Source organism: Struthio camelus, chromosome 9 (assembly GCF_040807025.1).
Source record: "Struthio camelus isolate bStrCam1 chromosome 9, bStrCam1.hap1, whole genome shotgun sequence".
Classification (NCBI taxonomy): Eukaryota; Metazoa; Chordata; class Aves; order Struthioniformes; family Struthionidae; genus Struthio; species Struthio camelus.
In genome coordinates, this window is record NC_090950.1 from 6,174,060 (window position 1) to 6,293,020 (window position 118,961).

General features: G+C 45.3%; 4 protein-coding genes across 27 annotated transcripts; all 4 read left to right on the forward strand.

Annotated features, from left to right (window-relative positions):
* Nucleotides 1-2,003: 2,003 nt before the first annotated feature.
* On the forward strand, nucleotides 2,004-20,993 carry SAG (S-antigen visual arrestin). Of its 5 annotated transcripts, XM_068954683.1 has the most exons (16): nucleotides 2,004-2,106; nucleotides 3,085-3,538; nucleotides 5,522-5,671; nucleotides 6,291-6,351; nucleotides 6,440-6,484; nucleotides 6,770-6,963; nucleotides 7,673-7,732; nucleotides 8,903-8,970; nucleotides 9,182-9,317; nucleotides 9,652-9,736; nucleotides 10,851-10,923; nucleotides 11,857-11,994; nucleotides 12,304-12,381; nucleotides 13,288-13,311; nucleotides 13,746-13,810; nucleotides 20,208-20,993. In XM_068954683.1, the coding sequence occupies exons 3-16, from the start codon at nucleotides 5,576-5,578 to the stop codon at nucleotides 20,249-20,251; spliced, it is 1,167 nt and encodes a 388-aa protein (XP_068810784.1). In that variant the 5' UTR covers nucleotides 2,004-2,106; nucleotides 3,085-3,538; nucleotides 5,522-5,575; the 3' UTR covers nucleotides 20,252-20,993. The 5 variants fall into 5 exon arrangements, with proteins under 5 accessions (XP_068810784.1, XP_068810783.1, XP_068810785.1 ...); XM_068954682.1 differs by lacking the exons at nucleotides 2,004-2,106; nucleotides 20,208-20,993 and adding an exon at nucleotides 16,857-17,785 and having other exon boundaries at nucleotides 3,337-3,538; XM_068954684.1 differs by lacking the exons at nucleotides 2,004-2,106; nucleotides 20,208-20,993 and adding an exon at nucleotides 14,372-17,779 and having other exon boundaries at nucleotides 3,337-3,538.
* A 3,463-nt stretch (nucleotides 20,994-24,456) lies between these two features.
* On the forward strand, nucleotides 24,457-91,191 carry DGKD (diacylglycerol kinase delta). 11 transcript variants are annotated; one of them, XM_068954160.1, is made up of 30 exons: nucleotides 24,457-24,646; nucleotides 42,547-42,657; nucleotides 43,365-43,445; nucleotides 61,174-61,278; nucleotides 61,953-62,085; nucleotides 63,219-63,325; nucleotides 63,904-64,029; nucleotides 65,220-65,322; nucleotides 65,837-65,999; nucleotides 68,071-68,179; nucleotides 68,908-69,047; nucleotides 69,798-69,882; nucleotides 70,464-70,558; nucleotides 70,658-70,757; nucleotides 70,912-71,185; nucleotides 73,080-73,241; nucleotides 74,037-74,165; nucleotides 75,279-75,375; nucleotides 76,287-76,397; nucleotides 77,173-77,269; nucleotides 78,043-78,150; nucleotides 78,751-78,864; nucleotides 79,273-79,407; nucleotides 82,149-82,300; nucleotides 83,091-83,202; nucleotides 83,369-83,461; nucleotides 83,842-83,961; nucleotides 84,300-84,417; nucleotides 85,669-85,799; nucleotides 86,940-90,880. In XM_068954160.1, the coding sequence occupies exons 1-30, from the start codon at nucleotides 24,470-24,472 to the stop codon at nucleotides 87,027-87,029; spliced, it is 3,678 nt and encodes a 1,225-aa protein (XP_068810261.1). In that variant the 5' UTR covers nucleotides 24,457-24,469; the 3' UTR covers nucleotides 87,030-90,880. The 11 variants fall into 11 exon arrangements, 10 of the variants coding, with proteins under 10 accessions (XP_068810261.1, XP_068810263.1, XP_068810264.1 ...); XM_068954163.1 differs by lacking the exon at nucleotides 24,457-24,646 and adding an exon at nucleotides 29,494-29,514; XM_068954161.1 differs by lacking the exon at nucleotides 24,457-24,646 and adding an exon at nucleotides 34,487-34,588.
* Nucleotides 91,192-92,127: 936 nt separating this feature from the next.
* On the forward strand, nucleotides 92,128-105,858 carry PROC (protein C, inactivator of coagulation factors Va and VIIIa). Of its 6 annotated transcripts, none has more exons than XM_068954176.1 (11): nucleotides 92,128-94,069; nucleotides 94,208-94,283; nucleotides 94,535-94,639; nucleotides 95,109-95,230; nucleotides 96,578-96,738; nucleotides 97,725-97,749; nucleotides 98,306-98,416; nucleotides 99,082-99,222; nucleotides 99,580-99,689; nucleotides 100,650-100,767; nucleotides 105,185-105,858. In XM_068954176.1, the coding sequence occupies exons 3-11, from the start codon at nucleotides 94,605-94,607 to the stop codon at nucleotides 105,754-105,756; spliced, it is 1,395 nt and encodes a 464-aa protein (XP_068810277.1). In that variant the 5' UTR covers nucleotides 92,128-94,069; nucleotides 94,208-94,283; nucleotides 94,535-94,604; the 3' UTR covers nucleotides 105,757-105,858. The 6 variants fall into 6 exon arrangements, with proteins under 6 accessions (XP_068810277.1, XP_009667992.2, XP_068810279.1 ...); XM_009669697.2 differs by having other exon boundaries at nucleotides 95,112-95,230; XM_068954178.1 differs by lacking the exon at nucleotides 94,535-94,639 and adding an exon at nucleotides 94,640-94,799 and having other exon boundaries at nucleotides 95,096-95,230.
* Nucleotides 105,859-106,002: 144 nt separating this feature from the next.
* Nucleotides 106,003-117,991, forward strand: LOC104140759 (coagulation factor IX-like). 5 transcript variants are annotated; one of them, XM_068954175.1, is made up of 11 exons: nucleotides 106,003-106,283; nucleotides 106,955-107,041; nucleotides 107,155-107,230; nucleotides 108,401-108,520; nucleotides 111,016-111,176; nucleotides 112,045-112,069; nucleotides 112,189-112,302; nucleotides 113,570-113,704; nucleotides 114,349-115,037; nucleotides 116,084-116,201; nucleotides 117,261-117,991. In XM_068954175.1, exons 4-11 carry the CDS (start codon nucleotides 108,442-108,444, stop codon nucleotides 117,827-117,829), a joined length of 1,890 nt encoding a protein of 629 aa, XP_068810276.1. In that variant the 5' UTR covers nucleotides 106,003-106,283; nucleotides 106,955-107,041; nucleotides 107,155-107,230; nucleotides 108,401-108,441; the 3' UTR covers nucleotides 117,830-117,991. The 5 variants fall into 5 exon arrangements, with proteins under 5 accessions (XP_068810276.1, XP_068810275.1, XP_068810273.1 ...); XM_068954174.1 differs by having other exon boundaries at nucleotides 106,003-107,059; XM_068954172.1 differs by having other exon boundaries at nucleotides 106,003-107,041; nucleotides 107,155-107,760.
* The last annotated feature ends 970 nt before the right edge of the window (nucleotides 117,992-118,961 follow it).

Here is a 118,961-nt window from a genome sequence, read left to right on the forward strand (position 1 = left end):
TGTTAAAATGCCCTTCAACAGCTTGGGTGCCACAAAATAGGGGACTTTTAATTTTTAATTCCACAGACAATTTGGTTACTGAGTGTGAAGAGAGAAGTTCAACTTCTGCTGTGCTGCTGTGATGAGGAACGTAGTCATACTGTGACTTCAGTACCAGAATATAGATGTTTGGTCCCTTTTTCTGTTCATCCGTCCTGTCCTGGAGGCTGTCAGTAGAACACGAGGGGGTGGGGGAAGCAGCGGGGTTAAAATCCCAAATGCAGTGTTTTGGTGCTGACAGTTCCAGGCCACTTGCCCCCTTTTTGAGCACACGTGCAATATTCCTGTTTGCTCTGGAGCCCTCTCTGTGCTAAGGAGCAGTGTCCTGGCTCTGGCTCTGCGTAAGCATCCCAAAACCATGGTGTGGCTGGGTGTGAGCTAGCTGGTGTAACTTTATCCAGCCAAACCTTTACACATCACCTGGCCCTCGAGACAAGCCACCAGCGTTTTACCGCCTTTTTATTTGCACTTTATTTTCTTCTTTCCTGAGCGAGTTTTACTAAGGAAGCGTGTTCTGTGGAGGGGCCAGGTTTGGGGGCAGCTGCCATGACAGGCATCTCTGACCTAGCCTTTTGTTCAGACACCTTCTGCAGAGGGGGAATGGAGTATATAGGGCAAACTTTTTATTTATTCAACTGCCCGTAAGAACTTGATTGTAAATAAACCTATATTCTGCTTTTAAAACCCCACAGTGCTTCGATTCATTTGTGTGTTTTGTGTGTGTGAGCTCTTCTGCATAAGTGAAAGGGGGAGGGAGGACCTAAAATGTGTTCCTCTGTGTTATGTTTTTCTGATGAACGCTAGGTTTGGGTTCAGCTGCATTTGTGGGGTTTGGTGTGGAGGAGGAAAGAGGATAATGCTGTTAGCGTCACGCTGGCCCTCCGGCAGATGCAGCCTGGTCTTGTCCTGTCTCAGGCATGCTGCCTTGAGACTGAAGCTGAAGGAAGTCTCGCCGTGTTAAACAAGTGTCGCTATCCTTGAAAGGGTTGACGTATTTTTGGATGTGCTGGATAAATTACTGAACTGAGGAAACTTCCTATCTGTGATATTTCAGAGCTGGTGGAAAATAGAAGGCTTTTTCTCATGTGATACTTGGAGTGCTGCCTTGTTAAATCTTTAGGCGAATAATAGGAGTTACATGTTACTATGGAAAACAAAAACCCTCCTTGAAGATAATGCTCTGGATCCTGCTTCAGAGTAATGAAGCAGAGCCTTCAGCTGTTTTTTGCTATAATGTACAAATTTCCTGTGCAATTAAGAGCCCTCCTTCTGTTTTCATGGGAAACTCTGGCTGGCTTTTGGAAATGAGAACCATAGCAAAGATCTAAAAATACTAGTTGTGATTCTGGAGCACTTCAGAAGACGAGATCTTTTGTCTTCCATCTGTTGCTCTAGCAGAAGATCCTTCTGCGAAGGCACCTGCCCAGAGTCCAGGTGACCTTGGCTACTGCAGAAAAGTGGATCATTACATGACAAGTCAGCACGATGAAAGATTATTGAGAGATTAAGCTAAGGTAATAAAAACTCTACAGGCTCTGCTGAGGAGGATCAGGATGGGTTTAGGATGTTTATGATTTAGGCTGCTACACTTGTGTTTTTCTATAACGTGGACACAGATTCTTAGACAAAGAGCTTTGTTTTGCCTGTTGATGCTGTTACAAAGTAGGTTAATGTTATTCAACACAAATAAGGATAAGGGCTAGCTAGCCAAAACCTTAAGCATTTTGGATTAAAATACCTTAGGACTGAGGTATCTAAGAAATACTAATGACCAATTTTAGCTTATTTTCTTGCCATAGTTCGTTTAATTCTATTGCTCGTTTTCCGCTTCAAACGGCAGCGGTTAAAAGCAAAAATGGAGGTATCTACTGTGCAGAGGTGGCTGTTGCAGTTTCCTTGCTAAAGGTGGAGCTGTCCTGCTAGCATTTTTGGGGGGACATCTCCGCTCTCGCCAGACACAAGGCACATTAGAAAGTCTGCGTGGCGGAGAAGCTGCCCCTGAGCCTTCCTGAAGACGATTGCAAGGGCGTTCGTGCCTGCAGTTCCCAGCCCTCAGAGGAGGAGCAGGTATGATAGCAAGGCTCACTGCTCTTCTGAGGAGCTGATTATCCCTCAGTAACATCTCACAAACTCTTAAGGGGAAAAAAAAAAACTTTTCTTTGCTTTTGCGTTACCATTACGTAACTGAGCATAATGTGTTAGCTTGGGGCTAATATTTCTGGGGCCTCCCCCTTACTTCCGACGAACAGGATAAGATCTAGCTTTCTTTCACGAACTCGGGCACATGCACACTTCTTTGTTTTAGGGCTGGCTGTTTTGTGTTTGCCAGACTGCATTAAACAGGGTAGCGATTAAGCCCGCCAAATATTCCAGCTCTAGTCCATAAAACATTGCTGGCATTTGGAAGACACTGCAAGAAGTGAGGAACACTGGTTCTGTCTTCGTTTTTTGGGTTGTTTTTTTTTTTTTTTTAATGATTCATGTCCCCAAGCCAGTATACTCAGTCAAATGTCTGTGATTGTTCACAGAAAGTAAACCTGATGTGTGACTGTGCAAGACTGAGATGGAGGGCACTGTGAAGGCTGGAGAGCAGAGAGGGTCTCATGTGACTTTTCTAATCAAACTAATAGGTGTAGCCCAGAGAAAAGCTACAGCTGTTTCTGCAGCTTGCAAGCCAGAAATTACACACTTTGTTTCTAATATCGAGACAAAATTCTTTGGACAAAAAGCTATTCTTGGGATATTCATGAACAGAAAAGCTAAACTGATTAAAGTCTCTGTTCATCTGTCTTGCATCTTGGATGTTGTGCCTAATTTTTTAAAAGTAAGCTAAGGAGGGGAGGTACACCAGCTAGCAATGTGTTGTTTTGCAGCAGTGTGCCAATGGGATGTGGGTGGAGCAGTAATACAGAAACTGCTTACTGATTATGAGAAAAATATATTGTTTGTAATGCTTAGGAGTCCTTTATGATGGCCTCTATTCAGAGAGGGTTGGTTTGGTGTTTCATAAACTCCCTTTCTCGTAAACAGCTCTTTTATATTCAGCTTCTTACCAGGCTGGATGGCTTGCAACCCAAGGAAGGGGAAGATCGAGAGAGCTTTAGAATAAAGCTGCTTTCAGTAACCATCCTGCTCCATGTATATCTTCAGGCTTTGCTAAACATGTGAGGATGACATTGTAGACCAGCTCATTGATGGTCTGGACTTCCTTAGGTAATGCTTTACGTTGCTGACTTAACCACTTTCCAGTTGAATCTTAGTCCAGGTAAAATATTTGCTCTTGGACGGGGATTAATTCTTGAAATCCTGGATGAACGCAGCTAGAGACGTGTTTTCAAATCCCCTACAAATTGCCTGCCTTGTTTGCGAAGAGGTTAGTGATTCTCTCTGTTAGATAAGCGTAGGAAGCGTCTGCGTGGAAAACTGGTCTTCCTTCAATGGTTTAGGAGTTCAAGTCTTTCACCTGTGGCAACTCCCGTGGCATTTGGAACATCACAAGGTATTTAAGTCTGTTTATTGGTTTGCTTCTATGGGTCTACAGCGTGAGTCGGTGTCTATTCAGCAACAAGTACTCTTGCAGACTTGGAAAACTTACTTGTCCTTCAGCAAATGGAAATTCTTAACCATGTCTAATATCTGTCTCTAATCTTTACCTTCTAATTGCTCTAGCTTTCTGAGAGGGGAGGTATTTTTCTAGCGTCTGTAGTGTGCAAAAAGACCCTAGAAATGGTTTCTACACTCAAAACAGTTTTAAAACGGAAAAGCAAGTGGAAAAATAACTTGAAAGCAACTTGCAAGGACAGTCCTACGTTGTCAGGCCAAAGGTCTGTCCAACCCAGGGTACTGATTCCGGAAACGTCCAACAGGGAAAGGCGTAGGAATGGGGGGAGGCGTAAGAACAGGGTGCACAAATGGGGAGAGGTGTAAGAACAGGGCACGCGAACCTTTGTCCTTTCCTGATACCGTCTCCTGTGCTTCAGAGTCTTACGGAGTTAAAGTTGCACCTGGATCGTCCTGTCCAACATCTGCCACAAATCTTCTCCCTGAACATGTCTGATTCAGTGAATCATTTTGTATCGGTGATCTCGCAGCCTTCTGCAGTAACAGACTCTGCTTCAGCATCTTGTGGGGGGGGGGGGGGAAATACTTTTTGTCTTCAGTTTGCTCTCTGGTCACTTGGTTGGATGCCGCTAGCTTTTAACTCATGATAAAGCGAAACACTAATCTCTCTCTATTGTGCTCGTAGCATTCAGGTTTTCTGGACCTCTCTTGTATGTCCTTTCAGACTTCCCCCACTGCCAAACCTCAGGAGTATTACCCTATCCACTTCTCCTTGGGTGGAAGTTGTTACCTTGTTACCTTTCTGGCTGATGTACTGATTCACTAATACCCTAAAACTAAGGGGTTGCATTCAGTTCTGATTTGGAAAATACAGTGTATGGATGAGTTCTCATTGTGGGTTTGGTCTGACTCCTGGCCAACATATACCTTTCTAGGTCTTACAGACTGCACGCACTGTCTCCAAGATGTGGATACACCAGGGATTGTAAAATGGCGCAGACAGCATACTTTGTTCTGTTCTTGATTTGTTTCCTGATAATTTCCCTGCTCGTTTCGAGACATTCTTCCTCAATGGTAAAAGCTGTCCCTGTGCATGTCCAGCTGGGGCTGTCTTTCCCTTGCGCACAGTACTTAGCATATAGTCTATGGCAGTAAATGCATCTTTATCACCTATCCAGCCTGCGTTGTGAAGCACTCCTCCAACTCTACGTGGCCAGCTTTGTTTTTGACAGTCCAGAACAGGTTTGTATCTGTCACAGACTGTTAGCTCCTTATCCAGGTTTCTTTCCATTTGTTCATGACTACATTCAACAGCTGATGTCCCAGGAGAGATGACTCTGTTCTGAGTACTTGCAATGTTTAAAAAACAAACAAAACAAAAACAAATCCCCAAAGCAGCCGAAACCCACATGTATTGCCATTCTTTATTTCTAATTGCCCTATTATTAACGAGTGAGATTGATCTTCTGTTTTACCTTGTGACAACTTACTTAGAGCCTCTGATGACAAATTTTGAGGCATCTTTTGAAAAACCAAGTATGCTGTGTTGATTGGGTTAGCTTTATCTGCGCGCTCATAGATTTCGTCACAAAACGACTGAGGCACAAACTTCTCTGTATATAGACCAAGCTAATGCTTCCCATTCAGATTTTTCTATTAGTCTACTAATTCTTCGAATACAACTTAAAAAAGAGTTCTTGGCCTTTTGTAATGTTTTCCAAAGAGTTGTCTTTAAAATCTTTTTTTTTTTTTTTTTAATGAGGCTTTGATAAAAAGAAACCTCCCCTCTGTGTTGAGCTTGAGTTTCCATTGGTGGAATAGTCTGTTTGGTGAACTATACCACGGGGATAGAAAGCTGTAACCACTAGGCATAATTACACTTTAAGATCATCTTCCTATTTTTTCCTGGCATCTCTCCCAGGAACCCTCGAGGCAGAAAAGCTTCATTTGCCCACAGTCAGACCCATCTTTGGCCATGAGCTGCCCCGAATCTCAAAAGGCGGCGAGTGGGAAGAATGCCAGTTCCCCGCCAAAACAAGTTATCTTCAAGAAAAGCACCCGTGACAAAGCTGTAAGTACCGTAATAATGGATCTACATCAGTTTTACTTGCAGTCAGGCTCGAGCTTTACTATGAAGCTCGCTCTTATCCCCTTGATTTTTTTTCTGAAGGAGGGCCATCATCTGTAGTCAGTGCTAAGCTTGAGGAGACTGTATAAACAGAGTTTATAGAAGGCAAACTTCTCATGTATTATAAAAGAAAAGGTCTTGCATAAGAAGGCAACCCCTGTTTTACTCCTCCTTGGTTGTACTCCTGTTGCCAAATGTTTAGATAAAGGTGATTCGCCATCTTTTCAATCAGATGGCACCAAAAATCTTTAACTTCATAGTTCTTTGCCATGTGCGCAAGTATTTGTGTTGTACTTCTGGGGCTTGCTCCACATCACGTTGTCTCCTCCGATTTCCTGAAGCGTGTGAACCGTCCTGCTGAGTTTAGCGGGGATTGTATGTTTGTTAGAAAAGCAAAAAAAAAAAAAAAATATATATATATATATATATATACACGCACATATATACGCATATAACAAAATTTTTCTATGCTCTACATGATTGATAGTTCTCCTTTTTCTCCCACCCAAACATACAACCATCAATGCTTTGTAGTTCAGTCATGGTCATCTTCTCCCTGCAGCTGACCATTTATCTGGGAAAGCGTGACTTCATTGACCACATAAGGAGTGTGGAGTCTGTAGGTAAGTCTGCAAGGGTTTGTGCTGCCCTTCCTGGTCCCTTAACCCTGATTATCCTCTGTTAACATTTTTTATTTTTCCTTTCTTTCAGATGGTGTTGTATTGGTGGACCCTGCACTTATCAAGGGGAGAAAAGGTTCGAGATTTGCAATGTACTCTTCAGAGATTGCTAGTCCCCTTTTCAAGTGAGAGGCTGAAATAGAACCTTTTAACTTTGTTTTGAGGATACAAATGTAGCCTTCCTCAATGGACAGGCTACTTACTTAACATAGCGTAGGTCCTCACATAGAGAATGGATGCTATTGGGGTTAGACAACCCCAAAGGGTTTCCCTGACTCTCTAGTGCAGGAGGATTTGAGGTCCCACACTGGCTGCGTTGTCAGCCTGCTGCGTGCCTAACCTGCCATGTGCTTCTTCTCAGTGTACGTGACGCTGACCTGCGCTTTCCGCTACGGCCAGGAAGACATTGATGTGATCGGCCTCACCTTCCGCAGGGACCTCTTCTTCTCTAGGGTCCAGGTGTACCCGCCTGCTGACAAGCCAGAGACGCTCTCCCACTTGCAGGAATCTCTGTTAAAGAAGCTGGGCAAAAATGCTTACCCCTTTCTTTTTACAGTAAGTGTCTCATAAGAGCATCGTAAGACCCTCTTCTCCTTGTCTGCTATTACCTGGCTGCTGACACTCAGTGCTGGACTGAAGATGGGCATTAATAGTGAATCCATTTTATGCAAAATTCCAATTTTTAGTGAAAGGCAATGTACCAATTTTTTTCTCTTTCCGTTCCAAGTGGTAAAGAGCAAGAAGAGGTTAACCGCTTATGCAAAAAGTCCTTGCAAGAGGTGAAGAAACATGCAACGGCTTTCCTCTAGCCAGAGTCCCACCTACCTTTTTTAACTTCCTCACTCCTGAGGGACTGGAATACTCTATACCATTGCCCCAATGCTCACAGAGAAAGTGCCAGTTTCTTACTTTTTAAGAAACATATGGATCAGAAAAGTAAATAACACAACCCAGCCTTGCTCATTACCGGGGAGATCCAGGTTTGAAATCCACGTGTTCTGATATAGCAACAAATAGGTCTTTGAATGATACTTGCTTTTGCTTTTGTCTGGGACTTGTTGATACAGAGCAGGTGTGAGGCCCAGTATATCAAGGCCTCTGTCTCAGCCACAACCTCAAAGGGTTACTGCGTTACAGTTGAGTGACCTGTTGTCTTCAGGCTTGTGTTTTGTGCCTTTTGCGAACAACACGTTAATTAGAATATGCAGAGTTGGAAGTCAGGGCAATAATGCTGTGGGTTGTTTTTCCCTTCTTGCTCCCACAGTTTCCAGATTACCTGCCTTGTTCAGTCTGCTTGCAGCCTGCACCTCGTGATGTTGATAAGGTGAGACCGACGGGATACTTAACGCTTACAATTGAGGAGGAAAGTTGAATGGAAAAAAGTTGTGAATTTATTTGGCTGGCTTGAGAGTTAGAATAAGGCGATACTGGGGTTTACCGTGCTTTGCATAGTGGCCTCTCAGGAACCTGGCACTTAAAAGCTAAAGAGTGTCACAGAGTTGGAATTTAGGCCCTCAGAGTAAGAAAAGGGAGTCCAGTCAAATAGCAGCAAGACTGTGCTAACTCTGCAATGCTTATAGTTTCCTTAAGTGATCCACATGATCTGTGGGTTGGACGCACATAAAATGCTGTAGCTGTCAGGCAAGCTACTAGCTAGTCAGTTACATTAGAGAAAAGGAGGCTGAAATGTCATTGATCACTATAAATACCATATGTTAAGACTTGCTTCTGAATTAAAACACATGCAGAAAAGGGCTGTCTTGGACATGTGTGTAAACAAAACAGAAACCCTGGAGGAAAAGTAACCAGATATTGAGATGTTCTGCAAAGCTTCTGACACTGTTTAAAATATTCCTGTTATACTTCATTTTGGATACTTCTCTGAACAGCTGGACTAGACTAACAGCTGGGCAAAACTGGATGCAGACTTTGAAGTCCAGTGCCACAGAGACAGACTGTATGTTTGCCAAGCAACAGTAGTCTGGCAAAAGTTTCCCCTACTGCTCTGAAGAGATATCTGACGCTCGGCCAAATGCACCATAGCGGTATAAGCCCATTAAGGCAAAGGTCAGCTTGGTCTGATCGCTCCCAATCCATTGGGAAGTAAGAGAGTTGACCCTGAGTCGGGTGTTGGCGTTTTAAAGCTGTTCAGAGACCCAAGGCAGCCTAGAGAGCCTTGCAGACTGGTCAGTCTTATAACCTGACGGGTGCTATGAATTTTAAGTGTACAGCAGAACTGTTACAAAAGGCTTTTTAGAAGCAGGGTTGTCATCTGTCAAATGCTGGGAATTAAGCCTTACCAGGAGCACGGAGCAGGTGGATGCTGCCACCCCAGCTGCCAGGGGTTTCTGTTACAAAGACTGGAGGCCAGAGCAATTTGCAACTGTCAGGAGTCTGCTTGTACCAGCTGTACAGAAAGATGTCTAAACAGCTGCAGATGTGCTTGGCTTGTGAAACTCTAGTTTCACAGCTGTCCTCTCTTTCCCTCTGGCAGACCTGCGGGGTGGACTTTGAGGTGAAGGCTTTCTCGACAGAGAACGTGGAAGAGAGGACTCACAAGAGGTAATAGGACATTTGTGCACGTGGCTGTCTCCATCACTGCCCTCTGTAACAGTTTCGGGGATGGGGGCGTGGTTCAATAGTGTGCCATGGTGGCTTGTTAAGCTTCACCCTGCTTGTCAGCAGACCTCCTGGGTGTAAGGGCGCATTAATGCAGAACTCTTGCCTCTGCCAAGCAGAAATAAGTGCCCTGTTGTCTTCTGCTGCTTCCCAGGAGCTCAGCGCGCCTGTTGATCCGTAAGGTACAGTATGCTCCGGAAGAGCGGGGACCTCAACCGTGTGCGGAGACTACCTGGCAGTTCTTCATGTCTAACAAGCCCTTGCACTTGAAAGCATGCCTCAGTAAAGAGGTGAGGAGCATGCCCAGGGGTATGGACATCATGGCCTTCCAATATTCATTTTGCTGCCCAAAGCACCTACTTCCAGTGTTATTCAGGCCCTGTTTCTGTTGGGACTTACTTGTCCCAGCACTCTAGGGCTTTAAGGTAATTTCTGCCCATAGCTACTGCTAGGGATGGCTGGGACCCCTCTACCAGGCTCATTTGGGGTCGGTGGAAGCTATTGGGAAGGGTTCTCTTGCCTCCTCTGGCCTTTGGGAGGAGATTTAAGGTGGGGGGACTAGAGGGGTGTTAGGGCTTGGGCGAAGCCTCATGCTGGGGTTTCTGTGCACCGAACCCCTTCTAGGTGTACTACCATGGTGAGCCCATTCCAGTCACTATCACCGTCACCAACAGCACAGAGAAAACGGTCAAGAAGATCAAAGTGACAGGTATGTTTTTCTTCCTGTTGTTTGGGATTCTTTGAGGGCCAGAAGACTGTACGACGGGAGGGCTGAGAGAGGGTCAGAAAGTAGGCCTTGCAGCTACTTAAGCAGGCAGCATGTGCGAGTCAGAAATTTGTCTCTCTACCCAATCCTTTGCTGTTTCTTTTCTGCTCTTCATGGTGTGAAACACTGTAGACCTTTTCCTGGCTCTCAGGGGTACTCGCACGGCTTACTTTCAGGCACTGGTATCTCCCCTCTAGAAAATGGAAAGGGACCGGCACTTCCGGTGAGCAAGGCAGGGGCTGTGGGGAAATCCACCTCTTTCGGGAGGCCAGTGTGACGAGTCCTCCTGTGGGTGTGATGCCCCTGGGGTACATGCAGCTGCGCCTGCGGTTTCAGAGACATCTGAAAGATGTCAGTCTGGGAGACAAAGTATGAGAAAGAAGAGAAAGCAGGACAGGAAGAAAGTTGCTGAGGGTTTCACACAAGTCCATCATGGAGAAAGCCAATTCAGCACCGGTGTCTGTAGTCTGATACACTCTCCAGTGACTCCCAAACATTTTTAGCCTCTGTCAGGCTTAGAAAGACCTTGTTGGCCCCCAGGTTCTCTCCTCATCACTTCAGTCGGAAGTACCCTATGCTTTTTAGTGTTTGACTGGAAGATATAAGCCACTTCTTTTGGCAGTCTGCAGAGGACAATTTGGTATCCAGTCTGCTTGGTGATGGTGTCTCCTCAATGCAAATGCATTGGCTATAGATATGTGAGAGATACCAGTGACCAGAGATTTAAAAAAAAAAAAAAAAAAAACAGATACACTTAAAGAAGAAAGAGGCAGATGTTTATAATGGAAAGAACAGGCTCCCAAGGGAAACCATGGGTTAGTGACTTTTTGTCATCTTCAAATCAAGGCTGGACCCCTTTCATGGAAGATGGACTTTGGCCACGTGTGTTCTGTTGGTCTGTAACCAAGTCACGCTGCCCAATCTAGTGGTCCCTTCAAGCTCCGAGGTTTTCTTGGTGCTCTCACGGTGTCCTCCATGCCTGAACCTTGCTGGGGCGGCTATGTTGTTTCTGTTGCATGTGCACAACTGATTGTTCCCTTTCTCCTTTCTCACTCAGTGGAGCAGGTTGCCAATGTCGTTTTGTACTCAAGTGACTACTATACAAAAGTAGTAGCTGCAGAGGAAGCGCAGTGAGTGTCTGAATGCTCCGCTTATCCCTTCTCACTACGTTCCTTCACACCCTTTTAATTACCTTCCTCTTCAGAAGTGGGAGAAGCTCCTAGCTGTAGTCTGGCAGTTAGTTGCCTGCTGTTACAGAACTCTCTCCTCTCTCCCTGGTGTGTGTCCCCCTACACCACACATTCCCGCTGGATGCGGTTGGTCTCCCTTTTCATATTGCCAGCAAGTACACTCGCTGCTCCTCCGTTCAGGGACCAAATGGAGGATGCAGAAGAGCTCTTCTGTCTGAAGAGTAATTGCCTACTAGAAGAACTTAGCAGGGGCTGTGGAGGGCTCCCTGTTGCTTGAAATCTTTAAATGGAGCTGCAGCATTTTTCTTAAAGGTGTTGCTATTTAGCTGGAAGTCAGCCATGCTCTAGCTTGAGGTCACTATGTTTTATGCCATTTCAGTTTCTTCTTGCCTTAAAAAAGAAAAAAGAAACACGAAAACCTTGAGCCTATTGATGGTGTGTATTGGACTGTATTGGCAGTGCACTGAACCTTGCTTTGTGAGAAGGGTTGGACCCGCCCAGAAATACTAATTTTTTTCTGCTTTTTGATCTGCAGCATAGGGGCAGGTTTTCCTTTGAGTGCTGATCTTCTAAACTAGGATTCGTTTAGGGCAGCTTTAGAGGTGTGCAGCGTAGTTTGGCCTACTTTAAATGTCTGCCTTAAGGTGACGTGAATCATGTTCTGCAAGTGCTTGTTTCTCTCTGCTAATTACAAAGGGAGTTTGTATGACTAGTTGAAATGTAGACGTCTACATTGTAGACACCTAAATCTGGACAGATAAATCCCACTCCTTCTGGATGACTTTGTAACCTATTTTGAAATTCTCTTAGTTGGCTTTCTAACTCAAATCAGAGTGTTTCACTTTCCTTCTCTCACCTGCTTGTTATTTTCAGGGAGAAGGTGCAGCCAAACAGCAGCCTCACCAAGACACTGACGCTTTTGCCCTTGCTAGCAAACAACCGGGCGACCCGAGAAATAGCCCTGGATGGAAAGCTAAAGGATGAAGACACCAACTTGGCTTCTAGTACCATGTGAGTAGAGTTTTAAGGGGTACAGGTTGGTGGAGGGTTACGAAGAAGTAGGGAGAACAGAGGAGACTAACCTATGAGGAGTTTGTACCTGCATCCAGATATGCATCTGAATACACGACTTATCCCTGTCATATTCATTCAGACTGAAGGACAGTCACAGACCTGGAGAGACATTAGCTGTCCCAGAGGCTCCAACATGTTGTTTTATCACTTTTGTGAGAAAGGATGTTCACTTAGCTCTTACTGCAGCCATATGTTGTGACCTCTGCTGTTGCACTGTCTAACCTCACTATGTGTTTTCTTGGGTAGCATTAAGGATGGAATAGACAAGACGGTGATGGGGATTCTGGTTTCCTACAAGGTCAGAGTGAAGCTCACTGTCTCAGGGTAAGCGTAATAGACTTGTGCTACATCTGCATAGAGTTCAGAGAGTGCAGTGTGTGAACTTATTGGAGAATGGGCAGGACAATCTACGCTAAGAGGAAGGATGCACATTCTAAGACACCAGGCTCCCTGTAAAGCCTGAACTGCATGCCATTCATATCTTTCTTGCCCTATCCAAAAAACCTTTTCTGAGCCAGAGGCCTTGGATGCAATATGACTTTATGGTTGAAGTCTGAACCTCTGGTTTGCATTGCAATTTTTTCCTTCAAACCTAACTTTTATTTTGTAAGATTTTAAGTGTCATTTAGTTTGAACCTTTATATTGGAGGTCTTGCTCTCCCAGAGCAAAAGGTAGAGACATCTGCCCGAGAGTCATAAATGCTGTTGCTCAAGTTCTCTTCTGAGCCAGCCTTCTGGGAGAAGCTGATATTATCTCTGAGTTAATTCCCAGGGTACAGTGCAGAAGAAGTAACTCTCAGTTGATGACAGTTGCTGTTTACATTTGTATTTCATCTCTCTCTCCTCTTTTGTAACATAAAAATGGGTCAATGATTTGCCTAAAGCATTTGATAAAAATGACTGCTGCCTTCTGTAGTCCCTTGGCTTGCTTTGTCCTTCTCTCATGGCTCTGAGACCCTTGGAAAAGGAGCCGTGCTGACACTTGTTCAGGGGTTCAAAAACTTGGACTCGGTCTATGGGAAGGACGTGAAAAATGAAAATCATTTTTTTTTTAAAAACAAGATTACTTGGATGTTTTGTTTTGTGGCAAGTGGAGAAAAGGATACGGGGAAAGGACCAGGGAAAAGTCATTTCAGTAGTCCACCAAAAAAACAATATTTGGTAAAGCACTGCAATGGGGAGGTGCTAACTATGCTTTTTTTTTTTTTTTCTCCTTGTTTCCTTCTCTAGCATGCTGGGAGACTTCACCTCCAGGTAAAACAGTTATGTCTTCTTCCTTTTCAGACCATGCAGTCATAAGTTAATCTGTCCTTTTAACCTCTTTCCTATTCCCTTCCTCTCCTCCCTAAAAAATAAGCAACTACCCCTTCAACTGATAGAAATAAGGAATCTGCACATTCAGCTGTGAAAATAAGTCGATTACAAAGATGTCTCTGACTTATCTGTGTGCAAGTAAAATAATACTTCAGCACATAATAAATCCAGCTTATTAGAGTGGATGTGCCCAGAATTTTTGTGGAGATAAGAGTTTAACTCTTTCTGAGGGGGAAGTTATGATTTAAAAAAAAGATGAACTAATGGGTTATGTTGAACTTCAGGGCTTGGGTGGGCCTGGGCTGAGAAGGGAAGGGGACTGAACCAGGCATGAATGGGTCTGTAATCTGATGCATTTTCTCTTCTCCCCAAAGTGAGGTGGGCACAGAGCTGCCATTTCGTCTCATGCACCCCAAACCTGAGGATAAGAACACAACAGGTCAGTTATGCGTCATTTTTCCTTTTCTGCTCATCAGTCCCAGGTGAAATCTTGCCCCATTGCAAGTCTTGCAATGATTTATTCTACTGGAAGCCTTTAGAGTCCAGAAGAGGCCAGCTAGGGGGCTGCTATGTTTATCAACCCCAAGGCACACAATAACAGGGAGAAGGTATGCTAAGATGAGAGAAGGTGGAACAGGATCATGTTCCTTTTTTTTCATCTGTGGAATCACGACTACAATCACAGGGCCCTGGGGAAGCACTGCACAGTTAAATCTCACAGCTACCATGCAAAATGTCCTGAATGCAGCTGTTAACAATTTCCATCCAGATTCCAAGACAGCAAATGGCAGTCTTTCACAGAAAACACCTAAAACACATGAGCATTTAAAAAAAAAAAAAAATACTTCTAAACAGAGTTAAGAGGTTAAAAAACCACCACCAACAAAAACTGTTGGTGGTTTTGGACAAAAAAGTTAGACAAATGGAATTACCATTATGCTGATGTTGCGTTGACCACAGTGCGTATGGTGTGGCCCTAATATTCAGTATCTGTGTGTAGGTATCTGAGAGCAATACTTGTTCAGAGCCAAGCCACTAAATGGAAGCGTGGGATCTTTAAAGCTGCCAGGAATCCAGCCTGAGCCCAAACTTACCTGAAGCTGCTGTATCTAAGAACATGGCCACTGGAAAAAGATGAAGGAGCCTACCAAATGAGTTATCCAGAGATAGGAGCTATGTTCTGTACTGGAAGCCAGGCATTAAAAAAGGGTGGCCCTTAGTTTTGGTCATGTTAAATTGCTGAAGGAAACAAATGTGAATAATGAGGAGAGAAACTGATGGTCCTTTCTACGCTCATGTTGCTCTGGTTGGGAATCAGCGTTTGCTAATTATGAATGTGCCAGAATGGGGAAAAGTAAGTTTCTTCACTCCCCTTCAAGAATTGCAGCAAGAAAACTCCCATTTCCATGGGGAAAACCTCTGCTGCCAGCAGGGCACCTCAGCAGAGACCCAGCATGTGCTCATGGGACCTTACACCCCCATCAGAGCAGCGCCATGAGTCCACAAGGCTTTGGGTCGAATCCACCCTACCCTTCTCGCCCCCTTTCTGCTGCAGAGGAGACTGCCATGTCACTGGGGAGCAGCATAGGTCGCCCCACAGTCAGGCAGCCCAGAGCAGCCTCCATCCCACCCACGAGGGACAGGTTGGCTCCTCAGGGTTGGTCCCTAGCCCTGGGAAGGCTGGACCACCGGGGAGAAGCTGCTGCGACACACACACTTTCGTTAGCGTAACTGTGTCCGTGCTACGCTTTTCCCTTTCATGCTGCAGGCCCGTAAAGCTGCACTAGCAAAATAGGGACACTGCTGCACACTTGGTCATGATCTCCAACAGTAACTTGGGGTAGGAGAGCAGCTTGGCAAGGGTCTTGCCCGCTGTTCCAGCAGCTTGCGCACGCTGAAGTGTTTCCCTCAAACTTTCCTGCAGCAGTTTTCCCTGCTCAAGAGGCTGGCAGGGCTGGGGCCAGCACTGCTGTCCCCAGGAAGGTGGCTGGTGAGGGCCATCTAGCGTCAGTGAGGAGCCTCACACCGGAGAGGTAGCTCCAGGCCCCAAAATCTGGAGCTTTCACAGATTCCGAGGAAAGCTGGAAAACTTCAAAAAGGGACTGTCCAAAGGCTCAGGCAGCTGTAAGGAATTTTGTGTGTATTTTTAGAGTGATGTGAATTTTTTTGACATGACACCACGTTTCGGTGTTGACAATACCACAACCCCCTTCTTTGCTACCCTTGCCTCAGGCAGATAATTCTGGCAGAAGCAATTGGAATATGAGGAAAAATGGAAGTCGGGCAGCTCTCCCCTCTAAGACCATTTCAAAGGATGGCTGATATACTCTCTTTTATATAGTGCGCTCCGAAGGATGTGGGCAGAAGACTTCACAAGGGAAATAGAGAACTGCAATATTTCGCAGATCACTTCTCCCAACACATCCTCTTACCAAATACGCAGCCCACATATTGTTGGCAACATCAAAGTCATCTAAGAGCTTGCTGTCAGAAGAGAGCTGTGGTTCACGCCTTTTGTACAAACAGAAATGGCAGGTTTTTTTCTAACTTGACAGAAGTCGGGTAGTTTCAGGAGCTCTCTGCCGTGGGAAAGCCCTATAAGCAGTTAACTGGAGAAATAAATGCTTTTTCCTCAAAAAAGGAAAGTAGAACACAAAGGCAAATTCCCCTGAAGCCTGTAGAGCGGATTCGAAAACTCTGCTGAAGTGCAGTGTCTGAGCTCATTACAGAAAATAAAACAGCCTCCCAGATGAAGCTGGTAAAGTAAAAATCTTTCCGGCTTTATTGGCTGGTAATTTTCCATGCCCTGTGTCTAATCACTCTTCTCAAGTTGTGTGCTCATGCTTTGGAGAGGCAATTTTTATTCTACCAGCTTCGTACAGAAACTCAGAGAAATGTGCTTCATTAATGAAATAATAACATCTAATTTAGAATCAAGTGAATCAAGACTTAATTGCAGAGATGGAGATTCAACAAGTAGTGTTCAGGCTCTTAAAGACCCCGCAAGTTGAAATGTTCTTTCTTCGCTTTTTGGGCAGCCTCGGCAATGGATGTAGGCAAGGCTGCGTGGCCAGGGGATTTTGAGATCGCTCCTTATCTTCTTTTTCCATTCCCTTTTGTTTTTTACTGATGAGTCAGTAATAACAAATTTGACTGTTGCACTTCCCTGCTTACTCTGCTGCTACTTCTTAAGATACAGCTGTGAGAAAGAAAAGATGGCAAAGCAACCAGTTTATAAAGCTAAAGCGGGATTTAAAAAAATGCCTGCACATGAGACAAGGTACCACGTATTAAGGTTTATTCCCCGCACTGGGGTAATCTCCCTTTCCTTTCTCTAGCCAAGGTGATTTATGGCAAAAGTAGATAAAACATGATTAGTATTAGTATATTTAACTGCGCAGACCTGATTTGAGTGTAGAGAACTTCAGACAGAATGGGAGAAAATAAAGCGTTTCAAGAACGTGGTTTGATTTTTTTTTTTTCAGGGCCATGCTGGGGCAAGTGCGATCCACTGCACTGTGCTTTATTTCACAGCAGATTGCTTTGCCCTTTCTATTTGTCTGCGAGTGGCATCGGAAGCACGCATCACTCAGAGTGAAAAGTGGGTTTGTCAGGGTGCATGGCTGTCACAAATTGCTTGCTCTTCCTTTTCTGTTGCCGGAGGAGACAGAAAAAAACTGCTTGTTACCTTTCTTTTCGCAGGTTTATTTATAGCTTCCTTGTCTTGGACTTCTTATAGACTGACATTTGCATGTTTCATGTGTGCTGGTTTTGCAACTGCTTTTGGACCCATGTGGTTCGCAGGTGGCTATTTTTAGAAGAAACAACAGCTCCTGTCACATTGACAATCTGGCTTTTCTGCCGGTTGACAAAAATGGGTGTCTTTTAAGATGGATTCAAATTGGGCCATGTCTTTCCGTGCTCCCAAGCCCTTTCCTGGTCAGCAGTTAGCCCAGAAGCTCCTGCTGGGTTTTTCTCCAGGCTATACCTTCAGCACGAATTCTTTGGTCGGAGGCTTTCCTGCCCTTCTCCTGAGGTTTGACAGCGCGGGGGCCTATGCCTTGGACCCTGGCCTTCGTTTTGGCTGTTAGTCAACAAATAGTCGTTTATGTGCTCCCTTGTTAAACTTGCAGGAAAGGGTTGGTTTCAAGAAACCCATCAATGCTGTGTCCCTTTAACACTAAGACTATACCTGCCTTGCATTGATAGAATAATTTTTTGAAATGAGTGAGTTTTTAAAGGACTTGAATGTCTTGAAAAATAACTCAGCCTACTGGGTTTTTTTTTTTTCATAAAGTTAAAAGAGGTTAAAAGCAAGCTTTTAATTAAAATTACCATATGTCACCACTTTAATTATATGGAATCACTTCTGTGGCTGCATAATAAAAGCTTATAGAAAACCTTCTGCAAAGAGGATGATGACGTTCTGGAGCCTCATCTATGCCCCCTCCCATCCCAACCCTCAAAACAATCGCTGAGATGCCAGTTTAAAAAAAAAAAAAAAAAAAAAACAAAAACAAAAGCCTACCCATTTTCAGGTTCTGAGAATTTTTCAATGTTATAATGTTAAATAAGCCACAGGATAGCAAGATAATAGTGTGGAGTGGGCCCAACTCTTGCTAAGGTTTATTAAACTTCTATTTAATAAGCCTACGGGAGGTAGTGTAGCAGCTTCAAGGTAAGATTGTATCCTTGCATCTTGGAACGTAATCTTACTGCTGAGGTATATGATAGGCTTTACTCTCCCATGTCTACCACAGTATCTACCTATGTATTGATTCAATAAGTATTTATCTGACAAAAAGGTATATGCCTAACTGAAACAATACCTATTTTTCCCTGAACGGATTCTGTAAAATCAACTTGAAACTGCATTGGTGGATATCACTCAGCTTCGCCCACATTACTGATGTCACTGTTCCCATAGTAATGAATGTACTTCAAAGAGGGGGAAGAGAGCAGACTATTTAAAGAACAAAAATTGGAGGAAAAATAAGATGAGAACAATGTTTCATGTGTTGGAAGTTTTAAAAGCTCCGTTCTAAATATTTCATTTCAGACTCATTTCAATCAAGCATGGATGCCCTCAGACTAACTTTACAGACTTCACTTTAGCATCCATGAGCAGAGGAAACTATCCGGAGTCTGTATAGATACCACCATGAATGCCTTTACAAGGGCCACTTGAGAGAGTTTGGCTACAGAGTGCCCCATTCGACGCACGTTTAAGGCGTATTTTTCCAACAGTGCTAGTCACCACTTGTTCCCCTTGATTTCAGTGCAAGTTGTGGGTGGGAATTCTCCAGCTAGCAAGTTTCCAGTCACTGAAGCATCCCAAACGCCTGCCGGCTTCTGTAGACTCATGGCCTAGTTGCAATTTGTTCCGTGATTTAAATTCATGAGAAATAAGACAGTGAAGCAACTGTTACTTGATAAGCAAAAGTAATTGCAGAAGCCAAACAATCCCACCCCCATTTCATCACTGCAATGCCATCTGTTCTGCTTATTTTGGGCTGTACTGAGACACCTTCCAAGGAATCCTGCTAGCAAGCCTGAACACTGCTTCATTATGGTGTGGTTAGCAAAGAACCTACTAGGGAAACACACGTGCCAAAGGTCTCAGGATAATGTCTAGGCAAGCGTGAAATCAGGAGCATTGCCTCTCGTATGCATAACCTGTCTGAGGAGAGATTTCCTAGCCCTTTCTGTATTCTGTCCTCTTTCTGCTTTCAAAACCTTCACGTTTATTGAACGTGAACGTCTTCTTGTGATCGACCGGCTCCTTAAAGCACAGTGACAGACCGACTAAGAGCAACAGCATGTCGCGCAAGTGCTCTCATCTCTGAATAGAAGTGCATGCACAGATGTCTCTCACAGCTGCGGCCACTAGCAGCCTAAATGGGAAAATCTGTCTTTGTTTCTCAGCCCTTCTGATGTCTTGGGCGATGTTGCTGTAGCGAGGGCTTTTCCAATAGGGCGAATGAGTTTTGCTTCATCAGGTGTATGTACCTATGTTAGGATTTTCTGAATTCTCCTTGTATTGCTGCAAATCCTGCCGCTTGTCACTGACGCTGTTTTAGCTCTTCACTTTGTAAATATTCTGCTGTTCTTAGCATCACTGTTCTAACTATTAATTGTGTCTTTTTTTCCTCCTTTACTGCCTGTTGATAATTACAGGGAAGGATTGGTAAGTTTCTCTTCATAGTATTTTACATTTTGGCTGCAGTTAAGTGTTGGTTCCTTGGAAATTCCCCAAATTTGTCCAGAAGTCCACAGGGCTCACAGAGTATGAACATAAATCCAAAGTCAGTAAGTTACTGTGGCTTGACAAATTGCTGCCATCAGCTGAACAGCAGTGACCAACCATGCGAAACTCATTTAAGCGAACACGTTTTGCTTCACAATTGCAGAGAATCAGCTGATGCTTTATAGCGCTATAAGTTTCGGGAACTCAACTGGTTTAACCAAGTGCTCGTATTGTAGTACAGAAGGAATAACGATGAAAGGTTTCCTATTTTAATTCTAGGCAAAGACCCTTGCAGACTGTAGGCTATTTCGCTAGCTGACAAATATTTAGCTGGAGTGGGCATGATTCAGCACAGATGAAAACCTCAGTTTTTGTCCTGACTTGTTCAATCAAATGCTGTTCATGCTAGCTAGGATAATGCCGATCAAGATAGTCTGTGGGACTTGGATCCAAACGCCCCTGAAGACAAAGGACACGTTACCAGAGTACGCTCCTGGCTTTTCTTCCTCTTCCTACATGCTGCTTTTGGTCTGATTGATTCCAGCAATTTTTTATACTTTTTGAAAGGCCTGTGTTTCTTCCATTTCAGTGAAGCAGAGCTGGTATTTGAGGAGTTTGCTCGTCAGCAGCTAAAAGATATGCTTGATGATGAAGAAAACAAGAATGTTTCCTCAACTGATGAGTGACTAGAAGAACAAACTGCCAGAGAAGCTATGTAGTCCAGCATCAATTAAAAATTTAGGACCTAGGTTTCTAGTAAACTGCAAGTTCTCGGTGTATGCGTTTTGTCTCAGGGATCAACCCTGAGATCCATGGGCGTAAAAGCATGAATCTCTGTTGCTTATTAAAAGTTCCATAAGTACGTAGAAAATCCATCAAAAGCTGATGCTTACTCTAGCTCCTAGAGGAGGACAGGAAAGCTGCCATGGATGACCTCTCCTTTCAGGGCTACCTACTAAAATGGTTGGTTGCTCTCACCATGGATTAGAGCGTAAATGATGGTGTGTTTGTGCAGCCTGTCTAGACTTACCTGGGGTCAAAGAGCGTCTGCCTTTGAAATGCTAGTGAACCAAGTCTTAGTTTGAAAGGCTGGCTTGCTGCCTTTGGTGATCTGTTGAAGCTTCTCAGTGGACTACACAAAACCGGTTTTATTTCCTTTTGGATGCTTTTGCATGTATGCTATATCAAACTCACCTAGTGAATATTTTCAGTGCTTGCACTGTGACACCCTCTATGGCTTACATGCACTTTCTATACCATTAAACGTCTCACAAGTCTTCTTTCCCAGTGGCTGTAATGCTGAGTGAGGTACTATGCTTGCTTTCTAACAATATGCTTAACAGTTAAGTGATTAAAGATGGATGAGAGAAATGTGCACTGCGCATGAATTCCTTAACAAAGCTCCCTGTATACAACACCCAAGAGAAAACGGCTAGCCCAGACTGATCCTATATTTAATCTAGTTTCCTGAATGCAACAGTGCTTCAGAAGAAGGTGCAATAAAATTAGGGAAGAAATTATGGGACAATCTGCCTGAAGAGCCTTTCCTAACATCCATCTGCCAGCGGTTGGTCTCTGCCCTAAGAAATGAGTTTGTTATTCTTTGCAAACTTTGGTCTCACTTGTTGATCTGGATATTCTTATTATGCATGTAAATGTCTAATCCTTTCATGAATCTTGCTTAGGCTTTGGCTGAAGTGAGTTGAATCATGCTAATTCCATTCTGCATGTAAAAAGACTGGTATTTTCTTTTTCCTGTTTTCTGGTCTAACTTTGCTTTTCTATGTCTCTGGTTTAAACACTCCTGCAAAGCCTGAATGCAGGGCCTACCTCCATTAATATGAACTTGTGTTTCCCATCCTACACACAGGAAAATGGAATTAAAGAGCTTCCCATTTAGATCCTAGCTAACAGCAACGGGCCCTTAGCACAGAATAAAAAAACAGGGGAATGTTTTAGAGATGTCCGCTTCCTCCCAGCAGGAGTGGGACTCTGGATGAAAGCTGGCTGTAAGCAAGTTGCAGTTCCGTCCTGCTCAGCCTGCAGAGGCTACGTACACTGTGAGCTTGCCCACTCTCTGGCTTCAGTTTCTATTGACAGCTGTAGCAAGCTGAAGCAGTCTGCTCTGGAGAAAGCGTGGGCTGCGCTCGGACTTTTCTGCAGATCCATTCTCTATACAGGCCTCGTTTTTTTGAGCAGAGGTTTTCCTCTGTCTTATTGACATCATCATGGTTACAAGCCCCGTTTTACGGATGGTCCAAAGGCTTAGCCAAATAGCTTTTCACGTGGCCTCTAACACTTACAAAGAGGTTGGGTTAAAAGCAAAGTTTTCTCCTGTTTTGCTTTATCATGTTCTCTAAACTGGGCTTGATTAAGATGCTGAAAGCAGTGAATTAAAGACCACAGATGATTTCACAGTTCAATCAGTGCTCTCAATGCCACCTGTTAGTCTGTTTGGCTCAATTTGTCACAGCTGTCTCACTTTAGATGAAGTTGCAACAGGCAGTATGTTCAGGCTCCTCTTTCTAAGTGCTATAGCCTTTGCTGCTAAAGAAATGCTGTGACTGTTTCTAGCTGTTCCTGGTCAGTATGAATTGTGTGATTTCAACTTTGACTTTGAGGGAGGGTTAGGCTTCTGTGCCTAGGTTTCTGGCTCTAGTATATTGATTAATAATTTTTTTGGTGGCTCAAGAAAGATGCGCTGATGCAGTAGGGTTGAACAAAAGGTTAGTAGCAGAAGGTCGGCAGCAAATACGCTGGCCTCAGGGAGGCTGGTACTCCGGAAAGCATTTCAAGATGGATTTAAAGGAGAAGGAGAGGCTGGTGTGTGACAGTCTTGCCAATCTTGTTCAGAAGTGCAGCTTCCCCTGCAAAGGCTTTTCCTTCAGTGTTCCTGGCTACTAGAGCTGTAAATACGGGATTAGCAAACTAAAAGCTTTTGGGTTTTTTTGTGTATCAAGCCTGTACAACACCTCCGTTACTGAACTTCCTCTCGAATTCATCTGTGGTGATGAGTTCAGTAAGCTAATCGCGTAACAAAGTCACGATGCACCGTGCTGCAAAAAGGGGTGGAATCGCAACGGTTAAATCGGTGCTTTTGACTTAGCTTAGAAAAGCCTCTTCAGACATTTGACCATTAGCTTAGCCCTGGACTAGCCTGTTTGCCTAGAGAGGGAGCGAATACTTTTCTGCTGGCTCCTTCAGCTTCTCTTTCTGCAAGCCCTTTAGTCAACAGATGCTGACCTTTGTCAGCAGAAAAGAAGGTCTTTAGCTGGAACCGTTTGCCTTTTATCTTTCCTTTCTTCTGGTTCTGATGTTACACGATCCTCTAGGAGGTCAGACCTGTAGCCTGCTAGTCATATTTACAGCTGGAAGAAAGTAATCCAATTTCCTGACCCTCTGCCTTTGATGTGGTGGGAGTCCATTTATAGAAAGGGCTGCCAGCCCGCAGAGAGCGATAAGGCCCGAGAATGATAGCAGCTATGGAACTGCCTATTTTGAGCAGAACTCGCATCAAATACATGGCCTCAGTGCTTTAGCTGTCTGCTGGAGCTTGGTGACAAATGCTTTTTTTCCCTTGTCCGTCTCCATGAAATCCCAGCTACGTAGCTGTAGCTAAGGGATACTATAAGGCAGCCGGCTCTCCGAAGGCAGCCTCTGCCTTTCCTGGGGAGCTGGGCATCAGAGAGACAAGTGCTTCAGCGCCGGGTTACCTAACGCTAACAGCACTAGAGAGAAATGGTGAGTGGAAAGGCTGAGTCAGGCAAGAATGTTTCTGTACTGAAAAATAAAGTGTTATTTGGCATCAGGAACCTGCTTTGACTCTGAGTAGGTGGGAGGCAAGAAAAGCCAATTGCTCTCAGCAGTGTCTGATTAAACGGGCACTAAAGTGAGATTGTCAGGGACCAGCAGATCGTAAGACATAAAAGGTGGAAAGTACCTTTTTTGCAGGAGGCCGACGAAAACAGATCTTAACTAGGGGTAGAAAAGAAGCACTCTAACTCGCCTCTACGTGATTTACCCACGGTATTTTTTTAAGTACAGTGGAAGAATTGAGTAGTGGAAACAACCACAGGAATCACAGAGAGATCCCCGCTTTTTGGCTCGCCTCGAGGTCTGAGCTGAAAAGCTTTACTCTGGCCCCTAGTAAAGACGGCTGTGGTGCTTGCACCAAGCAGGAGGGGCGAACGATGCTCTGGTGAGACGGCTTATTTCAGTTTGCACCGAAACTTGCCTACGTTCCTGTGAACCTTTACTATCGTTCCAAGGGCTGCGTTGCTTTCCTGAGGGCAAAAGCCATCAACGCAGACGGGGGAGCAATCCCGCAGGACCCTGACTGAAAAGGGTGCAAGAGCTCAGCCGGCGAGGGCCGAGGGCGTCCCTCGGGCCGTGGCCACGAGCGATGGGGCTGCCGCCACCCCGGTTGCGACCCGATGCGTTTGCGCTTCGGAAACGACGCGCTCCCGCAAACGCCGGTGCTCCTGCGAAGCCCAACGGTTACGGTTTCTCCGGTGAGCGGCGCGGGTGAGGAAACGGCCGAGCGGGACAGGCGGGCCCCAGGGCTGCAGGTGCCACCTGGGGGCTGCTGGGCCGGTCACAGCGGAGGAGCCGCGGCCCCTCCCCCGCCCTCCCCCCGCTGTTCCCTGAGGGGCGGCAGCGCCCCAACGGCCGCCCGCGCCCCCGCCCCCAACGGCTCGCCCCCAACGGCCGCCCGCGCCTCAGCGGCTCGCGCGGCGGGGCGGGGCGGGGCGCGGCCGCCGCCAGGGGGCGCCGCGGCTGCGGCGGCGGCGGCGGCGGGCGGGCGGCGGCAGGGGGCGCCGCGCAGCCCCGCTCGGCTCCGCTCGGTGCAGCATGGCGGCGGCGGGCGCCGCGCAGCCCCAGCCCCAGGCCGGGGCGGTCGCCGCCGCCGCCGCCGCTGCCGCCAGCGCCGCGGCGGACGAGTCGTCGGACAGCGAGCCGGAGCAGGAGCCGGGCTCCCCGCAGAAACTCATCCGCAAAGTCTCCACGTCCGGGCAGATCCGCCAGAAGGTGAGCGCGGTGGGCAGGGCCTCGGGCTCCGGCGGCGCTGCGGGCGGCTCTGCCGCTGCTTCTCCCTCCGCGCCGCCGCCTCCCCCTCCCCTCCCCTCCCCTCCTCTCCCCTCCCGGCGCGGCCTGCGCCGCCGCCGAGCCCCTCGCGCCCCCCTCAGCCGCGGCGAGCGCCTGCCGGCCGCCCCCCAGCCGCCCCTCAGGGACCTGCCGGCGACCCCCCCCCCCAGCCGCCCCCCAGCCGCCCCTCAGGGACCTGCCGGCGACCCCCCCCCCAGCCGCCCCCCAACCGCCCCTCAGGGACCTGCCGGCGACCCCCCCCCCCAGCCGCCCCCCAGCCGCCCCTCAGGGACCTGCCGGCGACCCCCCCCCCCAGCCGCCCCCCAAGCGCCCCTCAGGGACCTGCCGGCGACCCCCCCCCCCAGCCGCCCCCCAAGCGCCCCTCAGGGACCTGCCGGTGACCCCCCCCCCAACCGCCCCCCAACCGCCCCTCAGGGACCTGCCGGCGAACCCCCTCCCCAACCGCCCCCCAACCGCCCCTCAGGGACCTGCCGGCGACCCCCCCCCCAACCGCCCCCCAACCGCCCCTCAGGGACCTGCCGGCGAACCCCCTCCCCAACCGCCCCTCAGGGACCTGCCGGCGACCCCCCCCCCAGCCGCCCCCCAGCCGCCCCTCAGGGACCTGCCAGCGACCCCCCCCAGCCGCCCCCCAACCACCCCTCAGGGACCTGCCGGCGACCCCCCCCCAGCCGCCCCCCAACCACCCCTCAGGGACCTGCCGGCGACCCCCCCCCAGCCACCCCCCAACCGCCCCTCAGGGACCTGCCGGCGACCCCCCCCCCCCAGCCGCCCCCCAACCGCCCCTCAGGGACCTGCTGGCGAACCCCCTCCCCAACCGTCCCTGAGGGACCTGCCGGCGACCCCCCCCCAACCGCCCCTCAGGGACCTGCCGGCGACCCCCCCCCAGCCGCCCCCCAACCGCCCCTCAGGGACCTGCCGGCGACCCCCCTCAGCCGCCCCCCAACCACCCCTCAGGGACCTGCCGGCGACCCCCCTCAGCCGCCCCCCAACCGCCCCTCAGGGACCTGCCGGCGACCCCCCCCAGCCGCCCCCCAACTGCCCCTCAGGGACCTGCCGGCGACCCCCCCCAGCCGCCCCCTAACCGCCCCTCAGGGACCTGCCGGCGACCCCCCCCCCAACCGCCCCTCAGGGACCTGCCGGCGACCCCCCCCCCAGCCGCCCCCCAACCACCCTTCAGGGACCTGCCAGCGACCCCCCCCAGCCGCCCCCTAACCGCCCCTCAGGGACCTGCCGGCGACCCCCCCCAGCCGCCCCCCAACCGCCCCTCAGGGACCTGCCGGCGACCCCCCCCCAACCGCCCCCCAACCACCCTTCAGGGACCTGCCGGCGACCCCCCCCCCCAGCCACCCCCCAACCGCCCCTCAGGGACCTGCTGGCGACCCTCCCCCCTTAAACCGTCCCCTAAACCGCCCCTGAGGGACGTGCGGGCGACCCTTCCCCCCTTCTTCCCCCAAACGGCTCCTCAGGGACCTGCTGGCAATTCCCCCCTCCATCCGTCCCTGAGGGACCTGCCGGCGACCCCCCCCCCCAAACTGTCCCTCAGGGACCTGCCGGCGACCCCCCCCCAAACAGCCCTGAGAGACTTGCCGGCGCGCCCCCCACAACCGTCCCTGAGGGTCCTGCCGGCGACCCTCCCCCCTTCTCCCCCCCCCAAACTGCCCCAAGAGACCTGCCTGTGACCCTCTCCCCCCACCCCCCAAACTGCCCCTCAGGGACCTGCCGGCAAACTTCTCCCAACCACCCGTGAGGGACCTGCCGGCGACCCTCCCGCCTTCCACCCTCAACCACCCCTCAGGGACCTGCCAGTGACCTTCCCCGTCCACACTGCCCCTCAGGGACCTGCTGGCCACCCACCCCTCCACACACAACCGCCCCTCAGGGACCTCCTGGCGGCTCCCCCCAAAACGTTCTCTAGGGACTTGCTAGTGACTCCCTAAACTGTTTCTTAGGGACCTACTTGTAATCTCCCCCCAAACTGCCTCTCCCAGATGTACCAGCGACTCCCCCAACAGCCCCGCAGGGACCTGCCGGCAACCCTTCCCCCAAACTGCTCTCCAGGGATCTGCTAACAACACCTTCCCGAAAACACCCTTCGGAGGCCCGCACCCTTCAGTGCCCCGGGTGCCCCTCAGGAACGTGCTAACGATCACCTTCCACCCCCCACTCTCTAAAATGCTCTTCAGGGACCTGCAGATCCCCCCACCTAGACATGCTCCGCAGGGGCTGCCAGCGACCCCTCTAACTGCTCGTAGAGGTTTCTGACAGGCCCTTGACATTGAGTCTCCACCACCTGGCAGGTTTCCTCCCTAAAGTGCCTTTTTGTGGCCCTGTAGGAACCTCCCCAAAACACTTTCTCCAATAACCCAGCTTAGACCCTCTTCACCCTGGTGTCCTGGTTCACACCTTCCAGGGAGCTCTCTCTTCCTAACTGCTCAGTGTGCCCAAGCTCAACAGGATGCTGCCTTACCTCTTTCCTTCTTTTCTTTCCCTGTAAAAATTTCTTACAGTTAAGCAAGTTAGATTAGAGCTCCTGTCCCCTATAACGATCCTCCATTATCTTATATTTGATATCCCCACCAGCACATCCCATCCCTCTCCACCTCCTGAAGCTGCATCTGCCTTTTATTCCCCCCACATCAGAATCGCCAGGGGCCCCCTCGTCACCTCTCCATGCCATCCCCGAGGGCCCCTGCAGGGCCTCATCTCCCTGTCATATTGTGTCCTCCTCCATTATCACTTTCCTAAACCCCTTTCCTGTGGCTCTTTTAGACGTTCTACAAATCATTTGTCTCACGTTCACAGCTCCTGTGCTCTGAAAGGCGCAGCCTTTGCTGTTATCCCCTAGAGTCCTTGCATGCCTCCCTCTACATCTTCCCATCTCTTTAATGGTTGCATCCCCATTTTCTTCATTTCATCCTTTACTGTTTTTCCTTCTTGTAGCCACACAGTGATGTTTAGCCTCCTCTCTTGTCTAGCGCTGGTCTCATGGCAGGTTTGTCTTTGTTCCCAGCTCCCGTTTCTGCCCTGATTCACCTTCCTGGTTGGATAACAGGCCTTTCCACCCTGATTCCCTTTGCCCCACCAGTCTTTACCCCTTTTTGGCTTGTTCTGGAAGGATTATGTCATTGCTGGGGGCAGTGATAGCATTCTGCTCCCTAGGAGGAACTGTGGTTGTAGTTCTGTACTGTTACCGTAAGAGAAGATGTAAAGATTTCCCTTAGCCTGAGGCTGGGAACCACCCATAGGGAGTTGCCCTCTTCTGTACTATTTTTACTATAGCTGCCTGATTTTTCTTTGTAGCAGTTAAAAGTCCTGTGTAACTGTTGGGTGGTTATGTGACATGTTTCTGCTTAGAAATAACAGGCTAGCTATTCTTCTGCCATCACCTTAGTGTTGTCTCTGAGGCATAGGCAGACACAGTCGCTGTGGATGCAGGCGGCTTGATCAGTGCTGATACTTCTAGCTCAGTAATGCTTATCTTGTATTCACAGCGAAGGAGAGCAAATGTCTCTTGGCATGATGCAGTGTCCTAAGCATTATTCATAGTGATGTTCCTTCTGCTGGCTAGCCTGCCTGCCTTTTAGATGCGCACATATCATCGTTCTGCTGTTTGTGATCATCTTGTTACATTGGTCCCAGTACTGAAAGCCCCCCCATAACAAAGTACAGTCATGTGTGAGAACTGTTTACTCACTTCATTACACATGGCGGAGTTACTTCCTCCATCTGTTACATGTTGCTGACCCTGTAATTTACTTCTTGAATTAAGACGCTGAGGGTCTGCGCTGTGCGGGTGAGATGATTCTTTTGGCTACAACAGGAAGCAGTGAAGCCCTCCAAGTGGGTTAATGCTCAGTGTATCAAGCACGTTTCAGCCATGCTGTAGCACCAGATGACCTAATCTAGTCAGTTCATCTGCTGTAAAAAAAGAAGTCTTTTGAGGTCTTCCTGCACACGAGTGCTGAATATCAGAAATGCTTCTTGCAGGAGACTGGATGAACCTTGTGGTTTCTTAATACTGTTTGTGGCAGGGGTCCCATGTGAGTAGGGAGGAAGGATGCCGTGGTCTACTTTAATATCTACGTATTGTTGTCAGTGATGAGAGCAAGGACAAAGACTTTTTCAGTGCTAGAACGGGAACTCTTGCTTACAGCAGGATGTTGGGATGCTAAGGTAAAAGGTGTATTGGATTTTACTTTTGTTTGAGTGCAGCTGAACACATCCCCACATCTCTACTTAATCATTTGCTATGTTTTACATCATTTCCTGCGTCAGCATGGCTGGAAAAAGCTTAAACCAGCCATTTGTACTACGCAAACATAAACATGTTAAGAACAAGGATTATAAACAGATATTGTCCACAACTATTAAGCCTCCTGTGTGTTAATCTGCAGAAGACCTTCAGCTAAGCAGTGTCAAATTTTCCAAGTAAACCCAGGTATTATGGTATCAAGGACTGATTTGTTCTGTTACTGTTGATTTCTTTCTATTTCATCATCTCCTCTTCTGCACGCTGCTGCATGTATGCTTTTTCTTGCCCTTAAGGCAGGGGGCAAGACAACATTGTGGGTAACCATAGTTGTGATGAGGCTTTGAGAAGGTTGCTTCCTCTGTAAAGGCAGACCTAATTTTAAATTTAGGTATTGAATGACAGAGAGCAGACTACCCGAAGCTGTTGGACAGGTCTGTCAGAGTGACAGTAAGAGATGCAGGGAGGCTTTTACTTCGCCCTGAGGACGTAAATCTCTTCTAACCACATCTTTTGCTGCAGTTAGCTTGAGACCATGCCTGTAAGTACAGTTAAATCGCTGTAGGAGCTAACTGTCATCACAACGGGAGTACAACATCTGCTATAACCATGCAGTTCCTCCGAATTTACTTGTTTGTCGTGGTCAGTCTCAAACACTTTGAAGATCTGTTTTGCTTCCTCTGGTCCTGCCATCTGCTTTCCCAAGAAAAACTGTGAAATTAAACTTCTTGCTTACAAGACCATAAAACATCAGCTAACTTGTTTCTGAGCCCACAGGTTGCCCAGCGGTGTTTGACTGCAATGTGTTGGTAATACTGAGGGGCAGATAGAATTGTTTGGGATTATAGGTATAGTGACTTCAACATGCAATGTCTGCAGGCAAATCGTAGTTGACATCTGTTTAACTGGAAAATTCATCCCTCGTGAAGATACGTGTAGGAAGGAGGGGAAGCTCAGTTTTTGAAAAGTAAAGTACTGTGTTTAATGTACTCGTTTGTTTTTAGCTAGAAAAGGGTTTTGAGGAATAATAAGGTAGGAAAGAGAAGTATTTTTAGTAGTCTTTTAGTGATTCTTATTCTAGGGAAGAACAAAATTCTTGTATGACAGGGTAAAGCTGTTACTGTAACTGCTGTTGTTGGAGTCTGGAGCTGGGAAAAAGTAAAAACTGCATACAGTGCTTGATCAGCTATTTTGAGACCTGTCAGACTCGTACCAGCAGCAAGCTTCTTAGAAAACTGCTTTTAGCCCCTTTCCTGGTCTTGGGCTGGTAGTGGTGTAGCAAGAGAAACCGTTGGTCAACTAACCTAAACTATTCTTGAACAGGTGGGGTAAAAGGGAGTTAGGAGAGAAGAAATAAAATAGAGAGGGATGAAGGATGTGTGTGAGGAGATGGGGCATCAGGAGCCCCACTCCTACCTTCTGAGCAGTGCTTGGGACTCGGCTGGAATCACCTGAAGTGGTAATATCATCTTAATCGTGAGCTGGCTTGGATGAAGACGCAATAACATCAGAAGTGGTCCTGGGAGACAAGGGTGTGGAATGCAAGAGCCCTGCTCCTCATATGGGCCTTGATAGTAAAGCTCACTTCTTTCTATGCACTTGTGCTTTCGTTGTAAGCGTCGCCTTATGAACTTCAGAAACCAGGAGAATGAATGGAATAGGCAGTCCTCTCATTTCATTCATCAAATAGGTCTAATTTCCAGCGTGCCAGTTTTGGCGTGTTGAGATCTCATTTTGTTTACCAGACAAGATTTCAGCGGTGTCCTTGGGTGACATCGAGAGAACTTTTTGTTTGGACTAATTCAGTCTCGAACTTCTGTTTACTTTTATGAGCAATTTTTTTGTAATGTTTTGGTTTTTATAACCATTTGTCATTACCTTGAACTGTTTTAAGACAAGCTTGCAGCTTGTATTCTGACAGTTGCAAACAGAACGAGCAGCTCTCCAAACTTTAAAGGAACTAGCTGGGATATTGGAAGCTGTCTAGTTCTAGTAGCAGAGTGATGTCAGGTTAATTTATACTATGAAAAGCAGGATACATTAACTGGTACTAAGCTTTCGAGTTTTCAGTTTCCACGCTGTGTAGCAGTCTGTGGTGTAGCTGGGCTTCTGCACTAGGGAAGACGGTGATTCTCTTTCTCCTTAGTAGCTTTGAGGTCTAGTAGGCAGCCTGAGGAGCCCAAGCAAGAAAAAAGCAAGTACTGCCTGTTTTTCATTCACTTCTTAGCAAAAAAAAGTTGTTTGAATGAGTCTTCTAACACTAGAAACCCTGCGGCAGTCCTACTACCCATTCATCTGAAACAGTGGTTGGTATTGGGGACTTTGAAAGAGGGAAATACGCTGTTTGAGGCTCTAAAAGTAACAGAAGAAATGCAAACCTGTTGCTTCTGTGGTGTTGTCCCGGGGTGGGGGGGGGAGGGGGGGGGATGTTTCTCCTCACCTTTGTGCGAGTTTCCTGAGCAGGCTAAACTGATTGCTCAAACATATGGTAGGCAGCATGAGTGACTGCAGAAAGCTCATTTTATTTCTTCTTTTATGCCTAATAAATAGAAGTGTTCTTTTTATAGATAGAAGTGTTATTTTCATTTCTGGAGGGCAAATCTTTCAAGGCTCTCGGATGAGGTTAGAGTGAGGAAACCAAGCAATTTATGGGTTTGATACAAATACTGAAGTAAGTATTATGATAAGAAGCAACGCATTTCAGTAAAGAAATGGTGTAGAAGGAATGTGCAACAAACGAGGGGGGAATTTTCAGGAATTTATGACTTATTTCACGTTCTGTCTGTGGTTTCCTCCACCAAAACATATTCAAACATCCATCTGTTTTTGTTGCGCTATTATCTAACAGAACATTTAAAAGAGGACACTTCAGGAGCAACGTGTTGTAAATTGTCCAGGTAGAAACTAGGAACTCTTCACTGAAAACAGAGGTAATGGTTCAGTTTGGATTCAGTCTCAAGAACTGCTCTTTTGCAACATCTTGAACACAGATTTAAGGCCATCAGCTGTCTTGGATTAACACGACAATCGGGCTAGTTCTTTCTCTGAGCACGGAGGAAAAGATGGAGTTTTAGTCTGTGTTAATTTGCCCTGAGAATGTTTCTGTCGCTTAACTCAAGTCTACATTACATTTTACATACTCTTTAAGACTCATCTGTTCTGACAAAAATTGGGAAGCCTCCCAATGCTGTATTACCATTGCTGAACTGTGAGTTTGCCTCGCTGCTGGAGATTTTTGGATGCTATGTGAAAGCAACAGCTGTTACTTCCTTTTAAAAAAAAACAAAACAAAACAGAAAACCACACACACTTGTAGCTTTTCTCATTCCTTCTAACTATAGTTCAGGTTCCAGGAACTAAAGAGCTAACATTAAACCTTTGCATGTTTTGAGAACATGGATTTACTTAGACCACATTGCCAAAAAGTACATTGTCGGGCTAGTAATTGTTCCCTCAAATAAAAATAGATATAAGATGAGTATTAAAGTGTGCTTAAGTGTACGTTACTACTCTCCTCTCTCTCTCTCTCTCTCTCTTTCCCTCTCTCTCTCTAATAAAACTAACTCAGATATTTAGAGTGCTTCTACCTGCTCAGAACCCTGTAGTTACAAAAAAAGTCATTAATATTTTACTTTGGAATAGTTCTGGATTATAAATGAAAACTATAAAATATCTATTTGCAGATCACTGTTTTAGAAAATCTAGCATACCATTTAAGGTACTGCATTAATTTACCTTCTTTAGTTACAAACCCACTATTGTTGTTTCTAAAATGGCAGACATACCTACGTATTTAAGAGAAAGCAGAAATGAGATCAGGAGACTTTTTTTGTATTCCCAGTTTCCCTGAACGCTTGAGAGGTACACTAGATAGTGTCATAGTAGCATCACAAATTTCAGAGCAAAATGCTGTTCAAGTGAAAAACATCTTCCTTGTGGAATATATTTTCTAAAGGTTTCTGATTCACAGGCTATTATTTAAAGGAATTTCACTTAGCATTTCCACTGAAACTATTTGTTCCATGCTTTTCCCCCTCTAAGTGGTTACTGCTTCTTATTTTGCTGAGAATTTATGTAAAAGTGTCTTAAGAAAGAACATGCTTCTGGCTGGTTCTGCAGCGTGCAGGCCAGTTATCCAGCCTGTGGCCTGTCCTACGGACAGCTCGGCTTCAGGCTGACAAATGTGTCAGGCAACAGTAGTGCTCCACTTCAGCTGCCATCTTTCTTGGTCCCCTCCTACATGCTTTATATCACTCCTGAAAGCAATGAGCTTATTGTGCTGCACCTCCACAGAAGTCCGTTGTTTCCTCAGAGTACGGGGCTTAGTGTCTGTGCAGTTCCTGGGCTAAAAGGCGGACCGAAGCCTGTTGTCCTCCTTTCATCCAGAAAGGACGTAGGTGACTCGCCTGGCCAGAACACTAGAACTGCTGAATTAGATGATTGATTAATTCACTATTACTCCAGAGGAGTTTTAGAGGAAATCTTATTGCCTCGCAATCTCATTGCTCAATTGGAAAGTTTTACATCTGATAACCTCTTTTGATGTTGCAGTTTGCCTTCCTAAAAAGAGAAAGGCTTTCTTGATTGCATAAGAGTGCAGGTAGAATTTAGGTACTCTTCATGAAAACAGAGGTAGTTGTTTAGTTTGCATTCAAATACATTATGTCAATCAGTACCTTATATCAATCACAATATATTTGTAAGTTTTAATACTTACTCTTGTAATATTCTAGTAGGGAGAGGTGATACATCTCAGTGTCCCGTACAAGGAATTGAGGTATGTAGCTATTGTATCAAATGCACAAAATCACACAGTGTATCCCCACCGGAGCTGGGAACTGAGACAGGTGTTTCAAGCTCCAGGGTGAGGTCTTGATGCCTAGGACAGCCGTCTTTACTGTTTCTTGAAAGACAGAAGCGTGGCTGACGCCACAGGAAGAGCGTGTTGCCTGCTTTTCAAACTGGTCTGTACTGAGGAAGGTCAGAGTGCTCTTTTAGAGTGTGTAGCTCTGTTGCTGAGATTTTATTAAGAATCAGTATTCTGGGAACCCGAGCCAGGCCCTCTGTTCTGGTTTGCTGGTTCTGTAGCTGAAAGTTAACAAAATGGTGTTCCCAAGGCTGTGCTAATCTCCCTTGTTGTTGCTGGTGCTGATCGAGATGTCTTGACACGGTCAAAGGTATTTGCAGGACATTAAAACAGGGATCATGGAAAAACAAACTTAAAAACTTTGGCGTTTCCTTTAAGAACCATGTTAGATGTATGAGGAAAAAGAAACTTAAAAGCATAGCTTGTCTAATACATAAATAAGGAAAATCTGATAACAGCAATTGTTACAGATGAGATAAAAATAAATAAATCTTAAGGTACCTTAGGTATTAATCAAATGACTGAAGGCCAAAAGCTGCTTTCTGCTCTCAATAGCGTAATCCCGTTGGAATACCAGTTGAAGTAAAAGGATCAGGATTTGGCCCTACATCTACCAGCTGCTACCAAATAAGGCTCCCTGCAGAATTCAGTAGCAGAGTTGATGGGAATCCAGACACAGTGGGAGGAAGCTGTGTTCTTCTCTGAACCGCCTCGACACGAGGGCAGAGATTCAGTTCGCCTCCTCGAGGTATAACTTTCACTTTCCTGTGTCCCGAAGTTTCCATACCAGGACTTTCTTGCTGGCTTTCCCATCCTGCTTGGCCAAGATCTGCCTGACATTTAGCAGTATGGGAAGGATGGGGTGGGATGAGATCCTCAGCTGCATTCTGGATGTGCCTTCTCTTGTTACGCTCCCTGCTCTTGCAATAGCACTGATTGCTCCTTCCCAGCCTGATACTGTTATTTCAGATGGCCCTGAAATGTCGCTATGGTAAGTGCCTGGCTCGTTTGAGCTGCCGGTGGAGTGGGTGGGTGGGCTTGGATGGACAACGGTAATAATTTGGCTCTCTTTGAGTGAGGGAGAGTGTTGTTTAAGTTCTGGTGATATAGGCTGTAGCATTACAGGGTTCCATGTTCAGTGCTGTGATTCAAAATAAGGTTATGTTGCTGGCTTTCAGCGGCAGAGGCAGTGTGAGTCCAAGTTAATACCAGAGATTTTTGTAGTGCTGCTGTGCATTTGTGTATTTGACAGGCATATCTCAGAGCTGAAAGTTTCACAGGAGATAACGTGTTTTGAAATTTTTTGTGTGAGAAAATGCAGTTTGTTAATCTAATGCCCTAAGGAAGGGACGTAGTTTCTTTTGTAATTTAAGACGGTAGAAAAAATAACAGCCGATTTCTCATGTTTGTCCACGTATAACATTTATGTTTAATTAGTACCCTGTAAAATCTTTATTCCATTCCAGAGTCTTCAGGTAATTTTTAAACTGCTGCTTTTTGGCTTTGACTAGCTTTCTGGATGGATCTGAGTCCTTATCTTTTGGTTTTGTTGTAGTTTGTTAGGATGAGGTGAGCTTCATGCTTGATCGCCTGCTTTGATGAATGTGTTTGGGAAGGATTCCTGGAGCCTATGGAAAGCATACTGAGGGCTTAAGCAGTTACCGTGCCAGGAGTTGTCCAGCTAGTAACTCATCCTGAATCAGACTGTCCCGGGGTGTTTTTTATCCTCTCTTTTATGTAGCTGACCGGTGTATTTGTGTCTTTTTAAGTACTTTGCTTGGAGCTCTCTGACTGAGCTCGTTTTACCAGGAGGCTGCATGATGTTATGCTGGTATGTCATATTTCCTTTCCCGTATACCTTTTTTGCGTGCTTTCGGAGTTGTTTTTCTGTATTCATTTGATCATTTTAGGTCTATGAGTGCTCATCCCTTTTAAAACGGAATCATTCACAATAGTAGCACCTGAATGTTGTATTGAAAAGACGCTGTTTCAGAGACCAATTCTTCGTTTACTTGCTGCAACGTTAAATAATGTTTCAGCCTTTTGGTTATCCGTGGCAAGGCAGATGCTAACTCAAGGCTGATTTCGGGATTGTATTTGATAGAAACTGCTGTTTTTCACCACTGATCCAGGGCATAAGTTTGCGTTTCCTGTTTCAGTGACATCTCAGCTAGGCTGTCTCCAGATTGCTGCATGCCCTGCTGAATTCTCCCCGTCTGCATACTTGTCGAGCGGCTGTGCTGAGAAATGCCCAGCTGGCTGGCAGAGCCCTCCTCTAGTCTCTCAACTGGGTACACAGAGTGCAAATAATGAAGCAAGGCTGGAGATTATAAGAGCGGGAGGACAGGGAAGATGACTGTTGGGGAGATTTTGCAGACCTTCCCATATAGTTGTCTAGAGGTCTGTGCTGTAACCTGACATGCATACTTCCCAGTTGATAAAACACTGATTAATAGCATTTTGTTTTAATAACCTATGTACACTAAAAGCCTATACAATACCCCTTTCATCAGTGGAGAGCTTGGCTTCTGTTACTGGACCACTGACTCACACAGCCTTAGCTTCTGCTTTGACATTTGATTCTTGTGGCTGACCTCTGATTTTCTTCTCTTTTTTTTCTCCCTCTCTCTGGAGTGCCTTTGTAGTTACGAGTCCACGTAACGTCTTGTCCTGTCCGTACCAATGAAAGAAGTCTTAATGCATTTTTTCCCTTTAGCAAGTCAAGTGTATTTAATGTAGAGTTCCCAGCCAGGACTAACAGACTATTAAATCCCATACACACTCGTATACATCTGCGTAGCTCTCCCTGTGTCCCATTCTTAGAATTGCTTTACTGATCCAGATTTCCCCCCTCCAAGCTTCCTGGAGTTAATTTCCAGGGTGTGACCACTGTCTGGTGGAAGGATGTTGCTTTCGGATTAGCTTGTTAACCCCTAGCCTTTTGACCTTTCATGTCTTATTCTACATGGTTAGTTAGATTTATTCCCTTAGTTTCTTTGTTGGATTTACTGTATTTCATTTGATTTGTAAATAATTATTAATTCTGTATTTATGACCACAAAGAGGTTTTATAGAACCAGTTACTGAAGCAGTTTTACCCACCCGCCACAAGGTACAGCACTCCTAATTTGTACCTGCCCTAGCTCAGCTGGACTGTCTCGCCGTGTTTAAAGCGACTGCAGAACTGCTCCCGTCTTTTTGCAACAGCTCACCTGGGGTCAGGGACTAGATGAGGCTGCTTGGTCCCTGGGGATCATCTGCCTGTACCCTTACAGAAATGCCTTAGCTGACATAACTAACAGTAGCTTATCAGTTCTACATACATGTTTTCTTTTTGCCCTTTTCTTTGCGTTTGGTTCTTTCTTTACTTACTTATTTGTTGTTTGGCATCAATACCCTACTTAAAGTTTTATAGTACATGAAAATAAAAACAATCTGTGCCCTGAAGTTTTTGCATTCTAAAGACACATGGAATACAGAGAAATCCAGATGTTGAGGACTTTGGGATCTGGGGCTTCTTTAGTTGCTGTTTAGATAGTTTTGAATGATTCTTCTTTTACCTTTTGTACATTTATTTTTCTATAAAACTTTGGAAAGAAGTACCACTGGAGCAAAATTCTTATATCAGATATGCCAAACTGAATAACTGCCCCTAAGAATATGTCATGATCACAGCTGTAAAACTGGCTTCATTGTTCTTCTTTCTATAGCGAACAGGATTTGGAACCTCTCTGTGCCAAAGGACACTTGCCAGCCTGACAGCTGGGTGCAGTCGATAGTTGCCTTCGGTCTGGCTAGTAGGATCTTGTTTTCCAGATTAGGAACTTAAGTTATAAGAAGGACTCTACTTCCAAACGGGGCCAGTGGCTTGTGAATGGATGGAAAAGGTTGGACCACTCCTGTGCTGCAGATAGTGAATATTACTACGTGCAAAAGAAAAAGGGAGCAGTTGAAATGTGATGGGATCGTTCTTATCTTTTCACTAGAATCGTTCATGTTATCAGTTAAAAAAAAAAAAAAAAAAAAAAGCAATTCGTCTATGTAGCCTCGTCTGTCATCTCCTGATATGGCTTACTGGATACAGAGACGTCTCAAATGTGTAACGCTATTAGAAGTACTGCTATGTCTTGCTCTTGCTAGTCTTATGTTTGACTTCTTGTTCTTACGTGGTGGGACTGTGTGAAGGGGAAGCGCTGAAGCACTAGGCGCTCTCAGTCTGAAGTCCTTGCTGCAAGTCCTCTGAGTTGCTTGAAACCATTCCCATTGAGGTCAGTGGCGAAACTCTTTCTTCTGTCACTTTGTGATTAGGCCTAGACCTCGCGTCCGTTTTGACACGAGAAAACTGAGAACGTATTATTTCTGCTCCTAAGCGGCCCGTTTTAAATGGGGTTGAGCGTGTGTGGGGAAGGGAGGATTGTGTATTGCTAGCTGTGAAATGAATTTTTTTCTGCAGGAAGTCTCTTCTCTTCAGGGCCAAAGATAAACGCTAGAAATTTCTCAGACCCTGCCTTTCAGCTGTCTAGTCGTGCTCTTTGCAGTGAGGTATACGGCTGCCTGCTTTGAGCGTTGTTGCTTTGAATTACCAGTTTGTTAATAACCTTTTTATGCTGTCTTGTAATATGATAAAAGAGGGTCACTGTTGAAACAAGCAGCGAACGTTGTAGGCTAAGTGCAAGAAGATGTTTTATTTTTCAAAGTGCTGTCAGCCTATGGAATGGCGTGGTGTGGCACGTCAAGCTGGAGAGAAAATAGTGTGGCTCATTCTATCATAAGCAGTAATATTTATATTTATCCTTGATAGGCTGCACCTAATCAAACCTCACGGTATGTCAAATGTCATGGGAGAACGATTAGCTCTTCCTGTAGGAGCCACGATACAACACCAAAAAGCAGCTTCAATTTTTTTTCTATATGGGAGGGGTGGTTTCACTTTTGTCTTGAAGAACTGCATGGCTAGTAAGCTGCTCAGAGAAGGTCTTTAATTAACAGTGCTGCAGAGGCTGGGGAGAAGAAACAGCTATCCAGCTCCCCCCTTTTATTTCGTTCGGTGTCGCTTTGCTGTCAGATCGAGGGCCTTTCCCCAGTTAATTTTCTTCAGCTGCGTTCCCCTGCAAGTAGCAAGTCCTTTGGCTGTAAAATTAAAATAGAGGACGAGAAAGGCGGCAGCCGCGTCTGAATCATTTTATAAAAGTCATCTTGATCTTATCTTCAGTGCTTTCCGCCCAAACTCACCAAACTCTACTGAGCTGTGAGTCTATAAATAGAACGGCAGCTCTCGTGCAGAGATGGGCAGCTCAGAACCAGAGGCTTGTTTTCTCTGAACAGTGCATGCATGCGAGAGCGCGAGAGCTCGCTTCTTACTGGCCTTTCATGTCTGAGTTATGTAGCTGTGAGGTTTTCTATAGATAGAGACTGGCAAGTGACATAAACTGCTACTTAGGGAGGGGCAAGGTGACCTCTGGGATTGTTGCCTTTTGGTTTAAAAAAAAGAGAGAGAGGAGGAGAAAACAAACAAACACAAAAAAAAGGGGGTGCTGTTTAAAAGAGGAATGGAGGCACGCACGCCTTGTGCGAAGGTGAGTGACCCCTGCCGAGGCGAGGCGAAGGGAGCAGCCCGGTGCGCGGCGCCGGGAGCAGAGCGTGGGCAGCAGGACAGAGCGTGGCAGGCGGGAGCTGTGGGAACGGAGGGAAAGCGGAGGCAGTGTTTTGCTGCGAGTTACTGTGCCGGTGGGCTGGGCAAGAGCTCGAGCAGCCAGAGTGCCGCTGGCGGAGCGCGGGGAGTGTGGGGCTCGGGCTGACCCCAGCTGAAGTATTTCTTTGAATAAGCATAGCAACAGAGCTCTGCAATATCCTCCTGAAGTGCTTTCGTGCAAGTTGCTATTTTTTGATCAGGCTCCTGGCTGACTTGCTATCTCTGGGCTTTGCGTCCTGGGAGCCTTCCCCAGCATTTTCAATTCCTTGGTTCAGGGCACAGTTCAGGGCTTTGCAGAATTCAATAGCAAGTTTCTCTCTCTCGTTTTTTAATTATATGTGTTTTCGTCCAAGGAATGCAAAGAGATCCCTCCATGTTTCTGTCTTCATCTGGAAAATCTCTTGCTACTTTCCCACTTCCTTTCCTGCAGCCTTCAGGCTACAGTGAACTGTAGAAATGTGTCGTTTCTTTAGCAGAGCAATTCATATGCTGCTGCTTTACCTGTGTCTTAGCTACTCAGGTGCTGGAGCTTAACGGGACTTCATCCGATAGGCTATACATACGCTCATAGGGCTCCACCGAGCTCGGCAGCGCTGTTTGTTCCATTCGGCAGTTGGGAACTGGAGACCCAGAGAGTGAAAATGACTCTTGGGGAGCTCGTGAAAAGTCTGTGGCAGAGCAGGAGACTGAATGCACGTTTCCCAGGCCCAGCCTTTAAGCCTGGCCTAGCCTTGGGGTTGGTTCAGCGGGGGATACTGTTGGGTCAGTCTGTATACTTCAACTTCTCTTACTCGGAAGCTTCAGGTTAAGATCGTGGCAGATCCTTGCAGGGTAGTATAGAGCACCAGCCCTAAGTTACCTTGAAATCTTGTTTTCGAGCATCTCTACAGCATGTTTAACTTCTGGATGCTGAAGTCACTCCCAGATGCCATATGGCTTCTAAGAGTATATTCTTGAAACCATGTTCCTGCTGTGTCTTGCGGAAAACGGATTCCAAAACGCCTTTCAGTTACCTCTCCAGAGGCGTGGGGAACTAACGTGGGAGGCGGTCGTTTTTGTTAGGAACTTAGCCTTCACTCATGCGTTTTCTTAATCCCTTTTCATTCTTTTGAAAACGCTGTGAAATTTTGAAATTCCTGGTAGAACCAGACATACTAAGTTGGTGTTTGCCTGAGAATCGAGGGGTGGCTTTGTGAAACAGAAAGAGCGCTGTGAAACAGCAAGATTTGGGGTTCGCTAGCCTTGGAGAGGGCCAGGTGTCCCAGGCCCCAAGGTAAACTATGTTTACTTTGGAGGGGGTAAGGGAGCTCCCACTCTTTTCTCTCTTCCAGCCCAGTAGAGGAAGCTATATAATGGCTCCAAAGGCCGCCTGCTTTTCTCTTTCAAGTCTCAAGTTATGTGGGACCCCGCTTTCTTCCGACTGATCTGTGAGCGCAAGCGTCACCGAGGTGGTCCAGGCCCTGTTACCTCTCGTCAGTTTGAGGATGGCTCAGTCGAGCAAGAGAGAGGCATGTACTGTCAGACGGATGTTTCTTCTTATAGTCAGCACTTTCTTTCCAAGCGCTTTCTGAGGAAACTTTGAGCTTGGCAAGGACCAGTGCGCGTGGAAAGTATTAAAATCTGCAGCTGTTTCAAAAAGGAAAGACCCACATTAGAAATATATATAGCATTTTAAAAGGGAGTTTAGTGCCCTGGAAAGGATTTCTAAAACAATCTAAACCCTTTGGATCAGTAAGAGCATTTATTTTGTGCTCCGCAGTAGCCTGGCAGGGTACGTGTAATGCTGGGTTTGTGGATTAATTGATACTCATCAGTTGACCCGACTCTGTTATGAACCTGAGCTATGCTGAGACCTCTGGTATGTTAAAGCTCTGTCACTTTCCTGGCATCAAGATACCGAATAACCTGTTTTACAAGATTATCGGACCATTTTTCCCCTGTGTTTTAACTATGTGTTTATGGCATGGGGCTCCTTCAGAGAGAAGTGGGTTCCTGGGGACTGTTTCTTGGGGGAAAAGTGATTTTTCTTGAAATACCAGGGTGTCACTTAATGCCATTTGCTATTCTTAGGCAATATGTTCAATCAGTAATTTGGGGCTGAACCCTTAGCTCTGAATTCTCTGTCCTTTGTCTTTCTGAGCTGCAGTTTCTGAGGTTATTTGATGTAGCTGTTGCTGTTCAGTATCTGTCCTCAGCAAAGGTATTAACCCAATGTATTTGATGAAACAGGATGAAACGCATGTGGATTAAATATATACCCCTATGTATGCAGAGTATGTGAGTGAGCATATGGGAGTGCAGATGCTGGTGTGTCAATCTAGTTCTAAAGCAGTAAAAAAAAAAAAAAAAGAAAGAAAGAATTAAAAAAAGCAAAAAGGCAGTGTGCGTAGACAGTTTTGGCATTCCAGCCCTGGGAAATGGCAGCCAGCCAGAGAGTACTGAGGCAGGGCCAAGACTATCTGAAGAATACCAAATGCTGAAGTTGCATACAGTTCCTTCTTTGCTCTAGTTTTGCTCTTCACCCTGTGTGCCTGCTGCTCGCCAGTTTTGGGCCAGGTACATGCTGCTAATTTCACAAAGCAGAACTGGAGACAGGGCTGATATACTGTGGTATGTATGTGCTTGTAATCAAATGCTAATTAAATGAAAGGCAGGGATTACCTGCGACTGAAATCTGACCTCAGTGAGTTTAACTGTTATGCTTCCTGCATCGGTGTTAAGCTTTGAGAAGCTCATTCAAACAGTCGTAAGTTATTTATCTTTTTTGCGTATCACGATAGCAGTGGAGTTGAGGATAAAACCCCACCCCAGCGTGGCTTATGTGTTGCGGTAGTTTAATCTTGATAAGTTTGCCTGCTTCTTTGAATGAATTTGTTAAGTATTTCCAGCAGAGGGCACTAAGATTATTGTTCTCAGACGCCAGTCTTTTTTGATACAGGTGTACAGTGGGAAAGAATGAGAGTTGCCTGAAAACAAAATTCATACTTCACCCTTCTCGCCTCCTTGTTTTGTAGACTATCATAAAAGAAGGGATGCTGATGAAGCAGACCAGCTCCTTCCAGCGCTGGAAGAGACGCTATTTTAAGCTGCGCGGACGAACGCTCTACTATGCAAAAACTGCAAAGGTGAGGTCTTGACAATGCATGAGCCCAGGGGAAGAAAGTCAGTGTTGGGTTGTTAGAGGCAGGTGGGTCTCTGTGAGAAGGCAGCGCTCAGTCCAGAGAAGAGCAAACGCTCTGGGAGCTTCTATCTCCAGGTTTTATCACTACTAGAGATTCCCTGAGTTTTGTCTCGCACTTTGAAATCCTCGTTCTTTGAATAAAGTGTCATGTGGACCTGTGATACTAATTGTTCCGTTCTTTTTTTTTTTTTCTTCCCCCTCCTCAATTTGTTTTGGTATGGAGTGGGCCCTGAATCAATAGAAACTGAAATAGGAGAAAACATGAACGAAAAGAGGTCGTGGTGGGGGCAAGGAAGGCAAAAATTATGAGTCAGAGCTGCCCTACATCTAGGCTAGTGCCTTGATATCACCGGATATCAATCCGACTACTCCTTTCACAAGAACCAAGCCTACACAATTATTTTAAAAACAGTCCCCTAGTAAATGTAAAGTCGTTGTGTTCAGCAACTGAAGACAGAGGCAAATATGAGTACCAGTGTCTGGAACTAGCCTTCTGAATCCTTCATGTTGTTAGTGCTGAGCCTTTCCTTCAGATCGCAGAAGGCTCTGCTGGAGCGTGCTACGCAGACATACCAACACGTCCATTTGGATCTGCTGCTTATACAGTGGCTTCACCAGTTCACTAGAGTTTTGAATTTTTTTTTTTTCCAGTCCATTATTTTCGATGAGGTGGATCTGACAGATGCCAGCGTGGCAGAATCCAGCACTAAGAATGTCAACAACAGCTTCACGGTAAGATATTTTGCATTGTTTCCCATCCTTCTTGCATCTTTCCCATACATCCCTTCTCCTTAGCGCAATTTAAAAACATCTAAGCAATCTTCGTTGCCTCTTGAGAAAATTAAGTTCAATGTGTTTATTTTAAAAGACGGTTACAGTTCTGATTGCGTATGCAGAGACAGCAACAGGAACTAGTAGCAAATCATGCCTGCTTTGATTTCTGGCAGGAAAAAATCAAATCAAAGAATTCTCCTGTTTTCTCCTGCTGTGGGCTTGCTAGGGTCTTTGGAAGGGCCAGCCAAGATGAAGCTTCCAGTTTTAATCTACAAATATGAGGAGTGCAGCATTATAAATGAACTTCTAAAAGTCAGCAAAATCTTAAACATATGTTTCCCTACAGCAGTCATAACTGATCTCCATGCACATGGGAAATACGTTGGGTTACTGTATATGGTGCTAAAGCTTTGCCTTCAGGGATGTTCTTACCTATAAGCTAGTAGGGTTCGATATAATCCATTTACGTAGTGGTACAGAAAAATTTGTTCTGCTGAGGAAATCAGGGGTGATATTTATGATTATGCTGGAGGTCTGGCTAAAGGAATTTAGTGTTCCCTTCAGACCTTAAAATATGTAAACTTCTTTCTCTGATTTTACTTATATGTGGATGTGTCTGTATTGTATATGCACGCTAGTCTATATAGATATAGTGGTAAAGCAAAAGCAGTAAGTGAAAGGATTTGCACAGAGGTAACTGTCGAATTGGATTCTCGTATTTGTTAGTTATGGAAAATGTATTAAATATTTGCACTCTGGAGAGGTGATGGTGTCACTCCTTCATGTTCTCCAGTCTTAGTAACTGGGAGAAAAGCTGCTCATGTTTTTGGGGTGCAGGTGTTCCCCAAGCTCCATTTTGGGGAGAAACCTCATGTGCAGGAAAGGAGCTGGAGTCTGGCTGCCCTTGGCCCCAGCACACCCCCAGTGCTGCTGCCGTGGATGCATAAAACCTGCAACATGGCTGTGCTGAGCAATGTCAAAGCATCGGTGTGAGCTCTGGACTTAGCTAACAGCTGTAGCCTCTCTGCGGCCTCCCAAAGAGTCAAGAAGAGAGGGGAGAGGAGTGTGAGGAGAAAACAGACAATGTTGGTCTAAGGCAAGGTAAAGGAGGAAGCAGTCCAGGGAGAGAGAGGACGCTGATCCTGCAGGAGAAAGGTGGTGACTAAGATAGCAGTGTGGCTTCCTCTACAATAGTAGCGATCCATTGCTTTAAACAGACAAATCTAGCAAAGGATATTTCCCTTATGTGGCTGTAGCTTTCGCTTAGCAGTATCTGGACAAAGCAGCTATGGTGCGAACTCTGTGTCCAGCTTTAGCCCCAACGTTTTTTCGAAGTTTGAAAATACTCTCTGGATCAATACTTGGACAAGTATGAGGCCCATCTGTCTCTGACAGTAAATATAGATATCAGATATCAGTGTATGTGCATAGAGAGAAGGTTTGTGCAGTGATTTCTGTAAGGAACATATTTTCAAGAATATGTTGTTATCCTGTAATTAATACATTTTTTTTCCTTGGATCTTGCTTCAATTTTTCCTTACATAAAACAATACGGATTTCATAGGTAAGCAGATGTGAGGTGTGAATTGAAAAGTGTTGTGGAAGTAGTGATAGTGTTACTCTTTTGCTTATTATTGTAGTTGGGAAACACCTAACCTTTGTCAGAGGCATTAGATGCATTGTAGGGACAGGAGGAATTAAGTAATCTGTTTGCTGCTTGGGTTGCCCCATCTGAGTCCAGCAGTGAACAGTTACTTCCGTGACTATTTCCGGTTCTGCTACTCCCCAGCCTTCCCTAAGGGGTAAAGGGTATTAGGATTACTTTGACACTCAAGAGGCAGACATACAGTTAACACTGTCTCTGGCTCATCACTGTATCATGGGTGCTCAGGTAAACTTCAGGAAAAATATCTGTCCTCTCTTAATTTCTGTCTGTTCTGCCTATCATGGCTCGTCGAGGGGTTTGACTGTGGTTTTACCATGAGCTATAAAAATACTTTGCAAATCAGAAGGTTGGCTAGTTTTGCTGCTCTTTGGTCTGCCACATCACTGCCGTCAGTGCTTTGGATTCCTTGCAGCCTTGCAATTTTCTCTTGGTTTCCTTTGTGAGCACTCCATTTTCCCCCTTATCTTCCCAGCTCAGTTCCTCTCTACAAATCTGAGTTCTTTGATGCATTTTTTTCTTTCTTTCCTGCTTCACGTCGGTGGGATTCACTATGGAGGTTTCATTCTAAATCTGAAACATCAAACGTTTGTTGTTTGTAACAGACACTGTTATTCTTGCATTTCAGATGTACTGTTTTTCTTTCTGTTTCTGTGCTTTCTTCATTGGAGATTGGTAGTTTTTGATTTAGGAAAGACTGAATTTTTTTTTTTTTTTTTTTTCCAGAGGAAGCTCCTCAACTGCCCAGGCATCTGTACCGCTTAAGGTATAGAGGTATAGACTCTGCAGGTCAGAGGAGTTAGACTTGGTTCAAGAGGTGGAATAAATTCACACTTGGTATTGTCACCTTCTTATGTCTGTTGTCCAGGTCACCTGTGCTTTACGCTAAAATAATCTGCATTAGGCAAACGATCTAAGATGCGCTTTTGATTGTTGAAATCTCATCACTCTGACTAATTCCTTTTCGGTCTGCAGGCGTTTTCTTGGTCGGTTCTTGATTCTACTTTAAATAGAAAAATACAGCTCAAGGCATTAGGGAGTGGTGGATCAGCTTTGTGAGAACTGCGTGAACAGCACTCCTTAGGTGCTGATGAAGGAGAGGGGGAACAAAAACACTAGAAAAAAACACTTAAAAACAATGTGGATCCAAAGCAAAAAGGTAATTAGGGGTGACCAGGCAGAGGAGAAGCTGGGGAAACGGCAGTGAGGAGAAGGGGGAGACCACTGTAAGAGACGAAAACTGAAAAAAGGTAAAAGAAGGTAGCAAGAGTTTTAAGAACAGCTGTCCAGAGTGACAAGAAACTCTTATCGTAAGAGAGCTCTGGAGTCAGGAAAAGAACCTGACGACTGCAACAGCTAGCGTAACTGACCTTGCTTCTCGTTTGGGAGGGAGACGTGTTTGAGAGAAAAACAGAACTTAGTTTGATTTAAGGAGAGAGGAGAGGGAGCACCATTCTTTAGTCACAGCAAATGAGCAGAGAAATAGAAGATGGGTTTTAATGTGCTCGTCATCATAAGATGATATGTGTGGAGAATAAAACGTGGAATGCTTGTGTGATTGGTTGGGATTAGAAGAGGTAGGAATGAAGTTTAGGATTACAATAGAGGCAGACTTTCGGTATACAGCAGTGGCACAGAGCCAACAGATGTCATGTTGCATAAATAGAGGAATAGGGTTCAAAAGCATAGATGCCAGTAAGCCTTTTACATAGGACAGAAATCTGCTCGTGTCAGCAGGTAGGAGAGAGAGAAAAGTTGAGTGTATTAAGACACAGACCTCTTCCTCTCAAAAAGAAGAGTGTGCAATATGGGTTCCGCTATTGTTTACTTAGTCGGTCTTGCATAGATTTCTTCAGTGAATGTATCCTGTTTGCACTGGGGATAGTTAGGACAGTTTTTAGGACTGCTGCTCAAAGTTAAGGGATGCCTGACCATAGGATGGGTTGGGAAAATGTGACTGGGACATCTCTGAGCTTATGATGTTGTGCGGCTGTGTCTCATGAGAGGTGTAAGGAAAAGCTTTATATTGAGCTGTTGTTTCTTTTAGGTCAGGCGCTGTGGCTGCCAACTTATTTAGCATTAGTAGGAAGCCTCTCGGAACAAATCAAATAGCAGCCAAGTGACAGGCCTCTTTTTCCTCAGGAGAACTTGAGTTATAACATTTGCTACTTCTATTACTTTTCTGCCACCTCTGTCCTTTGAGGACCTCTGTCTACAAGGTTAATCTTCTTTGGAAGTCTAGCCTATAAGTGATTGATTCTTTCCACGTACAATCCCTTAGTATCTGTTTTAGAGATCTCTCACCAGTGGATTTTCGTAGGGCTGCTGTCTTTTACAGGGCCTTTGAGGCGATCTGCTGTGCTAGAAATCGGATGATAACCATGTTAGTCATCCTGATCTTTGTGGTGGCAGTCTTCCTGGTGAATTTTGTAAGGAATAGTCCCCTATATCCAGTTCCCACTGTGTACCAGAGGTAGTTTTCTCCTCTTTGTGCAGCACTTGGCTAGAATAGTGATGATGTTCTCTAGACGCTAAAGGATGGTTACCGTTTCTCAGATTTGAGAATCGGTGAAGTGTTTTGCATTGCCAAACTCACCAAGAGGTTTATCCTTTGGGCACCCCTTTTTCATACTAAGTAAGAAAAGAATGGAATTCTGTTTTGGTTACCAGCATTATAAAACTTCTTCCCTCGCTGTGGGGAGCCTCAGTAATTGCCAGATCCAGCATGGCTAGGAGTCCTTGGTTCCCTGAGCTTTCCATGGAGAATGATGTAGCTTCTGTCCTTTGCAGTCCTAGTTTGGTGGGACGTGGCTGATGCAAAATTTCTGCCTTGTTTATATGGATTTCATTTTGTTAGAGAATGTAGTGTGAAGGTTGGATGGTTTAAGACCCAAGTGAATTACATAGCTCCCTAGTGTGCTGTGGCAGGAGATTGGTTCCCTGGTTGATAAAGGATCCTTTGGCATATCCCTCTGTTGCAAAGTTAAAGCACCACTGCCTTGAACTTTTCTTGTTTAGTATTTTACAGCTATTTTTGGAGCAGCTAGCTGAAGCACTTCTCTAGTTATTGAAGCAAGTTTTGGCCCATGATCTTGGCCAGAGTCTCCTCTGTATCAAATGTTCTCTTATGGTCTGGCATGAGCCAAGTGCAGCACTGGGAGCTGGGTCCACGCTTGCCCTGTGTGACAGTTCTTGTAGATGAACACTGTTTGCTTGGCTTGGATTTCATTGCAGAAAAGTTGCTAGCTAGGGGTCTGCTCACCATAGGTAGTTGCTCCTAATAGGAATTCAGGGTCATCTTTCCGTGTATTAAGACTGTGGGAAAACCAGAATGGTTGTATGTGTCCCAAAGGTGCACTGGTCAGTTCCGTGCCTGGTGTGGGAACCCGTAGAAAACTCATGATTTCCTGCACTTCCCTCTGGTAGTAAATCTTTCATAGACTTTTTGGCCATGTTAGTTATCTCTTTTCTGGCCTGTCTTCACTTCAGCAATCTAGATCAGAACACTGGGCTGGGGAGGAGATCTCCAGATTCTCTGGTGCCTCCACAAAAGCGCTGACAAACCTGCTCCACGTTTATCATGTAAACCAGGGTATGGAGAAAGTTCCCCTTGTTCTTGCCTATTCTTTACCTCTGAGGTGGAGCAGCTCGCTTTGCATAGGTCTTCCTACTGTCGATGCACTGTAAAGAGATGGTCTCCTGAGGGAGCCGAGAGTGTTGAACTACATGTTATCCTAGTACCCTAGGCGCGTTTTTCTTAAACGACAATGGTGAACTTTTTGCTTGGATGTTTGCCATCGCTTTTTGCGTACACTCACGCTCGTTGTGAAATACAAATCATCAGCTTTGCATGGGTGAGGTCAAAGCCTGATCTTAACTTCTGAGCAGATCTTTCCCAGCCATACCCTTCAAAAAGCCCGTAATTTTTAAAAAGCAGAAACTTTGTGCTTGCGCTGGCACATTGCTTCTTCCCAGTCAGACTTCAGCTCTGTCCTTGAACAGTTCTTGGACAGTATAATTTCTCAGTAACGTGAAGGTTTAGGGATGCGCCTGCCTGACTCATTAGCTTGTAGCTGCTCCAGGAGCATTAGAAGAAAAAATACCCCAGGAGGATGACTTCCATTCTTTGTGTCAGGAATCATTTTGTCACTCGAGCCACCACAGAGATCCCACAGGGCCTAGATCGTGACAGCAGGCCTGGCTTTTTGGGAATACTTTTCCCGAAACGGCTGCTTTATCAGTGGTGTAGACCTGAGCAAGCCAGCATGCCCACTGTCCCTCATGGAGCCCGTGCTGCGCTGGCTCAGGAGGGTACCAACTGCTCTGTTGGTCTGCTGCTCATGCAGGCGCTTGGCCGCCACAGTGATTCCCTCAGGAGTCCTTGAAATGACTTTGGGCCATCTCCTTCGGCCCACTTTTGTAAATCTTTGTCTGGCAAACAAATTCTTACTCCTCTGCTGGTATGTTGGCTGAAGATCTGTTCTTTCCTCCTAAAAGCTGCCAGTTGAATTAAGCCTGCTGCCCTCAATGTAATGGGCACAGCTGATGGAGGAGACCTTACTAGGTCATTGACTCTATCCTGACCTGTGCAGGATTTGTATACAGCTAAAGGGGGGAAAAATCTAATACGTGTTTTGTTTAATAATAACAAAGCATCTGGCATAAGCAGGAGAGAGCCTAGGGAGGACATCAGCTCTTTCCAAGTGCAAATTCTGTTTCGGTGTAGTTTTCACAGAGTGTTTTTGGAAACGTGTTCCAGTCATTTCTAACAAACGGCAGCGTGGACTTTCACCCCCATTCATGTAACTTTTCACATGGATTTCAACATTGGCTTCCCGTCAGAGCTTTGGGATTCCACAGAAGAAAGTTCCTCTCTGTGGAGCTGTGAATAGTTTGACTTTTTTCCAATACTTTTGTGAAAGTGAAGCTCGGTCACAGCGCGTTATTAGGCTGCCAGTAGCCATGCTGTTGACCCCTCCTCCACAGTTCAAGTCTCTTCAGTGGAAGAGGTGGAGCTTGAACTCCTGTGCTCCTGTAAACCCTTTTCTATTGGGAAGTACCTCTCGGCTGTGCTGCAGACAGGAAACAGCATATTATTACAGTCAGCGCCTGCCTCTCGACTTCACTGCCGGCAGAAGGAAATCTGTCCCAGCTCCTCCTCAAGCAGACAGCTAATCAGCTTGTGGCAAGTGGAACATAGCTCCAAAAGACTGACCACAGAGGAGACTAATCCTATTAATCACATGTCAGTCTGTTGAGTTTTTTTCTGAGGGAGTAGGCTGCTGTGAGCGCTAGTTTAGAGGCAGACTGAACGCGAATGGTACGAGCAGAAATCTTAGTCTTCTGGACTGAGCGTTGAGGAAAAACTGCACCTGTTCCAGCATAACAGATCACCAGGATACAGATTCTTTGGAGTAAGTGTGCTACAGGCTCTCGTTGTTCGGGCGATCTCTGCTGCTCTCCGTGGGCTTACGTGGATAAGTTCTCCAGAACTGGAGTAAAGGGGAATATGTCTGCAGTGCTGTTGGAAGTGCTGCACCCATCAGTTAAGAAATATTATTTGCTAACTGATGATTCACCCTAATGAATGTCACAGGAGAGAGGAAGGTTCAGATTAGGGTAATGTCTTTCTCCTTCAGCGAACTTGCATGACTTGAGGCAACGAAGGCTGTGGCAGTTTGAGAAATACGGACTTGCTGGTGCCTTTGGAGGAGAGCACATTGTCACCTCTGAGAGGCGGTATGGATGCCGTTGTCCAGCTGCACGGAAGCCTGAGGTGTGACTACAAATTCATTTTTATTAGCACCTTGTAATTTAGTACTAACTTTATTCAGGAGCAAAGATGCCAGCCTCTGTCTTGTGAAGTTGTATGTGACCAGGTGATCTCCTTCAGATGGTATGTTTTTTCTGTATAGTCCCAGGGCTTGAAAGTGCTGTGGAGAAACAGCATGAATTTTAATTTGAGAGTAATTAACCTGTCGTAAAAACACAAGGCAAAGTGCTTGAACTTTATCAAAAGGTAAAAGTGCGGAGGGTGGTTCCTGGTGGGGAGAGTGTGTTGCTGATGTGTGCAAATTTATTTCACAACCAAATGAAAACGCCTTTGCCTTTTCGGTGGTTTTTGTGTCAAGGTAGATCCTTAGCGTTAGCTCTTTTGATGTGAAAATACATCCTTTTTAGCAGCGGAGGCAGTGAAGTCTTTTCTGAAGAGTTTGGTGTTGACTGAGTGAAGAGACAGAACTGTTCAAGCTCCGTATGGGACAGAAGCTCTGCTGCATGTGTTTAGTTCAGTAGTTGTGTGACTGTAAGGCACTGCTGAAGTGAGAGGAACCAGGATCAGGAGTTACTTGTCCTGGTTTAAAATATAAGCTTCAGGAAAGAACACGTGGCTTGTTTTTATCAGGAGAAAGAATATAAGAACTTTTGTTACAAGCTGTTTGCAGAAAGTCAGGCTTGGACTTCGAGCTTGGGCTGATATGGGATCAGGAAAACGCGTGTGGCTTGACACTTGCACGGATTCCCCCAAACTGCCCCATGTGGCCTCAGCTGCTCTATGAAGATGAGCCTGGAAAGTGTCCTTCGGGGAGTAAGGAGCTCCCTAGTGAGGGAGGGCTCCTTCTGCATGGGGCTGATAGGGCCGGAGGGTAGAAGTTGGCTCGGAGAATCAGGCAAAAGAACTTCTTGTTTTCAGGATATGCCCAGTTGTGCGTGTAGGGGAATCACCAAGCTTCTTGGGAAGAGATGGTTCCTCATCCTGTTCCTTTCCCCGCAGACAGACTTGGATTGCCTTGTTAAGGTTTTATCTGCCTGTGAGAAGAGAAAGATCAGAAAAGATGGTCTCATGAAAGGAATGACTCTCCCCCGCCTCTTTTTTTTAAAGCGTCCTCTCTAAAATGGGCAAACTCACAGCGCCCGTCAGAAAGTCAGGTTCTGCTGGGGGGTGTTGTCTCTTCCACGCCCCTGCGTGTGTACGCGTTCAGAAGCTGCGCGCTCTCTGCTAGTGTACGTACTCTGTCTGTTTGTATTGGCAGCTGTCAGAATTTCCTTTATTAGCAACTGAAAATATGACTTGAGTCCAGAATCGCCATGTCCAGAATCTTGCTGCTCTCCCCTGCCCCCCTTCATTAAGTGCAGTTCGGTCCCCGTTTCCTGTCAGAACCGCTGCAGTTTCAAAATACTTTGCTATTTTAGTCGTCTGTAATCCAGGCTTCAGTACGTTTTCTTCTGCTTGGGAAAAGGCCCTTTGGTAAACAGACCATTCTGAGTCACTGTTAGTCAGTGAAAATAGTCATTTAAAATCCTTTCATGTCTAGGACTCTTAATCCGGTCTCCTACCGGATCTGGTCATCAGTCTGCTCAGACAAGAGAAGGGAAAGTCTGGAGAAATAATATCTAAGAGAGGACAAACAAGGAAGAAGAGTTAGAGTAGAGGAAGAGTCTGGAGGAACTTGCTCTGGGTGGAGAGATCTGGTGGTTGTTATTGTACATTACAGAAAGACCCAAAATATGCTAGGAGTTTTTCGAAAAGAAAAAGCTGCTGTAAGAGAAAGGTCAGTTCTCCTGTGGAGAAAGGGATAGGTAGGGGGATGGAAAGTGAAGGTGACTGTTTGTGAAGAGCTTTTGTTTCCCTAGAGGGCAGATTATGGCTTTGAAATTAGTGTCTGTCATTGCCCTTGTGCCTGAACACTAGTGGCTTTTGTCTGATAGTGTTTGTTCTTTGTAACCTTCCCACGTGTTCAGGGTTTAATCTGTCCTCCTGAACAGCTCTACAGTTTCTAGCATCTTTCTTCTCTTTCAGGTGAGGACACAAAGGCAGAACAGTTCTGTGGTAGAGGAGGTCATTTGAGAACGCATTGGATTTAATTTTACACAGAAGTTGCTGTAAAGAAAAAGAGTTTTTATGCACATCCTTAGTCTAGTCTTTTTGACAGGCAGGGAGAGACTTAACTAGTAACGCTCACAGAAATGAGATCTCTCCAGTTGCCTTCCTTGTGACGCTTGGGACTGTTGTAGTGTTGCTGTACATGAAACAGGACTGGTGTTTGCCTGGAGACCCAGTGTGAAAAGCTCCTGGGTTCATCAGGCTGTTGACAACTGCTGCTTCCCTTTTGTTCTAGCTACCAGCCGCTTTTCAACGCCGCAGCGGGGCCGCGATTTGCTGTGGCTAACGATAAGCTGTCAGGAACAGGTCATTTTCCTACCGTACATAGACAAGACCTTTTATTACTCAATTCTGTAATTTGTTAGCTGTTAGCCTTGATGTGTGCGAGACCACTGAGACGGCAGCTCTGTCACTGGGGAAGGCTGCCCCTCTGTTCTTCATGGTTTTGCTTCTGTTTGAATGAGTAGGAAGGTTTGTCTGAAGTATCCTTTACCTTCCCAGTTGTGCAGCTCTTTCTGAATAGTGTAGTTCTGTTTGGGAACTCTTTTTCCAGGCAGGACTGCATCCTTTGGAAAACAGGTGGAGAAAGGGTGTGTGCGTGCATCCTGCATGGAGTGGAAGGGAGGTGGTTAACGGCGCTGTGTTAAGACGCTTTGGCACTTGGAATGGCAGCCCTGTCTGTTCCCGTTTGGTGCCCCCCTCCTCCATACATCTTGAGTGATTAATATGCAGGAATTAGTAGAATTGTCTGCGTTTCATACCTGCTAATTGTGACAAAGACCGTCTTTACAAATTCTAGGTTTTGACAGCTATTAACCGGTTGCAGAAGTCCTCGAATCTCCCCTTGTTTGTGGTGTTCTTACCGATTGCCAAGAACAGGAATGTGCCTTGTTTAGGAACGGTTTCCAGAAGCATGTAGGAATGTGACCCTGGTAGCAGAGATGATCATTTTCCCAGGGAACACTCGCTCTGGCCAGCTTTCCCACTGCAGCATCAGGAAAGATAGAGACTGGGAGAAAGCACAGATGGAGGGTCGACACGAGCTGGACTTTATCTGCGGGCACAGTGTAGCAGCAGTAAGTGTCAATGCCAGCGCTCAGAGCTAAGATGCGCTTCAGATGTGCAGACACCTAGCGCATGACGTACGTATCACAAGACAAATGAATCTAATAATGTAAAAATGGTCCTAAAAGAGACAAAACCACATCATACTTGTTTTTCTATGGAATTGAGCTGTCCTGGATTTTACAGATTGAAACTTAAGGTAAAAGAGCCACATGGAAGTCAAAGATTAAATACCAGGTATGGTATAGCCAAAAGTTTGGGCACCTAGAGCTTTTGCAAAAATCTTGTTATTAGTATTAAAAAAAAAAGGGGGAGGGGGGGAAGGATTTGGCACAAGTATGAGAACATTAACCATTTGTTTTGTTTGATGGAAATGAAAGTTTCCTTAAGTGGAAATGATTATTTTAGCAGGGAAAAAAATATTGCACTATAAAAACATATATAAAACTGGTGCATTCCTGCAGTCTTGTATGAAAACCTTCTTTTTCCTTCCCTTTCAGGGAGACATCTAGGTTTTGACTAAAAAGAGTTGGTGAGCGTTGGGTGTGTGTTGGTATTTGTAAATGTTCTACGACACTGCTAGTTCTAGGGAGCCCTGACTGATTTCGGCAGTGAGTTATCAGGACTGAAGTTACTGGCAAAACTGAGTGAAGGCTGAACTGCAAATCGGAAGAGGGTTGTTGTCCATAAAGGAAAGGAAGCCTCAGTCGCTCGCTGAAGCTAAGCATTGATGCTTCTTATTATTTCCTCTTTCTTCCAAACTAGAGCCCTCCTAAAATCGCACCAGCTTGGTGTCCCAGGCTTTGCTGTCCTAATGCTCAGCTCCAGGTTGTTTCAGAAGATGGCATCAATGACGCAGGCTTAAAACTTTAAGCGTAAAGGACTGGTTTGAATCTGAAACTCGCGCTTGCATTTTCCTTTTTATTCCCTTTCTGAAACTTTTTTTTTTTTTGTCCTTTTGATTTGGTAGATTTGCTGAGGGAGCAGCACTTGCTTAATCCACATGCTCCCTTTTGGGAGCATTTTGTCCTCAGCGAGTTTAGCAATCATGTTTGAAACATATGGTGGCTTTGTTGATTTATGGATCTTGCTGGTGAACACAGGTGAGGCATTTTTACCTTTGCTGCTACTCATTTAACTACCGCTGTTGCTGGAACTGGAGCTGAAGCGGATAAACGGCTGAGTCCTCCTCATTGTATTCTCACCTCATTTTCCTTTCTGAGTTTTTTGCTCCAATATACAAAAATAAATGAAATAGTTAGCTACAGTTAGCGGGCATTTTTCCTGCCTGTGCCATATGTGATCAAGCTGAAGTTTTTCTCTGCACCGGTAACACCTTCTTATCTTGTTAGCTCTTTTGTTTTTTCTAGATGTGATGCCTTGGTCCTTTGAAGCCCCCAAATTCCTGCTGTCTCTGTGCCCAAATCATCAAGCGGTTTAAATATTCCGGGATGTCTTGGAGGGACTTAGGGCTAACACCTTTGAACATAAGACTATCTTTGAACAGGATGTGAGTAAAAGGAAGCCGTCAGAACGAGCAGGTGTTCTCGTACACCCGCTTTTGGCTACTTTGAGAAATGTGTCACATCAGAAGAACTATATTTAGCAGAGTTTTGTGCCCCCTCACCCCGAGCCTTTCTTCAGCCAGCTCTGTGATTGGGCCAGTATGATCTTAACTTGTTTTTCTGTCTCTTGTGGTCACTGAGCTCACCAGATCCACTCTGATAACAAACAGTCTCACTATGTGTTTGGCCAAACCGTCACTCTTTTGCTGAGAAGTTTCTGGGCAGTCCAAAAAATTCTGAAGGAGGAAATGAGCAGAATCGATAGCTTCGTCTTTGATGGCAACAAGAGCAGAGAACGAGGCTTATTCTCCTGCTGTTGGGTGGAGGAAGGTTGCTCAGTAGAGGAAAACACCAAAGGATGAAGTATAGCAGATTTCTTTTTAAAAGTTGGTCTGAAACAAGGAGTCTTTTTTTGGGCTGCCTTTCTAATCCAATTATTCACAGCTGTTTGTTGGGGAAGGACATCCAGGGACATCCAGTCCATTTTTAGAATGTGAAATTAGAAATTTTCCTTGGTTGGCTCTATTGTTTGCCAGCTGGCCTGATTCTAAATGTCAGTAAAACTGGTGTTAGTTTTGGACAAGGGAGTATGTTGACCCGTTAGTAACAATGTTTGTGTCCAGAAGCGATACCAGGATTCGGGAAGGGGGATTAGGAGCCTGGTAAGAGGGCATGTGCTGTACGGAGATGAGCCAGAGGAGATGAAGCTACATTTCTGAGAAGGGCTGGGGATTGTCAGTATCTGCACAAGGCAATCTATGAAGGCGCAGCTTTTGTAGGTGATTTAGGGTGAGCTGCCTTGAAAATTGAGAGTTTCTGTGATAGACTTGAGATGGTTCCTCTGCATAGAGGGCATTTAAGTATTTTGCGAAGGAGCGTCCTGGTTGGTGGTAGTTTGTCACCGTAATCCCCACAAAATGTTTTTCTAGGGTTTCATACGCAGTGAGGAGTTCATAAATTAAGCTGCGTGCAGATATGAAATGTCTTTAAACCTTCCTACTGTTCCCATCCATCCCAGTGGCTCTTCAGGATTGATTGGATAATTGGCAGCTTTTTTTTTATTCCACGAGTGTTGAGCAATTCTGCTGGGCAGTGCTAGGTCTCAATAAAGTCAGCGGCGAGCTGAGCTCTGACCTCAGCTGGGAGTGGGGTATCTGGGCATCCAGTTCCTACCGAGGGGCCAAATCTGGAGAACCACACCCAGAAAGCTCAATAGCACTTGGGATCCAAAAAGTATGCAAGTTTTTAATATTCCCTTTTTAGGAAGAACGAGCACTTTTAACGTATATAATTGTTCATATCTAGATAGACTTCTGAGCCATTTGAGGGCAGGAACACTCAAGAGTTCTGCCAACCCCCAAACAGGCCAAAAATGTATGAGATTATAAATAAATCTTAAGTTGTTGGGTTTTTTTAAACTCCTAGCAAGGCAACCCCCATTCTAGCTCAAAAGCAATCAGACTGTTGTTTTTGTGCTCTCCCTTTATACGAGAACAAGAGGTCACTGGATGACATTACTGCTTGGTAAATTTAGAACAAATAAAAGGAAATGCTACTTCACCTAGTGCGTCGTCATCCTGTGGAATATACTGTTCCAGGATGTTAGTCAAAAGCTGTAGCCGGAACATAAAAAATAGCTGGACCGTGATCATTTCAAGCCACGTTTTCCAAAAGGAACAACCGAGCCTCGTGTTCCAGGGCATTGGCTCATGGTGGCTACAGCCAAGAGCAAACCCCCAGGACTCCTTGACTGGGAAACGGCAGGTTTTCAGAGGGAAGATTGCTGTGGCTTCCTTTGGAAATGACAAAAATGGCTTTTCTGGTGCGAGACGCTAGACTGACCATCAGTCTGATCTAGGCAGCCCAGAGTACGTAATAGTCTTTCTCCCCTGACTTTCAGTGCCATTCAGCAGGTGGATGTCTGGAGTTGAAATTACCAGCTGAAATACCAGGAGGTAAAAGTGGTAGGATGAATGTTTTTCTTTCCCTGTGAGTGCGAGCATGTCTCTGTTGAGCTCAGTTTTCCCCTTATTCAGGAGCAATATTGCGACTTGCCCGTTGCACATCAGGCTGAGCAGGTAAGTGGGGCAGGGAGAGCTGAGAGCATCTAACGCATGGTGTGCCCCTGGCTGGCCGTTACAGGAGCCAGGCTACGTAAAAGGCGAGAAGAACTGTTGAACTACTCTGAGAAGGAAACGTCTCTGTTGCTGTGCTTCTGGATTCCTAATTATCCTCATCGTTTTTTAAAATAATTAACTGTGTCACTGCTGGAGGTTAATCAGAACCTAGCTGGTATGCTTTTTTTAAATTCCCCCCAAGAATTGTTAAACAGGTAACTTTAAAGTCTTATCTGCCCATCACAGTGAAGTCTGAGTTGTCCTCCTTAGGACAGGAGTGAGGTCTGAGATTGCGTTTTTCGGTTTCTGATGAGATTGCTAAATCCCAATACAAATGTTGGTTTAGAACTGGCTAATGGGGAATATCCTCATTAAAATTATCTTGTACGAAGTTACGTTGTATTTGCAGCACTGTAGTGGTACAATAGGCCCTTCATTTTAATTCTCTCACTCTTCTCTGGAGGATTTAAGTATGAAAATATTTTTGACGTCTTTATTTGTCCTCTGACTTAGAAACTTTCACTTCATTTGTTGAACATAGGATTGTCCAACATCGAACGTGGGCGTTTTTAAGATCACGCAGTAGGTGACTTCAAAAGGAGTTAGCGATTTCTACGCTGCACAAGCTCTCCAGTAATCCAAGAAGCCTGCAGCCTCAGAAACGACCTCGCATCAGAGGAGCGCCTGCGTTTCTGTATTTTATGCCACTGTTTTTCATTTCATGTCTTTCAAGATGACTTTAAAGTGATACTTGGCATTTTCCGTTTTTAGTGAAAAGACAGAGAAAGAAGAAAAAGCGCACCACTGGATGGGAGTATCTTGAAATGGGGATCCTGATGAAAATCGGTTAACTTTACCAATGTTTTAATTTCTGCTATTTTTTTCCACTGCCCAAGAGTGCCATGTTGAATGAGCTGACAGTTCCTCCCTGCCAATTTTCAAGGAGCAAAAGGTCATTTTACCACAGGGCGCTGTTGGACATACTGTTGTACACATGCTCTTGTACGCACATCTGTTCCTGGCTTTGCAACAAGAAAAGCGAGGCAGGCTTTTTTGCACTATCTGAACAGCTTATTTGAACTTGATTTTACTTCCAGGGAAAAGGCTGCATCCTCTTAGCAGCATCAGAGATGATGCTGGTTCTTCTCTAATTTCACACCGATTTTAGCAGTACTGTTTCAGTGCTCCGTAAAAGGCCTCTCTCTAGAGTAGCCTTTCTTACCCAGCCAAATTTCTGATGACAATGCACCCCACCTCGCATTCTGCCTTTTTCCCAAGCAAAAAGGAAGACTCCCGTGCTTTCCTCCTTTGCAAGTAAATTTTCTCAGAATTGGAATTAAAGGAAATGTCAGGGGAGAGAGAAGGAGGCCTTCTTATTTTTGCAAAACTGCAAATATTTATTCCTGTTTGTTTACAATTGGTATAGATCAGCTCATTTAGTTCAAGATAGGACACTGCATACCGGAACTGTGCTTCTGCTCTGTGTGGCCACTCCTTGCTTTAAAAACGTATTTAGCTCCCTACATTACGTACGCCAAGGGGCTGTAGGGTTCCTCGCTAGGTCTTGGGGTGAAGTTTGTGTAATTGCAGGGGGATGCTGCGATCTGTCCTATAAAAAGGAGCATATTTTGAAAACCGAAGAACTTAACATAAAGCAGAACTTTACAGGTGTATCTATTTTGTTGACATTACACGTACCCTTCTTAGGGCGAGACACTAACGTCAACAGGAAGTTTGATGTTCACCTTCAGAGCTTTTTATTTTTAATCTCTTTTGCGAATCATAGTGAGAGAAGTGAAAAACAGATGGTGGCAAATGGTGGTTAGCAGGGGTCATATATTGAAGTGATGCGTGTGGTTTTTTGGTGTTAATTAACAAAACGTGGGACTATAGTACTTTGGTTACACGCTGGCGAGAGCTGCACGGGCCTCGAGAACCTGACACAGCCCTGGTTTGTTTGAATTTGTTGCTTCAGATGTTAGGGCAGAACTCGCTGGAAAAGCAGATGATATATGGACAGATGTGTACAAAATCGAGAGGGGCACAGAGACTCTGGGCTGTCGGAAGTTGTTCGAGTTGCCACGGCAGAGGTTTTTGGGATTTTTTTAGTGGTGCTCAACCTTGATGCAGCTTTTCATATATCCAGACCTTCCAAACGCTTTGTTGTTGATCTCATTTAAGTCATTTGGATGGGAACCAGGACAGAGGTATACACAACGAGATATAATGTTAGTAAGAAAAGATACTAAGAGACTAAGGTGTGGGGAAGAGAGACTATTGTCTTGAGAAGAGTAAATGTTGGTTTATAGTCAAATCTGGATCCTAGCTGAATGGGCAGACAGGTCAAAGCGGGCAGCCCTGTGGACAGCAGACTTGGTCCGCTGAAGCCCAGGAGCTTTTATTTCTCTCTGCTGCCGCCGTCTGACAAACTGAGAGCGCCTTGTTGGTAGGCTGCCCAGAGACTTGTCTGCCACAACCCCAAGCTGCTAGCGGAGCGTGTGTCGGAATATCTTTTATGTAATGAAGTTAGAATAAGCATTCAGGAGACAGAAGGGTTAACAATGTGGTCATTTCTCTTCCGGATTGTATATCTGGTTTAATGTTTGTTTTCTTTTTTTCTTTTTCTTTTTCTTTTTTTTCTTTTTCCCTGCTTGTCCTGACTCTAAATGGTGGGGGTTTTAATCTGCTGGGGTTTTAATCAGCGAGAAGAATGGGAGTCTCTAGAGAGTTTGGGAGGGCTGATCATTGAAGACAATTGTAGAGCATTAGAGTTTACGAACTCTTCAGTCGCACTGCAGCTGGGTGTGATGCAGGATACTTCAGTCAAGAAACCACATAGGTGAGGGGGCCACAAACCAGCTTGCAAGGAAGAGAGTCTTTTGGGGTCGTTTTTCTGACGAGTCGGTCACTAATCTGATGAAACATCTGTTAATTTGTATACTAGTTTAGGATCTTTTCTTCATAAACATGTGGTGCTGTACTTTCAGGGTAATTTACCAAATACATTATCTAATTTATTATTTGAGAGAAATAGATATATTATACTGTTAAAAAAATGTTTTAATGTTGCCGGTTTGAATCGTCATGAAGTACTTTACGGTTCCATGCTTGATTTCTGTGTTGTGCTCCTGTGTGGGTAGTCAGAGACGTTTCCTAACTCAGTTCAGCGTAGGGAATGAGAACTGAAATCTGTGTAGTTCTTTAAACTCAGCAAAGGAATTAAGTTAGGCCATGGGATGAAAGAAGTATGGTTGAAAAGCGTAAATGACCTCTGTTGCAGCTCATTGCCTCTGAAAGTAGCTTCAGTAGACTAGACAAGTAGTAACGTGTTCTCTCACTATCTCTCACTGGCATGCCCAGAACGTGCGCTCTTAATTTGCTCTTCCCCCTTCAGATTATCACTCCATGTCGGAAGCTCATTCTTTGTGCTGATAACAGAAAAGAGATGGAAGACTGGATTGCAGCACTGAAGACTGTACAGAACCGTGAACACTTTGAGGTAATAAGAAAACTTGCTCTTTTGCACAACGTGCATCATCTCCTAAATAACAGCTTGTTTCATGAGATTGAGTCAGCTTCAGTGACAGTAATAGAAGTCACTGTAGTGACTGTATTGGGGGTAGCGTTAGGCCTTCTGTAGAAACCATCCCACATACGCTGAAATGGTTCTCCAAAGAACGCTTGTTACTTTGTACGCTGTCCCTGGGGTAACTTTGAAAGCACTTTACAGAGCGTGGGAGGGTATGAAACACAGTTGTCTCCCTGTTGTCCCCTCCCTTATGCTGGCACAAACATTCCTGTGCTAGGGAATAAACCACATTGCAGAACTGATCCTGCTGAAAAGTAATGCAACCAAAAAAGGGGAAGGGAAGGATGAGCTCCCCAGCAGGTAAGTTTGTTTTCCTACGCAACTCCATACGCTTGTGGTGAGACAAGGATCGGAGATGACACCAAAGTAGGGATTAAGGTGCGACTCCTTCTTCAAGCAATCTGTGCTGGCTTAAAGTATTTCTTGAGCTACAGCTGCTATGAATAAACTGCATGTGGCCTACTCTTCCCTAGTAAAGACCATTCTGTTTCTGCCTTTTCTGACTGTTACGCGAGTGTCTTAGTTTTAAGAAAAAAAAGTCTTGTGCCTCTACTTTAGATTTTGCTCTAATGTATTTACTTTAGTCTACCCAGTACAGCATGGACCATTTCTCAGGGATGCATAACTGGTACGCCTGCTCACACGCTCGGCCAACGTACTGCAACGTGTGTCGGGAGGCATTATCTGGAGTCACGTCACATGGGCTCTCGTGTGAAGGTAAGAGTGCTTTTTTGTCTCCTGTTCTGGGAGCATCATCTTTATAGCTCAATGCCATGTTCCAGAGATCATTTAAGAGGAGTGTTATTAGCAGTCTGCAGAAAGATGTAGTAGAAAAGTGCTGCCGAAGAAACTTAGAAAGCTACAGGCCGTGTATGAAACTGGAGATCCTTTCGAGACCTGATCCTGAATCCCTTTGTTGCTGAACCCCTTTTGGCTTCACAGAGACTTTTCCCAAGGAACTCAGGATCAGGTCCCTAGCATTTTGTAAAAAGATAATAGAAAAGAAGTTAATCTCATGCTGGTTTTGGAGTTGGACCTGAAAATGATGTGGCTGGGGTTTTGGTTTTGTTTTTGTTTTTTTCCCCCCTCCTGTATACCCAAACAGTGCCATCCCCTGTTACAATCTTCTAAAATGAACAAGTGTCCATTTCTGAGGTATAAAAGACAAACAGTGAAGGCATTACTGACCTCAGCTGCTCAGCCTATTCCTCTGTGTAGGTTACCTCCCGTTTAGCAGAGGCAACAGCGGGAATGGACTCCCCAGTGCCAGCAAGTTCTCAAACTGGTGTAAGCCAGCATCAGTTTCATGTTACATTAATGCTATGAACGGTGGCGACCAAGGATCTGGCGCGCATTTGTTTCTACCATCCCTGCTGCAAAGGCTTTAGCCTTGGGATATAGGAACATAAACATTTTCCTGTTCATAAGAATATTCCTGTTTATGAGAACATCCCTGTTAAATGTTTGAATGTCAGGAGATTATTCATATTCAGCTTTAGCACAGCAGACGTGCCTGCCTACTCGCAGCTCGTACTTCTCGTGAGAATGAGGTTACACCCATGCTGTGTAAAAGGATGCAGGAGCATATGACTGTATGAATCCTGTCAAATTTAACAAGGTGATAACTAAGCTGTGTACAAGCAACTGGTAAAAGTGATGAGGCAAGAATTAATAGCTAGCTGAACTTACTCAGTGTGCTTAGAGTTGATGATTTTGGCAGTGCTAACAAGGGCAGTGAGTGCCCGTGCTTTCTTTTGGAGCCAGATACGGTTGCTTGGGAACACTTTTGCACAGACTACCACAGTGCGTGTTCAGAGGCAGGATTAATGTATTCTTTTCTTCCTCTCTAGTGTGCAAGTTTAAAGCCCACAAGCGTTGTGCTGTGCGGGCAACCAATAACTGCAAGTGGACAACTCTGGCCTCTATCGGGAAGGATATCATTGAGGATGAAGATGGGGTAGGCATTAGTCTTAACTCTTCTGGCCTTATCTTGATGTGGAAGCACCGGCACGTCCTCTGTACAGCTTTCTGCACTGTACAAATAGCAGATTCTGCCTTTATGTGTTAGTGAGGTGGAAAAGGAATTTACTGTCAGAGAATGAGACTACTTTTAAATAGTCCTCAGCCAGGGTGCTGAGGTTTCCTTAATAGCAAGAGGCACCTGTGGAGCAATGGAGCAGGGGTTTTGAACTTGAATAGTTTGAAGCACAGGGAACCTGGTCTGAGTTTTTGCAAAAGAAAGACGAATGAGCGGTTAGAATGTTATCACAGCATATGGGACGTCTGATGCAAGTCCATGTTCTGTTGCAGGTTTCCTGTGTAGCCTTGGGTAAGTCCCCTGATGCTTTTGTGTTTCAGCTTGATGTAGAACGCCTAAGAGATACCTAGGTGTTTTCTAGAAATTGTCTTTGCTGTCTTCAAACAATGCACGCAGAGACTTATCTCTGTGTGTCTCAATGCCGTAATACATCCTGTGCTCTCTGAGTTGCTCTCTGGAAAGTCCACACTGGTTCTCTCCCTCTGTACCGTTTGCAGATCTCGATGCCACATCAATGGTTGGAAGGAAACCTGCCTGTGAGTGCCAAGTGCACTGTGTGCGATAAAACCTGTGGCAGCGTCCTACGTTTGCAAGACTGGCGCTGCCTCTGGTGCAAAGCCATGGTGAGCTGAATAAACACAGTCGTTTCAGTAAAAGGGCAATCTTTGATCAGCTCTGTGGTGTGTTCTTTTAATGACATTTACTTAAAATGAAATCTCTTTCCGTGGTGTCAGTAGTTGCCATCAAAGGCTTTATTGGTCTTTCTCCAGGTGATAAACAGCCTGCAAAAGATATATATATAAATAAATATATATATATATATATATGTGTGTGTGTGTGTGTGTGTGTGTGTGTGTGTGTGTGTGTATTTGTGCTGAGAAGTATCGCTGTGATGCATAAGTAAGACCTGAAATAAGTGTCTAGCTTCTCTACAAGCTCATTTTCTCTTGATAGTGAGCTTTCATAGGAGAATCTAATTACACTGGATCTGAATCAACACCTCAGGCATGGGAGATGTATTTTAAGGAGATGTTATTTGTCATTTCTACCAGTTGAAAAGATACTCTAAAAAGACAATAAGGAGTATTAAGCTATTTTAATAATGGCCGTTTCCCTTCCCACTGCAATGATTTTTCTCTTGCCTAATCACTTCAGTGATACAGATCTTGCTACTTTTCCAGTTGTCTGTAAGTTTAATAAGGGAAGACTCACAACATGTGAGTTTATAATATGGGGAAAAAACTGAACCTCAAACCCTAGGCAACCCGGTCTCTGGCAGTCTTCACGTACCAGAAATAAATGAAGTGCCCAGCTCTGCTTTGCGTTTATTTTTTTAGGTTGCTTTATTTCTTTTATTTCTTCTTTCTCTTGCCTCGTGTCCCTCGTGCTCTGGTTTTTGCTTTTGGATTTTCTCAAATTCCCAACTTTTTGTTTTGTTCCTTCTTTTGATCTCTCAACTTGGGCTATGATTTTGATAGCAGAGTGCCTGAAGGCTCTTAAAGCCTCGTAATCTGTTTTCTTGTCCTCTCATCGCTGAAAGTACTAGTCTCATAAATTCTTATGGCATAAGAAGCAAGCATAAACGGAAAGAGCAGAAGCAAATCAGTAAAAGACTCTTGTCAGATCTTTCTTTAAAATAACTTTACTGATTGACACGTGTTTGGGTTCTCCCCCTCTCTGTTTTTTACTCTTCCATTGCAACCTTTGATTGGGTGGGTTTCTGAGTTGTATAACAGTGCCTCTCTTTGTTTCTCTCTGTCTCTGTCTGTCTGTCTGTCTCTCTGTCTGTCTGTCTCTCTCTCTCTTGTTTCAGGTACACACAACATGTAAAGAGTTGTTGCCAACCAAGTGCCCTCTTGGGCTATGTAAAGTATCTGTTATTCCTCCCACTGCTCTCAACAGCATTGATTCGGATGGTAAGTATCACTTGTAAGTAGTGCTTTCTTTCTCTTCCTCCCAGTCACAGTTCTTCCAGCTAACACTATTAATGCCAGATTCTGTCAACTGAAAATTTTGCTTTTGGCATTGCTGAAATTCCAAGTTGGAAGATCTTGCTGAAGTATGACGATGGGCTGTTTGCTTTGCTTTTGCATTCAGTTTATTACCCTGTAACATCCGCATTTGCTGAGCTGCAGCTGTTAAAATTTATCGTGAACAACTATGTTGCAGAAGCAGTTTGGGAAGATTGAGGAAGCTGAAAATTTTGGCAGACTGCTAGGAGCTAAGTGTGACATTTGGCAGCATGAGGTGTGGTTCATGCTGGATTCAGGGCTGTACGCATTTGGCATTTACCCTGTGAGTGTCAGAAGCAGAGGGAAAGTATTAGCTTCATTGCTGCGTGGAGTAGTTTTTCCTTTCTCATCCCATCCCCATGGACAGCCTCACATCTCCTGGTTTCTTCTTCCCCCCACCTCTCTTTGCCCAACTTAGGTTTCTGGAAAGCTACTTGCCCCCCCTCTTGCACAAGCCCTTTGTTGGTCTTTGTCAACTCAAAAAGTGGAGACAACCAGGGTGTAAAGTTTCTGCGAAGATTCAAACAGCTACTGAATCCAGCCCAGGTCTTTGACCTCATGAACGGAGGACCTCACCTTGGGTAAGCAGATAATCTGTGGAGACATACGTTCCTTGTAAATACCAGAAAAACCCAAGTGATTTGATTATAAGGCTGTCTCAGCCTGTCCTCAAATGTAGCAAGGAACCTGTTCCTCGGAGAGGACTGGATACATGCAAAGTGTGGAGGGGTTTTCCCCGCTCTGTGTTGAGTGTTATTGATTAGCTGAAACCAAACTTGTTGAAAAAGGTTATTATTTGCACTCACCAGTAACAGCAGAACAGCTTGAGGGATTTGGGGGAAATTCCAGAAATACTCCCCTGGAAGAAGACCAAGCATGGAAAGCTTGACTCCAGAAGAAAGCTTGTCAGAAACAGACTTGTAGCGGGCATCCTGGTGTACTGTTTAACTTGAGTTAAATCGAGTCACCAATCAAATATTGTAGGTAGCAAATGAATATTGTGGAAATGCGAAATCAGAAAATAACTTACCCAGGAAGCGTGTGAAACTTCCATCTCCGGAAGATTTCATGATGATGTTGGAAAAACGTCTCTCTCGAATGCTTTAGGTATATTTGATTCTGTTTTGGGAACTAAAGGTGGGCTAGATGACATTTCAAGCTTTTTTTCCACAGTCCATTGGAATACCTGTGGATAAAATCATGACAGCTGTGGAATAAATTCCTTTACTATATTTCTGCAGCTCTGGTCTCTAGTCTGCTCCCTGAACATTTCTCTGTCTGCTCCTTAAAGATTTCTCTGTGGCTGTTTTACCGCATCAGACTTGAGTAACTTTCTCTTGAATGAATGCTTCTTATAATAAGTGCCAACATTAAGTTGAATCTCCTTATTAATTTTCTAGATATTATGGCTCAAACGTAAGACCAGGATCTACAGGTGTAGAGTCCTAGATCTGGGAGTGCCTGCTCCTGCACCAGTGACCGCTAGGGTTTGCTGTTCTGAGAACTGTCTTTGGTACCATAGGAAGTTGCTTCTTGCCGTAGTGCGCTGCCTTTAAAACTGCAGCATGCTGTCCAAAGGAGGTGTTTGGCTAATGAATAATTTACAGAAAACTTTAGTTACCTTTTGCCCTCCCCGTTTGGACTGACTGTAGAGAGGAATTTTGCTTTTAGGCAGAGAAAGGGGAAGAATCAGTTATTTTCTCAAGTTGTAGTGAACACTTCTAAGATAGCTCTTTCTGTTTGTTTGTTTTAAAAAGTAAACGATGGTACGGGGTAGAGGCTGCCTCTTAATAGTTTGTCTTCTAAAGTTGTGCCAGTCGAACTGTACCCTAAGATGTCATCGTTTCTGGTAGCTAGCTATCTTGTGTCAACAATGCTTGAAGAAACATGGTTTTTGTTTGTTACAGCAAATACTGTTTAGGTAATAAAAACCAAATGTGAATATATACAAAAATAAAATACAATCGGGCAATAAGGAGCACAGTTTCAAACAGCTTAAGGAAAAGTTGTTTTCACGTCCTGTATTCTCGAAAGGGTGAATAGAGAAAATCACACTTGTCTTGCTGGTGAGTTGTTTGCCTGCCCGCAGGACAGACAAGGCGCCAGAGCACTGATTTATGTTGCCTTCCAAGAAGAACTAACGCTTGTGAGGTTTTGTATCCTCTTACAGTCGTCTGCTTACTGAATGACTGCATAAAGTTCTCGCTCTTCCAGTTTTGCTTTAATTGGTGTGGCTTTGAATGCGGCGCAGTGACATCAGAGCACTCCAAATGGTGACAAATAACTAGTGTTAGGCTGAACACAGCAAATCTGCAAAAAGGAATTAATTCAATGGATAATCAGCTATCACATGCTTATTTCCTCTTCTGTTCAGACAAAAGTGCCCTGGTTTAGAAGGGGAAAATGTCTGGGACATCTTTCTGTAGTGAATAGCCTTTGTAATTTGCATAGCTGTATTTGTAATTCCTTAATTATAATCATGAATTTGAATTCACTTGTAATCTGACAGTGGCTTGCATTCATTGCAAAATCAGAGCTAAGTTTAAGCAAATCTGCTGTGTTTATAACCTACATCAGAATTGTTTATCCTTCCTTTCTTTAACAGCTGACTGTTCTTCTCTCTTGGTTTTTTATTCTTTCCCCTCTCTGTAGTTTACGCTTATTCCAGAAGTTTGACACTTTCCGGATTCTAGTTTGCGGTGGGGATGGAAGTGTTGGCTGGGTTCTCTCCGAAATTGATAGCCTCAATCTTCACAAGCAGGTACCTGTCCAGTGAGCTTGGCTGGATGTAAGATCGAAGTAACATAAACAGCAGGGTTTGAGGAGAACTCTGATCCTGCAGATGAAGTTTGCCCAGGACTGAAGCTGGTGAAAGCTTACCAGTAATTTGCTGCAAGAAGCAGGACTAGACTAATTGTCTCTATCTCCAGGGCTCCTCCACAACTTCCTCTTACGAACTGCAGCAGGGACTTACAGTGGGAAAGGACTGCAATTAGAAAGCCAGGACTTCCACGAGGATAGAGCTCCTAATCTATGCCCTTTAATTCTCGCGTTGTTATTTCAGAGTCCTGGAAAATAGCTAGAAACTTTATTGGAGTAAAGGTATCTATCACACAGTGTTTGTTTCCATTTGGTCCTGGAGCTGACTCTGCTAATTTTACAGAAAGGGCAATAGCACCACCTGATGGTAAAATGAATACATTGAAGTCCTACCATCCATAGAAAGGGTTATTTTAAGCAAGGTGCTCAAGAGTGTAGCTGTGATATACTCCTCTCTCAACGAACAACTTAAAAGCAGAGGGAACTTTTCTCTTACTTGTGTGCCCTTCTGACTGTTTTCCCCACCCAGTTGCTTTCTTCTCACCCTGAGACTAGTCACATCTCAATGGCTGGTCTTTGTAAGGAATCGGTCGTGTTACTTTTGGCTGTTTGCAGCTTGTGTTTTCCCACTTGAACATGAATTTTTCATTGTCCTTTTCTGTGATGCAGTGCCAGCTGGGAGTGCTGCCCTTGGGAACAGGAAATGACCTTGCCCGTGTGTTAGGCTGGGGATCTGCTTGCGATGATGATACCCAGCTCCCACAGATCCTGGAGAAGCTGGAGAGAGCCAGTACCAAAATGCTGGACAGGTGATGAATAACCCTCACTCATATCCTTCCCTGCTCAAGACTTGCGTGAAAATCGCCTTCCAGGAGAATTGGGCGGTACTTGATTCTACCCAGCTGCTGGACTTGTTACTAGATCAAGTTATTGTTTTTCTTTCATAATCCTCTGTCACCTTTTATCAACAAAAGGCAGTCTTGCATTCTCTGTCACTTCTGCAAAATAGTAATGAGTGAAATTGTCACTCTGATGTCCAGCACGTTCTCTTGTGCTCCGGAGTTCTGGTCAGTTGAGTTTGGCAGTCTTACGGTCATGTTTTTTTTTTCTTTTTTAAGCGAAATTGTCTTGTGGTAAGTTTGAAGTAATTTGTTTTGAGGTTGGCTTAGAAAAGAAAAATGGAAGAAGAAATGGGCATTTTTACCACTATTATCTATATGGTCCGTATGTTTTTATACATTTAAAATATTTCTTGTCTTTAGAGTTGCATCTTGGCAGCTGTCGTGTCGGACATGCCAAGTAATGCCCGTAGTATTTTTGTGAGAGAAGGAAGGAGGGCAAACAGAAGGTCTTTGTGCTGTGGGAGTCTTGTTTATAGTGTCATCCCTCCCTGCTCCAGCCTCTGCTGTTTCCACGCATCACTGTGGCTTGCTTGTATCAGTCATGCTCCTGCTAAAGTGTAGTTTGTTCTGGTTCAGGTTTTAAACTTTTATATCCTTTGAATAAAGGAGGATATCACCTGCCTTGTAGTGACAGCTATGACGCCTTCTTTTCAACAGGTGGAGCATCATGGTGTATGAAACCAAACTCCCTCGCCAGGCCTCCACTTCTACAGTCACTGAAGATTTCAGTGAGGATTCAGAGGTACCTAGCAAGATGCAGAGGGCAGGGGACGGGAAGCAACAGCCTCAGAAAGGACAAGATAAAGGCTGTGGTTGAGTTCAAACGGAGTGAGCCTGAGCCATAATTTGGGTGTGGTAGGAGCTACAAAGATCCTGAGACTGTAAGTCGTTGCAGTGTTATAGAGAAGGCTGGAGGTGGGATTACCAGAGTCAACAACTATAACAGGGATGAGAGGAAGATGCTTTGGAACAGGACAGAGAGGAAGATAGATCTGACAGGAAAGTGATTGACTTTTCTCTGCTAACATGACATCACGTTGGTGAAACTGTGGAAAGCTGCATAGCAGTCACAGGAACCCTAAAAGCCCCGTGTTTTAGATCCCTAGTTGATCAGAGACTCTAAGATCTGAACTGCTGATGATTCCTAGTTTCTTCATCAGATTCAAGTCTTCAGTGGGTAACTGAGCCCTGAATCACAAAATTTTTCCAGACCGAAAAGAAGCTAGAGGAGTGATAGATACTCGCTGGGGAGCCAGGGATTCATAGTATATGTCGTAGAGTGGGGAAGCAGCATTCCAGTGGCTTGTTCCTGAATGTCACCAGGTGCAGAAGATTCTCTTCTATGAAGACTCTGTGGCTGCTCATTTGTCTAAAATTTTGACTTCTGACCAACACTCAGTGGTCATCTCCTCAGCCAAGTGAGTACTTACAGGAAAACCACTCTGAGTGAAAGTTACACTGTGAAAGTCCTGAGACAATCCTTGTGTGACTGTATTTTCCCTGCCTTCTTTGTCTAGGGTGCTTTGTGAGACAGTGAAGGATTTTGTGGCTCGAGTAGGGAAGGCCTATGAGAAAGCAACAGAAAGCTCCGAGGAATCAGAGGTCATGGCTAGAAAGGTAAATTGGAGAGGTTGCACATCTTTCCACGTTTGAAGTGGAAAAACTGCTGTTTTCACAGAACCAGGACAGCAGCAGTTCAGCCGGCACTACAAGAATGAGCTACCCGGTTCCACTCTGTTAGTTTTGCCCAACCTTTTTCTTTGCCTTGTAGTGCTCTGTCCTGAAGGAGAAGCTGGACTCCCTGTTGAAGACACTGAACGATGAATCTCAAGCATCTTCATCTCTGCCAAACCCTCCTCCCACCATTGCAGAGGAAACAGAAGATGGTGATGGGTCAGGCAGTGCTTGTGATTCTTCTAGTGACCGGTCAGTGGGCTCATCATGTACTGCACGGCCCCAGATATTTCGCCCCCGGGAACAGCTCATGTTGAGAGCCAACAGCCTGAAAAAAGCCATCCGTCAGATTATAGAGCATGCAGAAAAAGGTACTCTGTTAGGAGTCCTGCTTGTGGCTTGTTACGTGCTCTTGAGAAATATGCATTTCCTTTATTCCGGAGGGGAGTAGGAGTCTTTATTAAACAACAGCTTTCCTGAGCTGGAGGAAAGTTATTCAGTAAGCTTGCATATCTAGCTCAGTATCAGCTCTGCCAAGCTCACCTGTTTGAAACATTGCTTCATGACTGAGCCTGAAGTTCAAGGTATGTTCTCTCCCATCGGGCTGGTTTAGGAAGTTACTGCCCTTCTACACTCGGTTCGTTTCTATTTGCTGTCTGTCCCCACCCAAACCACAGTTGTGTCAGTGCAACTGTTTGTGTGGCCTTGGTGTAAAACAGATCTGAAAATACTTGGGAAGAAAGTATTTTAAGTATTTTGACTTGGATTGTTTCAGAAATCTCTTTATAGTGCAGCCTAACAAAACAGTGCAGTGGTACAACTGAAAGGGCAATGAACTGTAGCACAGAGGCAGGAGAGAGCAGGAACTTCTTAAACTGGCTTTGTTACTGGGAAAATATTTATAATACTGCATTTTGATGCAAATCAATTCTTTTCCTGCATTAACTTCCTAGCTAGGTTGACCCCCTTTTCTACATCTTAGCCCTTTTTATCTCTCTCCAGCCACTCACACCCATAGCTCAAAGTTTAATTTCCTTCCAAAGGCATCAGTCTCCCAGATGTTAGTCATTAACTCAGTGTGGTTTAACTTATACCAAAGGAATGATTTTAACAGCATATTACTCGACATAAAAGCACCGAAGTCGGAGATGCGATATCAATGCACACCCAAATATGCGCTGTGAAGAACAACTATGTCGTAAGTTATAGGTCACTGCAATGTTACTTGGATTTCCAGAACTACATGTACAAGCTGTCCTGAAGGTGAAGTTGTGAGATGATGCGAGCAGAACTAACAGGTTGTTGCTGATGTTGGCCCTGACCTCACTGCCAGCCCCACTTTGCTGCTGCTTACCTTATGCTGGTTTGGTGCTTGCTGGAGTCCTTCAGGAGCCCAACCAATTTGATTAATCCAGCAAGAAGAGTTTAGTTTATGCTGGGTCAGTGGTTGGATTGCTTTGTGGATACTTCTGATGAACTCCAGAGCCCTCGTGACGGAGGGGAAAAGACTGCAAGAGAAGGAGGATCGTCCCCCTTCAGAAACAGTGAGCTGGTAGATCAGCTCAGGGCTGCTCGCAGAAATGCACCCTGCGAGGGGCTGCCAGGGAGGAAGGCCTGTTGCTTACATGGAAAGGAAGTTTTGATTTCTTTAGGCAACATGCTGACATTTGATTCTTGGGCAAACTCCAGTTATGTTTCAGATGTATTTGTTTAACTTCTCCAAACTGCTTTTCTTCTTCCAAAGTATGTAATCTGATTCTTTCCTTTGTTTGTAATGTTTTTTACCAACTGCTTTTTTTCTCCCTCCTGATTATTTGTGTCTAAGTGTCCTTTTCAAATGACTTATCCTATTGTACCAGTACAGATCAAGCAAACAGACATCCAGTTTAATTTATCTTTAACGCCCGTCTGGTTAGAATTTCTGGGGCTATCTAAATGCAAATAAATGGAAGGCCGTCACCTGTAGCACAGATCACATCTCGACCTGACTACCACTGACATTACAGTTGCGCACTTTTATTCAGAGCCTTTACTGCTAAAGACCTCAGCAAGGAGAACTGGACGCTAAGCCAGCCCAGGTCCTAAAGCTCTCCAGAGCAGGGTTTAGCTGAGATAAATGGCATAGGAATGCTTTCAGTTATTCCCATTCATTGCTATAAGGAGTCAGGCCCTTTAGAGTCCCGTCCTATCGTTATTTGTGTGAATGGGAGGTGTTTCTTGCTGCCAGAGCTGTGGGGTACTCATCTGTTTTCTCTCTCCGTATAGCTGTGGATGAGCAGAATGCCCAGACCCAGGAGCAAGAGGGCTTCATCCTCAGTCTCTCGACCTCTGAAGAGGGCAAGGAGCTGAGGAACGAGGACAAAATCTCCCTGCAGTCATCACACAGCGGCAGCTACGGAGTGCCCAAAGGGAGGAGCCAGCGGAAAGGTACCGCTCTGGGGCCGCTACCATGCAGATCAGCGTGGAGCAAACAGCAGTTCTGTTTGTCGTGGGAATGTGGGGGAGGTGTTATGCGCATTACCTTCCAAGTTCTGTTTTTCTCTAATTTTTTGGATGATTGTTCTTCACCTCAGATGCCATGTCCTGCGCGTTCTCTGGGCTCAAGCCTGTGCATCACGCAGCCCATTTTTCACATCCTTTGACAGCTGCTCTGTGATGTTAGCACATGGAATTTAGGATTCTGAGATTTTCTCATAAGTTAGCCAGTAATCTAGGTTTCTTGGCTTTCAGTGCCTGGACAAGGATGGTCTTGAGCATTTTTCATGTCATCTGCTTGTTGACATTTCCCTCTAAGCTCCTTGCCATCCATTGCAGATGACAGAGAATGGAAGGCAGTTTGCTTTAATAACCATGTTAAGTAAGTAATTTGTTAGCGATCCATGATCGCTGCAAGTATATTTGGAACTTAGCTGGGTATGGACTGGGAGCCAAATAGCCTGCCTATTGTGCTGCTGGCACCAGCTTTTTCTCATCTCCGTTTCTGATATTTGCATATGACATTTCTGTGCCTCCAATTTGTGAGCTTTTCTGACTGCACTGGCTGCACGTATGCCACATCTCTGACCCTTAATGACTGGTTCTGTCAGCTCTTTGTTTTATGGTGTGGCTAGAGTGTTTTGTTGTTGAGTGATTCCTAACCCGGTCTTGCTGCTTGGGCTGTGCTGCTTTGTGCTGGTCGCAGGCTATGTTTGTCAATAGCGATGTTTGTGTGGTATTTTACAGTGTCCAAGTCTCCTTGCGAAAGACTAATAAACAAAGGAAGTTTGTCGCTGGGCAGCTCTGCGTCTCTTCCTCCCCAGACAGGAAACCGGGACAACTTGCCAATGCTGAACACAAAGATCATCTACCCGAGTGAGTGTAACACCCACCACTTCCCATTCAAGCAGCCAACTGGACTGTGGGTGACAGCAGCACAGCCTAAAGTCTCCATACAAAAACATGAACTTGTTCTGTCTGGTGTCCTTCTGTGCAGGTCCAATTGGAGAGAAATCCTTTAAGGATAACTTTCCACTAGGACTGAACAGTGGAGACTTGGAGGGAGTTGTAATAGTTTCCAAGCTGAAGCTGAGACCTAGATGCAGATTTTTATTAATGCAGGGCAGTGACAGAATTTAGATATCAATTACAAGGAGATACTGAGCGCAAAGTAACCTTAAGAAGGCTGATAGGATGCCAGGCTGCCAAGAGAGATTTTTGAAGAGTGGCAGCCATAGACTGGGAGCAGCAGTCCCTTTACGGGAAGGCTGAAGTTACTCAGGCTGCATGGACCCGGCAGAGTTCCCCCTTCACGCATTGTCTTTCCCTGTCACTGTGGTGCTGTCCTTCCACCTCTTCCCCACCATGTTACTTATTCACATTGTTCCTTCCAGGAACAGGTGGTTTCCTACTTCTCTGAAGAAGCCAATGTTTGTGGGTTGCCAGCTAATAATCTAAGAAGTAGAAGGCAGTAATTCTTGAGCAACTTGGAGTATAACGTTAGCCCCATTCTTCTCCTGTCCTGCTCGGTGAAGTAAGGATGTTGCATTATCTCACCTTGGAGCAGAACAGCTACTGTAGTGAATGCGCTCTCGCTTCCCATCCACACATGTCTACAACTGTGCTGCTGTCCTTAGGCGATATCCTGTCACTCGGAGACACTGCAGGCAACCCCAGGAACCCTTTTTCCTTATGGAGAGTGCTAAGCCTTCTGGAGTAGAAGAGAGCACTTACTGCTTGTTTGCTTTCCAAAAAAAAAAAAAAAAGGTTTTTCTTCCTTTTGATATGATTAAAAGTAGTGATTTTATTTCAAGTATGGATTTGACCTCCTCTAAGAGTCAGCCCTAAGACTAGCGTTTGGCATATGGTTTTGGTCGTTGCCTTGGTCGGTGAAAGACCGGAGTTAATGTCGTCTTGTCTCTGAGATTGAAACTACCTGTTTTCTGCTTATTGTCATCACGCTCTTCCCCATTGTCGCTTTTTCCACAGATATCCGTGCTGGCATGTCTGGCTCTTTGCCTGGGAGCTCTGTCATCAGCCGGTTATTGATTCATGCTGATCCCTTTAACTCTGAGCCTGAAAATCTGTGAGTATGCCCAGGATGTTGAAGAGAGTGGGTGTTTCCAAATGAACCTCGACATCAGTACGTTGCAGATTTGTTTGGAGAGCTAAATAATGGCTCTGGGCAGCAGCCCAGAGATAATGTAAATGAATTCTCATATGCTGGGTGTCAGTGAGGATCAGCTCATGTAGTTAAACATGCAGTGAGGCATCTGATTCATTGTAGAGGGTTTTTAGGCTTTGGTGACAGAATGAAATCCAGATCAGTTTTCTCCCTACACTCAGAGGTGACTCCAGTTTCCAGTTCGTGAGTGATAGCTTGTGGCAGAACAGCAACCTACAGTATGGAAGGCAAAGAAAGCTCGTGGGCGGACCACAATAGGGAAGATGGTTGGGAAATATGATGTAAGCTCATTCTCAAAACGTTTGTGCTGAACTGTTTAACAGTAAAAACTCGGTGGTATTGACTCAAGTGATTTTTATGGGGCTTAGTGCCACTGAGATGAGTAGTTGACATTTTTGAGCTCACTTGTCAGGCTCTCTGTAGGTAGCACCTTGTATAAGCACTGCTCATGTTTTGAGAGGCCTTTTACGTAACCGCAGTGACCGGGAAAGTTGGCTTTCTGTAAACTAAGCGTAGGCCTCTGAATATGTTTCTGTGGCAAGCAGAAAATTCCTCCACAAATCTTGTGGCTGTGAAGTGTTAGGGAACAGAGGCTGCGAGCTGGGGGTTTCTGCTCAGTAGCCACTTTTACCGTGCTCCTTGCAGGGTTTAGGCAGTTGACAGCTGTGCTTGTTTGATCTTGTTGGCGTATAGCCTTTCTGTTCTTCACCTTTTTCTGCAAAGCAGTTACAAGGTGGCCGAAGGGTCACGTGAGGTGTATACTAAATGGTATGTAAACTTAAGAATGGGAGATTGTTCTTTTTGTTTGGCAGTGAATGTTACACAGAGAAATGTGTCATGAATAATTACTTTGGAATTGGACTGGATGCAAAGATTTCTCTGGACTTCAACAACAAACGTGATGAGCACCCAGAGAAATGCAGGTGGGTTTATGGCTTTGGCTTGCCTTGGGCTACTGTCAGAAGTGACTGAAACCAGTTGATGTTTCTGTGCTGTTCCGAAGCTGATCGTGTTGAAAGTGTGCTGGACAGACGTATCATCAATCTTGTCTGTATGATCCTCTTTTAAGGAGACTTGATGAAGGAGATAAGTTACTGGTTTGTTACTGATTCATTATGCCGGGTGGAGAGTATAAGAGCTTTGAATAGCTACACCAACGTGGATTCAGCGCGTTGGTTCTACTGACTTCATGATCTCACTCAGGTTTTTTTCTTGTGCCCGCTCTTTAGCTACAAGAGAATCACATCTCAGCTCTCGAAATGCCAGGGAGGCCAATTTCGTCCTTGATCCTAACTTCATATAAACTACTGTATCAGTCGCGTAGGCCTTGTGAATGCCTGGGCAACTGTAGGATCCTTTGTGTAGCCTGGGACCGATACGTTTGCTATACTTGTGCAAATATTTCGAAACACTGTTGATGTCCTGGTGTGTGAGACTGACCAGCCCTGTGCTAGGGGAATCTGTGGATGTTTCTGGTGATTTGTGTTAGTCACTTGCCCTCAATTCCTATCTGACTATTTTTCAAGGGTAATAGTTTCTTAGTACAAGGGATGACCATTTTGAGGGCTCCTTCCTTTTGGAAGGAAAGCACGTTTGTGTCGTAGGGTGTAGGGAGGTACCTTTTCAAATGTTTTTTCCCCGTAAATGAGAGGGTAGATGCTTTATGCTGACTTTTTCTCGTTTGTTTTGTCCCCTTAGAAGTCGTACTAAAAACATGATGTGGTACGGAGTATTAGGGACAAAGGAGCTGCTACACAGAACATATAAAAACCTGGAGCAGAAAGTCTTGCTGGAGGTGAGGAATTTTAGCATGTGCTTCTGCTGCTAAAACTGGGGTACCTAACTGCATTTCCTTCACACGCTTTGACCTTGACATGGTGATACTACTTTCTGACATTAGTGTTTCCCTTGCCTGCAAAATTATTGTATCTCGCCCTGAGCTAGCTAGAAGTAGCTTCTCCTGGTGCTGGAAGATCCTTCGTGTTTTGAGGATGCAAGTAAGTTTCATCCTGTTAGAAAATATTAGCTATCCCAAACTCAGCATTCAACAGAGACGAGATTCTTGTGGCATCTCATGTGAACACAACATTTTAGACAGTAGGTGCAGTGGAGAGCTGTTAATTTAACTACGCTATAATGTGGATCAAACTGGAAAGGAAATATTCTTGTATGGCCCACCTACGGCATAAGCAGGCAGTTTGCAGGAGGAGACCGTTGTCACAGCAGACTGCACGGTGTTTCAGAAGTTTCATCCCCCTCTTCGGAGGAGTAAAGCAAAAGGTGCTGCTGAGCCTCTCAGGTGTGCCCCGTTCCTTTTTAGGGGAAAGAAGCAATAGCATCTCTCTAAAACCCACCTCTGCCAAAGAAGAGGTGGTTCGTGAGACATGAATGGATACGTTCTTCTACTCTTTGGCACCAAGAAGGAACTGTAGATGTCTGAATTAATTTATTCACTAAGTTGTGCAGGCTCTTTTGTGTTCTTAGAGCAAGTACTGTGGCTGGAGGGGCTTTCTCCTGCTGTGCTGAGTTTCATCTGTGCTGAGTAAGGGTGTCTTCTGTTCTGTATAGTGTGATGGGAGGCCGATCCCTTTGCCCAGTCTCCAGGGAATCGCTGTACTCAACATTCCCAGCTACGCAGGAGGCACAAACTTCTGGGGGGGTACCAAGGAAGATGATGTAAGTATTCTGTAAAGCAATGCAAGAAACGCTTTTACTTACTGTTGCTTCTGGAGTCATAGTCTCCAAGAACTGTGCTTGGAAGAAGAGGGCTGGGAGCGTGTTTGCATGTAGTTTCTCTCTGAAACGGATAGGGTACTGAAAAGCCAGCCTTCAGCAGCTTTGCACCCGTGCAAACTGTAGTGATTCAGAAAGAAACCAGACGCTGTCCTGGGCGTTTGGACCTCTAGGGAGGGCTTTAGACCCTAGAAAGCCTGAGGGTAAAGCCCCTTGAAGGCAAAGGGGGTTAGATCTAGTCAAAAACATTTCCTCATTTAAGGAAAAAGAATAAATGCCTACTCTCATAAGAATAAATGCTCCCTTGTGGCCTACAGGCTTTTTATTTGGATTATACTTTAGCTGCCAGTGGAAGCACAGTGGGAATATCGAGGCTGCTTTTTCTCCTTCCTAGGTCACTGCGAATCTTCACCTTTTAGCCTCATTGTTAATTTTATACGGAATAAATAGTACAAATGAAAGCTGAGGACCAAATCTCCGCCCATAGGCAGGAAAGGAAACCTCTGTACATGAACTGAATTCTCTCTCCCTTGTATCTGGCAGACATTTACAGCCCCCTCCTTTGATGACAAGATTTTGGAGGTGGTAGCAGTGTTTGGTAGCATGCAGATGGCAGTGTCACGAGTGATAAATCTGCAGCATCACCGGATTGCACAGGTATCAACTGCTTTTGTGAGCTCTTCTTGCCTCCCCCGTCTCCAGCTTGTGAAGTTGTTGCTGCTTTCAGTCAGTACAGCCCTCCTTTGTGCTCTCTCTTGTCCATGGAGGACCATCCAGCAGGGCTGAAAATGAGCATGTTCAGGGGCTCTTGGGGCATGGAATTGTTTGCTAGTGTTCACTGTGGTGGGAGTTAGACTGCAGCAACGTACATACAGATTTGTCCAGAGACTCAACGCGTGGTCCCTGCTGCGCAAGGATGAGGCCTACCCTGCCACTTAGGCATGTGTGGCTCTAGTAGCAACAAAGCTACAGTACCTGGGGAAGTGCTGTGGATAGAAAGCGACCAGCTCGTGGGTTGTGAAAACCAACATTTGAGAGCTTCTCTAACGCAATCATTCTTTGCAGTGTCGGACTGTGAAGATAGCAATCCTGGGAGAAGAGGGAGTTCCTGTACAAGTGGATGGAGAAGCCTGGATCCAACCTCCAGGTTATATTTGGATTGTTCACAAGAACAGGGCACAGACACTGACCCGAGATAGGGTAAGAGCAGCCTTAGATGCACTGTATAGTACACACAGGTGTTTTGATACCATATATTCCCAGAGAGTGTGGCACTGGCTTAATCTAGGCTACATGAAAGCTTATCTTTGTGGATGTAAAGAGTATAGTTTTACTACGCACCTGAGAACTTCTTGAAAGAATAAGGTTAAACTTGCTTTCACTACTGGGGAAATAACATAATTGAGGTGATTTTTGCAAATGTATTTAGCTCCCTTTTCTAGGTGCCTTGTGAAACAGTGTTTCTTAACGTGCTTGCATGCTTTTTCCCACAGGATGCCTGCCTTGCTGAGTGCTGCAGTTTGTTTAGATTCAGCTCTTGAATACTTTAATTTCTCTTCATTGTTCAGTATGTGGCTTATACCTCGCTGACCAAGCAAAGCAGTATCTCATGCCCCGTTCAGCAGTGTGCGTCCGTCTCTTCTCATAACTTTCAATTATATCTGATCAGTACCAATACATAAGGAAGTTGTTCTTGCCATTTTACTGTATTACTGAACGGTGGGAAGCCAAAGGAAAGGATAGACGCCTTGCTGTGGCAGAGACAGGCTTTATGGTTTCTCCTAACTCTGCTACTGTCCATGAATCAGCAGTTGGGTTGATAGCAGTTCTTAATACTTTCCAGCATAAACACTCCTTTACCCAGCTTGCAGAGCGCACTGAAGTCCTTCTGCCAAGGACTCATCTTCCAAATAACAGAAGCAGAGAACACCAGAGAGGGGAAAAAAGGGAAAATAGCATGATAGAGATAGGCATGAGGGGCATTGCCTGGCAGGAAGCTGGAAATACAATGGTAGGTAGAAGCAAAGGCTGGGGGTTACAAAGCCCTTGTCACGGACAAGGGAATACCCAAGACCCCACCAGCTGGGAGAGAACAGAGGATATTGGTGTGTGTGTTAGGGAGAAGAGGAGAAAGGAGTAACGAGCACAGTCTTTCACACGGAGAAAGAAATGGAGGGATAGAGAGCTTTTGCAGTGTCAGACTGCATCCTGGGGAGGTGACTGAAGGAATTGACCCAGAGAGCCAGCATCAGTGGAACAGAGATCCTGCTGTGAAGGTGGGAGGGAGAAAAGGAGAGGCAGCCTACCTGTGGGTACAGTGGGAAGGACAGAGGGAAGCGTAAGAGTTAGATAAGGAAATCTGAGGGACACGCAAGTCCCTAGCGAGCGTGCTGTGTGTGCTGGGCCGGCCGAAGCCGTGGCTGTGCTTGTGCCCCTCTGCTCCTCCTTGCCTGCAAACCCTGTTCTGCAGGCAGGCTATTGCCAGCGAGGAACAGATTCCAGTTTTGGAGAACAGCATTCAGCTGTCATCTTCAACACAGGCTTATCCTCATCTTTCCTGCTGTCCTTTTTGATCATCACTGCACACCCTTTCCTTCTCAGAGCCAGTCTGTGCTATGCAGGAAACGAAGTGGGATCCTCTTTTTGAGTGCGTGACCCTATATCTTCCATAACGTTCTTCTAAAGTTGTTTGGGGTATTTAGTTTCCTTAGTTTAAGATGGAAGAAACTCCAAATTCCCCCATGTGGCCTCATCTGGACCACTAAAGAGTCATCAGCAAGGTTGAAATCAGTGGATAGCTTGTACAAAGCTGACAGTCTGGTTTTGTGTAGCAGCAGGGAAAGTGATTTGCTTTACCACAGGGCTTTAGAGGTTTTTTCAGTCTCAGAAGAATGATGTGTCCCCAAAACTTTGTTTTTTCCTCTGGGCAGTGTTGTTCTAGTAGACACTGGCTCTTCTGCTCCATCCCCCTTAGTCCTGCGCTCCTTACCTAGTCTATACTCATTTCATTTGACTTCCCAGGCCACTACCGTTCCTGCTCCCCCATCACAGCCGATCTCCTTTCCTTTTATGGCTCACTGAGCATCAATTTTTCCATGAATGCTCCATGCTCTTACTCGTTGTCCTCATCATCTTCTCCGAATTCCTCTTCCTATTTCAGTCTTCCCCTGCCATAGCCCCTTCTCTTGTCGAGGCTTCCCTCTTTGCATTTCTTGCGCTCATTAATCCGTTTCTCCTTGTCCTGAGGCTCTGTGTTTCTGTTCTCATTCTCACCATATCTAGTTTTGATCCTTTTTGCATTGGATCTGTGTTGCTTCTTCCTGTAGCACTAGCTGATGCCAGCAGTCGTATCAGTAAGGGTGCAGGTGGGGCAGGTCCCAGCTCTGAGTTTGGATGCTAACCTGACCAATTTCTGGAGAAGTCCTCCTGAATGAGGAGGAGTCTTGAACATTTTTAATTTCCAGCTCTGAAGAGGTCATGCAGAGAAGAGGTGTGCAGCAATACGTTCTTCACTGTCCCCTCCCTCCCCCAAAACGTGTAATGTGCCAAACTGGGTGGATTTTGACTGAGCAACAGACTTGACCTCTTGGGCAAATGTCAAGTTTAAGATTTCTGCTCGAGAGCGTCGATGGGTGATACAGCTAGTCAAAGAAAAGTTTGCCACCAATAACGAATTGGTGGATTTTGCTGGTCTGTCTCTCAGAAGTGGCCTAACCACTTTGACTAAAATTAGGCTTAAGCAGAAATTAATCCAAGGTAAGCATTGAAAGCTTCAGCCCAGGTGCCTGAAGTTAGCAAACTCACAAGCAGCTGAATGGCCAGGTTCAGCAAAGAGAAGCGCTCATACCAGCCCTGCATGCTCCACGGGCTGCATTTACAGGCATTTTTTTTTTCCCCTTAGATTTACAAGGTATCTTAGAGTTTGCTTGCTGTGTTTTTAGGCATTTGAGAGCACCCTGAAGTCCTGGGAGGACAAACAGAAGTGTGAGTTGTCCCGACCCTCCTCTTTCTCTCTGCAACCAGAGATCATGTCTGAAGAAGAGTCTACCCAGATCAACCGGTTTGGCCAGGCTGCAGGTGCTCTGATCCACAGGTGGGACTCCCAATTTCCTTTTTGCAGACAGAGCCCTCCTTTGGTGCCTCAAGTTCTTGTCCTACTCCCTGTTCCTGGTGAAGTTTTCTGTTCAGTCTTATCTGCTGCAGTGCTGGTCCATGTCACTGGCAGCAGCGTTCTTTTGCTATGCGCTATCCCAGCTGCATGAAGACTGAAGTCAAACAAACTTTTATGGGTCATTCTGAATCAAAACTAATACTTTCGTGAGCAAACGTGGATGCCTTAATCTCTAAAGAACCCAGTAGCTTTGACTATCAGTGAGTTTTATCAGGAATGAAACAGAGTCCTCACTGGGAGCTCAGATGACAACGTAGGGACTTTCAACCCTGATGCTTGGCAGAGATTTTGGAAACAAGTCACTGTATGCTCCTCTGCTCATCCTTTATTTGGGCATCTTGCTCCACGGTCTGGGCCGTTAAGAGGAAACGCCCAGAATCACGTCAAGGAAGCATTCATTAAACTGCTGTGTGTGCAGCTGCCTTTCCGATCGCAGTGGTCATACTAAAATTTCTAGGTCATGTTTTAAACTGATCCCAACTCATATGCAGAACTGAACATGCACCTGGAGTTGTACGTGTGCGGTCTGCCCTGCTTTGCCTACGCATGCTCACTACAGCAGGCAGAATTGCCCTGCTTTGCTGAAGGCTGTGCTCCTCCCGGGCCGTATCCCTGCTCTTGTCACTCAGATGGGTATTAAAAGGAGATATGCAGTCAAAAAAGATCTCCTACCTTGAGCGTATGCTGATGCAATCTGTAATTCTCTCTTTAGCATTCGGGAAATAGCACAATCCTATCAGGACATGGAACAGGAGCTTGCCCATGCTGTCAATGCCAGCTCCAAGTCTATGGACAAAGTCTACGCTAAATCCAAGTCTACAGAGGTACTTCACTCACTTGGCATCTCCCGTTTTGTTCTTGTGCCATAGCTCTTGGTTCTCCTTTCTGATTGACCAGAAGTAGGCCTTGCTTCTCTAAGACTTCTTCCTTTTGAGCGCTCAGACTTCTGCATTTCCAGGCTTTATTTGTGCATGTGTTGCTTCCCCACAGGGTCTGAACTGCAGCCTTGTTGTGGAGATGGTGAATAATGTCAAAGCCCTGCATAATGAGACAGAGCTGCTGCTGGCAGGCAAGATGGCACTGGTAAGACGCACAAAGTAGGAGTAAAGCAGCCTCTGGCTTCCTCTCCTCTTCTGCTTTGGCCTTGGCAAGCAACATCTTGCTGGTCTTGGTCTTTATCTTTATAACAAGTCAATTTAAATGTTATGGTTCCAGGAATTAGGAGGGTTAGGATGGTGTTGCTACACAGGTATGATGGGCAGTCATGCTACTTTGCGCAGAGTTGGGACTCAGAAAAGATGAGTTTAACTTGGTAACGTCTGGGCAGAGTGCCTGTTGTGCGCTTCCTTTTTTAAAGGAGGAGCTGCTTTGTTAGCTAGGAATTTCCAGGGAAGGGCCTGACTGTCTGTGTGTTCCACCATGCGGCTTTTAACTCTGCTCTGTTTCCACTTCTGCAATTCCAGCAATTGGATCCTCCACAGAAGGAGCAGCTCCAAGCCGCCCTGGCAGACATGGACCTCCAGCTGAGGAAGCTGGCAGACATCCCTTGGCTGTGGCAGCTCATGGAGCCCTGTGATGAGGAGGTGAGGAGGGCCAAGGCTCTGTTTCCCTGGCTATTCTCTTTTTCACTAGTTGGCTGTGAATGTTTCACTTCCTGTGAGTATGCAGCAGATGCAAGAAGAATTCATTAAGAAGGAAACTCAGCTCCCTGTGGTCAAAGAAAGTAGTTTCCTGCTAAGGTCCCTTGACTGACATGGGATCAACTTTCTCTGTTTCCTTCCCTATCCTGATCAGAAAGAGTTGAGAATTTTTCTCCTCTCTTACAAGGTCGTAGAGCTAAATTAGACAGTACTTGTTGCTCTCGGACCGTTCCAGTGAATTTTTGACTGGTGGCATGATTTTTCCTTTTGTGTTCCTACAGAACCAGATGCTGGATTATTCTAAACGCAGCCGCAGTGGCAAATTTCGGCTGGTGACCAAGTTTAAAAAGGAGAAGAACAACAAAAATAAGGAGACTCATAGTAGCATGGGATTGCCGGGTACCAAGTCTGCTCATTCATGGTGTCTCTGTTCATCACACCGGAGTGGTCACACCACTACCCATTCTCTTTCTGCCTGTCTGTTTCCTCTCATGTTCTGTCCCTCTTCTGTGTCACTTCCGTCTGCCTTTCTGAGAGGTCTAGTCTGTCTTTTTCACATGGCAAAGTAGCTTATTGCTCTGTTTTGTCTGAGTCATAATCCCCAGGACTAAGCAGATATTCCTGAGCAGAAACAGGAGGCACCCTCTGAAGAATCCCGCTTATATGTGGACGTTTTCTGGGATATTTTAGGGGGTACTTAGTGAAGTGAATTTGAGGATTTCAACATTTTAGGCATGAAAATGACTGTGGGGCCCAAGTCCGCATAACTCCAATCTTTTCACTGCGCGTTCTCTGTGATATGGTTAATGATATTTTTCTCATTGATTCACCCTCAGGCATTAATCAAGTTTCATGTCTAATTGGCTGGGGATCAGCATCACCACAGGTGCACCCTGACCTTTAATCCTACTGGTCAGTAGATAAAATCTGGCCATGAATCAACAAATTGCCAGTGATATCAAGACACTTTCTCTCCAATTGGGTTAGTTGATTTTGGTATATATTCTGTTTATGAAGCCTTTCTGCTTCCAAAATTCAGAAGTACTGGCTGTTCTGTGGGCTCCTGGGTCCTGTCCTCTGCCATGGAATTGTGGGTACGGTCTCCTCCTGTCTGACGCATTGGTGCGCTCTTATTGCCTCCCAGAACGTGGGAACTTTATTTTTCTCTTACTTAGAGGCTGTGCGAGAAACTGGCACTCTTCCTCTCTCCCTTAGACTGTAGGAAGAGAGGTTGCCATTTTGCTTACTGAGCACAAGTGCTTGCACGTAATAGTGAACTAACACATGCTTGGTTCCCAGTGATGTATTTTATGACTCTGTGTTGTTCTGTAAGCAGAGGAATATCAGAGAATTTACTGCTAGACGTGGGCGTAAACTTTAAAAAGCCCATCAAAACAAACATACTTACTCCTGGATTCACTGCAGCTAGCCTCTGTTTAAGAGAATAACTGGAATCTTAATCTGCCCTACCTCCTTTATTTGAGATTGTAGGCTGTGTTACCAGTCCTTGCCCTCCCCTTGGTTTGAGGCTGTGGTACCGCTTGCCCTCCTTCTCTGGCACTGAGTGCTGATGGTGTCCTCATCTCTCTCGCTCTCTGTCTTCTGGGATTCTGGGTACTCAATGCACTCCTGCTTTTCCATCTCTAACAGTTCACCTATGGGGAACGGAGGAGGTTGCGACCTGGCTTGAGCATCTCAGTCTTTGTGAGTATAAGGATATCTTCATCCGGCATGACGTCCGGGGCTCTGAGCTCCTGCACCTCGAACGGAGGGACCTCAAGGTACTTTCATGATCAGAAATAGCCAGCTGCATCTGCATGACCTTCTGTGCTGAATGTGCTTGGAAATGGTCTGCCACTGTTCATTCCACGTGCCTCGGCAAGATGAACGGGTTCATTGCAGCCTCATTTTGTTTTCTCACCGTTTCATGTCACTTGATGTTTAATAGCAGGGAAGTAGACCAGCTAGTTCAGAGACTGGCTGTCAGCTCAGGCGCAGGTGCCTGTAGTTGTAATAACAGTCCAGCACACAGATTGTAGTTAGTGCTCTTGAGACACTCTGACTTGAATGATGGAATGGAAGTTTTCAGCTTCTCAGCTCCTGTACCATCTTTGCAGAGCACGCTGGGTCTTGTGTTGTAGTCACTGAACAAAAAGATCATTGCACTTCTTTGTTACCAAAAAAAAACGTTCGTGGTCTTAGATGAGGCTGTTGGATGGAGATAGTCTTTTGAAATAGTAACCATGTTGCTCAGCTTTTCATCTCCTCATCGGGAGATGCTCTCTCTGCAGAGGGAAATTAAAAATGGTGGTTCTTTGCATGTACAAGAACTTGTGATCGTTCTAGTGACTTGCACAGAGTAGAAAAATATTGTACCTTAAAGTGCTGTGTGGCGTTCATTGAACGCCCCTTGGATCTTCATTTGTGACTTGGACCAGCTTCCTGTTCTGCGTTTCACTGTAATCTGTGTAGCTGATTCCTCTGCATGCCATCCAGTTACTGTGCGTGTTTTGTTGCATGGTACCCGAGTGTTCACACGTTTATTTGATGTGACCAGTGACAGGCTGTGTTCTGCATGTGCTTGGCTACCAGCTTAGATCTTTGTGATCTTTGTTCTCTCTGTTCTTATGCTTTGGCCTTTAACAGTCAAAGCGAATTGCATTTCTGGCTGACGGTCTCTAGTTGTTTCTTGCCGTTGCTTTGCACCTGCTCCTCATGTGACTCTTCATTACTCTGTCATGCTCTGATAGAGTTTTGACACATGGTTTGAGGTTCCATATTTAACCGTCAGGTCTGTTACCTTTCTGGTTGGTTCCTTCTCTCTTTGCAACTGTCTGACTAGTTTGTAACAGCTGCTTGGCAACCTTGGCTGCTTGTTTTTCCCCCTTTCTCCTAAGGTAGGATTTTCTCTTTTCTTGCAGGACCTGGGGGTGACCAAAGTAGGTCACATGAAGAGGATACTGCACGGGATCAAGGAGCTGAGCCGGAATACTCCTGCCAGCGAGGGTTAGCCTCTGTTTTCACAGCCTGTGTCTACCATTCCCGGTAACTGCACGGCAGTCACCTCACAGAGCAGATGTGCTCACAACTGTCCCTCCTGAACAGCCAAACTGTAGCTGTTCAGAGCTCATATCAACCAAGCATGGTGCTACCTTTTTTTCCTGTGGGGTACAGCTGCACCCAGTCGAGAGGCACCTTATCTGCATACCCGCGGAGCCTCCTGGAGGAGAACTCACTTGTTGGAAGAACCATGTCCTTGGACGTGGGAAGTTCTGGTTCCAGTGACAGTGCAGGACTCCTGAGAATTGCAACACAGCTACCTTTACTGGATAATTTCATCACAGTAGAATTATTCAGTGCAAAAGATATATTGGCCAGTCTTAGTTCAGGAGCATCTGGCAGTCTTTTCAGACCCAAAACTTTCCCACTCTTCTGTATGTCACACCTGTTTCTTAAGAGTGCTTAAGGTGGACAAAGCTTGTCCTTGTGTCTTACCATAATCCCCTCCTTAACGCACCTGTAATTGCATGTGATTTGCATCAGAAATTCAAAGCCAGTGCCGACCTCCTCTTGCCGATGAATACCCAGTGAATCTCTCTCACTTATGCCTTGCAACAAACAATGCATGTGGTTAAAATAGCCTTTTGCACCAGCACGTGGTCTTCCGCTGGGCCTGGCTCTCTTCTCTTTTGGCCGGTGGCAATGGTACAACCTCTAGATTTTCAGGCATTGCAAACAAGGGATCAGAAATTCTTGACGGTAAGAAAGGACAAAATTCTGGAGAGCCAGAAGATTACAGGAAAGCAGCTCTGACATTCCCCCTTCTCAATTCATCTTCAGAAGACCACGTGAAAGGGAGAGGAACGCTAACTAGCTGTTTGGGCCATGCCAGAAGTGTAACGTAATAAACGAAGATAAGAAACAACTCTCTCTGCCTTGATGGAGGGAAGCAGCATGACTGGCAACAGCAAGGAGCAGCATGCTGTCCGTTTTGCGCCACCATCCTGGCCCCAAATAGCAGAGCTGTTGCTGTGCTTCAACTTGTAGTGCAGAAAATTACTTTTGTCGCAAATGATACAATCTATCCGTATTTTTGCATCTTTTCGCCTGTCTTGGTTCTTGTGGCTCTTCCTCCTTGCTTTTCTCTCTCTTGCTGCCTTGCTCCTTCAGGGTAGCTCAGTCCTCCTGGGTTGGACTCCATCAGAGAGATCAAGCATTGGGGAACGTCAGGGCTCCCGCAAGAGCACTGAGGGAAGGAGGATTGTTAGAGCGGATGAGCATCATGATGAAAACCTGGGGCGTGTTGGTAAATAGTCTGTGGTGCCACCAACAGTGAAGTATGGAAAAATCAGTGCCTCTGAATCAGAGTTCCTAGACGGCCTTCAAATTTCCACTGTATTGCCTGACCCAAGCTGGGTGACTGTTAAAGCCCAGAGACCAGCGTGCATAGTTACACTGCCGTGTTTCTCGCTCCAGAGAGAGTTCAGGGGCTTTCAGTGCTTTAAAGCTTGGAGAGACAGCAGGAGTGTTTAATTACTTGGTAGTTTTGTATGTATTTATTTTTTATTATGATTATTAGAGCGTCCTTTGTCTGGCTGTGAATGCAGACAGAGAAATGGCCATGTATAGAGTGGCATAAAAGCTAATTCCCTGAGAACATCTTTTTTCTTTGTTATTTGCAAGGATTTTACCAAGCTGACGTCAGCTCTGTAGTATAACAACGGTCAGTCAAAGGTATTTTATGTAAAGGCTCATCTGCTTCAGAAAATTTTGGGGGCTGGTTTCATCCTGGGCAAGCTCCATCGCATTCTTGAAGATTTCACCAAGGATTATCCTGACTCTCTCTCTCTGTTTTTAACTAGTTGCCATTTGCCTACGTGTCTCCTCTTGGCCTAGCAACTGGCAGGGTTTGCTCATGGGTAGTTAACAGAAGACTAATGTGTTTGATTGGTCTAGCAAATATTCTGGTATAAACGCCACGAGAAGTGAGCAAGAAAAGTGTTCAGCTTTGCCCTGAGTTTATTCCTTCTCTCTGTACCTTAGCGATTGCTTCCATAGCCCTCTTTGTTTTTCTTTATCAGTGCAGAACCCCCTCACTGTATTGAATTCCTGGGGTGTTAGACAAGTAAGAATTGTAAGCGTAGAGTATTTTCCCGCGTGCTTGTTGAGACGCTGATCAGCGTCTGCATGGGACTGAGGAGAAGCCTCTGCTTAAGGAGACTCCAGGCGGTAGCCACCGTCAATGGGAACAAGGAGTTGCCGCCGCTCCCGGCCCCCGGGAGCGTAGGACACACGTGTGCGCCCGCTCGGGAGAGCGTGGCAGGGAGCACGAGGCAGGGGAGAGCTCTGGAGAAGGGGTGCGATCTGTGTGCGATCCTTGACGCTGCGAAGGAAACGCAGTTCTTGCTGTGAAGCTTCTCCGGGGGAACCTCCTGACTTAAACGTGCATAAACAATACGCACTTGCCTTGCTTGATTATTCCTGGGGAATTTAATTCTTGCCTCAGTAGAAACAGCTCCTCTCTACTCTCCCTGCGCCGAGAGACAGGGGAATCGAAAGAGCTCTTACGTTCAGGCGTTCCTTAATCCGTGCCGTATCCGAAGAGGACTGAAGGTCGTTAGCCATCTGCTCTAGGTGATGATTTCTGCGCAGACCAATCTTCGTTTCTTTTGCTGTCTGCCGTGTTGGTATGTTCACAATCCTTTTTTGTGCATGTGCACGTTTTTCCAAACGTTCGTAGCCAGTGTATTTCTGTCTACCGCTGACCGAAGGCGGGAGGGGAGGGAGGTTCTACCTTCTTTAAAGAGCTAGAAAGTGGGATCTATAATTAACCTGAGTGCCTTTGAATCTGTATTAAGGTTGATATCTAACACAAGGGTCGTGGCTCTGTGTGTCTCACTGGGAAGAATACAGATTTCTGTTGCGCAGGCTTTATTTCTGTCAAATGTCAGCGAGAGCTGTCTGCACAGTCGGGAGCCGGCTTAAACTTCTGGCTGCGTTATTCCGGCTTGCTCTTCTGGTAGCTGAGAAACTTGAGAAAAACGATTGGACAGTAAAAAATCTGCTGCTTTGCCAAAAAAAAGAGGAGACTCTCCTGCAGTCTCAGGTAAAACACCGGCTTGAGAGAAGCTAGAACTGCGCGCGTTGTGTCTGCGCTTAGTCTGTTTAAAAATGCTACTCGTGTGAAGGCCTTGGGCCACCTTCTGTTTAATCACCCTTGGCAGTGATTTGAAAGGAACGGGGCAGTTTCTGCAGCGAGCTGGGCGTATGGTTTCTTCTGCTAGGAATAGTTTTCAATATGTTATCCCCTGCTCTGGCCCTACCCTGCAAATTCGCCTTCAATGGCAGGGTCTGGGGAAGAGCTTACGCTGTGTTACGCTGATGTGGTTCGGCGGGATTGCGTGCGATGGAGACGAGAGGGAGGCTTGGCCCGGGAAGCGGCTGATGGGGGGCGTTCTGCTCACGGCTGCCTTAGGGAGGGCTCTTAACGCGATTTTTCTGGTTTAGCTTTTGAGATCTTTCAGTGGGCGTCATTCAGCTGCAGCCCCGGCCCGGCCGGCAGCGGAGGGGAGCTGTGCCGCTTGGGGCGCGTTGTCCTGCCGGGCCGCGGAGGAGCCTCCAGCCCTGCCGAGGCCTTGCGTGCCCGTCCTGGGAATGCTTCTGTCCCCAAATCGTACGGAAAGTTTTGTTCCTTGTTTTAGTATTATTTAAAGATGTGCATACTATCTATGTGATTTAAAAAAAAAAAAAAAAAAAGGACTGTTTACACTAACTCTTTTGTATGTTCAGATGTGTGTACTGTAAAAAGAAAAGGAAAAAAAAAAAGGAAAGGATGAAAAATGATGTTTTTCTACAGCTGTCAGCAGTGACTGTGTGTCTATATCATCGTCCACCAACCGTTGTTCCTCAGGGGTGTCCCCGCCATTCCTGTGATCCTGTCAAAACCAGAGGGGAGCATTTGAATCCCTGTACAGTCTTGGGAAGAAGGTTTTGTGCCTTAAAAATGGGACCTGCTTCCCTCCTATTTATTATGTTAATTTATACCGTGATTACCATGGAAATGTCTCTTGTATTTTTTGTACATAGTTTACTGTTGATTGTTGTAAATACGTTTTTCTTGTATATAAAGTAAACATGTTTCTGAGCTTCCAGTAAAGATTCCCTGTGACTGATTCCATTGTGTGAGAAGGCTGCGGTGCCCGGCCGGTGGGAACCCGCGAAGAGAAAATCTGTGCTGTGATAAAGTGGCTTTATCTGGGTTGCATCAGAAGTTCAGAGCTGTGCCTTGGAAAGGGCTTTATTGAGGAAGTGCAACGGTAAACATGATTGTAGATTAAATTCGCGGTACTTCACATTGGTGTAGTTAGCATGGGGTAGAAAACATCACATAGTTAGTTTTTTATTAGCTGTATCTCCGCAGTGAACAAAAGAAGAGATGCTTTAACACTGATGGTGTTACTGCTGCTCGTTCTGGTGACAGCTCTGCTGTCTGCAGACCAGAGGCAGATGGGAAGACGCCCCTCTGAAATTCAGCAGGGTATTTGTTAGTTCTTCTTTCTCCTTATGGGCAATTCCCACGCGCCTGTAGACCTCTCATCGGGCTCTGAGGTGTGACAGCATCTTCTGCTCGCAGTGGTGCCGTGCTCTGAAGTGAGAGGAACCGCTGTTTCTCTACTCCCGTTGGACTGCGAGGGCCTCTGTGCTTTCAATTTATTGCAGACAGTGTATAGAGTGACTGGAATAAATGAAAGTGTGCTTACAAAAACACGGGAGGAACGAATTTCCTCATGAGACAGAAGTCAACTGCTGTAAAATGACACCTGCAAACTTGAAACTAAAAGATTGGGAGATGTTTGGCTGATAGGATCAGATTGTGATCAGCTTTCCCTTCCGTTTGTACAGGTCAACGTGTTTGTAAGATACTAACGAGAAACATTCAGCAGATTACTTTTGAACGTAGAGCATGCTCATGGAGTTTCACAGTACTATTCCAAAGACAATGGAAAATAGCTTAAAACGTTGTGAATATTTTTCTTGTGAAAAAGACCGTTGTACTCGATAGCTGAACTGGAGAATCTACTGTGTCTCTGTGCTGAGGGAATAAAGTGTTTGACAGGAACCTAAGAAACTGTAGTGGTGTTATAGACTGTTGCAAGAGAGAAGTGGTAGAATTCCCCGTTAAAACGCTAGTTACCTAGTCTTAATAACAAGGGGAAAAGAAAAACGGCCTGTGCTCGCGTACTCGCGCTGGACCTGAATGTCACGCTCTGCAGCAAATAGCCCCACAGAAAACTATCGAAGAAACAGCAGAAAGAGAGACGGTCTGTTTGCTCCTCTGATGCAGGTAATTCATTTAAATTTTGGTCTTCATTCATTTAAGTGGCAGAAGCCAATAGCAAGAAACTCTCTGCCCCGCTCAGCGTCTCATTCCTGGGATACGAGACCTCTGCTCGGGGCTGCCTCCCCCTTGGTGTGGTTGAGCTCTCGCAGGCGTGGAGAGGCTGGAAGGGAGGTGTGCCGCAAAGGTCTTCAGCTACCAACGAGGGGGCTTTTTTCTGCCTTGCGATTTTTAACATATCATAATGCTCAGCACTTCTGCTGTTGTTCGTCTTCTGTGGTGTTGGCGGGGGGGGGGAGCTCTTTGTTTTTAACATAGCCTAAAACATCGGGAGAATCGAGAAGTCGAGGCGATCCGCTCTCACAGGACGGGCAGCCCTGGAAATGAGCAGGTTGAGGAGGAGCCTTGTCATCCTCGCCTGTAAAGGAGCGTCACAGTCATAAGGTAAAATCCCTGCCTGGTAGCTATGTGCGTGGCCGAAACGCGTAGCCGTGCGCCCGCCGGCTGGGCCTCGGGCGCCTGGGGACGTTTAACGCTCCTGCGGGCAGGAGGAAGAGGTTCTGAGGCCGTGACAGGTGAGACCGTGTGTTGTTAACAGCTAAAGAATATATTGCAGTTCTCTAGCAACTTCAGGGTTCAAGCATTTGGCTGACTTCCCAAATGCCCTTTAAGGTAGTAAGTCTTACTGGCTTCCCAAGGAAAGAACAAGTGGATGAATCTGCCCAGGACCTAAAAAGATGCAGCACTTCTGTTGGCTTGAGGGTAAAACGCCCCTCAGTGGTGGCCTGCGGCTTTCCCTCAGGGGAGCGGGGAAGGGGACGGCTCCAGCCCTCCTGGCCGTCGCAGACGAGTTGCCTGACGGGAGAAGCTGGAGTTTTTAATTTCTGGAAAATTTCATTTTAAATTGCAATTTAAATCTGGAAGAGTTTGAGAGGCATGATTCAGCACTGCTGGCTAAGAAGCTAAAGGCTGAGAGCGCTTCTGAGACTTTCCCAGAAGCCTTTCTTGGAGGAAGCTTTAGCTTTTTTGTACGCAGGGGAAGTGAGAAAAATAAACTGCAGGTCAGGTTGTAAGGAGGGATATCTTTAAGCTGTGAAATTTGAAAGCTCCATGAACCTTTTTTACTTTATGGAAGTGCTTTCCTTTTGGTTACCAGCGCCTGTTCGTAATACCGTGTGAATCACAACTCTTACAGTGCTGATTAAAATGATGGGGAGCCTCCTCTGTCTGGCCAACCTCCTGAACTTTCTCAGTTTGCTCCTCTTGCCATCCTCAGAAAAATCGTTGTTCTTTTAAAGACGGTGAACTTAGAAAGCGGTGAGCCCGACGCCGTAATGGTTTAGATTCATACTGCTCCCAGGCCTGCGAGATTTGGGAGGTCTTTGCGCCCATCTTCGGGTATCCTGGGGTATCTTTTCGTGAATCCCATGTTCCTGGAGTCATGCGTTTATGCGAGAACCCAAACGTTTGCTTTTAAAATGCATGTTTCTGCGCTGTGATAGCAGGAGAAATGTGAAAGCAGGAATTGAAAGGCCCCCAAAATGCAGGGGCTGATGAAGAACTCAAGTCATTCTTCCTGAATATTAGGATAGTTTTTGCAAAAAACCCACGGTTTCTGGATGTGAGCTGAGACCCCAGGGAGGCCCAGCTTTTCCTGACGCCGGGGCAGCGCCGTCTCCGCCGAGGGACCCCGACGGACCCACCGCTGCGCAGGTAGTTTGCATGGAGTCGGGCGCGGAGGTGCTGCTGGCAGAACCGCCTGCAGAGAAGGGGAACGCGCTGGTTTGTGCCGTTTCTGAGGTGAGAAAATTTCTGAAACGTTGCATTTTTTTCTTCCCCTCTCTAAAATAGTTAATGTTCCAAGTCGAAACAGAAGACACTGTGCTAACGAGGGCTAATCCAGTAGACCAAAAGCTGCCGCGCACAGGTACAAGCTCCTTGGCCTGCCCCCTCGCCCCAGGGGCTGTGGGGGGTGCCAGGGCATGCCCCTGTCTGCCCGCGCGCCCGCCCGCACGGAGCCTTAGTTGCCTTGGTGGTTTTGTGGTGGAAACTTTAAGGAGAAAATCAAGTGGGGGGGACCGCTAAAAAGAGCGAGCTGTGCCCCTTTGGGGTGCCTGAGCGCTGTGAGAAGGTGGCGGGACCTCGGGGACCTCAGCCCTGACGCGGTTCCGCTTACAGACTAAGCGTAGCCGTTGCTGCGTGCTAGAGAATCAGAAGCAGAAAACCAGACGTGGAAGAGGCAGAGCGGATGCCTCCGCTGTTTCACTTTTCTCCTGCGTGCAGGTAATTGTCAGGCTCCCCCTGCGCACTGTTTGTTTAATGACTAAAAGGAAAGCGCTTCATGTCACTCCAGAGAGTAAATATCTGAAGTTATGGATTAACTAACTTCCAGCAGAGCTCATGGCGGCAGAATAGATCACGCTGACTCGCACTGAATAAAGCAGTAAGTGCTTCAAAAGTACTGTATCCTTCAGGATTTCAAAGTGCAAATTTCTCTAATGAAGCGTGACGCTTGTCAAAGATGGCAGGGGCGAGGGGAGGCTGCTGGGGCAGACAAGAAACCTTCTGGCAGCGCTGTTAACGGGATGAAGGGACCTGGCCGACCAAGCTGGAAGGGCCTCTCGTGAGCAGCTGCTTGGGAGCTGAAATCAAAGAGAAAGTCAAGGCACGCCAGCCTTTGGCCAGGGAGCTGCTCTGTGGAAAAAATAAGTGAAGGAACTAGCTGACCTGTCTTCATAGACACTGTCTCCAGCAGGGTGCTCCCCTTCGTGCCTGCCGTTTCTTCCGTGGGTGATTCCTGCTGCAGTATGTGGAAGCTCGTCAACGTAGGGGTGCTGCTGGCTGTCTGCTCTTCACAAGTGTGTGGTGCCTCAAGTAAGTTGCTCGTTTTCGAGATATCCTTCCCCCTCTTCCAGTTGCCGCCAGTGCATTTCCTCTGCTGTCAGTGGCAGGGAGTAGCTGGATTGTTCCCATTAAGGGTTTGAATTCTTGTAGCAGAGGTTCAGAGATTGGGTGGCGAGCCACGATGGCTGCGCGGACCTTGCCTTTTTGAGCGCCGTGAGCTGTCTGAGCAAGAGCGTTGTGGAGCAGCGGCTCAGGCTTGCTCCTGCAACACAGAGCACTGACAGTCCCTCTTTGTTAGAGCAAGCTCTCTCGGTGTGCTGGATAAGGCCTCTTAGGCTGATGAGAGTGTTCTTCAGGGAGGATCGCTGCCAGTTTTCGGCCAGCTCTCTCTCTCAGCCTCTGCCTAGTACAAATGTTCCCGACAAAAAAGCAAGTAAGCCTTGGAGCTGAAACGAATGGCTGTATGAAACGTCACGTGTGGAGACGCACACCTCTGTGCAGCTGCGAGCCTGCCTGAGAACACCGCCAGAAACGGGGTCCAGGCAGCCTGCCTGCGCAGTTCGCCTGCCTTGGCTGTCGGGTCCTTCGCCCTCTCTAACTGTAAACCCAGCTCTTGATGCCAGACCCTGCAGCGCACAAATCTTCCTGGCTTTTTGCAAGGGGCAGTCAGCGGGCCTGGGTGATGTGCCTGGCAGTCAGCAGGCCCAGGGCAGTGGGTGCCGAACAGCACTCTGCAGAGCGCACCGACAGCCCCTTGGCAGGAGTGAACCTCGGACCCAGCGCTGGAGCAGATCTGCCACACAGACAGGTGCCGCAAACCAGTAATAACTTTAACACTACTTACCAGTTCCAGGGTGGCATGCTGGGCACGGGACAGGCGCACAAATTAAAAGTCCTGTAGTACCTGTTTAGGAGAGAAATGCAGGTGGACATGGGGTAGAGCACCCAGCCTTTGGCAGAGGCGCTGTGCAGTTGCTAGCGATCGTGTAGAGCCCAAGGAATTTCATCAGCAACAATTCAAGATGCGTTTGTAAAACCAGTCACTACCTACTGCTCAAGTTCTTTTATTCCAGCCGTATGAACCGTGACTTCTGTGTGGCACCTCTGGAGCAGGCCAGGCTTTCCACCCAGGGTTTTCAGTGCGTTGACTGATTGTGTCCTGCTGTGCGTGACTGGGGAGGCTCTGAAACATCTCACACCTCATTTCAGCAGTACTCCCCTCAGGACTTGGCGTTGCTGAAAAACAGGCAGTGGGTTACTCAAGGTGATACTGTGCTCACTCAGACAACAGGTCCGAAAGCATCCCACACTAAGCATCAGCCTGCGCACAACACTTCCAAGGGTTCCCTGCTTGTTCTCTCGTGTTTTTGCTTCCAGTATTTTACAGCAACAAAGATGCAAACCAGGTCCTGAAAATCCAGAAGCGGGCAAACTCTTTTTTGGAGGAGCTCAAGCCAGGCTCTGTGGAACGTGAGTGCAAAGAAGAGCAGTGTGACTTCGAGGAGGCCAGTGAGATATTTGAAACCAGAGAAGCAACAGTAAGTTGTTTCCGTAAGAATTAACGTGACACTTAACCAATCAATTGTTTGTTTTCTTAAAGTATTGCACTCCAGGGCATAGGAGAGCTCGCTGTCAGCACTGAACATGCGTCACTCCTGACTCTTAAGGTATAGGCATGTTTTTGAAAGTCGTTGTGTTTCAGCGATTGTCAAGTTACCACCTGTTCTTTGAGCCACAGCACTTGGCTGCTCATGCACGCCCTGCCTGACCCGATCGTGAGGTTTAGGTCCCAGCCAGGTAATCCCAATCCCTGCTTGGCTATTCTTGCTACCACTGAGTTCTTCAGTCCCTTGCCCCCTCTTGTCCATTCCCCAGCTCTGGCTGCCTTTCAGTGCATCTCCCCAGCCTCCCACCTGTGCCTGACAAACGTTTCTGCTCGTCACTAGCTCGTCTCTCCTTCTCCAAACCTCACCTTTTCAGTCGGACACTACGTTTATCCTCAACATCACTGATTCCTGCACCTTTTCGCATCTGAGTGATGTGTTAGCTTGGGCTTTTTCTTAGCGTCTTACTATCGCGTTAAGCACAGTAGGCTCGCTGTATGGGATTAACCCATCCTTACTGTCCCCCAGACCCCAGACTCCTTTCAGTGCACTCGCAGTCCCCACGTTCTGCCTACCTGGACACAAATGTAATTGTGCCCTCGACAGTGCAGGTGATTTACCTTGTAAAGTGACAAGGAAACAGGGAGGCTGTGAGAGGCTATCGAGGAGTAGTGGTGCTGGTGGGTCTGCAAGCAGGGCAGGAGGGATCTGCGCCGGGCCGGAGGTGGCTGTGACACGTGAACCTGAGTACTGGCCAGTTCTGTTGGTTTGTAGTGTCTGTCACTGCTCTGTCAAGAAAGATGATCCTATTGACCTAAGTGCTGTGCTGTGCTTTGTTGGGCAAGACCATAATGCACTTCAAATCCCTTGCTTGTGAAAAGTCTGTTTCTAGCCTTAACGTAAGTTTTGTTTCTCCACAGCTAAATTTCTGGAGCAAATATGTAGGTAAGTAGAAAAGACTTTCCTAACCCTCTCTCTGTGTTTCCTCGTGCGTAACTAGTGTTCTGCATTCCTGCTGTTATGTACCACATACTGATTCAAATTCTCCTCCTTTCTTGTATGGGGTATGCAAAGAATGTCTTTCTGTCCCATCCTATCCGCAGCCATCATGAAAAGCTTCAAGTACCTCTGTGCCTATCGTCAGTCATCTCCCCGGAGCTAAGCCACTGGTCAAAAGTGGTCTCTGATGCTCTAATCCTACCTGGCAGGGTGCAAGGAAAAGCCCCAACTTTGGTCTTCAGTCCTGCAATATCCTGCCTTTGCCCTCTCTGCTTCGTTCTGCTCGCTCTTTCCCTTCCGCCTGCTCCAGTCACTCTGCAGCTGTGATTCAGAACCCAAACAAGCGCCCTTGTCTCTGGGCCAGCACCGCAGAGTTATCACCGTTTGGTAGCAGGAACTCTGTGTGGTGCTTGGGAATTTGGGGAGGGTCTGCTGGTGTTAATGTTTGATCTGAGAGACTCCTGTAGGGTTCAGGCGCTGGGTTTTTCTGCCTCTGTTTCAGATGGAGATCAGTGTGACATACAGCCTTGTTCCAATGGGATCTGCAAGGACAATATTGGAAAATTTTCCTGCATCTGTAGCAAAGGCTGGGAGGGAGCTTTGTGCAATTACGGTAATGAGGTCTTTAGTCCACTGTAAAGTAACATTATTAGTGATGGGGATCTCCGTATATAGAGATCAACGTTTTTGGCATTGCACAGTACACTTGCTTTCATTTCTGATGGGATTTCTGTGTTACTTCATGATGTGATAAAAGGATTATTTGTGCTTATCTAAAGCAAAATGAATTTTGTGCTGCCTTGGGAAAAGTGTGGAGATCTGAGACGTCTAAGTCTTACAGAAATACTGGAAATAATTCTGTAAAACAGGATTTTCAGTAGCTTTGTAGCTGTCGGTACATGATGGTGAAGATGATGGTGAGGGGTCTTTTTACAATACGAGGTTAAAAACAGCCCACTGCAAAGATTTGATTGTCATACTGTATGACAGCAATCCCTTCCTCAGGGAAAAGCTGGCCAGTACACTCGGTGATGAGCATGGGTGTTGTGTATCAATGACACATGCCGCTGTATAACGCTCACTCAGTGACAAAGAATCTTTCCGTTCTTCAGTCTGTACCTGCCCTGACAGTGATCTCTGGGTTCTCCATCTCTCCCCTGCCTTATTCTGGGCCTCTTTGCTGTCTCAGGCCCTGATGTCATTTTGCCGCTTTACCCTCCTGTGATTCTTTGGCTTTCCGACTTCTCACGTCTCTCTTGCTGTTCCTTTTTTTCCCAGAGATCAAATACACCAACTGTTCTGTTGACAATGGAGGATGTGAGCACTTCTGTAAGGACGACCCTGCCAACCAGTACCGCCTCTGCAGCTGCGCGTCCGGGTATCACTTGATGAGCGACCATACCATGTGCAAGCCTGTCGGTAAGAAGAGGATGTGTGTAGTCCACCTCTGACAGAGGATTGTTCAAGCGTGAAATAAGGGGCTTTTACAGAATTGTTTGTGCTTCCTAATAGTCTTCAAAGCACCTGCTGCATGGAGAGTAACTCTGTGCCTGCATTGCCCAGCTCCATACCCCCATTATAGCCATGTGCCTCTGCTTACCTCATGGAGACATATAGGGGGATCAGGAAACTAACTCCTCTGCGAAGCAGCGAGGGGCTTCCACAAAGCTGCTGATAGCACAGCCTTGTTTAGAGAGACAGGAGAGCTTTTGGAAGAGGATTTTTGTTAAGTGATCTGGTCGTCTTCGCTAGTTAACTTCTCTGCATCTCTTGTAGTGGAGTTCCCTTGTGGAAGAGTGAAAGTGGACTACGCTGAAGCCAGAGCAGGATTCAATATTCGGCTCATTGAAGGGAAAGCAGGAAGAAGAGGAGACAGCCCTTGGCAGGTGAGGAGAAAAGAAGCTTTCACAAATAGGTATTTCCAGAACAGCGCGCTCTGCCCAGCTTCTCCAGAAAGGCACCTACGTTACCAGTGGTGGCATCGCGCAAAGCTAAGGTTCCCTTGGTGTAGATTTTTCAAGAGTGACTTAAAGGTTGGAGTACCGGAGAAATAGTTTCTTATCTGTTAGGACTCTTGGCCTTGACACTATTGACAAGTTTTTTTTTACCTTGTCAAAAGTGCCAAGAGAAGGGACGCTGATGACACTCACCTGTTCTGTCACTCTGTGCTGGGGAGGCCACTTCATCCCTGCAGCTCATGCAGCCTGCTGCGTGCTGCAGCTACCGTAGAGCATTAAGGTAGGAGCGGGAGGTCATCTTCTCCCCCTTTCTGTGTGTATCAGTTCTTATAAGCCTTTTCTGTCATAAGTTCAAGCTAGCAGGTTTAGTCAGCAGAATATGCCATAGCTTTACAGAGCAGGTTGGGATGTCATGTCAGAGAGAAAGAGGAGATCTTACAGAGCATATCATGGAACCAGTGAGTGTCTATACTCGGAGCCTAGTTCCTCTTTGACACAAAAGGCCCTTTTACATTATAGCGTGAGAATTGCAGCCTGAGACGATGTACTGCCCTCTGGCACGCTGTGAACAGGAGAATAATCCCCTCATTCGAGCTCTGAGTTTCAAAGCTTCTGAAGTATCAGAGTGCTTCCTCTCAGTGGCCAACATCATCCCATGCTGATTTGGATGAAGCCAGCCCTCGTTCAGGAAGAATACTCATAACTTCTTTGTAGATGTTCCATAGAGACCTTCATAGTGCTTTTGTCCCGTTGCAGCGCTTTGACCTCAATAAATGTAGCACGCTTTGGTGCCTGATGCGTTAGTGTATTTTGCAACCAGGGAGAAGAATGTGTACGTTTTGTGAGCCGTATTTCCTGTGATGTCAGACCTTTCTTTCTTTGTTTCAGGTTATGCTGCAAAATAGCAATGGGAAATTTCTGTGTGGGGGCGTTCTCATCCATCCATCTTGGGTCCTGACAGCGGCACACTGCATTGAAACAAGAGAGGGGCTCAAAGTAAGACTTGGTATGGAAAAAAAAAAAATCTATCCCCTTTTTTCTTTAAATATAACTCTTTCATTCCCAAGGTTTGTCCTCTCAGGAGAAAGACCAGTAGATTATAAAGATGAAAGTCCTTCTGGATGTAGGAGTGGGTTGTCTAGGTAGCATTTAATATGACCTTTAGCCCAAATCAAAAAATATTAGTAAAACCATGTGCTTTCACTTGAGCAGCTATCTACTTATCTATGGGAGTGAGCTGTCTTCTGAGCGTTACTGCCTGTCTTGAAGGTAGAAAGATGAGAAAGTTAAGATAATCTGTGCTCTCAACTTCAGATTCTCCTCTAGGAAAGCTCTTCAGCTTGAGTGTTTCTGCTGGCAAAAATGTTACCCCAGTGCTAAAGAAAAGCTCCTCCTTCCAAAGTGTACGTAAAGTCTTGAGCCCAGGAGGAGGAAGAACCTAGGTATGCATCCATGTCACAATGCCTCTTCCTGCCTTTTGATATATTTGAACACCTTTGCTTAAGAGAGTTTTGGTAGAGAGGAGGAGAAGTGCCTCAGAATAGCACTGACAGATGGTCTGTTATGTAGCTAGCTGTTACTAGCACTGCTGCTCTTGAGCAGGACAAAACGTATATGGAGTACAGTACTGCTCCTGAATTAACAGAGACAAATAATTAGTGTTCCATTCCAATTTAAGCAGTTTCTTTTGCTTTAGTGTTTTCTGTCTACTATTGGTGAGATTAGAGGGATAATAGTTGAGCTGCTTTCTTTCTGCTTTAGTCAAAGGTTGTCTTAGTGATTGTGGAAGGTCTCGGAAATGTATTGTTTTTTGTGTATATTCCGTATGCTCTGTCAAGTGAAAACATTTGAGGCCAGAGGCGTTTAAGGTACAGATGGATGGATGTGTTTGTGTCCATCCCCTATGTCAAACAAGGAAGGAAGAATGGAGAAGCACGCGATATTCCCTTGTGTTCTCTTAGTGCCAGAATACCCAGTTTTTCTGTAGAGGGACTTCAAAGTAGAAGTGAATGTGGTTAGCTTGTAAATATACACATAGGCTATGCCTACTGACTACACATCTCCAAACACCGTGACTTACTAGTAACTCTCTTCCCCATTGAATGATTGTTCATAGGTATGTTCCGCTTATAATGAGTCCTAAGAAGCAGAAACTTGTGCAGGTTACTTGATGAAGGGTCTTGGAATGTTTCTTGGGGAAAAGCAGCTATCGAATGCTGTGTTCCACGGTGCTTGACGTAGCTCTGAATGGCACTCGGTGGGGACAGACCTGCAGGTCTCAAGGATGAAAATGTTACCGTGGTGGAAATATTGAAGGTGTACTGAAATCACTCCACCTGGGTCTCATACTGCAGCTCTTGCTGGAGATGTGTCCAGTGTGACAAGCTTTCAGCTGGGGTAGCCATGCCCAGAGATCTTTTTCTGCAGCAAAGAAACAAGGGCTGGCATCGACAGAGAGTCTTGTGCTATCCAAATGAAAAAAAAAAAGGATAGACAGTTTTCAAAGGGTGAAGAAAGGTGTCAGCGTTTGAGAACCCTGATTTGAGAGGATTAATTTTTTTGGCTCAACTGAAACTGAAGAGACACCTTACACACAAATTTGGAGAATACACATAATAATTTATATTGAATATACAGAATAATTTGTAGTGTAAGGTTGATCAGCAAGAAGGGTTGAACCTCTCCCAGTTTCCTAAGCTACCCACAAGACCTTCATTAATACAGGAAGAAGCAAGTGTGTGGCCATGGACTGAGAGTTGTGGCTTGTGACAGGAGAACCTCTCTCATCATTAAGCCTTGAGGAATGTTGCTGTGGTGACACAGAAACCACAGAAGGTCCTCTACCGTGGTGTGGGGTGCAGGTGCAGGGCTGAGACAGCCACAGTCTGAGACTTCACCAACAGGAGAAAGAAGATTCTTAATCTCCAAATGATACTCCAGGCCGTGTAAAAGGGAACCTTTCTAAGACCTAGCTTAAGGGTCACCAATAATCACGTGCTTATCCTTGCACATGTCTCTTTTGGGCACTTCAGTGCCACCAGAAAATCTGGTTCTCATCAGGTTAGGACACGCGTGCTCTAAACCCTAGAGACATCCACCATCAAGACCCTGAGATACCTGGAACTGAGTTTTGAATGGAGACGTCACTGTGTCTGCCGGGGCAGGTGTGAGCTCCGTGACCGTAATGAGCGTGAGAACAGATCTCACGCTTCCTCATTTATGTGGAACCTCACAGTAATATTCCTCTGCCAGCATCAAAATATGATGTTCCTTAATGTGTAGAAGGGACTAGATGTGTTTCACTCAGCCTCTAGGTTCAGTGCAGCCAGTTGTGGAGAGGACTCTGAAACTCTTAGGGTGGATAACAACTGAGAAAGGAAGTATTCATGACCAGAGGTCAAAAGGATATTCTCTTGCGCCTCTGGAAGGGAGAGGGGAGAAACCGTGCTTTAGTAGCACCAGTGCAAGAGCTGTTGCCTCTTTGTTTGTAGTTGGCTCTCAGGATATAGAGAGTCCAGGGCCATGCTTGTATACAGAGCGTGTAAAGCCTGGCCAAAGGTATGGTCCCACACAACTCAACTGGCTCCTCCAGAGGAGACACGCTCTCACAGTGACCGAGTCCAGAGTCGTTTCTGTGAGCTCTGAGGCCTAAAGCAGAGCTTTGTAGCTGTGAAGACAGGAGCGAAAACCTGCCCCTTACGGCTGGGAATCCGCGACAGTCAGCCCCCTGCCAAGGCTGCTGCAAAGTAGATGAGCGTAGTAAGGAATCTGCTCCAAGGATGCTACGGACGGACGCTGTCACCATGAAGAAGAGAGGTTGTAATAGCAGGAAAAAAAAAAACAGATTTCAGTGTGATGGCTTGACAATAACAAGCCCTTCAAGCCTTGGCACTATATAATATAGGTGCTTGGCAGATCCGCTTCAGGTATGGAAGTGTGCTGTCCCCTGTGACTGTATGTGATAACGTTGACTGTCTGCAAAGGAGCAAGAGGAGAGAGACTCAGAAATAAGAGATCTGGAAATCCAAGATCCAAGACTGGACTTAGGAGGTTTTTTGAGACTCTATTTTTGGAACTTTGCTCAGTGCACCTTCTGAATGCTGGTCATAAAGGTGCTACGCTTGGAGACCCTGACTCTTTTACAGAAAACAAACAGCTGGAATACCCCTTTGACAGGTTCAAGCAAGGTGGAATTTACACTAAAGCAAGTGACTTCAAAGGACCTTGGTCGCACAAAGTCAGAGCAGCTTCTCCTCTGTTTTAGAGTTTGTATCTGAAAGGATTCACTGCTGAAAGAAGGAAAAAGTTAACGGTGAGTGGGGGGAAAAAATGTAAAGGATAGTATTGTGAATGACACATTTGGAAAGCTGCTGATAAAGAGCAACCTCCAAATCACCCTTAGAGGGACTGAGAAAGAAAGTGCGCTTCTGTCACGTGCACACAGCACGGGCAGAGGGGAGGTGTCGGCTTGGGTATCCTTCTGTCTCTTGTGCTTGGACATATGCCTACAGCTTGAATGTGAATAGTAGACAAACCTCAAAAGGGAGAAATATTTTTATCGAGTGCATACTAAAGTAGGCATTGATATGATCTTAAATTAACTGATAGCACAGTTTGGACATGTGACAGCCCAACATAACGCTGCTAATTATTTTTTGTGGCTCCCTCTCCAGATCATATTGGACAGATCCTTTTCTGCCTCCTCTTTTCCAGTGTATCACATACAGACGACTTGTTCTTCCCTTTACAGCCCTTTTCAACTTTGTTTCCTTTAACTTTTGCATGACTGCTTGGCCCGTGAAGTGGCCAAGGTTGTGTGGCACAAATAACGGCGGAGAAATCTTAAGTGGTCAGAAACTCTTTAAATATACAGATCTAAGATTTTAAAAAGGAACAATCTTTACCACTCCATCACTTTTAGATCCTACAGTTCAGTCATTCAGAGACTGGATACGTAGCAAAAAACTCGTGTAGTACCGTAAATTTCTTGCTTTGCTGTACGCTGATCTCCTCCCCACTTTTAATGCTGACTCCAAGAAGATTATTTTCCTCCTCAAGAAGATCGCTCTAGTTGCATGCAGAGTACTGCAATATGGACATAACATGGCAGTACAGAAGTATTTCAGTTTCTCCACGGATGACCCTAACTCTAGAGTATTAATTCATTTAGTACCACCTCTATTCACGATAAAAGACAAACAGGAAGAGTGTAACGATTTCTCCCTCAATTAAATAGAACACTGTTAACGTAAAACCAAAATGAAACAATGTCTCTATCGCAAGGGTACTAAAACCAGAAAGTAGACCTCTAAAGCCCCAGTATGATCCAGAGACTTGGGTGTTCAAGGTGAAGGAAGACTCCCTTTGTTTTGACAGAGAAGAAGGTTCAGGAACATCTCTCATCTTCTTGTTTGCTCTTCCAGGTAAATATCACCGTTTCCGTACTGAGGCAGAGGAGCAAACCATTTGGGTTGATAAACGTGTGAGCCATGAGAATTATACCAAGGAGACCTCCGATAATGACATAGCCATGCTGCACTTGGCTGAGCCCGTGATGTATAACAAATACGTGCTCCCTATCTGTCTTCCCACCAGGGACCTGGCAGAACATGAGCTGACAACAAGCGGGAAGCAGATGGTGGTAACTGGCTGGGGCAGCACAAGTGATGTTGCCAAGAAGAATTACTCTACTGTCCTCAGTTACATTGAAATCCCCATGGTTCCCCGGAACGAGTGTGCTCAAGCTATGAGATTTGCTATCTCTGATAACATGCTGTGTGCTGGGAGCTTAGGAGACAAGAAAGATTCCTGCACTGGGGACAGTGGAGGCCCCATGATCACTAAATTTAAGGACACTTGGTTTCTGGTAGGACTGGTGAGCTGGGGCGAAGGCTGTGGAAGACTGGAGAAATTTGGGGTCTATACCAAAGTTAGCCAGTACCTTGAGTGGATCCAACACAACATAGATGAGATGTCTGCTTCTTTGAAGGGCTGATTCTTACATTGCGAGTCTGGAATATTGTGGCTGTGTGCTAGTGACAGTATGCAGTGTAATGTACTGTCACATCTTCAGTATTAAATATTGAGTCTGTGTTAACCTCGTGTACTGTTTTCCTTGGTACTTTCTCTAGCTTATGTCGTTTATTTGTAGCGTGGTCCTGCTTAGGCCAAGAAACAGTACCCTGTTACGCTTAGATGCTGTAAACAGTAAGGTAGTTGGTGGTCCAAAGAATATGCCTTTGAAGCGCAAAACGACTGAAGGGGTTTGAGAGGTGAGGGAGGGGCAGGAGAGGACAGAATGAGAGAGAAAGAGACCAATTTAGGAAAGTGTTAAAAAAATCAGCCTAGTAACACAGTTCTGTCACTTCAGCTTTGCTCTAGCGTGTTGTCCACAATAACTATTTGGTTTGCTCTGCACGTGCATAGCTTTTCTTTCAGCACAAGGAAATTTTAATAGCATCGTCACTGCTTCCACTCGTTCACGTTTTACTCCAGCGCTCGCAGACTAGGTTAATTCAACAGGTCAGTAGAACTTCTCCGCGTTTTCAATGCCTTGCAAACGCGGTGCCTGATTTTTTTCTCCCTGCACAGACCTCCTTAAAAGTCAACAGGAGTTCTGCTGTTGCTCAGAAAAAGCGGTTGAATTCCAAGCTTTGGCATGCTCTTTTTGTCTTAGTGTCTGTAAATCTCTTCTGATTAGTAAGATAAGCAAATTGCTAGAATTGAATGCTTATGCTAGCGAATGCAATCAGTTGCAGGCAATTTTAGCATACCTTGTATTTACTGATACATGTTTTTTTTTAAAGTGTTTGCATCTATATCTGTATGTGTTCTGGGCGTATCAGCAAATAAAACACCAGTAAGGCCGCAGGAAGTAGTACTAGTCAAAATGAAGTTTAATACAATCACAATTTAGGCTTGTTTTTAACCTTTGCTTAAGCCCGCTAAAATTAATTATCTTACAGAGAAAAGGTGAAACCAACTCTGGTATAACGATACATGTTCCTAACGTCTCTGTCAGGATTTGGACCCCGTTTGGGATCAGTGACGAACATTGGCAATTGTGATATGAGATGCAAAAATAACCTCAGTTATAACAAACTTGTACCAGAATTTGGAAGAAATTTAATATGCTCTTAGCAAAGAGGCTTAATATCACTTAAATTTGTGGACTTAGACTTGTTGACTCACAGGCTGCTCACATGCTCGTTAAGCAAGTGCTGAAGTTGGTTCATGCATAAAAGAAGCAGCAGTCACAGGCCAAGGGCTTCACGTTGGAGGTGAGCTGGACCTGGAGAGTACGTTCTGCCCCCTGTGTCTCTCTGTCTCGCCCCTTTTTTCTTTGGGACTAGATTTAAGAATGGGCGTTAAAGCATTATGCTTCTTTGAACAGCAGCCTTCCAGCCAAGGCCTGAAGCAGGAACATAAGCTTCTGGGAAGACTGAAGTTGCTAGACGTTGAATTAGAAGGTAAAAAACGGTATTGTATTCAAAGCCAGTAAAACGGGTCTAACTAGAGGCGGAAAGGGTCATTTCTGCGAATAGCTATGATTGCTGCAGGGCAATATTTGCCCTCCCGCTATGACTCCTCCTACACACTCACAACTTTGCATATTTCAACAGATGTTTGCAGAGAGCAGCTTGTGTGTTTTCCAGATCAGTTCTTACTGAAAGATGGAGCTTCTGAAATCCTCTCGCAAAAGTACCAAAATTTTCCTAAGAAAGTTGTTGCCAGGAAGTGACTTGTATTGTTGGAGGATGACAGTTTTTTTTTTTTTTTTTAAATAGGGGGAGTGCGTGTGTAGAAACGCATGCACACCATTTTATTTTGATTTTGGATTCCAAGTGTGTTTCACAGAATCCAGAGGGTTGTTTCTCCTCTGTCAATATTTGTGACTGGTTAATGATCAATCTCTTGACCTCGTGGCTGTCCCTGGTGTACATCCAAATCTCTCTTCTGTCTTCCCTTAAAAAAACAGAAAAGAAAAGAAAAGAAAAAAGTAAGTATAATTGTCTGGGTTTCTGTAAAAGTGAATATATTCTGGGTCCTGTGTTTTTGGAAGATGGCACCAAGAGCAGAGAGAGAACTATCATCAAACCCTGGCAAAATTATTTAGCCTGTGAAAATAATATAAAGTGCAAACTTCTCTCTCATAATATTTACTGTCAGGTACGTGGTGGATAGCCTCATAATTAAAATTCTAGCATACGGTCTTATTTAATAAGACAGGCAGTAATTACACAACAGCTGACCTCAGCCTGGGATCCTTCACAGTTTAAACAAGGCTGTCAGTGGAGCTGGCTTCTGCTCAATTTGGGCCTGACCCATGCTTGTCATATTCATCAGAGCTTTGCTATTATTTCCGTGGGCTTTGGATCAGACCCTGTGCCACTTTCCTGAGCTATGTCAGTCTGTACACATTGCCTTGTGAACTACGGGGATTCCTGTTGTCTGTTGTAGTATGCATCATCAGCGGTACTGGAGAGAGCAGGGAAATCAGATCAGAATGAATCCACTGGAATTTGTTCTCTTTCTCCTGTCTTTTGTCCTCTTGCTTCTACTTCTCTTTGTTGCTATTTAATTGACCCTTGTTGCCTTTGTGACAATATGCCTGTTTCATTCTCCTTTTCCCTCTGAAGGTAAGCAGCAGGAAGCCAGAGGAATTTGAACACTCACTAAAATGGAGAGAGGTTCCTCACTTGTGATGTTTCTCCTACTAATGTGCTCCATCAGCAGCAGCTGTCCGTTTTCATATTCAGGTGGGTACTTCTGAATTACATTTTTTAACTTAGTTGTCTTATAGTGAGTGTTTTGGCATTCAAACTGAAGCCACATTCTCTTTCTGAACACAAACTCCTGAGGGAGGGTTCAAGAAGGACTTCCTGAAATGCACAAGAGAAAAATGAATATTTATTTAGATTTGGGAAAGAAATCACCATTCTTAACTTCCTGCTTAGACCACGATCCTGTTGACAACTCTTCTCCTTGTGACATTGGAACTAAAATTCAAATTACTTTTGCAAGGCTGTGTTTTCAAATTTGGGAAACTAAAATTAGGCACTTTGGGCATGTTTGTTAGGCACCTTATGTTTTCTTTTACTGCTACTATATAAAAGTTTTGGAAATGACTTCAGGGCGCTTTAGAAGAGAGCGTAAGAACGTAAGGGATAGTATGGCTGTCCTTGCTGAGGAAGGAAGAGTAGAGGGTAGTAGAAGTGACATCTGCAAAGCAGAAGGCTTTACAATAGGCATATCCTCTATATGGCGGTACTTACGATAGGGGTGTCCCTTTAAAGATGACGCCAGAACTCAAGAACTGATAATGAGCAACTTCACTGATGCAAGTGAAAGGTGTTCTCCCCATTACCAGACAGCAGGATCTGCCCAAAGGTTTTTTCAGCTCAGAGTTACTGTAAGCTGTTTCTAATTGCCTAGAAGTGAAGCAATTAAATAATATTCTAGAATTTCAGTGATTGATAGAGATACTTGTCCTGCCCCTGCAAAGAAATGTGTGCCTTTATGATCCATCTGCAAAACTCTTACAAAACCCTTTGTAAGAGGGTTTTGACTTTAGGACACTAAACTGTGAGTAGGAAAACAGTGCTGCTAAATTACTGGTGTATGAATTTCAGTAAGCTACGTCAGATTTGCAAAATGAGCTTTCCCTTTGAATGCTTCTTAGCAGTAGTTTTTCACAGACTTTCTTTCAGGTGGAAGGGCTTTGGATATAGGGCCACTCTTCTGGAAATCTGACCAAAAGGCAAAAATCTCCTCCTCAAAATAGTGGCTCAAGACTCAATTCAGTCCCTATGCATGAGTGTCCAGAGGTGTTTGAGATGGCACATTGTATCCATACATCCACAAGGGCTGAGAGAGAGAGGGAAGGGCCACAGGCGTCCCAGGTCCTTCTGGGAGCAACAGCTGAGGGCCAGTGTCCCTGTGGCATCTCAAATGTCATTAGAAACTTGGGTGGGCAACTGAATTAAACCTGCTCCATCACTACAGAAGTGTGCGTATACCTTTTCCTTCAGCGCATACTGGCTGAAAAGTCCCCGAGGCACTATGCTTCAGCTAGAGATGCCATATCAAGGACTCACCATTAACAGAAATGGCAGCACCAGGAGGTATATATGACCTTATTGTCATATTCCCTCTTCTGGGCCACTCCTCCCTTGACTTACAGGCAGTCAAAGCTTTTAAGGCATTGCAGTAGGAGGGCAGATTCCTTAGTGAAGCCAAACAGAGATGAAGGAAACAGAAGAAGAAAACTGTCACTGTATTTTTCTTCTTTTCTGAAGAAGTGGTGTCTGTCTTATTGTGTCCACAGTAGCTACCTGCAACGGGTTTCCATTCTTGAATATCTAAAAAAAAACTGACTGACAGCGGATACCAACCAAATCTCTGCTCTTAGCTTTGAGTCTTTCCAAATACGCATAGAGCCAGGGCAACTAGTAATCACTGCCAGTCAGGAAAGAGTAAGGCAGAAAAAATTTAACCAACCTCCACAGAAGAAGCTGCAATACTCAAAAGAGTCGTGTGGCATAAAATACTATTCATGCCCTAGTCTGAAAGGCCCAGTAATGAACCATCAGGTTCTTCCTTAAAAATGTGAACAGCTGCGCTGGAACAAGGTGCCTGCATTCCTCAAACACAAGTGGTGCACAAGCGTGAAGTTCCCAGACTACGGAAGCTGCGCTGCCCGCTGGGATCTCTTTCCAAGACGCAGCCAGTGCCACTGGTACTGTGACACAGTGCATGTCAACAGCCACAGCTTGAGCATAATGGCACAGACTTTGCGAATTGTCTAAGTACAGTAGAAGATTTTTCTTGTAAGAGTGATGAAGTCGTTAATAACGTAAGATATTTTTACGGGTAGTCATAGCTTCTTAAGTTTTAAGCCCTTTCCAAAGGAGAAAGCAATCTAAGAATATTCAGTATTATTTCACATAGTAAATCTTTGATTGCTATGCCTGTCATTGGCACTATTACAAAAAGTTCATGAATTTTGAGGCTGGTGTGTGTGTGTGTGTGTTTTTTTTTAAGTGAACTGGTCTTGTGATCCACTAAATAAAGCTTAAAGTAGTAATGCCTTTTTTTGTAACACAGACTGATTTAATTTCCCTTTAGGTGCCTTAAATAGATTCCCCCCCGCCCCCGCTTCTTTGTTTATCCAACTGAAAGCACACATGACCGGTCCTGTAACGATGGTTTGTTGTCCTCCAATATGATTAACTGTTCAATTTTGTTTATCTAGTGTTTATGAGAAAAGATAAAGCACACGAGGTGCTGAAAGTCCGTAAACGCGCCAACTATTTTCTAGAAGAGATTCGCACAGGGAACTTGGAGAGAGAATGTATTGAGGAAACGTGCTCTTTTGAGGAGGCTAAGGAGATTTTCCATTCGCAGGAGAAAACGGTGAGAAACTTTGTTTTAGGAAAAGGAAAGTTAATAGCAAGATCCAAGAAATTGCTCTCAACCAGAAGTTCCACTGACAGATAAAGCACATCTTCTAACTTCAAGTGATTTAACACTAGTAAAAATATTCTACTCTTTTTTTATTCGTGTTTTTACTCTAAATTCCAACTACTTAATTAGCTATGAAGACACAATGCAGAAAAGGTGGGAGACGTAAGTTGGTTTTTGGTGGAATGCGAGTATGAAGTGGACTAGATGATATTCCTGATGAACTTGCTGTGTGGATGTTCTCATTCCAATATAGTACTGCCTTATTCTGGGATTATATGATCCACTCGCCTTATGATTGTTCTGAAAAAAAGGTAATAGTTCTGCCGAAGCAGAAACGTTGGTCAAACGAGGTCTTATGACTTTGAAGGTTAGGAAAAGCTGAACAGCGGTTTGGGACTGCACATTTAAATAGAGGTGTCCAATTTTTTTGGTATCTACCCCTGAGCTACTGAGGTGATATCTACATTAGCAGGCAGTGCAGTGCAGTAGAAACGGCTCTGTAGAGCGGTGCACTTGGTGTTGAGGTGCTTCATGCTAGTGCCGTGCGCCCTGTACTGGCTGGAGCATTTGGGGAACTGATCTTTCAGTTTGTTTATATCCCAATATAGTCCAAGTCGCACACTCTCTGACTGCTCCGTGATACACACCAAAACGTGCCTCAGGGTGATAATCAGATTTGCTTCAAGAATATATTTCATGGTTCTCACCAAAATTAAATTTACCTGCACCCTAACAAACCTGTTTCTTTTTAAATATGTTCCGTAACCAGTTTGACTGCTTCCTGACTGTTTTTTTTATTTGTGACTTCTTCTTGCAGATGGAGTTTTGGTTCAATTACAAAGGTAAGTTAGAAAAAGACGTTTTTTTCCATCTATTTCTTCTGTTCTTGCTGGGTGCAAAGAGCTATGCCAGGCTTCTCTAAATTCATGGAATTATACTATACCCCTTTCCTTCCTGTTAGGTTTAAATCCATGTAATACAAATCCCTGTAAGAATGGTGGAGTCTGCAAAATAAGACACTACAATTACTTCTGCATCTGCCCCCCAAAATTTGGAGGCGATAACTGTGAAAGAGGTGAGTACAGGAATACACACATTAAAATTCATCTTGAAGGATTCAAAAGTGGAAGTTGCTCCTTGTACCCTTGAGCTGAAACTTTGCACGGGCTTGTCATCGAGGCCATCAACGCTGACTTTGTCTGATATGTCACAGGTCTGTTGTTTAAGATTAATACATTAGAACAGTGTTGTCATATGTGATATGCTTGGGCACCACCATCCTAGAAAGGGAGTCGTCACGTGGCGGTGGCTGTAGCTTCTCCTAGCTCCGCTGCGCTGAGAGAGCGGGTAGCGCTGCCTCTGTCACGCAGAAGCAGCGGTTCTGGACTCCCGTGCTGGTTTGTGCAAGCCCAGGGGAAAGCATGTGCCCATCTCCTAGCTGCCCCCCTTCCCCCCCAGAAAAGACAGAGAATTACTTCTTTTTATCACTTTAAGGTAGCATGCTAACAAATCTAGTAACTCCTGTCTTAGAAGCTTCTACTGGAACTCTGTCATGCTGAGGCCCTATTCTCTTTTTAATTTTATATTGATTAAATGCATCAAACTCATTAGCCAACACTTAAGTGTAAACAAACAATTCTATATTTATGGGTCAATGCATGAATGATGAACAATGAAACAAAATCTCCATATCTCTTATCGGATCCCTGGCCCTCTGAAAGCCTCTCTCCAGCTTGCAAGTAAAGGCATGAAATTACAGCAAAAACAAAACTGAGGTGGAAACTGAGAATCATGAGTAATTTTTTTCCCTAGGTTTATTTTTGCCAACCTTTTTACAGGGAAGCAATTAGTCTTTTTTTTTTTTGAATGCAACAGTACATGAAACAGCTCTGACAATTTCTGGAAGGCTTGGTCACCCACCAAGGAAACTTACGTAATACTTTAAATCTGCCCTGATACAAAAGCTAAGACTTGAGCAGGACCAAAAACGGATGCCTTTAGAAGCGTGTGCTCTTCTCACCCACAGTCTATAGACAAAAGGCCTAGACGCCAGCTACGGTCTCAAAGCAAAGCTGGCAAATATAAAATGGAAACAGAAGGACTAAAACAGATATAAAGTAAGGCCATGTGCTGGGTTTTTCTGGAACGGTAAGAGTGAGTTGTTTCCTCTCTTCCTATGCCATGTTACTGCAGATATTTCTTTTCCTTCCCCCCCCCCTCCCCCCCCCCGGGTCATAATTTCTTTTATTGTAAAGGAAGAACTTCTGTATTGCAGAAGTTGTGTGCTGCTAGGGCATCTGTTCATAGCAATCACAAAGTGACTGCATGTGTTTCCATTGCAGAAAAGTTGGAGTGCTGGTATAAGAACGGTGGGTGCTGGCAGTATTGCCAAGACACCAGAAGAGGCTTTGATGTGGCATGTTCCTGTGCCAAGGGTTACACCCTGCATGAGGATGGGAAAAAATGTGTGCAATCAGGTAAAGTGTTCAGCTCGACTTACTGCAGGTAAAGAGCAGTTTTGCAGGCACAGTCTTCTCTTTGCTTTAACTTGCACTTGATGTATATTTAACCAAAAAAAAGAAAAAACAGAAAAAAAAAAAAAATGCTTCTGCGTCAGCAGTACCTGGTCTGGGATGGGACAGGTGGCAGCACAGATCAACTTATAACTGAGTTACACCTCAGTTTTTAAGAGGAGAGGGGCCTGACCTCAACCTAGCTTTCTTTAAAAACTTTTGTGTTTGTTAGGGCCTTCTGTCACAACAGGAGCGCTGGCTGTGGAGTCCTTTGACCCGATGCGCTTGGTCTTGAAGTGGGCGCTTGGCAGGCTGCTCCCACAGTAGCCAGCCACAGCTGATGGCTGTGGTTCAGAAAAGGCACAATCTTGTGCTGCGTTTCCCAGTAGTTAGCTCTGTGCACCCTGATCAGGTGCTGAGGTTCTTGGGGTGGTTTTGTTTTGTTGTTTTTTGGACATCGCAGTGACAACGTTGTTGCTGGGATCTAAAGTATGAGGTCTGAAGCGTGTCCCTGACAAGGGAAAAAAAAAAAAAAATACTACTTTTGTGTTCAAAGTTGACACTGTATAATGCACCCTAAGCTCAAAGCTTTTCTCCCCTTCCTCCAGCACCATTTCCATGTGGCCTCCTTAAAGTCAGACGTGCTTTGGAGCGAGAGCCTCTGGGGCAAAAAATGGTTCCGAGAGGCCTGCGAGAGATGGAGACCAATGGTACTGAGTGGAACGAGAGCTTGGAGGAGACCGTTAGCCAAAACGAGATGGATGCTGTCAGAGCGCTAAAGCCATTAGAGGATGCTGTTGGACAAAGCAAGATCTTAGAGGGCGAGTCTGGGCAAAATGAGTTGGCAGAAGATGCTTCCAGCTGGAACAAGACGATAGCGGACGCTGTTAAACAGCACAAGATGGGAGATGGTGCTGCTGGGCAGGAGGAGGATGGCCTTGAGCAAAGTGAGACTGTGGAGGGGAGCACCAGGCCTAACGTGACCGGGAGAGGCAAGAGTGGGTGGTGTGAGCCGACAGCGGGTGCTACATGGCAGAATGCAACAACAGAAGCTACTGCTGGGCAGAATGAAACCGTGGAAAACGCTGCTGGGCAAAACCAAACCGCTGAGAGTGCTGCTGGCCAGAATGAAACGGGGGCAATTCCACATGTGCACAAAGATCTTTCTCAGAGCAATGATGGGGAAAACGTTTCGGTCAGGCCTCAGTACACTCAGCTAAACATCAATACTTCAGAACATGGTGATTCCAGAATAACGGGAGGAACTTTTTGTCACCGTGGCCAGTGCCCCTGGCAGGTAATACTGTCCTTCCTCTCTGACCAGACAGAATTAGAACTGCTAATAGTACACCGAGTTATTTTTGCACGCATTTTACGGAAAATTAAGTCAATATGGCTCATGTAAAACATGGTCTGTCTCCAGGCACTGCACTGAGACTCAAAAGTGGTACGGTAAGACTCAAAAGTGGTACGGGCTGGGTCTCAGCTTGACTTTTTTCTTCCACTTTTTTAATAGGGCTTCTTCTATTTTAACGTCACTCTCACTAACTTACTTACAATTTTTCCTCAGTATTAACAAATGAAATATGAAGTTTAGGGATGAGTTTAATTAAGAGATCCTGAGGCATTAGTGGAGCATAGCGTGCTGCTTCATGAACGTCTAATAGGGAGAAGTGTAATAGCAAGGGAATTTTTTTTTTTCTCCATCTTTTCTCCATTTTATTTGTAGATCATTCTAAAGTTTATTATCAAAAAAGAAAAGGAAAAATAACAATCAATTTTCCTACATCTCCACTCGTTTCCACTTCAACTTCATAACTAGAATATTCAGAAAGCTTTTCTACTCTTTGTTCTTAAAGAAAGACAAACACTTCTGCCTTCTATTTTTACTTTCCTGGTACAGATTACTGCACACCTGTCCAGCTGTTTTAACCTGTATGATGATTTGTATAAAGTACTCCTTGTGTTAACGACTGAGTTGTTTTGTCTCTCTACCCCCAAACTGAACAACTGGAAATCACACTTTAAAAAAAGAAATCTCAGATCATACTGGATTCCCTCGAAGAATGATGTCAGTCATTTTAGTTCTGGTCCTATTTGACTCTGTCAAGCTCAGTTCATCATAATACTCTGCTCCAGTGTCACAGTTTTATGATCACTTTATATGATTACTTTCTTAAGCAACATCCTCTTTGACTGTTGCAATGTAGTGATTATCTCTAAAACTACCATGTGATTTTCAAGATACAGAGCCTGCGACTGACCAGAGATAAACTGACAGTATACCTACCTGTCCGTAACGCATCAGTGGTAACAACACTTTGTTCCTGTTCTTTCATACAGGTTTTGATCCGAAATAGTAAAGATATCGGCTTCTGTGGAGGGAGTTTAATCAGCAGTCGCTGGGTGATCACCGCTGCTCATTGCCTTGATCTTGTTAGACCACACCATGTTACTGTGGGTGAGTACAGTTCTTACATTGTTTCTTTTTGTTAAAAAAATAAGCATAAATAAGAAATTATGTCTAAAAGCCTCTGCCTTTTACATTAACACAATAAGGTACGGTTGAGAAATAAGCCGATGCATCCAACCTGATTTAGATTATAAAACTCTTCAGTTTCTTGGGCAACAGTTAAGTATAAAAGGGCTCTAGCTGGGCCCTTTTCTTTCTGTGAAGAAACTGAAAGTGTAAGGCACAGATTTATCTTTCCTGTCTCCCATGTCTACAAACTCACTGTGCATGGTGACTGAGCAATGAATGGTACTTCTCAGAAGGAAGGAGGAGTGCTGTAGCTGGCTGGCTGTCTACTCTGAAGTCAGTTTTGTATTATAATTGACTTTAAGATTAGGTTCCTGCTGAGCTGCTGCGAAGCCCATGCCTGTAATTGCTGCAGAGCAGAAAAACGTCCCTCTCACTTGTAGCACCTGAGAGCACAGCTTATAATGGCAGGAATTAGAACCCCTTGAAACAGAAATGCTGCAATAAATACAATCATCTTATGCTTGAAACCTCGGCAGGGGGCAGGGGGTGGAGAACAAGAGTAGCAAACAGAATACAATATTGAGTAATTGAAACAATAATTCAGCCTTATCACTTGCTGCATGTTAATACTTATTTCATATTCCTGAGAGGAGAAAAAAAAAAAAAAAAAAAAAAAACCTAGCCCCATGCAACCTTAAACAAACTGTTCAAAAATACAGTGCTTACTAAAAAACATTAACAGTAGTCTTGTTAAAACCCCTGCATACAGGAATCCATAATTTCCATAGCTGGCTATTCAGCCAGTCAGCAACCTTATTTTATTAGTCCCCCAAGATGAACAGAGTTAAGCTTGATATGCAGGCTTATCATCTGTAGCATGAGAAATTATTTTTTACAGCTTGTGACTTATTTTGATCTGTGCCTTCTTAAGATGGGAGATGAAAGCATCGATTCCCTGTGCTTCCTGCTTCCCACTGAAAGTATGCTACAAGCTAGTTAGTTACAATTCTCTAACATCTTAATTTGTCATGCCTACAGGAGACTTTGACAAATATCAAAGAGAAATGAAAGAACAGAAGATTGACGTGGAACGGATTTGGACACATCCACACTATGACTCCAATAACCACAATAGTGACATTGCCTTGTTGTACTTGAGCAGTAACGTCATTTTTAATGAGTACGCAATCCCCATTTGCCTTCCTAGCCCCAGCCTTGCAACTCTGCTAACTGAAGAAGGAAGAGTAGGGATGGTAAGTGGATGGGGTGCCACTCACTACAAAGGCGCTACTCTGCGCTTCCTCATGAAGGTCAAGTTGCCCATTGTAAGCATGGACACTTGCCAGCAGTCAACAGATAGACTGGTTACTGATAACATGTTCTGTGCAGGCTACGACGCTGAAGCTGAAGATGCCTGCAAGGGGGACAGTGGTGGCCCTTTTACAGTATCTTACCACAACACTTGGTTCCTCTTAGGGATTGTCAGCTGGGGTGAGGGCTGTGCTGAAAAAGGAAAATATGGTGTCTATACTCGGGTATCCAATTACATTCCATGGATTAAAGAGGTTGTTGAAAGTGTATCAGAGTCTGAAAAGATTTTACACTAACTAGTCTTAAGACCATTTTTTTAAAAACAGGGAAAAGTCTATTGTAACACGGTTCAGTTCCTGTCCTTAATGGTATAAAACCATACTTACCTTCAAAGAAATTTCTGAGCCTGTTTTTACCATAATTTCTAAATTTTCATTAAAGTGTTACTGAGCAAAATACTTGTGCAACTTCTCTTTCATGTACAGATCCTACTGCAAAGGGCACTTTTGAGATAAAAAAAAAAAAACTCTCTCTCTGCTTCTCAAGCACATCACAAAAATAGAGTAAGAGTCCTACATGGGAATTAATTAATCACTCAAAGGGGAGCACTTCTCTATCAGTGGTGTCTCTCCTCTAGTTACGAAACACTATTCGGTTTACTAAATAGAAACGTTCTCCAATACTAAAAGTTAATGTTTGAAGAGCATCTTGAATTATAAACTGCACTAGATAAAAGGGCTAGGCGAGGGAATGCTCCCAGCTGCAGCTAAAGAAACAGTGAAGGATGGTATGATAGCCATCTGAAAGAGAAATTATTATTTTAAGGGGGGGGGGTGGGAAAGGGAACACTGCATTCTGGAGCTTGCGGGGGGGGGGGGGAATCACACCTCAGCCTAGTCCCTAGAATTCTGTCAAGGCATTTTGCTGTTTAAATCATACTCATGGAAAGAAAAAGCTTTAAGTACACTGACCAGGAAAGTTCTGCCCATTAAAGAAATAGACACTGCTGTGACAAAAGGACAAAGTCACAGCAGTGCTCGTCACAGCACGACTCTGCACCAGCAGCTGGTGAGGGAAGGCAGGAATAGGTGGCAGCTGCCCTCCCACCCTGCCCACAGTGCAAGGAGGTACTACAAAAACGGACCTACAAAAGACAGTTACAGCTGCAGAAGTAGCAAAAGACAAAAACTATCCATGTGCTACACTTTTCCAATTAAAGAAACAAATGTCTGTCTTTAGTCTGAAGAAATAAGCATACATCTGCACACCCTACAGCATACATAACAGGTCACAGTGTTTGGGGTGGGAGGAGGCAGCAAGCCAGACATGAAATACTGGTGAACACACTTGAACAGAGTGAAGACTGACAGTGTGCATGTAGCTTCTAGCTAGCCATCCCGTTAAAGGGGTGATTTCCTCCACAGCAAG

Excerpts from the sequence above, each read along its gene's own strand:
- LOC104140759 (XM_009669701.2), top strand. The coding sequence starts at position 108,442 with ATGGAGAGAGGTTCCTCACTTGTGATGTTTCTCCTACTAATGTGCTCC. Across the intron at positions 112,303-113,569 it reads AGGCGATAACTGTGAAAGAG|AAAAGTTGGAGTGCTGGTAT; the intron begins GTGAGTACAGGA and ends TTTCCATTGCAG. Across the intron at positions 116,202-117,260 it reads ACCACACCATGTTACTGTGG|GAGACTTTGACAAATATCAA; the intron begins GTGAGTACAGTT and ends TCATGCCTACAG.
- PROC (XM_068954176.1), top strand. The coding sequence starts at position 94,605 with ATGCCTCCGCTGTTTCACTTTTCTCCTGCGTGCAG. Across the intron at positions 94,640-95,108 it reads CACTTTTCTCCTGCGTGCAG|CAGGGTGCTCCCCTTCGTGC; the intron begins GTAATTGTCAGG and ends CACTGTCTCCAG. Across the intron at positions 100,768-105,184 it reads GGGGCTCAAAGTAAGACTTG|GTAAATATCACCGTTTCCGT; the intron begins GTATGGAAAAAA and ends TTGCTCTTCCAG.
- DGKD (XM_068954160.1), top strand. The coding sequence starts at position 24,470 with ATGGCGGCGGCGGGCGCCGCGCAGCCCCAGCCCCAGGCCGGGGCGGTC. Across the intron at positions 24,647-42,546 it reads CCGGGCAGATCCGCCAGAAG|ACTATCATAAAAGAAGGGAT; the intron begins GTGAGCGCGGTG and ends CTTGTTTTGTAG. Across the intron at positions 61,279-61,952 it reads AGAACCGTGAACACTTTGAG|TCTACCCAGTACAGCATGGA; the intron begins GTAATAAGAAAA and ends TATTTACTTTAG.
- SAG (XM_068954680.1), top strand. The coding sequence starts at position 4,756 with ATGCATCTTTATCACCTATCCAGCCTGCGTTGTGAAGCACTCCTCCAA. Across the intron at positions 4,843-5,521 it reads TTTTTGACAGTCCAGAACAG|GAACCCTCGAGGCAGAAAAG; the intron begins GTTTGTATCTGT and ends CATCTCTCCCAG. Across the intron at positions 12,382-13,287 it reads GTGAAGCTCACTGTCTCAGG|CATGCTGGGAGACTTCACCT; the intron begins GTAAGCGTAATA and ends TTCCTTCTCTAG.